Consider the following 126,150-nt stretch of genomic DNA (forward strand, 5'->3'; position numbering starts at 1 on the left):
CTACCCCACAACCACCAGGACACCCCACAGCAAGGGGAGACTCAGGCTGCCCGTTTGTTTTTCCTGTTAATTGTACACCATGGTGCAGAATTTTATTCTCTTTATTCTTCCTCACCATCCATGTGGCAATTAAAAATTGCAGAGGTGAAAGACATTAATTGGACACAAAGAAGATGCTGTCATACTCTGGACCAAGTGCAAAAGACAACCCGTGCTTCCATAAAAACACACTGGTGTAGCTTTAAAAATTGAGAGGAAAACAAACCATTCTTCCCTGCAAGTCATGGCCAAGCAGAGAGAACATGGGTCAAAAAGCAACGCTCTCCCAGCCCTCTGATTACCCAAAGCGTGATCCAAGGACAACCACCCCTAAAATAATAGGAAAGACTCAGTATTTAAGTGAGAAATAAGTCACTTTTGTATGGGTTTTACAATACAGAGGGGCCACCACATTATTACAGACAGGAAGCACTGGCACAGGTCTCAAAGGCAGAGGTAACTACAGTCATTAGGCATCAAAAACTGCAAATTCCCTTAATTTGTCCACTGTAATCTCTGCCAACTAAAATATTACAAAAGGCACAATGTGATTTAATGTGTCCAAAAGGTGCAGCCAGGTCCAAGCCCATGCTCCCTATTTAGGGATGGAGGGAATGTGAGTCTGGAGGGAGGGAAATCCTTAAGAGAAAATGAAATAAGAGCTGACACTTAAAACAATAAAAGGTACACCATCTGTGTGAAAACCCCTCTGTCTCTTCCCTTGTTTATTTCTTTAATTTCATTATTTGACTCCTGTGTTTAAAGATGTTTATTTTAAATAACACATTCCTGTAAAAAAGTCACTGCTTCCATTGCTCTGGGACAACTTGAGAATGCAAAGAACACAGAAGGTAAAGATGCAGCTGATTATCCAGAAAGCTGGGCTGAATCACCTGTGTCTGATGTCACACTGCACTGTGCAATGTGTAAAATTCACCTGTGTTATCTCCTACTAGCACTTTACTTCCCAAAAGGCACATTCCACTGGCAATAGGGCTAGGAGTCAAGTGTTTCCTCCTGCAGAAAATACCTTTCAACACAACATAATTCTATATTGCTTCACAGCACAGTGAAACATTCACTTACTCGATTACCAGGCCTTGAAATCAATAAGTGTTTTCAGAAATACCGTGTACTTACTGGCATAACACAAGTTAGTTTTTATAGTTTTGGGGAGGAGAAAAGAATCAAATGTCTTGTCAACACATAAATTAACAAAAAAAAAAATCCAAATTAACATATTGTGAGCCTGAACTCTCAATAAACTACCATTAATCTCAATATATTTATTTGTGCTAGTATGTCAGGACAAGTCATCTCCACAAGCCGCACCTCAGCAGCACCAGCACACAGGGCCACCGTGTTTGCAGATGCCAACACTGAGTGTTGGACAGAGGGGTGGACTGAGAATTGGCTGGATGGCAGAGTCCAGAGAGTGGTTATAAATGGGGCTGAGTCAGGTTGGAGGCCTGTGGCCAGTGGTGTCCCACAGGGGCCAGTACTGGGCCCGGTGCTCTTCAACTTGTTCATCAATGGACACAGTGCTCCCTCAGCAAGTTTGCAGATGACACCAAACTGGGAGGAGTGGCCAACACTCCCAAGGGCTGCGCTGCCATTCAGAGAGACATGGACAGGATGGAGAGTTGGGCAGAGAAGAACCTCATGAGGTTCAACAAGGACAAGTGCCAAGTCCTGCATCTGGGGAGGAATAACCCCAGGCCCCAGTACAGGTAAAGGGCTGATCAGCTGGAAAGCAGCTCTACAGACAGGGAGTCCTGGTTGACAACAGGTTAAACACGAGTCAGCAATGTGCTCTTGTGGTCAAGAAGGCCAATGAGATCCTGGCCTGCATGAGGAGGAGCATTGCCAGCAGGTGGATGGAGGCAATCCTGCCCCTCTACTCAGCTCTGGTGAGGCCGCACCTGGAGTATTGGGTGCAGTTCCGGGCTCCCCAGTGCAAGAGGGACATGAAGAGGGTCCAACACAGGGCCACAAAGATGATTAAAGGACTGGAGCATCCATCAGATGGGGAGAGACTAAGTGAGCTTGGCCTGTTTAGCTTAGAGAAGATTGAGAAGGGATCTTACCAACATGTACAAATACCTGAGGAGAGAATGTAAAGAGTATGGGGCCAAGCTCTTCTCTGTGGCAGCCAGTGACAGAACAAGGGGTAATGGCTAAAAATTGAAACAAGGAAGTTCCACCTCCATGTGAGGAAGAACTTCTTTACTGTGAGGGTGACAGAGCACTGGACAGGCTGCCCAGAGAGGCTGTAGAGTCTCCTTCTCTGGAGATCTTCCAAACCCACCTGGATGCTGCCCCATGCCATGTGCTCTGGGTATCCCTGCTTGAGCAGGGGGAATGGACTAGATGATCTCTAGAGGTCCTTTCCAACCTCAACCCTTCTGAGATTCTGTGAGTGACAAGAAAAAGCAGTGGTGCTGAGGTTTAGAACAATTGCAAAGAGTACAGAAAAAACTCTTGAATTTACTAGTTCTGTTTCTATTGTTAACTATATTATACTACATATATAGTAAATTACTGTATAGTATCACCCTGAATCACCCAATTACCCTTTCAGTTGGGTAGGAGTAAGTTGTCCATTTTCTCCTTTGCTTTTCATAGGTTCACTTCTGCAATGTAAGGATGCCTACATTTCTCCAGACAAAATTCTGACAAAAGATCACATATGGCTTACCTAGTTACCAGAATTACATGAAATGCAAATGAAAACAGCAATACTGTAATGACATGTAACAAACAGGAGCATGAAAAATGGAATTTTAAAGTACATGGCACAAGAGGTTCTAAATTTGTACTCCAACATGTTGGGAACATACTTAAGGTTACCCTGGCACCCAAGAGGCTGCATATCTTAATGCCTGTAGAAACCTTTCATCAACAGCATTTTCTTGCTGTTGGGAGCTTTCAGAACAGACCTAATACATCTAGTACAAGCCCAGCTGTGCTGGAGTTCTGTTTTGGCTAGACTGCAAAAGGCAGTTACTAGCCTGGAACTTTAGCATCTTTAGTCAGCTTCTTTATAAGAAGTTTTCCTTATGTTCTGGAAGAGCAGAAGTTTAAATAGAACTACAGGCATACTATTTAAACCAAGCCCAACCTTTGAGATTAGTCACCTCATCCACACATTGCTAAGCAAGCCAAACTAACAGCCTCTATTCTTTCCTTCCAACTCTACCACCAAGCCACAAGCTTATACCATAGTAAAAGTTGCTTGAGGTCACAGCTCTATGCTGAAAAATTTCTCAAGTTTTCTAGCAGAATGAATCATTTATTTGTTCCCACAATGGACTTTGGAATCATCTGTTGATGATCTGTAGATTGGATTAATCCTAAGTGCTGGAGAACTGAAATAAACCCATGCTAAGTTCCTGTAGACTGAAAAATTCCAATTGGAATTCAAGCACAAATGCCTGTCAGTCAGTCAAACCACTCTTTGCATAACCAGAAGTGTTCATATATGTAACAGCAATAAAAAAACAATATCCCTTAAATTCATGATACCTAACTGGTAGCCTACCTTTCAGGAGTCCTAAAGTGTGTGGGGTTTTTTTTCTGCTCATATGAAGACATTTGTATACTCAGAACTCTCACAGACTGAACCATGAAAATAAAGGAAGAAAATGCTCTGTTAAAAAAAAGAATATAACAATAGCTATGAAGTTGTTAATCATTTCTCAGTTTTCAGAGCACACTCCTCCATTTACCAGACACTGTCCTGGATCCCCATCTCTTCAAGCTCATCAGAGATACACTGCATACAGTAAATTATTCTAAATAGTAAAGATTATGCTTATGGAATTGAGGAGAAAGAATCAATCTTCCAGTCTGTTCCAGACATCCTAACAGCACCCTGCCCTCACTCTGCTTGCTTTGTGCAAAGTTCTCAAAACCACATAAAGTAATAGGTAATACTAATAATTAGTAATTAGTAATAATTACAGGGACCACCTCTAAGTTGCCAACACTAACTAAAAACTGAACAACACAAGTTACTGGTGTTTGCTGTGAATAAAAAGTGTTACAGGCAACACTATCTAGCTCTATGCTCTGTAAAAAAGGTTAAATAAAGCTTCCTTCCCAAGCATAATCCAAAGTCATAACCTTTTCAATTTGAAATCAGCTCAAAGCTGCAGAGAAATTAATGTAGAACTACTTAACTGGGCATAAAAGTAAATAATACGAAGGACAGAAAAGCAGCAATACTTTTTAATGTTGCTCTGGTGATTGGTATATGACAACGTTGGAAAAGAGAACTACTACTCCTTTCTAGATAGAGGCTGACAATTTTATGAAGACCTACCTTTCTGAAGTAACTTCTGAACATTAAGCATTAGGCAGAAGGACACTCCCAGTGTACTCCAAACCATCTTAGAAAGTGAGACTGCAAAAAGACAGACATGGCACTGGGACAGTTACCTAGTCATACTATTTAGGAACTAGAAGGAAGTATGAATAAGACACTGGATTGTACAAAAAGACTTTCAGACTACAGGATCAAACATCCTCTAAGCACTGTTGAAGACCACTTTTCAAGAGCCAAGTCCATCCACTTGAACTGTTTTGAACAGGACTTGGATGTCTGGTGCAGGAGACAAAAAAAAAATTTGAAATAATTGATGTGACAAACTGCAAGAAGCCAAAACAACAAATACCATCAGATCTTGTATGAGAAGTGATAATTACCATAGCAAAGGTTCAATTCAATTGGAAATGTACACACACTTAGAAAATAAAACAAGATATATGAACAAGAATGACTTTATTTGTACTTTAAATTTTACATTAGAAAAACTTTTATTAGAGCTAGCAGGCCTAAACAGTAAATTTTAAAGCATAGCTAAAAATGCAGAGGGAACCTCTGAAAACAGTCTATACACATTTTATCCTTGCAAAGTATATTGGCAGCCACAGTAAGAAAAAACATACAAAAGATTTAAAAATGCAGTGTTATGAGTTATTATATAACAGGGCCAGATTCTTCAAAAATCTCCACAATATCAATATTTAAGTAATTCTTCCAAAGAATAGTTAGCCATTATAGCTTAAAAACAGAAATAAGTAGTCTCACATCTAGTGTGGAAGGCTCAGTATCAGTAGGTGAAGTATCACAGAAGACTGGAAGTCCTCACGATGGAACCCACATATTTCCATGGGTATCAGGGGCATTGGTGTAAGGAATATTCCAAATCCACGGGCGATCTGCAAAGCAAACCAGAAACATGCTCATGAAAGATTCATTATTAATTATGAAATTTCAATCTTCTTACTTAAAGCTCCCACTGGTTATAGTGCTCTATGTACAATTTCAGCTTACAGAAAATACTTAGTTCTTGTTTTTCTAAATATAAGATTTAATTATAGATTTGCTATAAAAGGCTTTGCTTTTCCCCCAAGGGTTATTTTAAATGTAAATATCACAACATAAACTTCTGCAGCTGGGGCAATGAGGTTATTTCAGACAGAATACAAGAACTGCACTGCAACCAAATTTGCTTTGGCCCAAAGGCACCAAGTTTCATGCTGCATCCCTCAACAGAATAAGAGTTACAGTATTTTTTTTTTTTCCTCTCCACAGGGACAGAAAGAGCTCAGTATATAAAAAAGTCCTTCCACAAACTCAGAAATGTTTGAGTTACTCAATTCTCCCAACATTAACATCTTTAGATGAGCAATGGGTTTGCAGCAGATGGTTCCCTCCCTCCATTTCTACAAGCACAGAAGCTATTCCTACTTTCACACTCTTGGAAAGCAGAAAAGGCAAAGCAGCAGGAGCTTACTGATAGCTTAGCAGCCTACTCTAGGCTCTTCCTCCCACCATATACATGTGGCAGAAAATCAGCTTGTTTAGGAAGCCAAAATATTATTCTACCTCTCAGGCTACTGATAAAAAGAAAAAAAAATATCTTGATTCCTTTCAGAATAATCTGTCTCAAATAAGTTTACATAGATGTAGCCTCTAGCCTGATTCATTTCTCTGTCTACAAAATGTGCCCAGAAGGAAGACAGTAACACTTATCTGCACCAGACATAGGTTCAACTGAAGTTACTGAAGATGCCAGTACTTCATCTATCAAAACAAGGCTCTTCTATACATGATAAACATTTACATCAGTGAAGACTTGGTATAGGCTTATCAACCTAGCTTTTAGGTAATCTATTGATTATGGCTATTACTGCACAAATTACAAGTCTATGAGATCCAATACCAGTTTTCACAAAATATGAAGTGAGAATTGCTGGTAGGGACAATAGGAGTAAACAAGTGACAGGAGCAGTAACAGAGGGACTACCTTCAACACAGAACACACTTGGTGACAAATGCCAAGGCGACTAACCATATGGCTGGGACAGCCTTTGCACAGAGCACTTTTTCACAGGCTGCTGGAGCAAGCTCAATTCTAGCATAGTTCTATATGGTGCAGCAAAACATCCCCCAGCCACAGAAGTCTTTTACAAATATATTCATTTATATATGAAGGTAAGACAGAATAAGAGCTTTTAAATTACAACAATATTCAATCTGCTTGACATGGAGAAAAGCGTCTATGTTTAGATTTCATCAAGACTGATGGGGAAGTTACAAGTCCCAGAGCATAATCACCAGAAAAAGCACAGCCTACACAACAAATGCCATCGTTCACAGTGTTATGAAAGGACACCAAACAATACAAGCATCTCTTCCCCCTGGTTTAAAACTATGATATAGTTTCTGGATGAAATAAATAGTTGTCTGGCTCTTGGTAACCCTAGATAGCTGATTTTCAGGCACAAAAAAATAAGCAGCTTCGGAAAGCTGTTGAAACCTAACATCCAATTGACACTGCACTGCCCCAAACTCTCTGATCAGGTTTCTGAGATATTTACACCAAGTGATCCCTAAAAGAAAGTAGCACCTTTATCTGTTAGCTTCTTTCATCTGCCTCTTGTCCAAAAGCTCTGTGTGCCATTTGTGTTTTATGTGAATACCATCCCATATAGCGTGTATCACCTTTCCATCGAGCCCACTATAGCAAACAAACCCTGAAATTAAGACCAGAAGTCTGGACACAGAATAAACCTAATGGTGGAAGCAGCATTAAGGCCTCCATGTATTCAAATCTGATTATTGAACTCTATGCATGACATCAGAATAAGCCCAGTCCTACTTCAAGCATTGAAACCTGGGATCAGGAATACATTCTGCAGCTCAGGCCTATCCATCTTCACTATAGTTTGCAGTTTTTCTGTTTAATTCAGCAGAAAACAGTCAGAGGGAGACTTTGAGGTACAGAAATAACATAAGCTGTCTTAAAGCACTCCAAGAGGCTTCAGTGTCTAATATTCAATTATTGAGTTCTATTTTATTGTGCCAAGGCTAAAAAATACTTTTTCCTTCAAGATAGCTATCAATGTATTTGGAAGTTAGTTCTATTAATGGGGTGATATTGGCTGTATAAAAACATCTGATGCTACTATAACAACATATGTATAAAATTATGACTGAAACAAATTAAAATTCTGTTTAGAAGACATCAGTTGAGGCTTCCTGGATAAAGTGGTTGCCATATTTGAAAAGCACAGCCTGCCACCTCCACATACACACTTAGAGTTATAAATCATCCTGTTCCCTTTGTGCAGCTCTGGGCTTTGGAAATTCACCAGTTGGTGAAAGAAGTTTTCTGCTGGAATGGAAACTGAACTCCAAGACAGGGATTGAGCTATTGGAGGAACTGGTAGCAGAATGGCTCATATACCTGTATATGTCATCATTACAATTTAAAAGCAGGATTTGCTTTGTGTTTTCAAAGTGTTGATGTGATGACGAAAGCCCTTTGCAGTTCTGTCAGACCTTGCCCAAAATATGCTAAAAACTTAGTGACTATGTATTCAACTTCCTCTTGGTACAGCAGATGAATTCCTTTATCAATAAAGTTAATAGTTAAAAATCACAAATTGTGTGATGCAGTGAGCAGCTTGTTCTTTTGCCAGTACTAAGAACTGCAGCTACATCCATTTTTGTAATGTGAGCCTGTTGAAAGAAACTTCTCCATGGAGTGAAACCAGAATGACATGAGAATTAACTCTCCACAAAACAATGCACTTTTGCAGCATCAGGTCAACCTGTATAGGCAAGATATGTCACCTCTCTATTGCTAGTACACAATGGAGCTACAGGAAGAGAGAACTTCATATGGTAAAAAGTGGTCATCTGAAAAATTATAACGGGAAATAAAAATCTAAGTATTACTAGCAAAACACAAGGTGTTTTAATTACGAATACACAGTTAAGATAGGCTGTCGCCTCCATACTTTCCAAATACTAGGCTGAATCATTATTTGTTTTACTTATAAAAACTCTGGAATTACATACTCGATCCACAGATTTTGAAAGGCTTTCTCATCTTACTACTACCAATATGAACATTCAGATTTTTCTATAGCCTTCTTCACTGTGATATTCTGAAAAAAGTCTAAACTACAGAGGAGTTTGGGAAATTATTGTACCAATACAGCTTATCTGTCAAGATACTAAACGATCTATCATCTACCAGTTAAATTATTTTCCTAAGCTCCACAAGTGCTCTGGATATCTACTGCCCTCAAATAGGTTTCTACTGTTGTACATAGTAGTAATTTGCCAAGAGTTTAACACACACAAGCTGTATAAAACAAATGTTATCTGCTAAAATATTAAAAAGGCTCTTTGTCACTTCAGAGTAGGAATGATCTTCATCTTTGTTTCAAAAGTGCCAAATGTGAAATGTGCATGCTACTCCCTGCAGCAAGACGCAGAATACAGATATCATGCATAATAAAACTAGCTTCTTCCTGCAACTCCATTTCTCTGATTTTGTGCTGGTAATTTAAAACAGTTTGAAAGAAATAGCTTAAAAGACAACATACAGATTTTATGTGCAACCTTAATTTTGATGCCTTAAAATAACACTTATTGTCCCACTTCCTAAGACTTCTGCTGAAGGCAAAGAAACCACATGCAAGATGTGCAAAAAAAAATTGTGCATCTTACACTGTTCTGGAAAAGAATAGGAAAAATAGAGTGCTTTAATACTGCTGAGCTGACTGTTGAAATGAAATATTAAGGGTGAATTTGCCATCTCACAATGCCCCCAGTCTAGTAAGTTAAGTATTTCCTATTAGAAATATTAGTATTCCTAGAAACAGAACAGGTTTTGTCATCTCTCCAGAAGAAAGGATGTTCTCTTAGGGTTTGTACCATATTAAGCAGCCTGAGAGGACTTGAGTTCTCCAGTAATTCAAATATGACACTCAAGTTCTTTCCAACTTTAGAAAGTAGACAAGTTCCATGTAGCTATGTATTATCAAGTAGAGAAAAAAGGGAAGTTACTTAAAAATGACTTGCCCAGTGACATCTTCCAGAATTTTAATTCCTCCACAAGTATTTTAATTACATGGTAGAAGATGTAGAAGATTCTAGTACTTTTACTCTTCTTTCAAAGGAGAAAGAAAGGCAGAGACAAAGGGCAGGCCCATTTCCCCGGGGCTTTTCTGACCTCCCAAAGATATAGCAGGCCCCTGTAGAAGAGTTCATGGTAATAAAAGATTCCTTTAGCTTAGCTGGAACGAACTCTAATCTCTTTTTAGGCACTCTGCACTAGGAAAGATAAAAGTTATCCCAAGTCTTTAAGAATTTTTTTTTCCAGTTATAGACAAAATCAAGTATCTGAGTAGAGCAGAACTGGAGACAAGCTTGCAACAGTTTTTCCTATTTTAGTCAAAAAAATCAAAGTGGTGTTTGGTGTTAAGTTACTAGTTTCCAAAAATCACTACAAATGTCTCCTAAATGTAATTTTACCATATGCCCAATTCCAAGCGATTGAAAAACTGGACAGAATAACAAGCACTAAATATCTGAAATCTGAAAGGAAAAAGTCAATTTGTTCATGGCAGTCTGGAAATGAAATGCTGAACAGTGACCAGGGTTTTTCACAAGGAGAGATCTGTTCACATGAGATGTCACAGATCCTTCTGTACATCCTTGAACTGAAATAGTTCCTGTCACAGACTGCAAACATTAGCTAGCATGTAACTAATAAATTGCTAAGTGAGCTACTCATTTTTTCCAAAATGCTTTAACTTGTATTAAAGCAAATTTCCATCTTATTTGCCTATTGTTCTTCAAGTCTCTCATGGCATGGGATTAGACAGCTTTATCCCACAGTTAAGGGTAAAATTTATTTCCACTGGGAAATAATGAAATGCATTTTAATACATTTTCAGATATTGTTAGAGTGGCTGAGGAAAAGTCCTCTACAAAAGGGAAATAACTGAAGCCTACCATAGTTCATATAATTGTTGTATATATAGTATATGCAGCTCCACTCTAAGTACATCTGAACTGAGCTGGAGCCTTTCTTGACTTCTTTTATGACGATACATTTTCTGTATGCTATTAGTCAGCTAAACAGCCAGTGTAAAGGCATGCACTGTAGAGAAAGCTGAACTGGAAGTAACTGATTAATCAGAAGCTACTTGGCCCCTATGTTGTAGGTGTTCCCCCTCTCCTCCCCACAGGGTTTCAACAGTTCCTGAACATTTCTTAAACTAACAGCTTAGAAAATGCTTATATGAATTCCTAGCTTGTAACCCAGTCACCATTTAAAATACCACTCAAATGTACACTAGTTCATCCCTTTTTCAGTAGCACTGTAAAAGTTATACAAAACACGCACAAGATTAACAAACCTGAAGTCTGGCAGACTTAACGCAGAGAAACTGTTGCAGAAATGTTTTTTCTGCTGGTGTCCTCCTAAAAGAGGAGGGCTACTAAAGCTAAATTCTAATGGCACTTAAGCATATCTATAAAATTAAGGGTAGTTCATCAGGAAAAACAGAACAAGCAGCCCAAAATACTAAAGCTTACTATAACAGAGCATGAAACACAGATTCATTGAGCTAATTAAGTTTATAACCTCAATTTTCTAACATTTTTCAGGTCCAAAAAACAATTTCTCAAGCTTATCTTCTCTTCCCCCAACAAGATGTTATCCTATGTATTTAAAATCAGCCACTGGACTTGATACTAAACATCTGATGTGATTGCTCTGACAGACACCTTAAACTTCTCACCTTGACTTGAGGGGATTATACTACTGCCAACAACTGCTTTTCAGACAGATTTTAATGTTATTGCATCTTCCCTGGAGACTAATTTAAGCACTTCAGTTGGCATGATCAGATGGAACTTACCTGCACACGTATGATAAAACAGCCTTGTAGGACAGTAAATAGGAGACAAAAATTAGAAATACAACTGCAAGATATGTGAAAGCCACAGGAAGATATTAAATATGCTACATGCACAGAGGGGATAAAGTATCATTACCATATCAGAAGCATCTTAAAGGACATCACATATCTTTCAGCAAGTAAAGCAACAGCTTAGCCTACAACTGTATTTCAGTGGAGGATAACCCCTCTTTCTGTGAGGAAAGTAAAACCAAGAAGTTGTCTGTCAACAACATCAATTTGTATTGTTTAAAATTTGGGGAAGGAAAAAAAGGAAGAGGGAACAAAGCCCTAAATTACTCCTCAAGAGATTATATCTTTCTGTTTTGCTTAGATCTAGGATTTAGAATGAAATCCACTAACTCATGAGCCTACAGGCAAAGGTCTCATTTTTTCTCCCTGCTGTATGATGTAAATAAAAAATAGGTCTGGGACCAAATTATTTCACTGTTATTGAACTTAAACTTTAAGAGTTGTTGGATCAAATCCATGAATTATGATCAAAATCAGATAGACTATTTACATTATTTATTAATGAACTTACCACTATCTGCTGAAAAGTTTTTTTTATTGCTTTTCAAGATATAATTATTTCCCTGTACCAGTTTTCACTTTGGAGCCCAGGTCCAATCTGATTAATAGCAGCTAACACAACAGATAAAGGCACTGTCACAGGATAACAAAGAACCTGCTCAAGTAAAAGCATTTCCACAAATTAAGGACCAGCTTTTCTTTCACTTTGTCTTTTACCATTTCACATGCAATCTAGACTGTTACAATGAGTGGGTCTCATCTAAGATTTGAATTTGCACAGGAAAGACGATATATTTTGGTATAGCTACCTTCTACTTAGAACATTACACAGCAAACATACGGTCCTTTTCTGACCATCTGTTCCTCATTCTCTCAATTTCTTTTGCATCCTTGCTGCAGAAAGGGATTTTCTGATTATATGAAAATGATGTGCTGCTTGTTTTCCCATGTTTAAAAAATCTGAGTTCATGGAAAATCTCCTGGAGCATTTTTTCCTTCGATTATAGGGATCAGTCAATATGGTTTCTTTAGGGAAAGGATAATTACTTGTATTTCTGCTTCTCAAGACTTTATTAAAATGAATCTATTTATATCTCTTTCTAGATGCTTAGGGAGTTGATCACCACACTGTTAAGGATAGATTATTTTATGATGACCCCATCCTGTAGCAGAGGCATTCTTTAAACATCTTTTCCACCAGGAGGCTTAGAAACAGAAAGAGAATATTCAGTAAAGATGTGGAAAGGTACAGGTAGCTGGTATCACTTCCATTGAATTCTATTCAATTCTATTCTTTTCAAATGCTGAATTCTGTCGTTTTTATGGGAGAAAGCACAGACAAAAGCTGAGCTACTGACAAACTCTTTCTACAAAGAAGCTTCATACATAAAGGAAAGGGGAAGGGAAAAAAGCATCTTTCATATGTATTTTGACCAAACAATGTCAGTGATGCATTAGGTAAAAGTGTCAGATTTAAAACAGAACCAACATTCATTGTTTAACTAAATCTTAGCAGGAAGACTGCGTGCAGTAGCCTTGAGAATACACACATATGCATTCTTAGTCTCAGTTTTGTGTTTTTGGAAATTTTAAAACACAGTATGACATTTTAGAATAACCTTTCAAAAAGCATTAGGTTGGGCAATAGCTACCAACCAGACATCAGTGCTTACATATCCCGGAATACACAGTCACAAGGACTAACGTATGGCAGTACATGAGGATTCATCCACAAGTGCAGACATTCACAGCACACACTGGAACATTGGTTAGTGTGTGACCATTTACAATATATTCCTAAGAACTGAAAGCCAACTCAATGGTAGTAACACATTCTTCATGTAATTACCAAGTAATCCAAACAGAATAAACCAACCCCTCCCTCCAAACACTAGTTATCTTAATAAAAATATTTCTGTTCACCTCTCAGTATTCTAGAAAATTGACCTATAAAAGTATGTAATTAAAGTATATATTTGGTGCAGAGCAGATTAAGGTGTGAGCTCATATTTCTACAGAATATTTCATGACAGCTGTCATTGCTGAGATACCAAGAACTAAATGATAAATCCCAGCTATTAGGCCTGACTCACTGCAGCCCCAGTTGGTGACCCACAGTTTTCTTGCAGAACCATCAATACTTCTGCCTGTTGATCACACTACAAAGGATGCACAAGTGCTCATCAGCATCCTACCACTTCCATCTGAATCACCTTATACCTAACTGCTACGATCTGTACAACCCCAACAATTTAATAACATGCCCAGGTATTCCTACAGAGGCTATTCAGAAACAGGCAAAAATTTTAAAGGTTGGGCCTTACGCGACTGCAACAAAAGCAAAATGACAAAGGTAAAGCCCATTATCATAGAATCATAGAATGCTTAGGGTTGGAAGGGACCTCTAGAGATCATCTAGTCCAACCCCCCTGCATACGCAGGGACACCTAAAGCACGTGGCACAGGACTGCATCCAAGCGGGTTTTGAAGATCTCCAGAGAAGGAGACTCCACAACCTCTCTGGGCAGCCTGTTCCAGTGCTCTGTCACCCTCACTGTTAAGAAATTTTTCCTTAAGTTCCTATGGAATTTTTGATGTTTCAGTTTCCGGCCATTTCCTCTAGTCCTATCAGTGGCCACCACTGAAAAGAGACCATGACCGTCCTCTGCACTCCCTCCCTTGAGGTATTTATATACACTGATTAGATCCCCTCTCAGCCTTCTCTTCTCCAGGCTGAGAACAGTTGTTTATTTTATCTAGAAAATTCATCAGGAACTTAAAGAAAAAGCAAATCAGGGGACACTGATGTGCTTCTACATACAGACAACAGGTTTCAAGCCATCAAGGGACTCACAGATATAGTAATAATAGCACTTACAATTTTGGTCAGTTAGCAAATAGTTTTCCAGGAGCAGCTTTCTTCTGGTTCAGTAAATCTACAACAGTCTTCATCACCGAATATCATACTTTGCCTTAAACAAGTCCTTGTTACTTATGTACTGGAATTCTGATACATTAAGGTGATGGTTGGTCTATTTTCTTCCTAGCTTTCTAATGTTCTCTCTCCTCATGTAATTTGTTAGCTCAAAAGCTCACAGAAAGACTTACTTTGCCATAAATAGTAATTTTAGCATACTCCTTATTAATCTTTACCATTTCAAGCTCTGCAACAAAAGATACTTTTTAAGCTCGTAACATCGAAAACAAAAGGAAAGAGGCTGCAGAGGCTACTTACTACCCTCTCCCAAATATTAGATACAAAAATATTACTTGCCAAATTTTTCAGATTGAGCATTATTCTCACCCCAAAATGATTTTTGTCTGTAAATTGTCACATTGCAAAAGCACCCACATATCACTTAGTTTTTCTGTTCTTGAGAGAGTCTCAGAAACTTAGAAGATAAAGATGTTGCAAAGTGTTTTGAGTACTAGGCAACAGGTCCTCCCCTCCACCCCCAAGGATTTCAACAGTAAAAGAAACCCTGAAGAATGAAATAGAGAATGGACTAAAAAGCAGCTGATACTCAAAGTCTTTTTCTGTAGAACTAATTTAATTCATTGGTGGGCAGACTTGTGAGTAACCTTAAAGTCTGAGAAGAAACCCCTGGAAATGAAACGTATGACAGAAATATTCAAGGAAAATGTGAAGTTAGGGACACTGCTACAAATCAAAAGAAATCTATTTTCCTAATGTATAACATGATTACAGAGGAGAAGTAAAAAAAAGAGTATTTAGCTTGTTGACCCAAAACCTAAGTTACAATAAAGCAAAATTAGAGTCAAAATACTCTGTAATTGCTTACTTTAAAGCCACCAGCAAAACATGGGAGCAATACCACAAGCACAAAGTCAAACCAAAAATGTTAAAATTAAGTTCTGGAACATAAGTGTTCAAACAGCTTGTAAAGTTACTCAGAATAATTTGCTCTAAAGCAAATAAAAAGTATTATGCTAGAGAGGCTGTGGAGTCTCCTTCTCTGGAGATCTTCAAGGTCCGCCTGGATGCAGCCCTGTGCCACATGCTCTAGGTGACCCTGAGTGTGCAGGGGGTTGAACTAGATGATCCCTAGAGGTTCTGTCCAACCTTAAGGATTCTATGATTCTATGATATTATATACATATAACATGTATATGTTATATACATTATATAATACTATGCAGGCTACTTCTATAAAAGTATGGAATACATATGCATGTTTAACTTTCCCAAGTCACACCTTACCTTTGCTTCCGTACTGTTCTGGGGGCAGGTCATAAGGTACAGGAAAAGATGTCACCGGATCTTTACTCTCCGAATGCAGCTTGCCTTGTACATGGAAATAACCTTTGTCCAAACCCTTTAGGGGAAGGGCAACATAAAGAAGGAAAGAACTTATTAGTTTGTACGGCAAAGGTGGGCTGAAACCTAGTTCACTGTGCATATTTGCTCAACAAGAGCTATTTCCTTACCGAGGTGGCCCTGTACTTCCTAAAGCATCTTTCCATCTTAAGATTTCAGCCTCGCTTATTGCTACTACTTCAGATTTCCACGTTTGCTGGTTTGCCCCATAGGAAGGGCCATACGAAACATGTTCTACCTTCCCAGTCCTGCCTTACACATCTGCCCATCTACTTCCACATTCAGATGGCAGCCTCACTTGCAGCCTGGCCTCCGTGAGCAGCAGACCTGAGCAAAACACCACATGAGCACAGGGCCCAACTGCTCAGAGAAGCCAGAAGAGCATTCCTGAGATCTTCACTGGTACCACACAGGCAGCGTATCCCAGCACAGTGAACCATGGCTTTTTGGCATAAACACTTAGGGACACTGGAATCGAATTTTGACTATTAAACATAAACTGTTTAGCATTTAACTAATAGGAAAAGCTTAAAAAACTCCTCATTGTTCGATTTTATCTTGACTATATTACATGTAAAGTGTGTTTTGTTAACCGAATTAAAACTTCTTGCACAAGCAAATTTTCAAAGCATGCTTTTCAGATAATTTGGGTAAAGCCATGTATACGAAAAGATTCATAAATTCAAGTAGTTTCAAATCATAGTTTGATAGCAAGTTTCAAAAAGTAAAAGTTAAGGACTCCAAAAAATATATGCTACAGTATAATACAGTAAAAGAGCAGATGAAGTTAACAGTTTAAGTAACACATGAAAACCCCATCATTTGTAACTTTTCCTTAAAACATGCTGGAGTAATAAAGTCTAAGTTATGGAATACATTCTTTAACAAGGCTCTCTAAGGAGATCCACATGCTTTTAAAAATAACTTTCACATGTCTATCTTTACACAGAAGATCACACAAATTGAAACTAGTCACACATTTTGTCTGTTTTGAGCATTTCCTGGATGTTGACAGCCCTCAATAACATTCCCCAAAACAAAACAAACCAGCAGGGTCTTGCCTAGAAAAATGCTACCTTATAAATTTTCCTCTGAAACTATATTCTTTCTTCCGGAATTTTTCCTCTGCAGACATTTCCTTTGACATTGCTGTCTACAGCAATGCATTTTTAACTGTTCAAGTGAACAGCACAAGGTTTTTGTGCTTATATTCTTGGAAATTCTTACTTCAGATGCTGCCATTAGCTTTTCTAGTACCCCCACACACTGAAGCAGTAGGCCTGCCTGGAAGGGAAAATGAGGGAAGAGAAAAGGAGAGCTGCTTTTAAAATTCTATTTTAAAATTTCAACTTTCATTGTTTGCCAAATACCAGATACACTGGGGCTTTTTTTTTTTTTTTTTTTTTTTTTAAGGGGAAAGAAGTATCAATCTTTAGCAAAAGCATCTAAAACACCATCAGTCCAAGTAGTTAAAAAAGGTTACCCACACGATTTTCACAATGACCATGCTCCTACAGCCAAGAGAACACACAAGGAAATCCTTCCTCAGCCTTTTGAGGAGGCATTTATTCAAAACACAACTTTACTCAACTACAAGAGTAAGTTTTTTTTTCAAAAAAACAAACAAACAAAAAGCCAAAAAAAAAAAAAAAAAAAAAACCAAAAACCATCCCTTCCCCCCATAACAACAAGCCCACAGTGACAAATTCAGGTACCTACACTCAAGTTTCTGGGCCTGGAAAACAAGCCTCTACATGTCTCTACCCTTTGAATTCTAAAATCTTGTAGCAGATTATAAGCACTAAGTTCTTGTACAAGAATTCTAGTTTATCCACACAGAATTGAGCAGGAAAAGATAAATACAATCTGAAAGCAGATAAAGAAGAAACTGTTCCTACTCCCGTCAAGGATACAACCTACTTTAGATGTGTTAATGCTGGTTACCATCTGACACAGATTCAATTCCTATCCCTGTTTACAGTCAACTAAGGAGCAGTGTTTTACTTCTTAATCAATCATTAAGTATCTACCAAAATGCAGCCTTTCAGAAGCTGCAACACTCATGTCTGTCTAATTTGCTAGATGTAACTGTAGCATCTGATACCACTAGGTAGCAACATCCCATCCAATTAAATTCTACGTTTGGTGGCAACTACAATATCCCTGATTTTGTACTTCCCTGTCTAGTATCACATTCTTTAATAGGCCTTTAGAAGTCAAGCATTTCAAGCATTTTCTCACAATTTTTACAAAACAATCTCAGCTTATCCTACAATGTTATCAGACACAGCAGCTGTGACAAGGTTCTGCTTCAGCTGCTTACAGGAACTATCTATTTCCAAAGTTTTCCATTCAACAGTCCAGGCTCCTTCAAACTTGGAATAACTATTACTTAATGTGATTCCTAGAACATCTCCATACTGTTAAGGCCGCTGCTGTCTCAAAAGGTGCTAAATTTATATCACCTCTGGAAAGGAATCCCCAGCAGCTGAGTGCTGCACATGAGTGAGAGTGAAGACATAGGAGACGAAGTAGAAATGGCGACAGAAAGGGAAATGCAGTTCAAACACAGGACACAAGCATTTTACAAACATTGCTTTTTAATGAAGAGAAGCTTGTGATCTAATGTCAGCATCAGCTGATTTTTCCCTAAGCACTAAAACTGCAAATGATGACAGCTGCTGCTATGTTGAGAACAACCATTCAACATAGTTCTGGGAGTCTGCACTAACGTACCAGGCCAAGACCCAACCTCAAAGCATAAGTTCTGGAAAGCATTTTAAGAAACATAAAAAGCTGGCAAGAGATGGCAAACAAGAAGTGATCCATTTCCAAACTTTTATTCAGCAGAAAGTAGAAAGCAAACAGATGATCATGACTAGCGAAATTAATTCACTATGATATAGTGTGTATTATGCAAGTCTTAATTTTGACTAAAAAAGTGTCTATAACTGATCAAGCCACATGAAACAATCAGAAAAACAGAGAACTAGAGAGAACTGAGTTGGCATTCAAACAGCTGGAGTACACTGGGGCTCTCTCAAGGGGCAGGAATGCTCCAGTTATGTTTTAAAGCATTTCATCTACTTTGTATTCTGTGCATTTCTAATAAATATGCATTAAAAAACAGTTTCCAAAAGTAAGCTGGTCTATTTTTAGCTCTCCACTATCCTTTGCTTAACTAAGCCTATTCTGCAATACATTATTTTAAAATCCTGCTGAAGAAACAAATGGCACATACATAATACAGTCCACATTATAGTAAATTACCTTAAAGCTTATCTAAAAAACCCACTTCCCTGCTTGGTCTTCACACTCCTCACACTAGCACTGATCTCATGCTGAGTAGGTTCATGGAACAAACCCTTAAAAATTGTGAAATCAAATCATTTTGACCTGATTTGAAGCAGACTTGCACATGGGATCACAAGAGTCAGTTCCTCTCACCTGAAGATCTAGTGTAGAGCCTCATTAGACACATTTTCCTTTGAGAAAACTACCTCAAGTTAAGGATGCTAAATTAATTCCCATTTAAACATGCTTAGAATCATCATTTTGAAGTGCTAGCTCCCAGAGCTGCATAAAGAAAAAAATTGCCAGTAGCATTGTTGAGGAGTACAATATTACAAAACCATTTTCTCTATGAAGAGCAGGTCACTGCAGTGACAGTAGCTTTTACAGTTACACCTGAAAAAGCCTTGAACAAGCCAGCATGGACACTGCTAGTGTGGTATTTGTGACATGACACTTATTACAGCTCTTTGCTACCTCCTTTTCTTGGGCAGTTCTTACTGAATTCTCTGCTGCTATAACCACTCAACTTGCAGTTCTCAGGACAGAAACATCTTGGGTGCATTAAGCTATTTTTGGTTTTCAGATAGAAGACTTATGTATACATCATAAGGATAAACCTCACACTGCAATATATAAAACTTGTCAATGTTTCAAACCTTGCTGCCTACAATTAGATGTTTTCATAAGTACTTATTTGCTTGTTGGCAATGATTCATTTCCCTCCCCTGGCCATGTTTCAGCAGACACAGAGTTTCCAAGCACTCCCACCATTGCTTACTTCTGCTTGCATCTCAAACACGGATTTAGAAGTGTAAGTTAAGCTCTGAATATACTGGGCCCCAACTTTTGGGTTTAACACTGACTATATTAAATTTTTTTTTTTTGCGTTTTCTACATGAAGTCACAGCGAATGAACCAAAGCAAAGCACAGAAACTGCATATTTCATGTCAGAATTTGTAGTTAAAAAAAGCTGAAAACCCCAGGAAGATAGCTAGAATTTCATTATTACAAGATTGACATTTCACAGATAGTTGATAAGGCACAGGACAGCACTATTAGTTGCAAGTGCCTGAAATCTGCTTTTTTGAGGTACAACCAAACCCAGTGTGATCCTAGGGAGCAGTGGAGCAGATTCAGAGCACAAATCTCCCTTCTCTAAGCAGTCTGATGTTAGCTTGAATAAGCACAACATGTGATTCTAGCTACTGCCCCCATCAAACAGATCAGTTCTCTGCTACTACCAAAAACAACAAAACACACACAACCACCCACAGAGAATGAACCCACTTTACATCTGCTTGCCAGTACATCCTGAATTTTCAGCAGTGACCCTTCTACACTATGAAGGTTTACACACTGCCTGCTGCTAATGTCCAAATAAGACATTAGAGAAGGCAAATTCCATCTTTTCCCCACACAGAAGGATCAGAACAGGGGAAGCCTTTTCCACACAGCTGATCGGAAGGGAAAACAGGATGCCAGTTTTCTTAAGTGTAGCACACCTACAGATTTAAGTGTATTCTTTGAGATTTGTTTTACGGAATGATAATAGAATTGCAGAATGCAGCAAGAACTGCTGAGAAAGCACCCAGAAAGATTCAAGACAACAAAATCCCCTCTCCAGCTCTAAGCAGAATATCTTGTTCCTAAAGAAGCTTGGGAGAAGGAAGTCAGATTTTTGCTGTGTTTCACAGTGAAATCTTTCCTCTCATGAAAGCAGACCCAACCACTGCCTCTTTTTCCTCTCACGCTGAAGACCGGGGCTTGGGCTCCTGTCAGGAGGTGTTTACACAGGAGCAGTACTAAATTACTTGTAATTTTCTTTACTAGTACAGAATCAGTGGTAATTTAGGAATTGTCTTTCAAGTTCAACTGGTATGTACCATTTTAATATAATATGCACTCATAGCTTATTTTTAAAGTATGAAAGATCTGATGATCTTTGCAAGCCACATTTAATGTATGTTAACACATTAAAATATTGCCTTGTTTCAATATCACTATAAAACATCTTATCAAGACCAAAGCCAAACTTGACGGGTGTGTAAACAGGCTACCTCTACTTGTGTAACTTGTAGAAACACTACTTGCTATAAACTCTAAACATAAAATATAAACTAATAACTGGATTATTCACATTATTTACTAAAATCTGCAGATTCTCTGAGGACCCCAAGATTCATGGATTAGCTATGAACTTACAAACGCTGAAGGCAAGAAAAGGACTCCAAGTTCATAAGAACGGATCATCAGCTGGGTGCCATTTTTTTCCAGAGCTCCCCAAGCTGCTTTAGATAGATTGGCACTGCAAAGAGACAGAAGGCATTTCAGGAAGGCATAAGTTCACAGCAGCAAATATTGACATACTACAGCTGTAACAATACACTTCAGTAGAACTCAACTTCAATCAGAACAATCTTTTCACAAAAAGCATTTTGGCCATTCTTCCTTACTGCTATTTTTACAGCACAGTGGGAGCAGTAGAGGCCCTATGCAGAAGGGCATTCATACAACACATGTGGATAATTATAAAAGTCTGCATGTGTCACAGTTCTACAAGACTAGTTCAACCTTCTGAAACTCATCTGCACAGGAAGATAGAAGGTTATCGGTAAATAGCTTTAAATAGCTTTAAGTTAGGAAGGTGAAAGGCTCAAGCAACACATCTAGTATACAATATTTTTGGAAATAGTAAAGTAAATATCTCTTGCTTCCAAAAATTTGTTCTTTGATGCATTTATAAACATCAAATATTTAAGAAACTTTAAGACAAACTATTCTGCACCATACTGTAGCTAAACCATCTGTTACCTGCTATGAAATAGATCAAACTAGAGTCAAAAAGTGAATGCAACTCTCTGGTCAAAGTCTACAGAAAAAGCTTAATGCAAAAAGCACTAATTTTAACTGACAGACCTTCTGGATATTTTCTTGGTAGCAGCATACAGTAGAAAAGAACACAAGAAAAACACTAGTATTTCAATAGGATCATGTTTTATCATGTTAGCTGGCTTAAAAGAATCCTAATAGGCAAAGTTTCCCTCTTAATTTGCAGATGAACATCAACTTGAAGCATGCCAGGACACAGTAAAGGCAGAAGTTAATGACATAACCACTTTTAAAACAGTCTAGCATGTCTTTTGCCCTAAATATCTATAGTATGTTTTCTAAAAAATATATGGGTTACTCATCTGCATTCACAGTGTTGCAATACTGGCATCTGCTGCTGCTTCTAGAAAGCAGAAGCTCAAAGCTGTACACAGACTGGTAGCAAGGACAGCAAACTCTGAACAAAGCCATTTTGCAGCACTTAATTATGAAGAACGCAGTTGAGTCATACAGCTTCTTTCTTTACATATGCACACTTTGTAAAGCAAAATGAATGTTTCAGTTTGCAACCACCCAAACTTAATTAAAAACAAAATACTTCAGATGTTAAAAATGGAAAGTTTTACCACTGTATCCCACCCTTATCAAGCAGAGATATCCTATACCTACATTTACTAATCTGAGTCACGATTAACTTCAATACCCACACCATAAGTGGTATCAGTCCTAGTTAGCTTCACATGTACTATTGTGTTTTAAAGTGGTTACACATATACATTGGGCAACTTTTAGAAAAAACAGTTCGTCTTTTAGCAACTGGAATAGTAGGGACATGAGAAGGGAGGCACATCTTTCTGGACACTTTCATTTTACTACTACAAAGAGAATTTGGTTCTGGTCTCAAAATATAATCCTACTGAAGTAGTATAACAGAAGTGCAGAGCTATATATAAAGCTGATTTCTAATTTACACATTTATAAGAGATGAATCTGATCTGTGAGTCAAATCAAAGTCCAATACATGAGCATTTTGAGTTCCATTTTCAATTTGAAGTTTCAAAACTTGAATAGGACCTATGGAATTCAGATATATAAAGGCAACTAAAACAAAGGAGCTGTTCCAGCTTCTGAATTCTGAGAGAGATTAAAGCAGCAGAGACTTCACTATAGGGAAAAGGCTAAAGGCAGAGTATAGTCAAGTTTATAAGATGCCATAGTTCACAAAGTTATTTTCTTGCATTTAAGTTCTCACAGTGTACACTGATTGATTCTGTTTGCACTTTAGAGGATCTAGAATATCTTACTGCTTGCAAGTAACTTTCTTATCAAAGGACAATTTATATTCTTAAAGTTTTGTTGTTGTTACCAGCTATTCTTTAGGGCTAATTCAGTTTCCACTAAAAAGAAAAGTTCATATAATCCAGTATAAGGATCAAGCTTTCAAGAAATCAAAGGCCCCCAAAATGCTTTGGGAAAACATCAGATACAGACTAGAATTCATATTACTACTTTTAGTCTTATATGGAGTAGAGAGGTAACTCTCCTGGGCCTACAAGCAATAAGAACTTTACACATGACAGCTTTGAGAAGTATATAATTAGTTGTTTACCTTGTAACTAAAAACCATGCAATCTTCTGGAAGTCAGGGGAGGGTCTCATGTACGTCTTGATGTGAGGCATGGCATGACTTCGACCAGAGACTTCTGCTGACCATTTACTGGAAAGAGAAAAGAAACGCTTCAGATGAGGTTTTGTTATGATGTCTAAAAAACAATGACTACAGTGCTTTTTTTTTTTGGTAACACCACCCTTTTCTATTTGGCACTCTTTAGTACTTGTGTATTCTACAGAAAGGCTGAAAAAAAATATTGTATTAAATGGATTTTTTAAAATCTTGAAATACAATTTTACTGGAAGCCAGAAGGGCAGGAATGTTCTCTTAAAAACAACCAGGCATTCTCCTCAGTTTATCAGGAGGATCCCCAAAAAACAAGTTTTCCATTCCTCTACTCCAGCAAGTGCTTGAGAAACTAATTGGTACTAGCTACAATAACTTTAGTACAGAAAGAGAGAAAAAGTGGTAGCATTTCTGTTGAAATGTGATATTTATTTGTATCCCTCAGCAATAGGAGACAGTAAGGAAGTAGATAGAGACAGTATTTCAAAATTACTACAGCTAAATGTAGAGGAAGGATCTTCTCATCGAAGATAGTAACTTTCTGGAGAACTAGTTTCAATCAAGATGAAAATTCTTTTGATCATATTTTCTTTAACAGGGCAGTATAAATATGTAAGGCCAGAAAGAAGTGATCATGCTCTTCTATCAGAGATTTTTTTCTTTTAAACAACTTTATTACCGCATTCAAAACTAATATGATTTTACAAAAGTATTATAAGAGAGGCATAAGATGATTCTCATTCTGCCTCAAAAATCAAAACATTCCTCTGGACTGCATAACACACTTCTAAACCCAGAAGGGATTTCAGGTGGGTAACAGCATCTAGTTAATTCATTCTTAAATCAGATAAGTCTCAACTTTCCTGGAACTTTCGTGATATATTTTAAGAAAAAAATAACCAAAGTAGATTGTAAAAAGCCTACTGCAAAATACAAGAGCAGTTGCTTTGCACAGGAAGAACGGGAGCATTTGTTATTTTAACACCTTGAAGGTACTTCCAGTCAAACCAATTCAACACATTTCAAACTGTAAGCTTTAATCAGGATGTTAGAGGCAAAGAACATGCTAAGTACTGATCTTCTGCTGCACTAACACTTCAGGCATTTTCAGTGTAAGTGGAGATAAATATAGCAAGTCCAACAAAGTTCACTTTGGGAAGTTACACGGATGTAAATAACAGCTTCAAATAGTTATTTTGTTGGCAGTTAAATATCATGTAACCTGTATCTTCAAGTGTGGGATGAAGTAATGTGAATAGGTATCATCAGAAACAAGACAGAAAAATTAGGCATTTTTATTGTTCCACCCCCTCATTTTTAAATTCCTAGGACTAGCATTCCTTATTAATATTGTTTTACTCTGACAGAACACTATCCCCGGTATTTTCAATGCCACTCCATCCCTCAACAACTTTTGCAGCATCTCCATCAGCACCTTGCCTCCTCATCCCTTTTGTTTTTAAAAAATGATGCAGTCTCTAATGTAATGATAGCCACTTTTAATTCAGTGCATTATAGTGGAGCCACATGTAAACAGCCCATCTGTAATTCTCACCCTGGTAAAACACAATTTTAGCTGCTCCTGCATCTCCAGCTCTACAATAGCTGCTTTAGAGTTTAATTTAACTTGTTGCTCCCTCCACCCCCACCCAAGAGATTATTTACTGCGAATAAGGTATCTTTTGCAGTGTGGAAATACTTCCACACTCACTTGCACTACAAATGAGAATTCTAATGAATTGTTGCTTTTATATCTGCTAAAACTTTGCAAGTGGTTAAAAAGGTTTTTTTAATTGTGTATTTCATAGAATCATAGAATCATAGAATGCTTAGGGTTGGAAGGGACCTCTAGAGATCATCTAGTCCAATCCCCCTGCATACGCAGGGACACCGAGCGCACGTGGCACAGGACTGTGTCCAAGCGGGTTTTGAAGATCTCCAGAGAAGGAGACTCCACAACCTCTCTGGGCAGCCTGTTCCAGTGCTCTGTCACCCTCACTGTTAAGAAATTTTTCCTTAAGTCCCTGTGGAACTTTTGGTGCTTCAGTTTGTGGCCGTTTCCTCTAGTTCTGTCAGTGGCCACCACTGAAAAGAGGCCAGCACCATCCTCTGCACTCCCTCCCTTGAGGTATTTATAGACACTGATCAGGTCCCCTCTCAGCCTTCTCTTCTCCAGGCTGAACAGGCCCAGCTCCCTCAGCCTCTCCTCATAGGGCAGATGTTCCAGGCCCCTGATCATCCTTGTGGCCCTGCGCTGGACTCTCTCCAGAAGCTCCACATCCCTCTTGTACTGTGGAGCCCAGAACTGGACACAATACTCCAGATGTGGCCTCACCAGGGCTGAGTAGAGGGGCAGGATCACCTCCCTCGACCTGCTGGAGACGCTCTTCTTAATGCAGCCCAGGATCCCATTGGCCTTCTTGGCCACAAGAGCACACTGCTGCCTCATGGTCAACTTATCATCCACCAAAGTTCTCCTAAGGTATTATGCTTACAGAAGCTGAATTAAAGCTCTCTACGCAACTCTAATTTTATTCTCTTGAGAATTGATGAGCTTCTGCCTGGAGCTTGCCTCCTTTGCTGAGTGCTCAGAAGGCACAGTAAGAAGGCAGAAGGTGCAAGACCCCTCGCTTGCTGTTCCAGTTCCATCCCTTGATGTTAACCAGCAGAGCTCACAGCAGCCATCACAGGACTGTCCACTCAAGAGCAGAAGATGCTCTCTGCAACTAACAGCTCTGTTCTTGGCCAACTCACTATCTCACACCAGTTCACCAGCTCTGACCATTCTTATAGACAGGCAAAGAGTCAAAGCGCAGAGCAGCTTCCACCTGGAACAGTTAGAAGATGCTGGTGAAAAAATGAGTGGTTGTGGTCTTGAAATATTACCAGATTTTTTTTTTTAATCTGTGCAAAACAACTTTTCCCATTGTTCTCAAAAATGCCTAAATTTTTAAAAAAGATTCAGCCCAAGGGAGACATCTGGCATGGAATGTGTCAGATGGTTAGAATTTGGCAAAATTAGAAGTAAGTGAAAATAGAAGCTCTTAATAAGAAACATCAGGCACCTTTAACAAAAGATGATATTGACAGAGATTTTGCAACAGATTTGCTGCACTACAGAGCAGGAAAAAAAAACACAAACAAAAAACCACCCACAAACCCAGCATCCTAACACCATTTACCAACATTAACACTGCAATGAGAAAGCAATAAGCTTGGCCAATACACTGAAACATGGAACAGAAGTGGGAATGTGTCAAACAACCGTAAAAATAAAAGTGACAAAGGGATAACATAAAGCTATTTCAAAGAATTTTGGAGAGCCCCAAATCTGACGCACTAGTATATTGTGGACATAAGACCAGATTTGGAACTAAAGGCATTTAATTTAAGTTGAAAATTATCATGCTTCCCACCCCTACTTATTCCTAATACACTATTAGCAAAACATTGCAACAATGTAAGTTTGAACAGTCTGAGAAAAAGCGAAGAACTGAGTTTTACTTACTGAAAATAGGAATGCAACCACAATTGTTTCTGTGCTGTTTGTACACTGTATGGAAGCGAGCCACCAGCTTAAAGAAAATACAGAAAATTTACGTTTGCTTTTGAAAGACACTGACAGCAAATATTTACTAAGCCTCTTATTATCTGTATTACTGTTACTTATTTTTGGAAAACAGTCAAATGCTACAGTAGTATAAAGTGGTACACAGCTTTGTTTTTTTTTTTTTTAAACACATGTTCCCAACTAAGTAATAAATTTACAATAGGACAACAAGAATCATTATATAAGCTCTAGAATTATGTCCTCTTAAGGAAAGATCTCTGCAGATACTTTTGATTACAGTATCACTTCATAGATACAGATAACAGTTATTTACACACCAGCAGGAATAAAAGAGCATCCAGCAAAGTAGCCATTTAAAAAAAATGAGAACTTATGATGAAATTGTACATTATTCTCAACTGGTCTTTGGCTAATGTATAGTATGGTTTCTTGAAACAGGTCGTAATGAAGAATCAGTAACAGTATACTGAGTTATATTAGTGCCGTGCATTAAAAGTATGATGCAAAATCTGTTCTAGAAGCAGCCATAAGGGATTGCCATAAAAGCTTCACTGCTCTGAAGGATGAGCTAGCTACAGGAATCCATGGAGCTGTTCACTTATAGTGATAGTTAGGCAATTCATTGAGTTGTTTCACAGAGTTAAATACATCACAGCAACAGACTGCCGCTGCTACATTTTAGAAAACAAGAATTTTGCTATGCAGATGCTGTAGACAACCATGCGTATTTCAACAGAGCCCAATTTACCTTCTGAAATCATAAAGACCTATAAACTCACTGGGTACAGTCTATACGTATGCTCCGACCGCTCAGTTCAGATGAAGGATCAAGATAACTGGTAACAGTCTCTGAACAACCTGTTTTTAGCTACCCTTACAGTAAAGGGTATATTTAAATGGAATTTTCTGTATTTTAATTTATGTCCATTGCCTCTTGCTCTTTCACTAAACACCACCAAGAACCTAACACATTCTCCATTACTTCTGGCACTAGCAAAATGACACTGCAGCAAGGATACAAAGATAATCTGGCATAAGCAAACTCAAATCCAAGTTTTCTGCCAAAACAAGTGTATGACTCAAGTTAGAGCTACAGATTTTTTTCTTCTCCTATACAGTGACAGATGAACATGACTCTGCAGGCTTGTACATCACACACCACTGCCCACAAAGCTCTGCCCATACAGTTGCACAGCAGCAGGGCTAGAGGCAGAGTATCAGTAACAAATAAAAGGACTCTGCTGCCACCTACTCAGAGTTCCCCACAAGGAAACAACTCCTTGTGCTTGCTCTTGCATCAACCTGGTTTCCCCCTGCTCTCATTCCTTTACTTACCAGGATAGCCTTCCAGACTTTGTCGCACATTGTCCACAGTAGGATAAACCTGCAAGCAAAAACACACGCAAATCCATAAAAACATTATTTAAGTAATGCATCGCTAATACACTGCCAACAATTTTCAAACAAAAATCTCCTTAACAGATTCTTACTTGAAGGAAAAAATATTAAAAGCTTCATTTTCCAAATGAACTACACAGCATTTTAAACTAGACATGGCAAATCAGTCCTGTAGCAGTAACACAGAAAGCCTTTAGTGTTTTTAGCCATCTTACACATCTTAATCAGCAGACAAAAGGCAGGGACTCAGGGTCATGGTCAGCTAATTTCATTTTAGTCATAATAAGTTCTTAGTATTTACTTTAGATCACATTTCAAATATGACCATGCATGGCATTAGTTAAGAGTGAGCGTACAGCTTGGCAACATCTTTGATTTAACAAGATCTTCCCACAAACTCATTTCTCCTCATCCCTTAGTTATGCCGATAGGTACAACTAAGTACCAAAGCAAAAAGGTTAAAAATAACAAATACGAATCACGCAGTGGTTCAATTACACTTCAGCATCAGAACAACTGCTTCTACTAATCTCAATGGAAGACAAACTATAGAATGAGGATGAGAATATTGTAATTTTGTCACAAGGAAAAGATATAGTTAATCATACAAATGTACTCCACAGTACATAAAGTTTATATGAATGTTCTGTTCAAATATGAGACTGATGTTACTTTAAGTGTTTTTCATACTACAATAATCTAATCAAAATCTTCAGCATAATACTGGTAACATCTCTCCTCAAGAAGAGATGTTAAACATTTGTGAAAATGTCAGATAAAAGCCATTGTTAGAGCTAAAATCTACTTGCACAGCAAGCATCTGGGTTTCAACATTCAGAAAAGATAGACCAAGGAACTATAGAAACTTAAATCTTCCAAAGTAAGCATCCAGGAAACTTCTAAGATGGAATATGTCTTTCAATCACATATTACACAGAAGGCCATGTCCAATAGCAGTAGGAGCAACAGGTTTTTGCAAATACTAATATTGTTCTGCTCTTTCTTCTCTCTGCTATTAATTCAATGATGTTATTTAAAACCCAGATATGCAGAGGCTCTCTGCTTAAGTGATTTGAAGTTAAGCAGGATGCTAACTTCTTATGTCTGCAAGACAGACATTCACATTGACCCACTGTGAGCAGAAATCCTGATTTCTCATTCTATAACAGGTCAGCTGATTTATTACCTGGAAGAGAAAGTTTCTTCCACTGGTTTCAAGATGGAAAATAGGTTAGTTTCTTCCAAAAGAAGGAAGCAAGCCAATGGCTATGAGATTAAAGAAATGAACAAACAATAAAGAGGCCACCAGCACCAAAAAGCTTACCAAGTGAATTGGAACAGCACATCTGAGGAGAGATGTCCCACTGGTGCCTGCAGCCACCAGGCTGTCCTGGAACTCCGAGCACAGCCACTTGGACTCGTCTGCTCCCATCGAGCCAATGCTTGAGAACTGCCCCACAACAGGCCAGGACTCCCGCGCTGCCACCGACGAGGCTCCCTCCCTCAAAAGCTATTGGAGAGGGATTAAAACATCATTAGACTTCAACAGGAAAACACAGCATTACAGCTTTGGTATAACAGCAAGACATAGAACACGGTATTAAAGACCAAAAGTAGTTAAATAATTCTTAATATATGATAGTTGCTAACTATCTAGTTCCTTTCATATCTCAAAATCCCAGTTATAGTAGATTCTTGCAGTGAAAGGGAAAAATAAACAATGAAAAAAGGCAACTGAAATCTTTTGAAGTTCTTAAGCTGTGAATGGAATTTAAAGTCCCATTAAAAAGAAAACAGAAGAACACCAGCAATCCTTAAGTTATCTGTAGTACCTAGCTCTTCTCCCCTCTTGGGAAGGCACTACTGTCTTCAGTCAGAAGTAGTATTATTGGGTTTATTTGTATTTGCACTAAGAAAAATAACTTAAGCTTTTAAAATACAGAAACAATTGCCAGAAGACAGTCTTTACAGGTTTTTCTATTTTGGTATGTTTTCATTTAATGTCTTAATAGACAAAAACCCTGCACAGCATACATCTATATCAGAGGGGAGACGCTACTTACATGCAATAAGAGATCTAAAAGAACAGCTTAGAATCAAAATAGAACAGGATGAAGAGACATTTTATACATCACTGAAATTTGTAATGCAGAGCATTAGAATTTCGGGATCATATCATACAAAATTCACTGTGGAATTGAGACAATACCACTTCAAAGGATACAGGCCAAAAAACCCCCAATGGTGAAAGGCATTTTTTAAATGACATGAAATAACTTACTCAGAATTAATACTGAAACAGAAGGGACTCTACAGTAAGAGACACTGCATTCTCATACAGACCTTTGCTGGGGCATCTTAATGAAACAAGGGAGAGTAAATAGTACTCCTAATTATTCTGCTAACTAAGGTCACTAAATCTTAGAAACACAGTATAGAACAAAAATATGACTGAATGACATTAACTCTGAGCAAGCTGTTCAATAATTTTTACTGGCTCATTAGGGAAAAGAAACATTAAAAGTCCTTAATAGGTAAGTAAATTTAATAAGCCTATTTCTTATGTGTAAAAAAGCCTATAACAACCTTTTTCCTCAGCAAGTGCCTTTGAAAAAGGCTACATCTGACTCCCAGTCACAGGTTGTGAGCATCAGATTCATGAGAAACATCAACAGAAGACAAAAAGTTCTAGTACCTTTCTGAGCCTAAGATGACCCCATTTTTCTTTATCAATACCTTGATATCGTCCAGGGGTAGAACCAAGCAGATACACCCTACAGAAACAAAAAAAACACAAGGAGATTTGGAGCTCTGTCACCCGAAAGCATACTTGGGTCAGTGGAAGTCACTTTAATCTGAAAAGCTACTTTATGACGACCAAGTGCAAGGCTGTGCACTTTATATCAGCATTCTGAATATCCCATTCAGCAACAGTATCTTGATAAATATTTTTCTGTATCTTGCTAAATAATGAGAAAGAAAAATCTGCAGTGGTTGGCAGCTTAAGTGGGCCAGTTACTGCTTTAAGTTGAATCCAAAACACATGGCAGCTTGAGAACATCAGCTTTGGACTACAGTGAAGTCTTCAGTTTCCCAAGTACCTAGCCCAGAGTTAGCCCCACTGAGAGCAGTCTCAAGTGAGACCCATGTTTGAATACTGTTAAGTATGTAAGTTTAAGAAACAAACTCATGTCTTAATGAATCATTATAAAAAGAGATGTTTAATTTTGGAGAAAAAAAGCATGCAAGTTATAGATGCGTGATAATATATACCTTGTCTCTGATAAATCATGTTCTTGAATATTATCTATCCATTCCTTGAGTGTAGGAGAATTGTAAGCAGCCAAGTAGCTTATTAGGTCAGATTTAAAATTAGTTTCAGATTCACCAGCAGAACCAGTTGCTCCCTGAGGTAGCCTTGGATATAAAGGACTTATCCATATTCTAAAAACAAAGCCACAAAAATAAACAAATAAGCAACACATATCACATTAGCACAATGTTTTATTAAGTGATTAAAGCACATCTGGAGGTCCTAAATAAATACTGGACAGCTACATTTTACTGCGGTGCTACCAACCATGAAGTAATTGACCATCATTTTACAATTACAGAGTCATTACAGTTCTTTTGCTCAAGGTAAGAGCATAAAACTAGTACTCAAAACAAAATGACAACGTACATGCTTACCCATGCATAGGTTTACAGCTCTAAACTGCTTACTGCTAAATAAGCCAGGTGTGGAATTACCAACTAACTGTCTTTTCATTAAGATTCTCAGTAAAAATAGAAAAAAAAGTTGCACTGCAACAAATAGCTGGGAACTGATTGGTCTTTCCTATATTACTCTTTCATCAAGATGGGATAAAGATTGTGTTTGCTAAACTCTTGCTTTGTGCAAGCATTAAGAGAAAGAAAATATACTACATTCTGGCTACCATGTGAGCATTCTATTCTTACATTACAGTTTTGCTCTAGCCCATCATTTCCAAATTTTGATCCTTATAAGCACCACAGGAATAGACCAAACTTCATAAATATTCATTTATTTCAACTGAGCTCAGCCAAAAGAACACTAGCAGCTAAAAGAGGAAATAAATAATTTTAAAAAGCCTTACTGGTTTATTTCAGTTCCATTAAAGCTTACTAAAGGGGAGGAAGATTAAAGCTTTATATTGACATTTACAAACCAGAAGTCCTACATAATTTACATTTTGGAATAAAATGCTCTGCTTCTGTAAAGCTTTTAAAAAATTAGTAAATAAAAAAGAAAGCTTGGACAAAGATCAGCACAGTTTACAGCAAATTCAAACTACTACCAGCACCATTTGTTGACAGAAGACAAGATGAGTGGGATATTATTCTCTTCTCTACTGAAAGCAACCATCCTGGATGTTGATCTGTATTCTCCACAGACAGACCAGATCATTTGCAATCTACCATCTAGCAGTTCTTTCCATTCACACATTACGTAGCTATAGCAACCACAGCATCTGCATTATCATTTTTACACAAGGTTCATACTACCCTTGGCACTTCAGAGGCTCACAGAACATATAGAAGCCTATGAGTCATCACACTGGCAAAACTGCATAATATTACAGCAAAGTTGGAAAAAAAGTATTTTTCATGTTCGACAAGTATGGCAACTTGTCAAGCATCACAATGATTATTTTCACACCCCTCCTTGGTCTTCTAAAAGGTTAAGCACCAAAAGATACTAAAGCCATCTCTAAGTAAAAGATCTCAAAGTAAAAAACAGCAGTTGCATTTCTACCACTCAGCCTCAAGACAGGTTGCTTCAAACAAGTGCAAGGTTCAGAACCATGCCCTGTTTAACAGCAGTAATATGGATCTCCAGAAGGTAGCAACCTCTGAAAAGCCACTTTCAAGTAGTTTGACAAAACTCTAACATCCTAAGCTGCTGTAGACAACTAAAGAACTCACGGGGAAAAATAGTTAAGAAATATATTAAGAAACCATGTTTCTCAAACTGGTTTAAGGCAATCTTAAGTATTATTTCAATTTGCCAGGCAAATACTTTAGTCCTGTCCACAAAATTATGCTCTAGATACAGTTACAGCAGAAATGGAACATCTGCCCAGTCAAATATTCTAATATTAATTTTTAAATGGTTGCTTGAGCTTTTACAAGTACAAGCAGGGTTTAAAAAAAAAGCTGAAGATGGTCAAAACTGGTTTAAGGTAATGCCAGCTCAGAATGAATTTCTATTTAGAGTAGAAAGCAACTAGAGCAGGCCTAGACAGCTATCACCTTTCCAGCCGTAGCTGTTTGCTGCACAGGGCTGTATTACGAACATGAGACTTGCAGCACCAGATAAATGAAATGGCCCATTCTGTGCCCTCTACTACTAGCAGCACCTTGTATCCCATCTCCAGCAGTGATGGGAAGCAGAAATGTGGGTATTAAAGCAAACATACAAAATACCTTCTCCTAGGACTCTCCCAGATCTGAGCTGTTCAGTTGAGCAACTACCCCAGCTCCAGAAGTTTCCACCTATTTTGGATCCTTTTAACATCCAGAATATTCTTTTGCAAGTTTGTGGATGAGCTGCATGCTTCATGAAAAATTCTGCATTTTATGAAACATACTTTCTGGAATTGATATTGGTATTCCCGTTGGTATTGAATATTAGAGCAAATCATCCTCATTCTTCTTCATGCCATTCAGTTCTTTAGACCCTGTAGTCTATTTGTACAGTTCCTAATAAAGAAAAGGGAGTGCTAAGGTTTTAGTTGTTACATGCTACATTCTTATCAGAATGAACTTCAAAACTGACTTTGCTGAATAGCTGTTTCATCAAGCTAAAGAAACAGCTGGTTTTCAAAATCTGTAAGAGAAGCCCCTAACCCTGAGGCTGGGGTACATCTAACACTAGCAATAGATGAGCCCTTTCAAAAAAACAGTGTCTGGCACAGAGCTGAGAAGTTTTGCTACCACTGATAGTATCAAGCAAAGAAATCTAACAACTGTCTGCTGTAGTCATCTCATTTTCCTGACAGATATCTTGGATTCCTCAAAATAGTCCCATTAAATGCACACATATTCTCTTAATCTGCAACAAGCATTACAGCATTTCTGTTACAATCAGGGCCTTCATTTTTACACATGCTCAGAGCTCCCGGGGGAGAAGTCCTTATTTTCTACTTGCATAGATTTGTAACAGGTTTTTGCACAGCTGCAAGCACAAGAAGCATCTCCACACACTTATTATCTCATCATGCCAATTAATGCTGATGCATTCCAAATGCTTATTATTTCCCAGTGAAGACAGCTAGGCCCAAATTATGCTTTTTTAAAATTGTTTTAATGCCTCCAGGATCCCAAAAGACACAGCACAAGGCTTAGAAAACACTATCTGTGTCCAATTTGTTTAATTCCCACCAAACAATGTAAATTAAGCCTCTAACCTGCTTTAATGATTTTTTTTTAAATTCTCCTTAATGCTTATTTAAAGCCTGATTTTGAAACATATTTGAAACGTTTTCAAACATATTAACAACAGGAAGAGTTGCATGCCTAGCACAATTAAAAAGAAAAAAGATTAGAAAGTGTCACTAAGATAAGCCTCAGTATTTAAAAACCCATTTTCAAAGTAGAAGCAGCTTCCCAGGTCTTATTTTTTTCCCCTCACTCATTTCCATATTTAGTTTGTTACACACAGTCATAAAAACCTGCGGTGGGCTAATATTTAACTTGGCTGTATTATAGTTCTATATACAGTTTAGCATCTAGGCATCTAATGTAGGTCAGCAAAATTCTGAAAGTCAAGACAACTACTCCACCAAAAAGGTCCCTTATACATAGCATGAACTATATCTAGAAATGGTTAAGATCAAACCCTGAGACCATTAAAAGAATGGTATTTTTTGCAGCTCAAACCAAGCATGTTCTTATTTCAAGTACTGTTACCATTTATCTGATAAAACATAACTAATGTCCAGGTCTTCATACACAGATAATCCATTCTGCTAAATTCAAAGAAAGGAAATTCAGCTTCTGATTGACTGATAGCACAGTCAATATCATTAGTAAAAACTCTGCATTGTGCACATTTTTATACACTCTTATCAAATCTCTGCTGTTCACCACAAAGCAAATGAAACAGATGCATCACTACTTATACCTCCCTCAGTTCAACTTTAACATATATAACCCAGAACAAAGCATATGGCCTCAATACCTAAACTATTAGTAGGAAAACAAGAGATTAGTACAGATTTTTGCTTACCCCTGGGTTTTCTGGTGCCAGTCTTCAGAAATCAGATTAGATGTATGTATCACAACTCGAAGACCTTCTTCATATAACAACAACATCATTTTCCTTAAAAATAGTGTGATTAATATATACATTACATTTTTTGACTCTTAGGATACTTAAATGTCCCTTAATAGTCCATTACAATTATCAATTATGAGAATTCCAAATCATTTTTTCAGTTCTGCATAAAATAAACAATTCAACTTTCATCTACAGGCGTACTATTCCTATATGCTTGAGACTTGCATGGCAGTCATTAGGAAATCCACATATATTTTTTAGTGGCATTACACAATCTGTTTAAGGTTACCTCTTAGCATCTCACACTACTGACTTGCAAAAGCAACAGTGAATACTTGCAGAACAGTTACTATGTTTCAAATGGACTCATTCTTCTGTTGCTTAAAAAAAAAAAAAACACACACACCAAAAGGTCGTTGCTTATAGCTGAATTTAATAAAGTCTAGTTCTCTCAAACTAACAGCTCTTAGGCAACGACTTGCTAAATGCTAAACATTGGAAGTATACATTTCTGAGCAAACTAGGATTTAAGCAGCTTGCACTCAAAAATTTTATGTTCTTACTGCAAAGTAGCATTCAATGCTCTAACTATAATAAAAATAATCCTGGAAGCTATTTTGATTTGTTCCAAACAGGCTGAATTGTCGAAGCCTGATTTTTATAGCAAAATAATACATTAAGGCAAATAAAATTGATAACACTGACCAAAAGACCATTTCCGCAAAATTGTTGACAAATAATTAAGGTTTACAGCATGCAACAGACTTGAGCTTTATTCACATAGCAAAAATCTGTTAGGTTTCTCATGGAACAAAAGCAGACACTTTCTTTAAATTGCTAAAGGCTTATAAACATCAAATATAAAAGATTTGCAGCATTTAAAGGGGTTGCTTGGGTATTCTGCCTCTGAACACATGCTCCAGTGCATCTGATTTACTGTTCTACCACCCCCACTTGCTCTGTTCCATCTACACTGGAAAATATATTCAGAGGTACAGCACTCAAAACCCCATCACTGTCACTTATTAACCCAAATAATGGGCTGGAGGAAATCTGAAGTGGAGCATACAGAGAATAAGACAACTGTTGCTTACACTGTTTAAAAGAAAGTAAACTTAAGCTTTAAAATGATCAGTTTAACTAGGCAGACTTAACACCCCCATTATCCCTCATTTACAATGAGTATCTGGTAGAAATGCCAGATTCATCAAAAATGTTGAGACCCTCCCCACATTTGCATATATTCATCTCCTAACAGGTAAAGACATCACTGCATTCTATCATAAATAGAAGTGTCTTAAATGAGCATTTCAGGTTTACAATTTAATTTTAACTTTTATAAAGGCTTAGAGAAAAAAGATTGATGAAGGAATTGGAGTGCCTAGAAACCAGACTTCTGCTGTATATAATGCGATTCGTCTTATCTGAAGCTTATGAGTTACAAAAGGCTGTGCAGCACTTCTATGATATCCAACTTAAGCTTTCACTTGAAAATAATTAAAAATGCAGTTATTTTTGAATTTTCCATGTTAACTGCAGAAGCAGAGCAGTTTCTGTTCAGTCTGTCAGTGACTAATCAAGTTACAGCAGTTACTTACGTATGGTGAGTTCCAAAAGCAATATCCAGTTTAGCCTGTAAAATGAAAGAGTTGATCATCAACAGAAATTACTATTGTGCATTTCTATATGCAAGAATGTTAAGGGAATGAAGGTACCTTGCATTCATTTTGTTTCATTTCACTGCTCTCTAGTGGAGAAATGAACCATATGCACTTTTTTACATTAGCTTTAAATGTACTTTCCAATTGCCAAAAGTCCTATTTTAACTTTCAATGACACTTTTTGCTGCTGCAACTGCTACAGGAGACATGCTGGTCTCTTGCCAGCAGTAGTTTCAGAAACAGTCTTCTGAAACCCAAGTCAGCCCTTACAAGGAGCATAACTGCTAACAATGCAAAGAACCAACGGAGGAACAAGAAATAGAATAGCCTTTTTCCATTCAGCGCTTTCCTGTTAGCAAAAAAAATGCTATTTGCAACATGACTTCTAGAAATATTTTCAGACATCTTGAAAGCGATTTTTTAAATAAATGCATAGGGATTTAAACTGTACTGTGGAAACTCATTCCAACAGCACTTTCTTGTAACACACATTCAAGCTACTACAATCTTTGATGAGACTATTAAGATTGATTGCACTAACAGTAATAAATTCTTCTTTGTATATAAATTGGACATTTTTTAACCTTTTCTTCCACAAAAAGAATTTGAGTGTAATAAATCTGTGAAGGCAGGCAGCTGTGTAAACAGCCTACAGTAATAACAGAAGACCAGGAACACAGCTAAACTGTTCCTATAGTCCCAGAAAGCATCCTGCTTAAAGCATAGCTAAGTTTTTTTGACTTCCTATATAACACACATTAAACATTCTTCTTTTTGTCCATAGCAAGGTTTTGAGCACACAGATTGACAAATTTCAACTGAGAGATGATATAAAGAGCTAGTTACCTGACAAAAACTAATGTTCTCATAAGGGCGTGCTTGTGCAATCAGTTCAGCCTTGGATTCTCTCTTTTCACCATGAACTATCAATAATGGCTTCTTCCTTAAATGAAAGGAGATTATTTTTGAAACATCCAGTAAATTAACCATTAGGCCAAACCAGTCTCCCAGACAGGTATGACTTCTAGCTCCTAAATCGAACAGCCCAGCAGAATAATGCACATAATCTATATAGTTTATTAGTTATCTCAAGAAAATCAGCAACCATAATATACATGTCTAAGATGAAGACGGTAGAAAGAGTTGATGGAATAGAAAAACAGGACATGTGGAGAAAAAAGTAGACATCAAAATAAAAGTTAGCAACATAGTGTTGACCTGTAAGTCAAATTAAGGGAGAGGAAAAGGAGATGACAAGGTTTATCCTTGTGATAGCTTAAGCTCATCTCTTAATACTCAGTCTACAGAATTTTTAGTAAAATGGGAAAAAATATCAGTTTCCTTCACATGTGGTAGAGTCACAATTATCAAAAAGGAGCATCAAAGAAATATGAAAACTGCTATCATGACAACCTCCAGCAACAAAGACCATTCCATAACATCCTGATCATTTTGCACTTTTTTTGTGCTCTTCCTATATTTCCCCCTCTTGCATTATTTTGCTCTTAGCTCTGTAACCTATACAGCATAAGAACTTGCTGTTCTGTCTTCCAGTGCATTGTTGTTTTGACAGAGCCTTATAGAAGATAATTAGTAAAATCAGTAACAAAAACTGAATCCTGAGCAGGCCAACACTGTCTCAAAAAGATGCAAGAAATCAGAGAACTAACATTGTAGAAAAAGCATAGAAGGAAAACCTAGAGCCTACACATACATGATCAGTAAAAAATAATTTTCAAATACAAACAAATGTTTATGGCTTAAATACAAAACTTGCATGAAGTATATGATAAAGAAAATGTATCATTTCACCTACATAAACATACCTGAATTCCTGTGGATATTGTCTTACAAGCCATTCCACATCTATACAGTAATTAAACTTGCACATAAGAGAAAACAGACTCATTAAAAAGAAAAAGCCAAGTTTGTCAAAGCAAAGACTGACTACAGCTAAAAACACATCCTGCACAAAGATATTGTCAATACTACTTAACATACAAACAAGTATTACTAACTTATAAATACTTCTGAATTTCACATGCTTTCTTTAATGTTTCTTTTAATAATTAAAGCAGGAATTTAAATGATTCAATACCAAATATTAGCATTCATAGTTTACCATGCAGAAAAGGGAGTCACATATGCATAATGTAAAAGCTTTGGTTTCTGTCCTGTGTTTGAACTGCACAGAGCTAAAGCTGTCCTACAACAACAAAAAAAATCCTAGATTGCACTGTATATTATTCAATTCTACTATCACCTACATGCACAAATATATATTATTTAGTCATCCATTCCCAGAAACAGGCAAGAGAAGGCAGACTAATAAGAACTGTCCTAATTCAAAGCAGGACACATGATAATTTCTTTTTATATTTGTGTAAATTGTTACAGAGTTTGGCTTCCCACTACTCTTAAGTATAATTTAACAGAAGCTACTTATCAGGTACACAACATGGAAGAGCAAGCTTGAGGTCAGAGATACATTAGGAAGTATCCAGTTAAAAAAAAAAAAAAAAACCACAACACTCACCTGCGCAGAAGATAGAAGAGTCCCAAAGAGAGGAGACAGAATATCTATTAAAAATATTAAAGCAAAATAGAGTTATTAAAAAAGTGGATATTTCACATCTTAAACAGTTTAACAACTGCAACACACGTGCCACAATGCTCACAGGCTATGGTTTCAATATTCAAAGTTACTGGTACTGTTGTGAAGGAATTTAGGTCTTATGGTCCTAAAAAGAGCAGCCCCTCTCAAAGCAGAAAAATAAAGTTAAAAAGCTCATTAGGAGAGAGCCCAATAGCACACAGAGAAATGGATAAACTAGTCTTTCTCTTAGAAATCACCTAAGGGAGAGTGGAGGGTTGATGCAATGAGAATATAGTTAATGCTTACCTGTTGGAGGCTGTATAGACAGAAGCCTCCAAGCTCCCTTTCCCCTATGTTTTTACTCTCCTCCATCTCCATTTCGAGGGGGAAAGGTGGATTGCTCAGTTTTGTCCAAGAACTTGCTAGCTAACATAGGCCGAGGACAGATAGTAACTCAGGCAGTAACTAAAACAAGGAGGAACACAGCAGATGGACAAAAGGCAATGCATATCCTTAGTCTGCTTTACTCCTGGGGACACAAAACACTGAACAGCTCAATAGCTTAAAACCTCAGCAACTGAACAGTTTCTTAAATATTCATTTTGCACATATGTTCCAGCATAGACACTGTAGGTTCGCTAGATCTCGGAACCCTCTACTAATGCTTGCTTTTGATTCTGGCTTGTGATGCATTAATTTCTTTTCTGAAAGAGTGGATGTTTATAGGTGTGCAGAATTTTTCCTCTCTTCAGATGAGCTATGACTAACTTCAGTCATAAAGTATTCCCCAAGCATTGCTATTGTACAGTGAAGGCTTCATCCTGTTTCTTTTTGGCTTACTTTCAACTGAACTGGAGAGAGACCATGAATTCCAGCAGCACAATTCCAGAAAGGAAACCTTGTATAACATGAAGTTACTAGATGAAAATCAATCAGCAGCGTAAAGGCAAGTGCAAACCACCAATGTGGGATGGTGGTCAGGCACCTTGGGAAAGCTTCTCTTTAAAATGGCAGAGGAAAGTGCATTTCCCCAAATGAACTCATGTAAAGAGCAGCAATAAGCATCATAAGATCTGCCTTCAGTAAGTGAACAGAAAATGTATGCCACAACTCAGAGGTTATAAGAAAAATCAGTATTAACGGGTTAATGTCATATACTATATTTCTCAAAGAAAACAGTGGAAATAAAAATAATTCTCACAGCTTGCACATTTGGAATTTGAAGCCTCAGTTACACTAAGTAATACATGCATTAAAGGCATTTTTAATGACCTCCCATACCCAAGTTCTGTACAACTCACTTGTTCACCTTTTATGTGCAGGGCTCCAGAATTATAACTCTGTTCAATTCCTCTGACTTTAGTGAGGAAAAATCTGAAAGGGTTCCCTCCATTCAGCAAATCCCAGGTATCTTGTGCTTCACTGGGTGCTCCACACCACTCCTCAGACTTCTGATTCCCTTCTAGCTTGTTATTTTGGTGAAAATCTGGAAGATGCTCTTTGGGTGCATCATTCTTCTCTTCTTTCACTGTCACTTTGTGCAACTGCTTTTCCTGATCTTCAGGCTCTTCCTCACTACTAGAGAGACACCAGCCTGAACCTTCTTGGCCAGGTCTCTGCTTCTCTGGTGGGTGTTTTTCTGTGGGAAAACCTTTATCACTGAACTTCAGCGGAGAGGCCTTCCTCTTGTGAGCAGCTTTCCTGGCCTCAGAGCACGGATACTGCGGCACACTGGTGCTGCCCTGGGCAGCGTGCGACAGCGAGGAGGTAGATGGCTTCTCATCCTCAGAAACTTCTTCAGTACTTTCATCACTGCTAGATACTGTCCACTTTCCATGGGCTCCTTCCTGAAGCATGGTCTTGGTGGTGGTGGGGTGGGAGGGAAGAAACAAATAACACAAAACAAAAGCACAAAACTTAACCACATTTGCTGTGCTTAAGGCTATTTTCCCTCCAAACATCCTTTCACCCATCCCTGTAACTTTTTTGTTGTTGTGATTTTATGGGATCTCCAGACTACCTAGACTAGCCTAGACAGGCTAGGTGCTACCTTACAGCACAGAAAGGTCGTTTGCTTTTGCACTGAGACACGAATAAACTCTTATAACGGTGGTGAGAGCACAGGAAAAGCAGCTAGTGTGTAAACACGCACAGTGAAGGCTAACTGTGAGAAGAGCACGTGCACAAAAGCACTTTAAAAATAAACGGAACAACTTTCACCACGCGAGTACTTGTTATGTGACTCCCACCACACAGGCGCTCGGCACAGCACGGCTGCCGCCGGGCCCGGTGCTCCCGGCTGTGCAGTGGAGGCCGAAGGCGCCACGGGCGGCAGCAAGTGACAAACGCCCCGGCCACAACGAGAGAGACACGTGGGACGAGCACGGGGCCGGCGCAGAGCCGGGAGCCGCCCGCCCTGGAGCCCGGCGGCGCGGGGAGCCCAACGGCCGCTCCCGCGCGCCACTCACCTCAGCGCGCCGCCACCAACGCCCGCCCCTTCCCCTTCCGGCAGAGCCGTGGCGCGCGCGGCCCGCGACTGATAAGAGCCCGCCCCGGCCCCGCCGAGCCAATAGGCGCGCTCGGGTTGCGATGGCTCTTGGCGCCGGGGCCAATAGGCGCCGGCGGCGCGCGGGTTGCTAGGCAGCATGCTGCGCCGCGGGTCGCCAGTATCGTGCGGCGGCGCGAATCCCATCAGAGCGGAGCTGCGCCAGAGCCGGCTGCTGCTAACGGGACCCGGCAGCCTGTGGGGTCCCTTTAGTGTAATTTATTACCAGTTAACAAACCAGCAAGCTGCGCCCAACGAAGCTCGTCCCCGCGGCTTCATTAGCGCTTACCTGCTGGGCTCCCGTGCAGGGTTGTGTGTCGTGCTGTTTCCTGAAGCAGCTCGCCCGTGCGCTCCTCGAGGCCCCAAATATGAGGATGTTTAATGGTTTATCAGGTCTTGCTGAAGCTCTCCTGAGGCTAAAGGTCTCTCATGAAAACTAGATCTTCATGTTATGTGCTTAATTTCCTATATTTCTTATCTAAGTATAGAGGAGGTCCCTTCCAACCTTAACCATTCTGTGATTCTGTAATTGAACTAATGGTAGTAATTTCAGCTGGTATAAAATAAGGTTTCTAACTGAAGCAGGACTGATCTTCTGCAGCTGGTTTTAAATAGCGTAGATCATTCTGTAAGTAGCTGTTTTATTCTTCCCTTAACTGTTATAATAAGTAAAAGCTTTTATTTTAGATCAGAATCATTGCCTTTTTAATGTAAACATTCTTAATAGGTTTTGAAGTGTGTGATGAAGATATCAAAGGCTGTTTAAGCTTATTTAAAGCCACTGTAGTGATGCTGTTTGGTTACAGACCCTCAAAGGTACACGTCTTTATCAGTTATGTGCTGAAGATTCAGCACGTGTGGATGACTCATGGGGAACACTCTACAGGCTGGTCTGTACTGATCAGAGTGGACGAGGCTGGGGTTGTAAAACATGAGTGATTCCAGATTCGTTCATAAAGAGAATGTGTTATCTGGGAGCATTTCTGGGAGAATAATCAAACCACTGTCTTTCTTGCTGAGAGTTTATTTCTCCAGGCTGTGATTAGCAGAAGGATGCACTGTGCAGATACAGAGTAATTGATATACTGAGCTTATTCTAAAGCTGGAGATCAGATCCAAATTACTGTTTTTTACTAGTGATGTACTGTTTACTTTGTGGTACCATTTGACAAGAAAGTATTGCATGTCATAAAAACAAATCCGTATTCTTAAAAGCATAGATATTTGGGGTACTAAGGGAAAGCTTTAGCCATGACAATATAAATCAATAGGTGTATGAAGACATTAAGAAAACAAAGGCTTATTGAAAGAAACCATGTGCTGCATACTCACAGGAACATAAAGGATAAATCACGTGGCTTAATGCAGTTTTGTAAACTATGTTTCCACGATATCAAAAACGATATCAAAAAGAGCATAAAGAACACATCAGTTACATGTTAAAGTGAAAAGGCCACTTTTACTGAAGTGTAGAAATAGTCATCTCTGATGTATTTCAGCTGTGGGTAAGCATTTTCCAAATGACTTAGAGATGTGTGTGTGTGTATGTATATATGTATATTATGATAATAAAAAAGGGGGAGAGAGTGGGAACTTGGGAGCTTAACTGAGTCTTAACTGCGGAATTCTGACCATGAAAATGCTCAGCTTACCCTCACTCTTGTTTGAATTGCAGACTTCGTCTTAAACTGCACCCTAAGCTATAGGCAGGCCTTACTTTTGGTATTGATATGCCAGCTCTGTTCTTGGTCAGGCTCTGAACTGCATTGGTCTATCTGGCTTTCACCTGTGAGTAGTCAGTACCCAAGAACTGCTCTCCTGTTTAAATTCCCTGAATGTTTGTTCCAGCAGGAGCACTCAGTGCATGCTGATAGCATTCAAACCCTGTTCCATGGGGCATCTCCTGTTTGGGAAGAGAATAAAAGTGAGGACTCCCTGGGGCAAAGATCTTCAAGTTTAGATGTTTCTTCCTGGGAAGGTGCCTGCTGTCTCCCAAGGCAGGCTGTGACCTCCTGGCCCTAGGATATTCTCTCTGTGCAGCGGCACAAAAACTAACTAATGATGCTGGTTCCCAGGGCAGTTCTGTGCTCCTCTGGTTTGCCAGCTCCTTAAGTGGTCCCAGCTCCAGGAATATCCAATGCTCCAGGAATCTCTCCAATGACTGGCTGCCTGTTCACATGGCTGTGAAATACAGAGAGCGTGCTGCACTGTCGGGCACTTTGCAGCTTCAAGTAGTGTGCATTAACTGTGGGGTATGGCGTGCACACATCTTTTCTGTGTCATTGCTGGTTAGGCCTTCCATTTTCTTCAGCATTTTGGTGGGTTTAATCTGTTTCTGAGAAACATAACTTTCTGCATGCACCACGAGGAAGCAAATGCAGGAATTACATTTTGATTGATAGTATCTAGCTCTTGAGTATTTTAATGTCCAATCTACTAGCATTTTTTCCAGAAGTAGCTGTAACCAATTCTGACACAGTGCTTAAAGTAGCTTTTCCAAGAAGTAGGAATTAGTGTGTATATGTTATAGTTAAGGCAAGATTGTTTCCTAAACCACAGTACACAGTAACATACATTTGTTACTAGAAATGGCAATTATTTAGCATTACCTGTATTTTTAGTAAATTAGTAAATTGCTGATACATCATTTTTATAGAGGTTTTTCTTTAAACAAAATGTAATACTAATTTTTCCCACAAGATGTCACCAAAAATGTCTTTACTGCAGGAAATGTGAACTAAGGATTTGAATTACATTCTACTCGTTCAAAATCATTTGGTGAAATTTAACAAAATCCTATTCCCATTTTTTAATAAAATACTGGGTTTTTTTTGGGGGGGGGTGTGGTTCAGAACTTGCTACTGTTTAGAGTTGAGCTGCTGAGACAGGTAATTTGGAAGGCATGAAAACGGAATGAGATAAAGCTGTTTTTTTGAACTGATACTGTATGTACATTTATCAGCACATACAAGTCATCATTACTGGAAACTCACAGCTTTGTGGGATTTTGTAACAGGAGATAATATTTTTTTTTCTTCTGAAAGTTTGGTTCAATGGTCCCCTTTGCACCCCAAGTATTTGAATTGGTCTAAAGTGCTCTGGTATCGATAACCACTCAGCTTGACAAGTGCACATTTGGGTCTTAACTGTTTCAAACAAAAAGGGTACTAGAGGAGTAGCAGTTTAAGCAGAACAATCTGTTGGCTGATGTAAACTATATCAAAAATAGCTCAAAAGTCACCTCATTGAGATGTTTCTGTGTCGTTGTCCCGGCCAAAGTTTCGCTCGGAGCTGTGCTTGGAAGGCCCCGCTGCGCCAGGCCCGAAGCGTGTCCAGGTTTCCGTGCCCCAGCTCCGTGTGCTCCTACCGGGACGTGGGAGCTTGGCCCATGCTGCCCGGGGCTGGGCACCTGCGGCCTGGGGAACCCCAGCCGCTCTCCTGCCTGCCTCACTGCAGCCGCCAGGAACGTGTCTGACATTTTACTTGCATAAACATGTTAGCATCGTTCCCGTGTTACTATGAGGAAAAAAATGAGTAAGATCCTCATGAAAGGCAGTAAAGGAGCTACATGCCACATAATATCAAACAATAATAGACTGGCTTCGGGATGGTTGTGGGGGAAATTGGACGATGCAAACATTTTATTGTTTCATTTCCATTTCTTTAATCTCTTACCTCTCTTTTTTTAAAATAAAATGTTTTGCACAATTTTACCATATGAATCTTAAACTACTTTTGAGGAAATGCTTTGTTTCTACTCTGACTACTGAGACAAACCTCTGTTTCAAGGACATCACAAATGTGGATGCTGAAAAACAACCAAAAATGCTTATTACGTAGGGTTTTTTGTGTGATTCAGCTCCTATCTGTGTAAAGTTAAACATACTTGTTTAGTATACTGAGTTTAAAATTGGGCTCATGATTAGGATTTTGTTAGGCTCTCTGATATATCTAATTTACTTGGCAAGGAAGAATTTTTGTAAAATTAAAACAAAATCTTTCTTAAATGCCACAGACAATTTTACAGTAGACATGCAAAGTTATGATATCAAAATTCAGTTAAGTCACAAACTATTAATACAAAATGGAAACTGTGTAGGAGTTCAGACTGATAACGCCGTGGTTTGTTTCATCTCTTCCGGATGGAAGTGGATTCAGCAGTGTCTTGTGTGCACCCTGAACATTTGGGTAATACACAAGGACTGAGCTGTCAATGATTTCTAATTCTTTTCATTCATAATTTTAATAAATCAATAGCTTAGACTCTAAAGAGCCTGAGGAAGAACCTGGTGTAGATTGCCAATAAATGAGCTGCCCAAGATGTTAAACAGGATTGGAGGATTTCATGTAGTTTTGAAATACTTGTGATAGTTTTGTAATTTACTTTTGAACTTATTCTTCTCAAAGTGGACCTTTTAATAGCATTATATATAAATAGTGATGAGGATACAAAGAAGTAATTGGTAATTTGTAGTGTTCAGTTGTCAAGTAACTAAAAAGGATTTATCATTTTTTTTGATACTGTCCCAGTGGGTTCCTAGCGAAGTATTGGCATCTTACACCACAGTTCACTGAATATTTTTTTCTGCAACAGCGTTTCTACTTATACAGCTCTTGTTTATTGCTATCTTTGTGCTGCCCTCTCAGTTGTGTCAATGCATCTGCTTGTGGGGCCATGTGTCAAATCATACTGAAGAACTGATTCATGCAGAAAAAAAACAATGCGGCAAAAAAAAAATGTCATTAACAGTAAGTTTCCTGATCCTTTTTGCCATGTGACTTCACAAATGATTGTATTGATACAGTTTAACAGTGATATGAAGGTTGGATCTGTTTGTTCTAGCATTGACACCAAAAAAAAAAAAGAGTTATTAAACAACATTCTTGCTTTTAAATCTTTTATTTGGGCAAAAATAACGATCAAGCGCTTCAGTTGGATTTTTTTTTCAAGAGAACAACCACATATGAATGAATATCTGATCTTAAAATAGTGAACTAGCACATAAGTCATATTATGAATTTATTACTAACTGGCTTGATTGCTTCTTTTTTTTTTTTCAAGATTATCTTTTTTGTGTGTTTAGATGGTCTTACAGCTTGTATTAGTAGTGCATAAATCACTAGCTCCCAAAGATCAATGAATAGGCGGCACTGTATTACAGGAGTCAGTCTAGAAAAGGAAAATTGTATACTATAATTTTCTGGGCTCATAAGTTACACTGAAAGAGAAAAATGAATGGATGGAAAGCTTGTGTTGCTTTTTGTGGTTTATCTTCCATAGTTATCCAATTGAATGGAAAGCTGTTCATGCAGGCAGGTTCAGTATGTTTAAGCAACTCTGTTATTAAAGAAATTGTGCATGTACAGAGCCTAGCAGTTCAAATCAGCATGTCTTTGTAATCCTGGAAACTGAGAGTGTAATAGTTCTTAATGTTTGATTTTTTTTTTTCAATAAGAAATCCGGAATGAAACACTGGAAATCCATACACTTGCAGTTTAAGATTTGAATTGACAGCAGGTGGAGCTGAAGGAGCTGCGCTTTTGAATCGCTGCAAGAAGAACAGAATATGAATACATCAAAAGAGAGAGAAATGCAGAGCTTTTGCTATATTATTTGATAAATAAAATTGCAATCATACTGTGGTCTGAAGAAAACTGAATTGTTCACAATAAGCATAAAGTACCTATTAAAAAGAAAAAAAGGAAAAATATTAGTCTGTTTAAATTTTGAACAGAAGCTACATTTATTTTTGCCAAAAAGTTCTTTCTTCAGAAATTCTGATTTTAAGATTTTTGCGCATTTCATGGGGAGGCAGGTTTTGGAGGCAGATTTTTCTTTCTTAATTTTTCCTTTTTTTTGAAAAAATAAAGGGATATTTAGCAAAACTTAAAAAATAGGTTTGTATTTCAAGTTCTTTCATTTTCAGTTCATTAAAAAAAAGAAGTAAGTGTACATATGAAGAGTTTCAAACATTACACAAGAGGAATAACTAACCCAGTTTTACCATTCAGTTTTATTAGGAAATTGTATCTGAGTCTATAGGCCATCTTGGAGCCTTCACTCAGTGCTGAGCATGATAGCAAGTACAGTGTTTATGCAGTGTCCTGTATAGCTTTATCAAGGGTTGTTGACTTAGGAAAGTTTATGTTTCTCTTGGGTCTAAACAAAGATGAGATGGCTAGCAAGAAGGAAAAGTAAACAGAAGCACTCCAATTTAAAAGATACTGAAATGTTTGTGTGAGCTAACTTTGAGAACCATTATTTCCATTTTTATTTTTGTGTTTATAAAATTAAAACTATTCATAGTTATTTGCATATTTTTAAGGAGAAAAAAATAAATGAGCTTTTTTTTTGGCAATGAGATTTATTTATATTTTCCTTTTTCCACCATTTTCTAGGTATATTACTGAAAAAGATTTTAGATTTCATGAGCACAGAGAAGGTTGTGCAGCTATTCAGTAATGAAATAAAGCACATAGTCTCAGCTTTCGACATGCAAGGTGACTTTTTTTTCTCCTCTGCTAAATGCTTTGAGTATTGATTTAAATCTAAAACAAATAAGCCAAATAGAATATTTCAAGGGAGTAAAATGAGGGTAAAGAGTGCCCCTAATGCTGCAAAGTGAAGTAACAAAATAAGACAATAAAAAGATCTTGATAATGTTTCTATTAACAAAGCCAGAATCAGCAAGCTGCAGGGTTCTAGGCAGTAGTTATGAGTTGTCTGTTGTGCTATGAGCTTCTCCAGCAATTAAAACAAATTTCTAGGCATTCCCCATACCTTTTGGCTTCTGCTACCTCTCATTATTATTTCTGCCACTCTGATATTCTGCTATCTGCACTCATTAGTTTGGGCCACATACTCTGCAGATTTCTGTGCCTGGTGATGGCTGCAAAGCTCTTTACCCATCATGATAGCCCAAGGAAGGGAAACCAAAGCAACAAGGATTTTCTTCCGTTCTTGGTGAGAAGTAGATGTGGTGGTGCTTTTTAATTCAAAGATGATCTCTTCTTATGATTAAGAAAGGGAGAACATCAGTAGCTTCTGAGCCAACAGATACATAGCATTCAGATTATCCTCTGCATGTTTTTCCCTACCATACAGTAGGTCTGTGGCCCTCAGAAAGTGGAAAGGCAGCGTGTGGCAGATTGGATACTGGGATGTTTGGATAAGCATCCATTGTAGATTTTTGCAACTGAAGTTGCAAGAGACTAAAAGTAACTTTTTAAGTGTTAATACTTAAAGAGAGTTATTTCAAGGAATTTAACCATTTCAAGTGCTCTAAATTCTTTTATTTGTCTTGCTGTTTGTTGCACAAAAAATGAGGTACTTTATTTTTCAGGATCTGGAAATTGACAGACAAGGTGATCATATGATATTATTCTGCTAAAGCATATTTAAGAGGTTAACTTTGCAATAAGATTAATCAGAAGGAAAATTACTTTGTGAAAGAAAGTTTTTTGAAACAGTGCTCCGAAAACTAGCTAACAAAGATCCCAATAAATGGTAGTTTTGGAGTGCAATTTTGATTATTTTAGAGTCTGTATTTTGAAAGTTTCACATGTGAAATTTTGTATTCAAAATCACAATTTCTAAAACTAAAGCTTTTAAATATGAGAGTTTTAGGCGCAGTGCTTTTGAACAGAGTTCACAGCGGCACAAAGGTATTGGTAGTATAAAATCCTTTATAGATCCTTCATCCATTCCCTTTAATGTAGCCATTTCCTTACATGCAAATACAGTAACTTTAAAGAAGATGTAAGCATATTAGAAGTAACAAATAAAATAGATGTATTTATTATTAATTTCTTAAAGAAATAATTTGTATTATTTTTCTTTTCTAATCTGGATTTAAAAGGCAGAAGATTTTTGACTTTAGAAGACTTCAAGAAAGCCTTCCATTCAGTTTCTCCCAAATTATCTGAAAGAATTGTAGTTGAAGCCTTCAGGTAAGATTAACAGAAAGTTCCTTATTCTTAGATCTTTTGTTGCATATATTGTAGTTAATTGAAATCTGTCATGCAGATAGATTCTGTCATGCAGTAAAAGATACAAGCTTCAGCACATTACTGTGTCTGTGTCCTTATATACTTTACAAGAAAAGGAATATGCCCAGCATCTGTAATAAATAGTGCAAAATCCATTAAATATTACCAAATGTGGAAAATGATTGGTAACCTGAGCCTAAAATTATTTACTTTGACATTTTACTCACGTAGTCAGGAAAATCAGCATATAGGACCTGTCTCTTGAAGAATTCAGAGTTGCAACTGTATGCATGTTGTAACAGATACTATTGGTGGAATTTTCTGTAAGTGAAATTTGGCCCATGCAAGAAAGGGTAGAATTTGAAAGAGTAATTTGTAGATTGTAAAAAAAAAAATGATCTCACTCTATGGTTGCAAGTGGACACTTTCAAAAGTGTTTTGGAACACATTGCCTTGAAAGGTGTTAAACTTCCTTTTGGTGGTATGAATGACTTGTCTGGAAGCAGCTCGGTCATTGAAAGGATTCCCCTGCTATTGCATCAGGTAGCTTGTTGAGCACCATCTTTAAAAGATAGTCATTTTAATGCATTTTTCAAGCATACAGTTGTGTGAGGGATGTTAATTCCATACAAACTGATATGAACAATGTACGAGTTCAGCTCCAAGGCTGGAAAATTGTTTGTTTTCTGAGGGCTCAATAATTTTCTAATTTTATAGGCTATTTATTAAGAAGCACCTTCACGTTACTCAGAAATAATGACAAGAGAGTTGTATGGCATCATGTAATATGAAGTTGAGATTACAGGCAGTATCTGGTCTGAACTTTATTGATATACTACAGATTAGGTTAAGATGACCTGTAGTAATGTGATGGTGATTTTGTGGGCTTGGATTTTTGGAGGGTACAGGAAAAGTTTTCTTTCTTGTATGTACACGGTGTATTTAAACATTTTAAGTGACAAGAGTAGGTATGTGCATCTTTAAGTCTGGGAATGTGAGATAACAAAAGTCAAACTTAGGTGTCTTAGATGATCCTCATGCCTCTCTGCTCTAAAGATATAATGCATTTTGAGGAAAGTAATTATTTTAAGAAGGTTGTTTTAGGACATTTTAAACAAGAGAGATTGTTGCAACAAAGTCTGTAAGTAATACTTAAATGTATTATCAGACTGATGTGAGGCATACAGATTTTGTTAAACATAAATACGGTTTACAATGCACTATATTACAAAAATTGCACAACACACATCATTCCAAAAAAAGGAAAGAAATGTTCGTGTTCATGCCCTCCACAGCTTTGAAAAGCTGTGTGATATGTTTTTCTTATGATCTCCAAGTGATTTTACTGTCCTTTTGGGGTCCTCTGTTCAGAAATGGAAATCCAAGCAGAGCACCTTGAGGCACTATCCTTTTACCCATTAATGTGTGTTATTCTAAGAACTGCTATGAAGGGCCTGATGTTCTGTCCTGAGATTAATTAATGCTTTTTAGGTCAAGAAAGCATATGCAATTGCTGCTCATGTTGCTTTATTTTGTGTATTTAATGTATTGTTTTATTATTTTTCTTGTTTTAAGAATTATCAATTATATTTAGCATTAGCTTCATATTGTAAAAGAGTTTCTCAAAACCTATTTTTCTTTAGCAGTTAATGCAACATGTAGCAGTCAAGTCTATAGAGAATTGTCTATATGACAATTTCTTAAATTGTCATATGAATAACAACTTCTGTTTATTTATAGATTTTTCAGTGTAATTGAGATCCTATCTCTAAACCACTTCATGTACTGGTGGGCACCTTTGGTTTTTTATAGCTTTGTATTATACTGTTGGATATATTATTTTATTATACTTTTAGAAAGTAAAATGTTATGGGAGCCTCTAAGCCTTTAGTTAGTGCCACATAGGTTTAAGAAAAAGGAATTTAAAAGGGAGAGTAGAGTATGGAATGCAGAGTAGGGAATTATTTTCTGCTACTGAGCGTAATTCTCAACATACTGTTTGATATAAAAATGAAAACAAAGATATTCGTGCTATGTAAAACTCAAGAAGGGAAAACATCAGTATTTGATGCATTAAGAATGAAGGACACTGCTGAAATCATTTAGCTTTCTGTAGATTCATTCTAAATATTTAAAACTTAAATAATTAGAATTTGAGATACCAACACATGCCAAACGAAAATGCTTTTGAGTGAATCACTTTTCAAAGTCATCTCTTCCATCTGACCATGAGTTAGCTGTTTTCATTTGCTTATAATATGTAGGAAAGTAAGGTCCTACTGTAAATGTAATATTCAGGATAAGATATTCAAATCCACTTTCAATCCTCGAGCTCTGAATATCTCACATAATACATATACAAGCAAAATACAAGAGTCCTACACCAAGGTTACAATACTGCAGGTTTTGGATATGTAATTACTTCATTTGTAGGTGTGCCCTTAATAGGCATCCATAAACTTTGCATCAATTTTCTCAAACTTGGGACTTTAAAATATAATTCCTTCATTTACCGTTCACATATTTTATTAATGCTAAAATAGAGTTAAAATGTTTAATATAGCACAAAGCCAGGTAGAGTAAGGATTATTTTCTAACCTATCTGTACAACAACTGTTACACAAATTATCTTGTTATGGCTACGGCAAAGACTCACTGATATCTAAAGTCAAGAATTTATTGTTAGTATTACTGAAATACCAGTGCTGTAAATGAAGAATTATTATTAGTCCAAATCTAATTATTGCAGAAAAGGAAAGAAAAAAGAAAACAATACAATATTGCAAGAACGGGGTCTCAGTAAGCATGGAGTTAAGTTAGTTGTGCGCACACTCCCGAGCACCCAGCCCTTCCCTGGTGTAATTCTCACTCCTCCTCTGGTCCCGAGGCTGCAGCTTCAGTCCCGCGTGTCCCCTGTCCTCACAAGCAGGTGTGTGATGTTCGTACTGATGATTTCTCACTCTAGGATCCAGGTACATCCAAATTTACTGTATCTGGCACACATACATCTTACAAGATGTATAGATATGTTGCTATTTTTGTTGTTCCTAAACTCAGCGTTGTTCAGTACCAGAGCTGCAACTCTGTAATTTACCCCTGAGTTGTTTACACCTCAGTCTGCCAGAGTCAGCCTGTACCCGGGCCTTACCATCCCATCCGATACTCCTCTACCCTACGTGCCCGCTCGCTCTATTCCGCAGGGCCCCTGCTGTCTTACTAGGCTTGTATTTCTCAGCACTGAGTCATTATCTTAAAGTCATAAATACTTAATTTTGCCGCTGTTTGCATTGTATACAAGTGAGCATTTATGTTCTATGAAAGAAATAAGATTTTGCAGTGGTTCTTAGCATAGTAAGTGGGCAGGGTTTTTTCTTTCTTATGGCATGAAAATAGGGCCAATGCAAATGCATTCTCATCTCATACTGTCGAAATAATATTTGATGTAGGCACTCCTAATGGATTAATTTCTTACATACATCAGTAATAGCCTGCATAGTTAGTTGTTGCTAAAGTTTTCCAAGATGTGTTTTCAATTTGATTTGATTGAACTAACTGACCATAATTTTGGCTGATTTTATTTTTAAGCTATTGTAACTTTTTAGTGTTTCCAAGCTAATATTGTGCTTACATTGAACAGTATGCCCCAAAGCTTATCATGTAGCTGATGTGCATCTGATTAAAATGCCACTGTACCATAAAAACTCGACTGATGACTGACAGAGGAATTGCAGAAGTACTTAGTATGGTAAATGGTTTGATGCTAAGTTCTTTATTGGTGTGTCTTTTCTAAATGGCTAAAATACAAAAGAATTTCTTTATAAAAAGGCTGTTCTGCATTTGGGAACATAGATCTGAAATGTGACATACCTTTTGTAATAATGATTTGTGATTTTTTGTTCTCTGTAAATGAACATGTTTTTAAAGTTAAGATTCAAATTTTTTAAGAAAATAAAAAAACAGTAGTGTTTTCTTCCATTGAGAATAAAAACGTTAGCTAAGGGAATTGCACAATATTATTAATTACTGCTGCTAAGAAAATATTTGTCTTTGCTGTATCATTTCTATAGAAAGATAGGTATCTATATGTTAAATCTTAAACTAGAATAATGGACATGGTAAAATAAATAAGCTGAAAATGAATCACATGTGAATGAACTAACAAATTATGAAAAATGTCTTAAAAAGCAAAAGTGGACAGCTAAGTCTCGTACAGTTTTTAGAGCTAGCAAGCTTAGAGCAGGTCTTAAGAAAGAAAGGCATTCATGATGTGCATTTTATGCTGCTATATCCTTCATTTGATAGGATCACACACTACAGGCATTTTAGTACTTTTGTATATATTAGGTCTTTCCATACTAAAAATGACCTTATTGTCTGGCATTTTTTCATGTAATTTTCTAGTAGGAAGAAAATACCCTGGTCTGGAGAGCCACCCCACAGAAGAAATCTTGTGCTCTTTTATGCAAGTTTGATTTATAGACATGTACTGCAGAGCACAGTGAATATGAAACATTCATCTTCCTATGGCCAGTTGCCATGGGAACGTAGTACACAGTACAATGTCATTCCAGCTCCGGTGATGCCTGCACTAGTTTATTCCTTTGTTGTTCTTGTTTCTTAAGCAACTGTCTTGCAGCCTTTCATATTATCACACTTAATCACCTACACAAGTCTGTTTTCTTATCTCTTGAGAGCCATCGCTAATAGAAAAGATCCATTTTTGTCGGTGCCTGCATATGTGTGTGGGTACGTTTCTTTTTTCTGAGTCGTTGGTTAAAAGCTGGTTCCATGCCCACAGATAATAAATAGTGTTACCCTAAAACTGGTAAAAGAAGATGGAAAAACAGACTGGATATCAGAATTCCCCAGGAATCCTGAGAAAGTCAATGTCATCTAAAAATGTGTAGCACCCTTATTGCTATCTCTTGTCGTGCACTGGACTTAGGCTTTTTTTCCGTAACCAATATCGCACTCCAGGAAGACAGAGAGAAAAACAATTCTCCTACCTGTCCTTAGGTGGCATTCGTGAGGTGACGACTCCAGCAGCTGTCACAGGACCCACTTCATTTCATTTCACCCTTTATGAAATAAATAATGAGAGAAACGGGAAAAGAAAAGAAAGGAAAGGAAAAGAAAAGAAAAGAAAAGAAAAGAAAAGAAAAGAAAAGAAAAGAAAAGAAAAGAAAAGAAAAGAAAAGAAAAGAAAAGAAAAGAAAAAAGAAAAGGAGTTAGGAACAAAATAGTTCCTTCTTAGGTAAAACAGGTTTAGAAATGATATGTTTGTCTGTATGTTTGTCTAGGAAGCCAGTGTTCAGTTTGATACAGACTTTAAAACAGGTCACCGGGCCTGATGTTGTGTCTGTCACTCCTAAGAGTGACAAGGATAAAGGATAAAGGATATTTATACTGCCTGCACAGTAGTAGTCTGTGTTTGTGCATAGCGATGCCACTTCGTAACTAACTAATAACAAAGGAAAAGAGAATGCTCCTTGTGGGAGAATTACTTCCTACGAAGTATTTTGTTTCATTATTTCTGTTAAGAATATTTCCTGGACTTTAATGTCGATCTGTGCAACTCCTCAGTAGAATTCCTCCTAAAAAATGGAATGTGGAAATCTCTCCCAATTTTGTAACTGATTGTATTTCTATACCAGATTAGATCTCTGTGAAATAGTATCTAAAGCTAACTGCAGAGTTAATAAGTTATTTTAATAATTATTTTTATAATGTGTGGTTTTGTAATGAATTAAAGGAATCTGCCTAAGCCTAAACTAGTTAGTTAAAACACTAGGGAATGGACTAGTTAAAATAGTAGAGCATTGAACTGCAATTGCACTGCAAAGAAATTAAATGTTTTTTATACTGAGAAGCTTTCTCCTAACACTAGTTCATTTTTTCAAGGCAGTACCTATTTGATGCTTCATTACACAGGGAACTGATCCACAGTTCACAATTAAGACTGTAAGTGTGTCAAGCTCAGGTAAGTGAGATGATGTTCTGAGAGAAAACATTCAGGGTGGAAAACATGTAGAAAAAAATCCTGAAGTAACACCTAAAAATAGATATATATGATTATTGGCAATGTATTTGGTTTGATTTTCCTTTCTATAAGTCTGTTTCCATATTTGTCAACCAATTACTTAACTATGTATTTTGCTACTATAAATTGAAATAGTTCATTAGTATTAATGCTGGTCTAATAGAAAATTGCCTGATATAAATTTTACCTAGAAAACTAGGTAAATCTACCAGGAATTGGGCATGCAGTTCATTTTGGAGCAATAAATCAATACTCTTTTCACTGCATGGAGTTTTCATTATAAATAAATCTGACCCCAGATTGCCTTAATAAAACTTTGAAACTGCATTTTTAGCAGACATAACCTATATCTATTTTCCAAGTCTTCAAGAAAAGTCACTTCTGTGTGTATCAATTTAACTGAAGGTAAAAGAACTACTAGTACCCTTGGATTAAGCACACACTAGATTTTTTGCAGGTTTGAGACCAGCCATGAGTACATTGTATGAAGTTCCACATGCTTGCACATTCTTTCCTTCTAAATAATTTAACATATTTTTTTCTAATTTGGGAAAATATGACTGCATAAAATGAATTTCAAATATTTTTTAAAGCTAAACCTCTGGCATAAAGATAGTATGTGGGTTTTTTCCTATTTTTTTAGGAACTGGCAAAACAATTCAATCAGCAAATCTTAATAAGTCACTGCTTCATGCCTCTTGCTTGTGATTCCTGCCATTTATACTGGTTTTCTTTCATTGGTCCTTGAAGTGAAAAGTAAATTGTTGTAGCATAAACCATTCTCAGTGGTACTTTATGTGAATCCACTTAATTTTGCATTACCATGGAGCAAGGGTATGGCCAGTTACTGTGTTACAGCTATGATGCTATAACTTAGTAAAGGGTTCTAATGTTGCCGTAAGGGCTTAGCATGTCATGTTCCCAGGGCCAGAGCTCTTTTTAAAGACAATTTCTTTCAGATAGGATAAAGCTGTAAGCTATCATTAAAAGGATGAGAAGGAAGAATTATGAAATAGATCAAATTCACGTCAAAGATTGATTTTCTTTTTCTTATGAATAACATATGGGATAGTAGCAATGTAGGTATTTTTTGTCACATGTGCCAAAATCCCAAAACTAAGAAACGGTTGCGTTTGACAGCTTTTTTTTTTTTTTTTTTTTTCCAGCCTAGAGATCTCTGCTATGGATGCAGATGCTGATTGTTTTGTAACAGTGTTGGATGATAGAAACTGGGAAAAAAACTGACTCTACCAAACTAATTTCAAGTCAACTATTAAACTCGCATTAGAAGAAAACAATTCTTGTTCATTTTCTTTGATAGCTGAACTTCTACCCTACAGCAAAAAATGTTCTGTGCTCTTTTTCAGAGCATGCTTTTTATTAAAACTAGGAATTTCCTCCAGTGTTAAGAAAAAGATGATTTGAAGCAAAATAAATTGTACCATTTATTTGGATTGTAGTCTGTGACGCATGCTGCTAGCCTCAAATGCAGGTGTGTTTGGATTTTTTTTTAGTTTAATCAATAGAGAATAATATCAATAGCAACCATTCTTTACAATAGCAAAAATATGTTTGCAAAGTCCCTTTATGCTGGGTGAAAACTGTGACAAAAATCAAAATGAGACAGTCTCTAACATATTAGAACAGCCTTCTTGACAAATTATTAGCCAGTTGTGTTTTGAGGTATTAGTTATTGTTCCATTTTCTTATAATCTTTGCTGCATTCTGAGGATGCAAATCAGCATCAGAACTGCAGCACAATTGAAAAGAGGATATAGTAATAATGCATGTCAACAAATTAACAGCTAGTTTCAAGAGATAAAGGGTTACAGCACTTGTTTTTAGCACAATAGACCAAATTATTACTTGATTTAGGAAATACTCTCAAGTTAACAGGCAGTATGTTGTTTGTTTATGAGATAGCTTGCACAGCGACCATTTACTTCCTCTTTTTTTCATTTTAATTAAAATATTAATAGCATTTAAATGATACGTGTATGCTCAGCAAGCCTTATAGTCACCAATTTGGCAATGTTTATAGAATTACTCATGTTTCAGTTTTAGTAATATTTCTGTGGCTTTTTTAACTGAGTTCTTACAAAAAGAAGGCATGTAAGGTGATGTGTGTCCTCTCATGGACAGCTTTGAAAAGTACAGACAGATATTAATGAAATACCACAAACTGAGGTCTTATAAATAATTGGATTTCTGCAAAATTCCTAAAAAATGGAGAACCAAACAGAAGAGAGATTCTGTAAGTATCCCGACAGAGGAAAGGGCTGTTATGCGAGGTAGTTAATATTAATGGAAACCAGACAGTCAGTATGGAAGAAAGATCATGTAAATGCCCAACTGCAGAAAAACCCTTGGAATAGGTTATCCAGAGATGTGCTGGAATTTCCCTTGCTGGAAGGATTCAAGGCTCAGTCGGACAGGCTTCTGGGTAGCCTAATTTTGTCCTGCTTTTCATCTGAGGTTGGACGAGATCATCTCCAGAGGTTCCTTTCATCCTAGATTTGTGTTTCTGTCGTTTCTGTTGACAGGACATAGACCTCACAAGTACACACGTGATATTCAGTAGCACTTTAGAGACTTAGTTAAGGAGCAGGGTCATGTAGTACTAGCCAGTGTATCAAATAGTAAGCTTAGCCACAAATTTTGTTCTTCTTTCTATTGGTCTTTATCTGCGAGTTTATTCTGTATACATGTGGCATATGCACTGTAATGCCAAATGCAATATTGATTTCTTACGTAAGTTAGTGAACATAAATACACAGCAGGATTGTCCTCTGCTAATGTCTAAATATATTTAATATGCTGTCACTAGAATTTTGAAGTGTGAGTGTTATTCCAGGATAAGGAGCTAATAAATTGTTCCTTATATGAAATATATATTGAGTAGTAATAATTCTGTAATCTTTTAAACAGTTTAGTGTAATGTAAAGGACCTGGAGGTTTTTTTTGAAAGAATTATTTTAACTACTTACTTATTCTTGGCATATTATGTTGGAAAGTTAGCAAATTCTTGAAGCTAACTTTTTAGCACTAGCAAACAGCCTCATAAACTCTTAAAAGGGACTCTAATATGATGATGATACCTAGTTCATTAGATCTAGTGAAAAAGGTCAGTGAGGAATCACTGACATTCACATAATTCACATAATTAACAAGATTATAATTAAGTAATTTATTCACCTGCTCTCAGTTGTGGTGTTCTTTTTCCTGAGGATTGGTTTTAGAAAATGTGTATTAATTTTATTTTCATGTGTGCATAGCACAGCAATCCAATTGTGCTGACCCACTCCTCTGTTTTTCATTCTTGGAATCCTGTTCAGGAATGGAAGCTTCTCATAGTCAGTTCCATTGAGTAGTGAATTATCTGGGCTTAAGGAACTTCCCTTTCCTTCAGGAAGACCACAGGATTAGAAGCAAGTCTTGACATCATCCCAAGCAAGAGCAAACCTTGTTCAAAATGTCATTACCAAAGGACTCCCCTAAAGCCCAGACACCATAATGGTTTTAGGTTCAGCATCTATGCATGGATAAGGAAAAGCTGTAAAATCCCCTACCTTTGTACTGAATTTGAATAGAAAGTGCATAAGCAAAAGTGAATGAGTTTGCTAAGAATAAAAATAAAGCAGCAGCAAATAAATAATTCTTTGCTAGCAGCACGCAGATTATTTCACAATATAAAACTGGAGTTTTGGAGCAAATGCATACCACTTCTCAAAAAGAAAGAAAACTGACAAGAGAGGATAAGGAAAGCTGTTTAGAAATAAGACATTCTTTAAAAAGTTGGAGCATTGTCCAAATGAAGAAAGTAGGAAAGGTTGTAAATTCTGTTAAATTAGATGTAAAATCATAAGCAGGCAAAAAGGTCTGAGGAACAATTTGAAGAAGACATAAAGACATAATAATCTTTCCCTTGTATATCAGAAGACAGAATCCTGACAGTTTTAGACTATGTGAACACACAGTCAAAGCATATAAAGATTCACATAAAAGTTAAGGCAATATTAGAAGAACTGAATATTTCTTAGTATTGTGTTCTACTTCAGGAACCATGGGGGAAGTTCCCATTCCAGAATCGTTGTCATATCATGTATGTGCTGATGTTTAGAAGAAAGATCTAAGAACAAGATTATCTGAAACAAATTACAAAATGTGCCCTACTGTGGATTAAAGAGGTGACCTTGACTCCTCATTTTATAATCTGACTTTTGGTCAAAACTGCCCCTATTTTTTGTCATCATTTATCATTCTAGTTTTCTAGGAAAATGTCTTATGCAGTAGCATTTTCTGTCTATCCCGTCTTAGTTACTTTTAATGCACTGGCCCATTTCAACTGAACTATATACAAATGTCAAAAATTTAGAACTTATTTTTTGGCAACCTACATTGTTTTCTGGCTGAAGCAGAGAACTTACTACTTATTCCTTCCAAGAAACAGAAGCATTTTCTCTATTAATGATGTTTCCTCATTTCTTGCATGTATGTAGATTTTGAACATATCCATATCTTCAGTCAGTTGTGGCATATACTGCCTCTTGTTCAGCCATAAAACTAGGGAACAGATCTTGCAAATGCAGCTGCTGTGCAAGGAAAAGGAAGAGGCTGAGAAGCATGAAGAGAACTGGAAATACTGTAAAGGCAAAAGTCTTTAGGGAATTGGCTTATTGTGGTAGGGAGATGTAGGAAATCTATAGTAGGCTAGGTTTCATTATTTGTCTACTTATTAAACATCTTGTTTCTGTTCCTCTAAGTAATTTTTTTTATAAAAGAGAAAATTTGATTGATGCTGACAGCATCTGTTATTTGGCAAGGTTAATTCCTTAGTACATTATTAACCCTTCTTACCCTGCTTTAACACTGTCTGGGTTTTTGAAGAGAATGTATTTCTGTATTTATAAAAGAAAGCAAGACAATAAAATTGTACAGAATTATGGGGTGTGGCAGATGGTTGAATTTCTGGCAAACAAACATTTTCAAGTGTTTATATTATTACGAATCCTTTCAAGTAGACACCTGCGATATCTATATGATAAGTCTTAAAAATCTTTCAGAGAATGGCTGTTAGACTTAATCTGTTTGCTTTTCTGTGCAGCTTCTAAGACATGTAGCCAGGACCAAAGCTTTCCACCTCCTAATTGCTTAAGTAATTGTTTTGTCCATGGCGTTCTAATTTTTAAATCCCACGTTAGCTCCTTTCTCTTAACTGCATTAAATTTACCCTTTTCTCTGTCTCCAAAACCATGACACGTTTATGAAGAAATGTGCATCTTAAATGCTAACTCATGTTGTCTTTTGACCTTCTATCAGAAATGTTCTTGGTAGCTTTACTGTCTTTTCCATTCTAGACTTCATAGCTCTGCCTTTTGTTTTACTTTGGGATATTTTTGTATCATTTTTATTATTATTATTATTCTAAATAAACAATGATAAACTGTTTAGAAATTTTATTAAAAATTATGTAGTTATTGGTAGGCAAGATACTCTGGGAAAGGTGTGAAATAATGGAAAAAAAGGGTGAAATTGAATGGCATAAGTATTGGAATGACACAAATAGGAAGTAGAAATTGTTCAAAGATAAATGAATGTATGTCCTAATGTTATGCATGTTGCTTAGCAACAAGCAGTAAAAATGTGGATGAAGAAGTAAGTACAAAAAGTAATTAAAGGAAAGAGACATATGCATGGCATGGTACAGTATAATAATCAGGAATACAAAAAGAAGAAAAAGCAAAGATGGAAAAAATGGATTTAAAGAATGTTAAGATAAATGTTGAAACAGTTTTTATTCTTTGCGGATAGATTTTTTTCCCCCCTGTAATATTAGGCAGCAAAAATAGACAGCAACTTTCTTTGTAATAATGCATTAATACTATGTATTTTCCCTAAGGGAAACATAAATTTCAAAATATGAATCAAATCTAAAGAAAAAATGCAAAAGACTCATAAATAGTAAACTTAAAAAACTGAAAAAAAGTGGCAAAGTTCATTTTCACCCTACAATTAACACAGTTTTTTAATTATCTTAGTTATTTAGAAGACAAGTATCTGAAATAATACCATTCTTTTTCAGCAAGAATCCAGTGTGCCCACAGCTTCTCTCAATGCATCACTTTTAGAAAGAGTATGCTTTTTGTGGTTGATTTAAAGATTAATTTTCTAATGTTTCACATAGATGATGTTCTGTATATCATAGTTTTATACTTGAGTGTTTTCAAGTATGATTTTGGATTTATGGTGAATTTATTATTGAAATACACCCAAACTATTTTTTTTCCCTCAACACCGTTGAAAAAGGAAGTTACGCTGTGGGTATCCAGCATGGACAGATCTATTAATATTTTTAGGATGACTGTGTGAAGGGTGAGAGGATTTGTTTTATTTACTTGCCAAAGGTAACTATGTGCTCCTCAGCAAATTGCTATATTGCTATGTTCTGTCTAAATGCCACTGCCAGAAGATACTGTTGGTGTAACGGGTCTCCTTTTTTACCCCCCAAAGTTGTACGCTGTAGTGCTGTTTCTGATCTTATTGCAGTTTATATCATGCTCTTGTTTAGCATTAATTGTTGTTCTTCTCACAAGAGCACTTTTCTCATGAGCCTCTAGTTATTCTTCTACCTTGAGATAGAAAGAATTCTGCAAAGAAATAAAAGACTTTTGTTCCTTTTTAATAATAAGTTGAGTTGTTCCTTAGCTTACTATTTTTTATCAGTCAGTTTCTTATTTTGTATTTGTGTTGTTTGGAAGTTTAAGACTGGCAGTTGGAAATGTACAATAGAAGTGGTAAAATATCTTTATAAACACAGTAGTACTCCATAAATATAATGCAAAAAATGTTCTGTAATTCCCATTTCTGATACAAGTAACTAAAATAAATTTTAAATGATATAAGGTCCCACATAATTACTAGATCTCCTTAATTATTTTTTGAAGATATTATTATATTGAAATGCATAATGTCATATTGGAATCTACTGTTTGTTAAAATTTAATATCAGACACTTCCAACGTCTCTGAGAAAGAATGCTTTTAATGATAAGCTGAATGTGGCTGCCGGTGTAAAGGACGTGCAGATCACCATGCACGCTCAAGAACTGCTGTCAGGAGCAACCTGCTAAACCATGTGCGTTCCCTGTGCTTTGTAGGGTCCTACCTGGTGGTATAAATGAGTGGATGTGACGTAAATTCTGCTGCTTTTCACTTAGTGCAAAGCAGATCTTGGACAATACCTAGTTCAGTTTTTGTGAGATTTAAGGTTTGTTGATAAAGATGATTGTATAAACATAATGTATTTGGGATACAGAACAGCACGTAATTTATGCAACATTCTGATATGAAACAGTATTATAAAAGTGTTATGGATGGAGAACTGACTGAAGAGATTTCAGAAAGTCATTGGAAATTATCATTGAGTGGTGGTGTTTTCACATGAGTTTTGCAGCTATGAATAGCAGGCTGGGTTTTATTGAATGTTTTTGTGAGTGATTTGCCAGTACTAGTGAAATACATGGATAACACTAAGATGAGCAAAATAGCAAAGAGGGACTGTGACAAGGTAGTTACGCAGAGTGGCTTAGATAGTTTGGTAGTCACTCAAGGGCATATGTTTTAATGAAATGAAATGGAATCAAGTATCTAGAAGGAGGGATTCCAGGCTGTGTCTGAATAACAAGGGCTATATCCTCAAAGCTCCTACTTAAAAAAAGTGGTTAGGGTCACAGTGGGCAAGCAATCAAACATGAGATTCCAGTGAAGCAACGTGACAAAGAATGCAAATGCAGTCCTTGGATAAAATAATTGAAGTAGGTAATGAGGGTCTATGGGAAGGTTATTTTCTCATTCTCCTTGCATGGCATTGATGAGACTAATATTGAATTGTGGTGTGGAATATTGATGTCTAAATTCTTCCAAATTTGAAAAGGGTGTAAAAAACACCACCAAAGCTGGGATGAGATCTAGAATTATTCCTTATGTTAAGAGACTTTGAGCTCACCAAGTTCAGCCTATTATAAAGTTTAAGCTCCACCTTGTTACAGTGTGTTAATGCCTCCACTGGGAGAAAATACTAGGCAGTATATATATTCTAATCAAGGAGAAAAGCATTACACTACATTATCTGGAAAAGGAAGCCAGGGAAGTGAAAATTATAAATGCAGTATTGATACTCAACAGTGATGGTGATTAACCATTGGAACAAATTATTAAGAGAAATAGTGGACTGTCTTGTGTTATTTTTAATAAATATTGGATGCTTAAATACACAGAAGTTACTTGATTCAATTAAAAAAAATGTAAGAGTCATGTAAGTTTTGCTAATGTTCCCTTTTAACTTTAAAATTCATGAAAAATTCATAAAATTCATTTCAATCTGTTCCAGCAGCAGAAGATGGCTAATTCTGTTTGTATTGCTTTTAAGAACAGTTGTAAATGTGGTGTGATCAATCTGATAAGCGTGTTAATCTCTATGATAGGCTGTAGACAGCCTATATGAGTAAGCATGTTTAATGGTGAATGAGATGCAGATTTCGTTGTTTCCACGTATGGTTCAAAAATATGCTTTTTTTTTTTTCTCGCTTTTTCTTTTTAGTTATATCAATTGTCTGGACTGTGCATGTACTTCATCTGGATTGCTTCTGTTCAGAAAGCAAGTTAAAAGTTGAAAACGACAGTAGCATTTTTGCTAGTATTAGGCAAGGATTGTAGTATTTTCATTGGAGGTCCAGTATTAACCTGCAGTTAGTCTTCCTACCCTATTGCATTTAGGTGACCGCTGAACAAACATAGGAGCAAATACCAAGGACCAACATAAAAAGAACTAATTACCTGCTTGTTATGCAACCATTGAAGTAGAAATAGAGCTCACACTGGCTCCCTCTCATTCCATCTTTTCTCATCCCCAGTTGATAAGAGAATACAGTTTTCTCCAGAGAGCCCTGAGTCTTGAAACCTGCTTTAGCAGGGGTATAGGTCATATGGTAATTATTTAAAGATTAATCAATTATGGACACAGGGGCTGTAGGCAACACGTTACTTTGACTCATACTTCAGTATTTGGCCAGTTTTGATTAAAACAATTGCTCACATAATGCCCACAATATGAATAGATTCCATATAGTTTTAACAAGAAATAAGACTGTGATATCTTGATCCTTGAGCTCCAGAGGTCAAAGATGTAACCTGTATCTTGAGCTCATTAAAACGAACATGATAGATATGTGCAACTGCATAAGAACTTGGGAAGATTCCCTTGGCAAAGAGACTTTTTTTAAACAGAAGTGTATATGTGTATTTATTTTGTAATTACTGGCCAGTAGTAATTAGCTTATCTGGTGTTTCTCATTAAAAAAAATTATCTTCTTCATATAAAATAAATACTGTGAATGTTAAGGCTTCCCAGAACCACTGCCTTTAGAATATTTGGAGATGGTTAAAACCGAAGTGCTCATATGGAATCTACGGACCTCAGTGATGATATAAAAATTCCTGCTCCAGTTTTGAAAACAAGTGCTTCAACAGTATACACATAGTATATTTTTCTTTAGACTGATAATATATTTTTTTTTTGTAATCAAAGATAATATTTATTCCAAATAATAGCTTATGGGCCAAATATACCAAAATAATATATGAAAATAATCTCAAATTATCCAGGCCAGAATATCTCCTCATCCTAAATGTTTAGGATTTTTGCATGAATATGCAGAGCAAGTGTATTTAAACTAAAAGAAATCATATTCTAAAGTTTTATAACTGAATGATATGAAACACGTACAGTTCCATAGTGCGCTTTTCTGTGCTGCCTATTTTTTGTGCTTCAAGCCTAAGATGGAGGAAACCACTCTAACAGGAAGAAAATCATTCCTTTTCATGACCATTATACTGATCAGTTCCTGTATTTAAGTAGTAGCTTTCAAGTCCTGGTCTCTTCGATAGCACTTCCAGTTGATGCAACTGTAGGTGGTAGATGTTTGTGGCATAGACACTAATATATAGGGAACTAGACTAACACAATCACCAAATAATTGTTGGTTTAACAGCTTCCATTTAGAAATGATTTGGATTAGATGTGATCTAGCAAATTAAAGGTAGAGAAATCTCTTCTAAAGCCATCCAAAATAAAGCATTATTCATAGCTTTTGCTAGTATGTGCCAGTAGTGGGAAAAGGCAAATTGCATAGCTGGTTATATTTTTTAACATTTTATGTTTTGTTTCATTTTATTTTTAGCAGAGTGGCATTTTTATAGAGAGTAAGGAATTTGGGATGTATTCGTGGAATAGGTTCTGTTTGAATATGATCACCTAACGGTTGTTATGTGTGAAGAAAGGCAAAGAATTACACGTGCATGTTCTCTTTCAGTTTTGTATTGAATTTTATGAAGTGATTGTACTGAATGTTTTGTGTTGTTTCACTTTAATACAAAGAAGTATGAAATTAAAACTGTGAAGAAAATGACTAAAATTGTGGAATGTTTACATTTACATTTAATCATTTATATACTTCAGTAGATTTTAAATATCCTTTATAACCCCCCCCAAACAAAACCTGCATCTACCGATATCAACATAGTAGGTGGATTATTCTATAAGTCATCAGTTCAGAATAGTTTGAAACTTGAATAGTTTTCAGCTTTGATAAAATTTATTTTTTTTAATTCAACATCTTAAATTTTGAGTTAATAGCAACATGTTGTAACTGGCTAAAGTCAGTTGCTGTCTGAAGCTTCCTTGCTTTTATTTAAAATACCAACTTTCTTAATGTGTTTGTCAGGAACTCTATTTCTGACTAAATATTTCTGACTTTAGAAATACAAGATGTTTGCTATTACTTTGCTGGTTTCACCAAGAATGTGTCAGCTCCAAGCATTAATTTATTAGAGAGACCTGCTCTGAAACATCCCTAGCCAGCAGACTGAGTCACCACCATCTACATATATCCTTGGTCAGACCATAATTCTATCACAATAATGAATTGCTATTGGCTTCATGGGACAGGAATCATATGAAGAGGTTAAATGGAGTTTTATTCTGGTCACTTGTGTTTTCAGTAACATTCCTTTAAATTGACTTGAAGAAATTCCTACGATTTAGTTTTGTTTCCATCTCAGTGACAGATTCTTGTGACTGGGAGGTCAGCTGACAGGAGTTTCTTTCATGAAAAAAAAAAGAAAACTTATTAAATCCATGTTATTAAATTTAATCAGTTATTAGATCTGTCAAAGAGAGGTCAAAGAATAATGTGTTCTAAATTGTTTTGTGATTTTTCCATTTGCCAAAAATGAAAATGTTTCCTCAGATACTTCCTTTTGGTCCATGTTCCTATTAGAGTTTTCCTTATGTAAGCCTAGATTAATAAAATAATTCTGTATATTTTACTATGCAGTTCCAAACAGTTCATCTAGTTTCCTCCACCTTTCACTTTCTTCCGTTCTATTGTTTATGTTTTCCCATAGATTGATTGAGGTTTGACAAGTCTCTTCCTTGAAAATTAGTCTTAACTGTGCTGTTATTGACTGGTCTCTGTCAATGTAGCTAGCTCTGAAGAGCTAAGGATACATGCCTACACAGATAGATTTGTCTACCCTCCTCTTCAAAGGCTTATACTCCCAAGCTTGCTTGCTATAGATAAAAATATGTTCACCAAGCAGGTCCAGGAGCAAGAAGACAGAGATTCTGTTTCCTCCTCACTTTGGCATTTCTCTTTGTCCATAGATTCATAAAAAGCTTTTATGTTTATATAGCATTGGTTTATTATATACCATACCAGCAAGGATAGTCTACTTAAAAATTCTTCTTAAAAAAAGCTGCCTAAACAATATATGAGAAACCTGATCCTTGCTTAACTGTTAAAACCTCTCAATACATGTGCAGCTCCACAGAATTCTTAAAGTCTTTTTCAAATGAGGATACTTTGCAAGAATTACTGTTTGGCATGAAAACAGTGAAAATTTAGTTTTGGTAATGCAGAGTTATCTAAACAGTACAACAATAACCTGCTATGTAGTATATGCAGATATGCTACAACTTGATTCTTTTCCTAAGGAAGTTGGTAGCAGCTTTGCTAGGGACTACAGGAAGGAAATATTTCTAAAGATGGCCCACTTTCTCCTGGACTGATCAAAGAATGTTTTGTTTTTATGCCAAAATTAACAATGCCCAGATTTACGTATATGAATACAGGTATTCTACATCTATTCACTGTATAATTTGCATGATCTTTTCTGTTATTTCAAATACATATAAGAGAAAAATATTGAAGGGTTAATTTTTATTTGTACTTGTTCAAAACTTAATGTTGAAAGCTAAGCTGGAATGTGTTAGTTATTTTAAATTATTTATGTGTGATTTACCTATAATTCACTGCCAGTAGCCCACTGCTTCTCTGAACTGTTTTGTTACCTATTCTGTTACACACTTAAAGTATGTTTTTCAGGTGTACGATTACTGAAGGATGCTGTCTTCCATGGCTTGCTAATGTTTACACTAAAAGTTGCCCCTCACTTGAGTGTATCAACCATTTTTTTTTCTTTTTATTTAGTTGAATCCACAAGCAACATGTTTCTCCTAGAAAGCATATTCAGTGAAATTACAGGCTTGTTTGCCATATGGTGCTTCATGCAGATGGATGATTATTATGCAAATCTTTTGATTAGTGAGTTTCTGCTATTCTAGGAATCATTTCCTTTATATATGTTGCCTCTGTACATATTTCATTCCAATTGTAGTATGACCTATGCCAAATCTTCGATAATTTGAGATATACATTTTTACAACTTTTCCCTTATATTTCTGCTTTATTTTATTGTTCTGTTAATTAAATTTCAATTCAATGTGACCTGAGAAAAAATAATGTAAGAAGCTTCATTCTCTATCTAAAGAAATCAATTAAAAAGTGATTTTTTTCATCATAGCCCTTGCATCGTACTTCTAGACATGTGAGCCTGGTACATTGGTGAGGGATTCTGTCAAATACAGTATTTCATATGGAATCAGAATGTAATCCAATGTTTCCTAACAAATTTTCTCCAATTAGCAACTTTTGCTATTGAGTACCGGACAGATTGATGTAATGCTACTATTTTTTATTTTAACTAGGTTCATGAAGATTTTTTTTAATAGGAATTATATCTTTAGCTCTTTCACAATGAGCATGGAATTTGAAAATTGCATATGAAAAGAAAGCGTTATTTTTATAACTAGCCCTTCTGTTAACTTTACGTTCCTTAGATACAAGGGAGCAAGGTCTGTGACTGACGGAAAGCATTGCATCTGAAGGCTCTTATTGACTCTTTATTACAATTTATTTGGACTCACATTAAAATCAAACCTCTTTCCATTACCTCTACCAGATCTGTTGGTCAGGCCTAACGTTCATAAAATTGAAGCACTCCTAAATGATGTCGTTGGAGTAGGTGGACAGGAGTGCCAGACTTTTTCTTCAGAGAGAGAAAAATTAGACCTTAATCCTGCTGAGATCCAGGGAGATATGAGAGATGTCATTTAGGCTCTCCCACAGAATGGTAATGCTGCCTATCAGATTAAGTGTTCCAAGAGTGGATTTTTGTAACGTACACTAATCTTTTATCTTTGTCACAAAGCATTCCAATGATTGAGCCTCCTAAGTCATAATTTTGTTTTTTAAATGTTTTATTTCACACAGTGTTTTGCTATTGTGCAAATTCAGAAATAAATAGTTGAAAATTATACTGTAATTTTCCTTAACTATGTTTAACTCAGGGGTATAGCAAAGGAGATGATTAAAAAAAGGAAAAGATCAAAGCTATAAAGCTATTGCCTTTTATCCATTTATCTAAATCAGCTCATTAGAATTTTTAATGCAAGTATAGATACCTATTCCATAGAATGCAGTTGTTATTTCTTCAAAGATTGCTGAAAATAGAGCATTGTATTTATATCAAAGTTAAATAAATAGATTGACTATCAATAAAGCAGAACTGAATAATTTACTGAGGAATTATTGGATATTTTTGGCTTCTTATGCAGAAAGACAGACTAGATGATTACGACAAGTTTAGTTCTAATCCTTTTTATTAATAATTTGTCTGCAATCAATTGAATTTCATATTTTTAATCCACAGAAAGCTAAAGTAGCAATTCACTGTTGTCAGATGGAGAATAATTTGAAACAGTGCATGTTTCCTTATCTTGAAAAATGCTTGTTTTGCTTCTTACTAGTTAAGACATTAATGTAGCAAGATATTTTTTTTCTGCCATCTGTAAACCTTTGTACCTATATGAAATACTTTTAATTCATTTTTGAAAGTGCTTTTAAATACATGATGATCTGAATAGTAGAGATATTTCAGAAATGACTCCTGCTTTGAGAGAAACCATCTTCAGACTCGTTTTTCAGTATTTTTTCATATTAAAATTTTTATTATTTAATTTTAAATATTTAACACTTTGTCCTCTCTTTTTCTGGACTGTATCAAAATGTAATATTCCCTTTAGTATGAACCTTCTAATAGCCTGTGTACAAAGGTAAGCAGAAAGGGCAACATCTGAAAAATAAAGAAACCGTTTGGCTTGCTGAAAGGTGCAGAAAAGTTCTATATCAAAGCAGATTTAGAATTCAGAGTATAGTTTCCTTCAGGAGTGGGGTGAAGTGCAAAAGCTGGATGACTAAGTTCCTCAGTTACCCCTTTGAGCCTTTTACAGAGAGGATCCCTTATCTCTCTTGATTACAAGTCTCAGGTCTGCCATCAGTTCATGTGCTTGCCAGTTCTGCATGGAAGTGTTATGACCCTCATTTCTAGCAGAGTGTGTCCTAGGCTGAAGTACTATAGCACTGTTCTTTAGTTCTTGCTAAGACTTACATATAATACTGGGGCCGAGGGTTTAGTCTGTATTGTTAGGAATTGCATTAGTAAATTATACTTTTCCCAATGTTTAAGTCCTTAAAATAATTCTTCCTCAAAATCTTCTGATATGGAAATAGTTAGTTTGCATTGCTTCTATAACAGTTTACTTCAGATAGTATTAATGTCAATCCACATAAGCTCCTTTGGCAATTTCTCACTTGCTCTGAAGATGCAAATTGTAGCTCTGTGGTCAAAATGCCATCATTTGACTCCATAACTAAATATGCTATTTAGTTATAATCGCTTTCCTACCAGTACAGTATTAATTTAATATCATCATTTTGTTAATATGATTTCAACTGTAATGGTGAAGGAAAATGTATCTAAGTGCTGCCACTTGTTTATATCTTACAGGATATTTTTTAGGAATTTAGGAAAGAGCTGACAAACAAGAGAGAACGATAAAAAGGGGTATATTTTCCTTATTAGCATTGAAGCTCTGAGCGCTAGGGGGAATGGTAGGGTAGTCTGGGAAGATGATTATGAACTTTCGAGTTTTTGTTGAAAGGAAACCAAGAATGGTAAGAGGGTAATGAGGTTGCAAACTGGGGAGAAGTAGGTAGCATGTACATTCAGACTATGTTGGGGTCTGGTCAACCTGTTGATCAGACTGATCATTTCTTTCTTCCTAATTTGCAAATCTGCTTTGTCACCCACTCCTACATGTGAAACATGTTTTATTTTCCTTAGTTTATACAAAAAAGACAAATACAAAAGTTGTTATTAAAACAGAATATTACTGGTATGGAAGTATTTAATACCTAGGTAAGCTACTTTAAAGTATGCTTTATGACCTGTGAACTTTCTACTAATGAGAATCAGAAAAGGCACATTCAGGATTAGTAATATTTTGTATCTATCAGAATTGTATTTTCTTTACAGATGTTAACTTGTATATGAATTTGGTTTTCCTGTTGTCTTCCACACTTATCAGGTTAAATCTGCCTTGTGATGGCACTATCATTAAAATATCAATAGGCAGAAATTGTCCTTCATTACAAACAAATTTATTGCTTCATTGGTTTGCAGAATAAAAATATGAGGAAATACAGATTAGAAGCATGACTTTGTAACAGAAAAATGGTCAGATGCAAGGAAGGTAAATATCACTTACTACAAATGTATAATGTTTCCCTTGCATAATTACATATCAGAATTCACATTTATATTTTATTTTCAGCACTTTAATTTTGTTTTATCAGACTGGTGATGATTGAAAGTGTAATTTCTAAAACACTAAATATGCCATGTTATGCACCAAAGGATAAAGCTGATCAGATGCAATGAAGAAGATTATTTTTGGAGAATGATTGTCAGCAAAGATTTTTCTTTGCAAGATACCATCACTGTGGGAAGATATCAACAAAATAAGAATTAAAATAAAATTTATTCATAGAAATTGTGAATTAACATCTTTACTAGCTCTAGTAAGACTTGAATAAATCAAGTATGCATTATTTCTCACGGTTTTGCATTGTAAGTAAGAGCTTTATGTACCATAGCTGTTTTCATGTTATATGGAAAAGAACTTTCAATGGTGACGTCCAAATGTGGTAAAGTATTAGCATATGGTATCTTACTTTTTTTTTAAAAAAAATATTTTTATTGTAATGTTTTTATCTTTATTCTATTCAATAGCTGAAAATACCATTAGTGTACTGTTTCCGCCAAAAAATTGTTAGTCGGAAGATACGAGAACTAAAGAACTTGTATGCTCAAAATCTTGCCTTCTCCGTCTGTCTCAGGTAATCGAAGGACAGATACTACATCATCTCACAAATTTTTGGACTGATTACTCTGATTTTACCATAACTGATACTCTGAGGCTAAAAAGTACTTAGGCCTGCAGAAGCTGGATGTTGGAACTTGAAATTAAAGAAAATCTAATTTGGAAGTTCATGTGTAACTATTCTTATCTCCATATAAAGAGCTGTAAAGTTCCTGTCATAGCATGTCTTGTACTGCTTTAAAGTAGTAGCATTTTTTTATCTTTTTAGCAACTGATAAGCATTGAAGAGAAAGGTTAGGGTAAACAGAAGCTGCATTAATTGCTTTCCTGAACCTGCAGTCATTGAAATTAATCATGAGCAGCTTCTTTTATGATTCCAGACAGCGTGTCCATGGAATTCATAAGGTTAGTCTTTCTGTCATTTTTAATGCTAGAATGAGGCTGATAAGAGATATAGAGACGCAGTGGTCCAAAATTCCAGCTTCACACACTCCTCATCTGGCTCTCCTTCTCCTTTGCGCTAGTACTACTGTCTTCCAATTCTGTATCTCTCTGAAAGAAAAAGACCAGGTGAGACTCACATAGTGTTATTAGAAAGAAGCACTTTAATTCAGTATTATTTGTTTAATTTCAAATGAAGATTAGAGGGACCTTTTCTTCAAATTGTCCTTTCAGATTGCTGTTCAGATCCTTTTAGAATTACTGGGTGAGCCAGAAACAGGCAAAAACAACTGTGTTTTTTTTTGTGCATATACAAAAAGAAGGCTGCAGTCTGTCGTACAACATATGGACTGTGTTACAGCTTGCCTTTGTGAACTAATGAAGACATTTGCTACAATTCCAATCTGTTAGTCCTTGCCGTAGCAATCTGTATGCTCAGATAATCTTCTTGAGGCCATCAGTCTGATGTTTCTTACCCTACAGTGACTTTTATTTTATGCTTATTAATTCAGTCTTAGTGTTCATCTTAAAGGCCTTTTACAGTATGGATACAACATGCTGGAGTACTTTTCAAATTCCAGTAATGGCTTTTCAGTACTTCAGTCTGCAGTCTTACGCATTCGACCGTCATATAGTTTCTTTCCAACTGCATATGATTTCTTTGAGAAAATGAAAGGTAACTTATTCACAGAGCAGCTACAGGCCTTCATGGGAAAGAATATAGTATTTATGTCTAAATAGTCCAATAGACATTACTTATTATTCTACTTTCATTTATATCTCTGTTTTGCTTGTATAACTGTTCAAATCATAGAGATTTGCTGTCATTGTGTAACAGAATTCTAAGGTAAAAGATAATTTTAAGCAAATTTACCTATAAAGTAATAATATCATTTGGTAAAAACACTTAACATTGCAGGTTGATTATGTCTTTTTTATTACATAATCTTATCACGTTATCTGCATTGCTAAATAATGGGATCTCATTATTTACCTTGGGATTTGTGGGTAAAAGGAATCCTGTCTACTACCTGTCTACTACCTCTCCAAATGCATTTCTCTCCAAATAAGTATGGATCCTCTGTGGAGACTTTACTTCTGTTTCCATATGAACTTTTGTACCAACACAATATTTGGCAGCCTCAAGATTAGGTCTGGAAAAAAAATAAGCATTTATATCAAGACTAAAATATACACAATGTTATATTAAATAGATTTTTAAGAACAGAAAATACGTAAAGCAGTAAGGCAGAGTGTAAGGCAACCATTTATCAATAACCATTGTGAAGCACCTTTGTCTGTGAAAATATTTCAGTACTTAGGATCATGGTCAAATACTAGTAGTGTAGTAGTGTACTACTAGTGTAGTAGTAAATGCTGAAGTAGCTGCTATTGATAGCTGTCAAAGTGTGGTACAAGATAAAAGCCATGGTTTGATCCAAAATGGCTTTTCTTGTGCTTATAAGGGAGGATGATTATTTCTAATTTATGGGGGTGATGTTGAAGGGAAGGCTAGATCATTTCAGATGTTATGCAATTGGATTACGCCCTGCATTAAATGCTTTTATGCTGTTAGAGAGTGCAGTTGTAACAGAATTTGTTTTTCCATAAAATGTGTAGTGGCATTTTATAGATTGCCATAGGAATGTATAAATTCTGAAAAAATATGAAGTGTCAGTGAAAAAATATGCTCCCTAAGTCTAATCAGATTCTTGTTTTGGGAATCCAATCTTACTGCTTTTACTGTTTCCCAGTACCTTTCTTATCTATTATAGTTATATCTGGATAGCAAAGAGTAAGCTATAGGACTGATTCATGGGGTGAAAAAAAAACGCCAGTGAGTGAAAGAATTTCATTTTTTGTTTTCTTGAAGTTTTTTTTTTTTTTTTAATTAATCCATCAATGGAGGTCCCCCTAAGGCAGCAAGGTGCATAACTTTTAATGAAACGCTGTATGGAATTTTGAATTCATGCTGGAGCATATGCCTTGCTCACTGAGCCTTGGTTTCCAAAGTGAAAGCAGGAGCTACCTAATAGTCGAGATTTGCAGGAACAGAATGCTCAAGCTCTATATATTGGCAATTAGCCTTTATTTCCTTTAAGAATTTTGAATATAAATGTCTGGCCTTTATCTCTGAAGCATAACATGCCGATATTGTACATCTTGAAGAATTTTAGTTTTATTTTAGTAAAACAAAATGATTATGCTTCAGTACTTTTAGAAAAAAAAAGCCTTTTTAACATAAGTAAAAAGTTTAATAAAAATATAAAGTCACCAGTGTAGGGTGTTATATAAAACATATTTATTTAGCAAGTTTATTAGACAACTAGCATTTCTTTTAAAACTATGATTTCTATAAATCTGAAGAGAAATGTTTTTACCTTTACAGATTTCTTTATGATCCTGCCTGAAACATGTATTTGTATTTTATGCTTTGATGTGTATCTTCACTTTTTACTGAATACAATGCTGCTATACAGGAACACTAACTAATGATGCATGCAGGTTTAATAATAGTTTAGCTGATTGTTTAAAGTATACAACTAAATACCTTTTTATCAAATAGTCTATCTAGCTGTCATAATTTTCTTCAAATAAATACTAAGTGTTCCATTTTTTAAAGAAGTCCAGGTTCAGTAATTGCACATTTAAAGATAATGTTTGTATGATTCTGTTTCTTTTTATCAAGGCAGCTTTTCAGGCAGTCTATATTATCTAGCTCTATGCTACCCCTATATGTTGTTCCATACTGAAGCAGATGCTAAATCCAGTTGCTAAACAGGGAGAAAAATTAGAAGAATTCATTCAAAAACCTAAATATCTCTCAAAGTGAAAAATTTACACACTTACTGTTATTTTAGCCTCTTGTACAATCATTTTTTAAATCATGTATAGTAAATAGAAGAAAAAGGAATCACAAAAATAATTTCAGCTTCATTGTAACTAGCATTACTTTTTTTTTCAGGTTCATTTCTTTTTAAAAACAATTTCCTAAATAAAACTTCCAAAGGCTCCCCTCTTTCTATCTATAAAATTTAATTTACCATGATCCCAAAATGAGAATAAGATACATAAAATTAATTTGAATATCAACTTTTTTTTTCTTAAATTGCTAGCTGGTTTATACATTTCTGTTGTAGACAGCTGAAGTGCTTGGAAGCACTCCCTTAGAGGTTCACAGGAATATACAAATGTGACTGACAGAAAATAGAACACTAATAGCAAATCCTTGAAAAAACAGTATTTATTTTAAGATGTTTTTCATGTGAAGTGCTCTTATTAGGATGCAAATAGCATTTTTGAAAAGCATAAATTTCTGATACCATTTTCAGAATTTTGTGTAGATTGAAAGATGTTCTTTGAGATTTCTGTTTCAAAACAAAGAACATAATCTGGCCAAGTAGTAGAGGAAAAATATCATATACTGAGTAGAATACAGATAGTCTTAGAAACTTGTTTTTTTTATATCGCTTTACATGTTTTACAATCATATATGCAAATTAATGCACCCATTACTGGAAGAAAGCCACCTCTGAAGAAAAATGTGACAGAAATGTATAGTAATTCAAGAAATAAGTGCGAATCAAGAAGTAAAGCCTACAATATGCAGTCAGAAAGAGTTGTTAGATAGGCAGATGAGATAATCAGCGGTGTAAAGTTGACTGCATTCTTCAGTAATTCTCGTTTATCTGACGAAGGATTTATGTAATGCTGGTCACAGAAACCATAGTGTTTGTATTTTGAAAGTACACAAAGGGATAAGTTAACCAGTATTCTGGTTAATTAATAATATCAATAGGTGGTCACAGGAGAACTCTTCATGAAAACGAAATGAATTGAGAGATGCCCATTTTTCACTGAAGTGTATTTTAGAAAACAGTCTCATTGAAAGCCAAATACATACAAGGTACAGAATGTTGTTTGGATGCCCATGTTTTAAAGAGGCTTTTTAAACATTTTTTTCCCAATCATTTCCAATCATTCTTCCTTTTTTGCTATAAAATATTATGGAAAATTTGTATATCTTAAGTTTACATCAAAAATTTAATGTTTAAAATAATATTACAGTTCATGCTACTGATGGCAGTGGGGGACAGAGATGAATTAAATAAGTCTACAAGTAGAAGATTCAGTGTGATAGCTCTACCTGTGAAGTACTAATCTAAATCTATTATAACTGTATCTCTCTGCTTCAGTAAGTGAAGCGATATGTTCCAATTCCAGATGCTATTAACATATGGCAATTTTAAGAATCGGAGCTCTGTCATGTATACTAATATGCAGAAACTTTTTTTGTGCCTTTTGCATGCTGCATATGTTATCAGTTGTATCTGACCCATTAAGTTCACTTATCAACATATTTGCTTTACTGCAATCTCTTCAGTGAATAATGCTAATTCTTTCACAAAAAATGAGGTCTTTTATAAAAGATTGTTTTACTGAAAGTACAAGTGTCTCATTTTCTTATGCTGCATATTAATTATGCAGAAATATCTTCTACTTTTGTAGTAGGAGGCATATGTGTCCATTTAACAGTTTGCTGAACTCTTCTAGTTTTTTGGATTTGCACGAGTTTTGTTTACAAATAAATTATATATAGAGACATATGAAGAGATAGGGTTGTTTTTACTGAAATTTTAATGAAATAGAATCAACCATATATTATCACTAAGAAAACTCAGCATTCATTTTATTAAGAAAATATATTATGTTTTATGAGTGAGACTTTCCATAGGATAAAATTTTAATTTTACTTAAGGTTACTGTGCAAACATTTAGTATATACATTTTTCAAGGAACATATGTTGACATATATGTACTGAAACACCCACCCTTTATCAGGGAAAGTACCTTGAAAACTGAAGAACCTTCAATTTTATTTTTAATGGCTAAAGATTTGTTTTCAAATCTTATAGTACTGGATTGATTGGCTACCTCAGTGCATGGTAGTGTCATAGTTATTACAGTTACAACTGCAAGGTTTTGTTTCATATATTGATAGATCAAAGGAATCCTCTCCCTGTTTATTGAATCTCTGAAAATATTAGAAATGGGCAGTCTGTAGACAATTTTTTTATCCAGCATAATAATTGTTATTAGTTCTTACTTTTCCTTGTTTTTCTTTTTTTTTTAAATGGAACTCATATAAAAATCTACTAGACCACATATGATAATATAAAAAGTGATTGTATTAGTCATAAATATTGGCTAACCTCTATGCAAAACAGGGCTTAGAGATCAACTTTAGTGAAATATTACTGTGTGGGATGCTTTTGTGGTATTTTACTGGTTTCTTTCCTCAAGCAGTTTTTTTAGACTGCATACATGTTTGATTTACATCACAATGTTAATTTTTTTCCAGCACAATGTTAATTTTGTCTTTTCTCAGCCACCAAGGAAAATCTGGTTATATCAGACTGATAGCCCATTTAAAAAGTTTTCATAATAATAAGCAAGCTTCTCCATAGTATTTCAAATATTAGGGTAATTGTAAAGGAGTGGTCTCAGCAACTGTAACTGTAAAGTGGTCTCAGCAAAAATTAGCTGTTAAAAAGGTTATACAACTGTTCTCATGTTATTTTAAATGTATCATGGAAAGGGGACTCTCGTAGTGAGCTATTTTTGAGGTGGCTTTTTTCAGCCTACCCTGGAGGAAGATGGTGTTAATGTTCCATGAGAATAACACAAACAGTTCCTGCCAACCTCAGGCCATCCACTTCAAACGTGCCTGTTCTTTCTCTTATCTTAGTACTCCAGTGCTGCCTGTTTGCAGCAAAGAACTCAAACAAGTTAAATAGATTGTACTTGGTCAAACATGTCCTTAAGGGGTCCTTGAAACAGCCCTTTGAGCAATCAGGCTTCCTTTTCCCACAGTGCATGTAGGAGCTGTTTGGGTATTTGCCTGTCAGCCATGTGAACCCTCTGTTTTCCAGCTATGCCTAAGACTGCACTTTAAATATCTAGCAAACATACACTCAGAACCACGCAGGCTCTTCCAGTCCTGTGTGAATATCTGCTTGGCATCCAGAACTGGCAAATGTGTGAAATCTCTTCTACAGTGGTTCTGAAATGAAAAATCCTTAGCTAATCTTATGGCATGAACTAGTCACCTTCAAGATGTCATCTGTGTACTCATCTATGATGCCATCTGTTAACGTGATCGGATTTCCTTTATTGATTCTTCTGTAGAAGTTCCTTTTAGAAATGTCTGTGTTACTAGAAACATAATTTTCCTCCTTTTTTATGCTTCTTCTCTAGCTGGATCATAACATACTAGGAGACTGTTGAGCACAAAGTGAAAAGCTCTTAAGAATATCTGTTCTTAAGGGATTAAATGATTACATCTCCGTCCCATTTTTTTCATCTCATAATCAAGTTCAAGATGGTACTAGATAGCTCAGTTGAAGTGATTATATATTTGAAATCAAAATCGTTTTGTCTCCTTTTTCACACCATATTATTTAAGTAAGTCAGACATGTCTTTCCATTCATGTTAGCGTATTTGTGGTTCCTTGCAGCTGTCCCTTTACTTGGAAGACTTGAGTGGCATTTAGAAAACAAATCTTTTTCACAGAAATTGCTATGATAGAGGTAAGATCTCAAACTCTTTTATTTACACTGATACTAATAAATACCATTAAAAAGGAATACGTAGTATTTAATGTGTTTCTGTACCTAAATTAGGTGAAGAGAATGGGAAGTTGATGCATCACTGAAGGTGTAATGGGAGACAGGAACTTTCATTTGAATGGCCATCGGTTCTTTAGTATTTTAGTGTCTGATGATTACATAACTGTTAATAATCGTAACTTCAGATTGGTTTCTTTTGATAAAAGCAGTATTTTAGTATTTTATGGCATCTTTTTTGGTAATTTTGATAGAAACACTAAGGTCAGTTTTTCCATGAAGCAATATTTGTTTATGTTCATTCTTTGCTAAATAGAGTTTCAGTTTCTGGATTTTCTGAATTTGTTGTTGTTGTTTAATATTTGCTGGTGAGAAAAAGTTTAAATGAAGTGGGTAAAAGTGCCGAAGTTCTACTTTCAGCGTGTGTTAGGCACTTAGAATTCTGTTTCACTGAAAATAAATTACACTCTAGTCCTCAAACTTTTAAGTGCTTCAAAAAACTTATATCTTAGTATCATGCTTTTTTTCCCCTAAAGGTTGCTCGAGCATGTTGCTTAAACACAAGTAATTCTTTTAACAATTGGTTTATTCATCATTGACACAAAATATCCTGGCTCATATAAAACATGTAGGGCCGCTGCATTTGGAACATGCAGTGAATGTTCCTCTACTCAGATATTTTATACTTTCCTCAATATCATGATAACTAGGTCACTTCCAAAACAAATGTAGGTAATACTTAAGTTTGATTGATTCTCTTATCATTCATCATTTTCTCCTTTACAGCAAACAAAAATTTTTAGATTTTTTTATAAATTTTTTCAAAACTGCTGTGTTGTCATTACAAGAGCTTGTTATTAAGATCCAGAAAGTATGTCTTGTAATTTCAATAGCATGTGATGATACTCTAAATGCTATGACAGTGTGTTCAACAGCTCTAAAGTGAAAGCTTTACCTATAACACAAAATTTATAACACATTTGCCTTTAAGGGGACAGAGCTGCAAGTTCTCAGTATTAGGTATGCTGGGCCTAAATTACTGCACACCTTAAAGACAATGATAAAGATGTAGAACCTAGCTCAATATTTTGTAGGAGCTAGTGTAAAAATGGAAGCAGATTTGGTGTGCTTGCAGGACCCCGTGTTGCAGAGGAAATGTGCTGCTGTGTTCTGTACTATTTTGAGTTTCCTAAGGGCTAATGGCTTCATGCCCAGGATATTGCATTACTGTAGTCCAGCTGAGAGGTGACGAAGACATGTATTACGGAGGCCAAATCATCAGCAGCAAAGATGAGATGAATTCTCATAGCTCTTTTAGAGATATTGTCAAAAAGAAGTCCACTTCTTTAGAAAAGAAGTTCTAAAATGTAGACTGACTTGTCTAAATGAGGCTGTGTAATGTCTGCCAAAAGATACTTTGCTGTACCACAAGTCTCTTTAAGTGCTTCTTCCTGCCACCAGGTGTAACCTCTCTTTTTCTGTTTCTGCTTCTACCTTCTGTTTTTAATCTATGAGTTCAAGTACTGAGGCAGTTTGGTGACAGTGTGTTGCTGTATGCAATACAATATGATAAAAGGGTAGGATTTTGTGATATCTACGTGGTGTTCTCACTGGAGTCCGTGACCCCTTACCAGTTCTTTCTGTGTCTGCATGTACACTTTAAAATTGGTTTGAGGGAAAGGGAAGTATGTGTTATATTTTTCTATTGAGCCTCTCTGGATATGTATTTATGCTGCAGAGATGCTAAAAGAAAGAAGTCTGCGCTGTTCACAGTGTGGATTATGTGACACAGACCACAATGCTCTTTCTATCTAATGCTCCCTAATAAATTTGATATATGACAGGTCTAGGTGATTAGTAATATCCAGTTTAAAATGTAGATGACAAGGATATATAGTAATCAAAATATAGCAAGAGTATGTTTTGAATAAAGAGGGTTCAGATGTGTTCAGACCGTGCTAACACCTCAAGTTGTTGCCTTAAGTCGTGAAGCTCAAACCATGAGGTTGGAGCAAACTGTTCTATGGCAGCTGCACACAAATATGCAGATGTACATTTGAAAGGCTGAGAAACAAGACGGCTGTTCAAGAAAGGTAAATGTTTAATCGTGTGAGAAAACTGCACAGTTCATGGAGAGTGTTTGCCACTACTTTCAGAGTTTGCATTATGAATTGGCAACTTCGGACAACCGCAGGACCTTAACTTGCCGCTGTTAGCCCATTCATGTTTCCATGACCTGCAATGCTCAACTTTTAATCTGCTTAAAAGGATAACATCTCATTTCAATGTATCTTCTTCATCCTTTCTTCTTGTTTCAATGATTACTTAGAAGAACGGATATCTGAGCACAAGTAGAATTCTGCTCTTCCAACCTTACATTTTATATGAAACTTTTCAGATCTGATTCTGCCTGTCTCGCAAGATGTGAGATTGCAGCTTTAAACTCTAAGAAAAAATATAAAATATGTATGTGTGTGTTTTGAAAGAACAATGCTAATTTTAAGAAATGGAGGTGGTTAGCTGGGGAGATGGACATAATATAAATAGGAAATCTAAGCGCATGATCATATATTTAAAAAAATGCATCTGTTTACAAATCGGACATTGCCTCACTTACAAAAATGCTACAATCTACTAAAGAAAATCATTTGAATCTGGGGAAAAGGCACAGAAGGCCATGTACACTACTAGAGGGCACTAAATCTACTGAAGATGATGATGCTTCTCTGCCTTTCCCATGGCAGTCCATGGCAGTCTAAGTACAGGGAACTTAGTGTCTCCTGAAAATAACTCATTACATTCCAGTCTGATGTTTATTTCTTCCCTTTGGTTTCTTATATTCTCAATGGTACAGACGAATATGAAGAAACAAACAGGATGTTAAGCATTTGCATCCACTCAGTTCCGATCCTCCTAGAGCTCTGCTGAGTGGAAATTCAGCTGGAGAGGGGAGAGCTGATCCCTGTTTTTGGTTATAGTGCCTGTCACGTGAGGCAAACCCATTTCAGGCAGCAGGATCTGGAGTCAGTTTGGTTCTTTAACAATAGCGCCCTTTATTTAGGAAGAATTAGACTCCTTCCTGCCTGTTTTCTAATTGTTTTGATGACTCTTACATTGTGATCGTCACTGGCACCAGGCTTAGAAAGACAGGATAAGTTCTGCCTCAGGATAATCCAAAGCCTAGCAATGTATGAACCCAGTCATCTGCAGGGCCCCTCACACGCTGAATGATGCTTGAAGCAATAAAATACAGGCAAAAATTGGACACCGTCTTGTTCCTTTGAATTCAGTTGCTTGCTGACATTTATTTATGCTTCTCTAGGGAAGATGGGGAGAGTGCAGGTGACCATCTGCTTGAGCAGGAATTTTGTGTAGGTACAAGCTCTCTTCTGCTTCTATTGCACAAGAAGCTGCAAAACGTGAAACTTCAACTGGGGGTCATTTTTTCCTTGGCAGAACTGCTTGCACGAGATGTAATTTTTACTCTTATTGGTGAATCAGTATGACAGCTTTGGTTCTAACACAGTGAAAGTCTTCACACTGGTTTAAATTATTCCCTGATGGTCTCTTTAAAAATAACACAGTAACAATAAAATCTGAATATAAAATATATAATTAACTTAAGTCTCTGTTAGGCTGTGAAAACTTTATTTATTAAACCCAATATTTACAGTTACTCAGAAACAAACAAACTGACAAAAACTGCCAGGAACTGCAGAAGCTGACCACACACAATATAGCCTCAATCATCCTAAGAAGTACAGTTTGGATGGTGTTTTTTATTTCTGAATAACTGTAAAGAAATGAATTGCTTATTCAGAGCAATTCAAACTATGAAGTTTGAATTTCAGCTACTGTCTGCATGGCCATTGTGCAGTTTAATGTACATTCAAGTGACGTTTCTGTTTTCTTTCTGAAGTTGTATTGTAATCACATAGAATATTTTTGTGAAACTGTTTGTTCCACAGGTTGGTATTTTGAGCCATCTAAGAAAATATTCTGTTCTTTTCACAGTTGTTTCCATAAACAGTGTGCATTGGAGGAATTAAAAAAGGCTTTTTTTAGTAAGTATAATAAACATATTATCTAGTTTATAATATACAGCTATTGGAGCCAATATTAATTTGTAAAACCTGTAACTAGGTAGCAGGAAAACAATTTTTAAATTATTTTTAGAGTTTTTTTTTTTAAATGTGTCATAATTCTGGATTCTGAGTCTAAATTTCTTAAAATTTGTTTTGAGGCAAAAGGCATTAAATCAATTATCTACAACTAGCGGTAGGCAGGCAGAATGTTACCCGATAGTTCTTTTAACATTTTCAGGTCATAAGAAGCAAGTCAAAACAGGGGCCAACAGGAGGAGCACAGCATCATTTGCTCCTCTTTTGCATTAGAAGTTAAGTGTTATTGCTTGCAGTTCAAGACAGGTTGGGTAAATAATAAGTAGCTGTACAGAGCAAAGGAAAGTGGAAGAAGAAGGTGTAATATGTTTAAATATAATTTGAGTACTGTAGGCAAACATAATTTGGAAATTTTTGTCCTTGGGGTACATGCAATAGATGATTAAGTTTTAATGGGAAAGCTCATTCCCCAGGAAACTGAATCCAGATTTTCTGATTGAGGCAGAGGAAGGATAGTGTCAGAAACAGAGCAGCTGTAAAGGAAAATTCTTGGACTGCATTTTAAGTTTTCACATTTTAACAGAAGAATGGGCTTTCCACTGTCGCAGACAGGTCAGAAGAGCGAAGATAAAAGCAGACATGGTTTGATCTGAATGATGACAAGAACTTAAGCATAAAAGAACTATGTCCAGAAATACTTGCAAAAATAAAGGACTCCAGGCCTAAAGGTTTTATAGCAAGCAATCTTGCTGGCCTCTGTTGTTTAAGTACGATACAGCATTTAAAATTTAGAACATAATTAGTTGCAAGGCTACTTGCAACTTATGGGCTATGAGTAGCCCATAAGTGCTTGGTTGCAGTTTAGGTACAATTTAGGTTGGTAGTCCAGGAGAATGAACTCTTTATGACAGCTATGAACTAAAATTTGAAGAGAAAGCAAACGTTATCCTTACTCACAGTGCACACCTAAATAATGAGCTATCAGGGAACTTGGTATAGGAAGATTTTGGAAGCTGGTGCTAGATATGTATATGAACATTTAATCTCATTTGAACTACAGCAAATTGGGAAAAAAACACCGGTATTCTTAGTATGTCCTAAACTAGTGAAATGTAAATTGTAAATAAATCTTTATCTGAAGGATACACAGTTCTCTGTTCTTAATATGCTTCTGCTTCTAATTCAAGAAGAGTAATATATAATATTGGTAAGTCTTTCAGTGTGGAAGAAGAAAAATATGGGCAAAGGAAAAATCACAGTAGTTCATGGACTATTACAGAAATAAATTGTCTCTGTACATGGTATATCTTATTACATCTTAATCTGGTCTGAGAAATTTTTCCGGGTCAGATTTTGATAGTTTTAATACCAGCAGTTGGTACTGCAGGCAGTGTACTACCCACTATGCACATGGTAGTTGTATAGCAATGTATAAAAGGCCATGGATTATTAAGCCTACGTATGTAGGGATTTGATTAATGACAACAGTGCATGGTAAGTAGGTGCCTCTGTAACCTGTTGTTTCTCATAATATTTCAGTTAACTATTAAGTGCCTGATAAACTGATGAAACTAAAAATGTATGGGAACAAGTGTTTAAGATTCCTATTCATGTAGAATGCTATAAAAAGGAACCTGGGAGGTTTCCTTTTCACTGGTATGTCCTATATGTTATATTTCTCATCCTAAACTTGATTTCCATGCTATGTCTTCTGTTATCTTCTCACTGATCTCTGTCTGTGAAAACTTTCGCCTCCATAAAATAGATGAAATGAAAACTTTCTCCTCACAGGATAAATTCAGTGCTTTCAAAGTTAAAGCAATAACCATGCATCTTTCATAGTATAATTAATGTTCTTTAAGTATGTTTACATAGCAGAGGAATCTAAGCTGGTTTTAAACCACCTGCTTCCCAGGCCGCTTGGTGTTTGGCCATGGTATGAGAGATCTGAGCAGAGTTTAATTATCCTGTCTGACTTTTGGGGCTCGTCCTACTGAGCTAAGCAGTTGAAGGCCAACTAAAATGCAGTCTCTGCTGGCACTGCACTGAATGCACTACTCAGTTTTAAACAACAGAAAAGATTGCTCGGGTTTCTGATTTATCACTCAGATTAGATACTGAATTACCAAGAAACAAAGGGACAAGATTAAAATCTTTGACCTGTATTTTTACACTTTTTGGATAGATATGTTGAATTATTGAGAAATGGTGTATAAATCACAGCATATTTTGAATTTAGTTCCTACTTTAAAATTAAGGCTTACATAAGAGGCTACCCATACAAAAAGAATAAATATTGTGGCCAAATTCAGTATTTGCTACTTTGGGGAGTGTTATACCCCAAAATTAAGCTATTTTAAGGGTAGTGAAAAAATGTTGAAGTGTCTGATTAATATACAGTTATTTATAAAATAAAAAGACAGTCTATCTTTACATCTAGATGCATTTTTGATAAGCACTCATCTCAGTGAATTAATAAACATGAAATTTCAAGAGAGAGATGAAATATTAGTCTTCTAGACTATTCATTTACTGTACTCATTGAGATTTACAGTTAAAATATTCCTGTCAAAAGAGAAGAACCATTTATCTAATCCAGTTTCTTATGAAAATACACTTAGGTGATCTGGGGAGTCTTCAGTTACCTAATTGAATAAGAGCAAATTTATATCTCTCAGTAACTTGTGATGATCATTTTTGCTCAATTTCCAGTAAAAGAGCATGCAATCTACTCTAGCTACTGCATACCATGAAATATCTATATACTTACTAAAGAATGTTAAGTGCAAAGTGGCCTCTAAAATAAAGATTAATATGCTGTGACATATAATTTTCATAATCAAAAAGGTGACTGTAGCATTTGCTTCAGCTATATGAAAATGAAAATTGAACTCCAAGACCATTCTTGCTTTCAGGCTATTTTTGGCAAGGTTTCAAAAATCTGTAACATTTAAATCTAGTATTTCTTAAAATTACTGCTGCTAGCTGCTTTCCAGTTTTTTCCACATTTATTTATCAGTCAACATATGTTGCTAATCTCTGCTGAAAGGCTGTTCAGAAAGTGATTCTTAATTTGAAGAGGCGTTTGGAGGCTTTCATGATGTTGAACAAACATCTCATAAAGTTGAAGGCCAGTCTTTCAAGACCAGTCTCCAAATGGGCACACATCATGAATATAAACATTATATATGTGACTTATGCCCCTAACTCACATATTTTGGATAAAATCTGTACCTCTTGAAAGTTAATGGCAAAACGTATATGAACTTCAGTGTAGTCAGATTGTCAACACTGACTAATGAATTGATCTTCTGGGGTTATATTCTCAGAATACCTCATAATAACATCAACAAAAAAAAAAAGATTTTGTCATTCCATTTTAGACATTCATAGAATCATAGAATCATAGAATGCTTAAGGTTGGAAGGGACCTCTAGAGGTCATCTAGTCCAATCCCCCCTGCACACGCAGGGTCACCTAGAGCACGTGGCACAGGACTGTGTCCAAGCGGGTTTTGAAGATCTCCAGAGAAGGAGACTCCACAACCTCTCTGGGCAGCCTGTTCCAGTGCTCTGTCACCCTCACTGGTAAGAAATTTTTCCTTAAGTTCCTGTGGAACTTTTGATGCTTCAGTTTCCGGCCATTTCCTCTAGTTCTGTCAGCGGCCACCACTGAAAAGAGACCAGCACCATCCTCCTCACTCCCTCCCTTGAGGTATTTATATACACTGATTAGATCCCCTCTCAGCCTTCTCTTCTCCAGGCTGAACAGGCCCAGCTCCCTCAGCCTCTCCTCGTAGGGCAGATGTTCCAGGCCCCTGATCATCCTTGTGGCCCTGCGCTGGACTCTCTCCAGCAGCTCCACATCCCTCTGGTACTGTGAAGCCCAGAACTGGACACAATACTCCAGATGTGGCCTCACATTCTTTAAGGAATTTCAACCTGTACATTGTCTTTGCCTTCGAATGAATTAATTTTCTTGCAAATAGCTAGTGCAGGTTACAGTAATAATTGCTATCATTAGGCTTTTTGTTTAAAAATGTCTCTATGATTGATCTTTAAAAAGAACATGCACCTTGTTATACACATAGGCACTGATAAGACTGATTGGGTTATAAGGGTTATAAGGAATATCAAATGACTTGCAGGTTCAAAACAAGTAAGAGGAGATGTTTATTCACAGAGTGAGGGTTCAAGGCAGGAGTCTTATATTTGTTCAAAAAGCTTAGACAAATTCATGCAATAAATACAAGCATACATCTGAGGATACTCTGCAATATAAAGCAAATAAACCGCAGGAGGATAAACCAAGTGTACCACTTGGTATAGTGCATCCACATACACGCATCCATTTCTTTTGTACACGTCCATTGTTGACTTCTATCAGAGACAAAGTGTTCAGGTAAATGAAGCAATCATCTGGCTTGGTAAATCTTTTCTTTTTCTTATGAGTTCCTGTTTATCTGAAAAATGTCACTGTACAAATAGGGATGTTTAAGTAAAAATAAGAAGATGCAAGTATTGACCAGCAATCATCATCTACAGTTTCTTTTTTATTAGGTCATATCAGTGGATAAAGGCGATGGTATCGATCAATCTAGAACTCATCAGATTCTTAAACTTTCCTAAAATCCCAGGCTGGGATTCATCTCGCTTTATCTATATCCATTATTCTCTAGATATGCTTTTTTCTTCTCTATTTTCAGTGGAAGAAATTAAATAATATAGTATATTAGATCCTTAATATATTTTAGAGACATTGCATTTCAGTGGATAAGTTTCCCACCACAGTACAGTTCAATAACAAGACCTAGCATTCCACTTTTGGACTAGAACATGTGATGTAGAAAGTTATTGATGGTCAAAAGTCTTGATGGCCAAACAATACAAAATCTCCCTTATCTCTGAGTAAGTTACCACAGTACCTAATCAGCCTCATTAAAAACAAACAAAAGTTAAATATTATAGTTAATTTTTTCTAGCTTTGGCTCCAACTTGTGCCTACCATTATGTATTTTTATGTTACCTTGAAAAAGTACTTACTATCCAAAATATTTACCTTATGCTCTTGATTTGATTGAATCAATTCTCTAATCTTTTTTTGAATTGAGTATTTTAATATCTTCTTACAGGGCATATTTTCCAGAACTCATGTAATTATTGCAGATACTCTCTCAATTCTTTCCTCTTCTTTACTGTCCAGCTGGAATTGTGGGTACCAGAAATTAGATACGGTATTTCCTTCGTAATTTTGCTAATGCTTTCTTCTGAGATAATATTTGGCTTGTATTTGTTTTAAATATTATCCTGCTTCAAGGATCATATTCACCCTCTTATGTAGAGCTTCACAGTAGGAGACAGTCTTTAGCTGCTTACTTTCTATGACTCCCCAGTCCTTTTTAGTCACTGCTTTCCAGGACAGCAGCTCCATTTTGTAATTGTGACCTACATTCTTCCCTCACTGATGCATAAGTTTACATGTGTTTATATAATAACATATTGTGTTTGAAAGGAGCCCTCTTTCCAAATGATTTATCAATTTGAGTAAATGGTCCATCTCCAGCAATCATGCTGTCCTTAGAGACTTGACTAAGGCTAATCATCATCCCAAACTTGTTACTAGCTGAAAAGCAATAGAATATCATCATGTGCTAGGAATTAATTCTATTTAAATATTTCTAGAAGGATTTCTTGCCATTTCGTCTGATGGTGGGCATATAAGATTCGTTATTGCATCAAGTGGTTTCACCTTTAGCTGACCAGATTAGGAAAGTGTTTTACTTTATAATAAGTTAATAGTTCTGCCTTATACTTATTTTGCTTTCTATATTCCTTATATATGTATATATTCTGCTTTATAGGTTTCTAGTCTGCTTAAGCACTAGGACAGATTCTGTTCGCTGCCAAGAGAAGAGAGCAATCTTGTCAATGATATTAGCAGTCAGTAGTTTGGAGGGTTTTTGAATAAGATGAAGATTAACATTTCTTATTGAAAGGAAGAATGATAAAATGTTTATGTAAATAGTACTTCTTCAGAGAGATGGGAATAAGAGGTGGCACATATTCCAAACCAAGTCCCTTTTCTATGAAGACAAACTTTAAGAGGTAGTGTTTTCATCTAAAAAAAAAAAAAACCCTTACTGTGATTTGATAGTTATTGATGTCTTGAAAGGGGGATAATATAGAAAAGTTTCTTGCAACTGCAGGAAGGGCCGATCACAGAATGGCTGAGGTTGGCAGGGATCTCTAGAGATGTGTACAATTTCTGTTTATCAGCCTTCATAACCTTTGTAACTGTGTTTCTGTATTTGAAGATGTTGTAATTAAATTATTTTCTTTTACCATAGTCTGCATTTTTAGAATAAGGTTAAACATCACATTGCATCCCTATGTGTAAGGCTTTCTTTAAAACTACGCCATTGTACTATTTTCTCAGATTCTAGAATCTTTATGCAATTTCCAGAGCATTGAAAGGATAATAAGGTAAAACTCTGCTACACAGAATGGTTTTATCTGGAATTTGCAATTTTATTTGTATAGAAGACACATCCCATTGGTTTGCTGCAGAATAGTAGGGAACACTACAATTTAGCTGCAGAATGGGAACACTACAATTGAGCACTACTGGTCGCGGCAGTTTGCAACACTATAATGCCACCAATTTTTCTGTCATTTACAAATTTTATCAGTAAAAATTTTGGATTTGATTCCAAGTTATTACTGAAGTGAGAGACTAAAGTGTGAGAGAGTGATTGACTTATACTGGTACAAGTCAATCTATATAGTTCAGTGCAATCATTTTCCTAGATTATAAGGAAATTTTGAGATCCAACAGTTAACTTTTTTTAATAATTTAATATTGATGTTAGTATAATTCTCATATTTCTAGGAGGTAAGCTAAGCAGAACTAAGACAAATATTTTACAGGAGCCTACTTTGTCTGCCAAATTTGTAATTGCATCAAATAATTTTATGAAGCGTATTTGACAAAACCTCATATGTTAATGGCAGTACTTGAATTGACATCTCCTATCAGCTTGGGTCATAAATATTAACAGTTTTTACTTTTCAAAGATATTTCTTCGATTATTGTATTATCTACTAGAGAGCATACTAGTCTAAATTAACATTTTTCTCCTACAACAGCAAGGAGTAGGTGTTTTGCTGACATAATCTGCATTCAGAATAAACTTTTTGCAACATGCGAAGGTCATGGGACAATTTGGGATAATTTAAATGCAAATTTACAATATCCTAAGATTTAGACGTCTTGGTTTGCTTATTGTTTTATGGAACCTCTTTACAAGCAGGTTGGATTTTGATTTAGGAAGGGAATGGAAGAGCTAAATTTGTATTAAAATTACTACATTTGACAAAGTCATATTACCTCTTTTTGTTACCTATTGAATAGAGATGATACTCCTTTTGAAAAGCTTCGAGATCTTTCTGCAAAATGTATTACATAAAAAGCATTTTTAGCTAATTATCTCTTTGCATAGAATTCCAATGGGTAGGATTCATGAGGTCTTTAAGAACAGTGTTGGCGCTGGGTATCTTCACTAAGTGTCATTTCTGTTTTACATAATGTCTTTGGGGCTTTAAATACCAATCTCTTTTCTCTTATAGAGAAGTTGATCAGGATTCTGATGGTCATGTCAGCTTCAAAGAGTTTGAATCTGCAATGAAGTACGGACAAGATGAAGTATCAACACTGTACTTTGCCTAAAGTATATTCTCTAGTGAAAGACAAAGTGAAAACTCTAGATCTCAAGATATTTAAAAATCAATGAAACTTCATTTGTTTCAGTTAGCGTTTTAAGAACTTTGACTATAAATGTAGCTCAGAAGAACAGCCTTTGAAGCTTTACTGTTGACAAGTAGGGTTTATTAATGTACGTGTGTATGCGTGTGTGGAATACTTAAGATGTTTGAAATCTCTACTGATTTCCAATCATGCTTGTGAGGAACTGCAACTGTATACTTTTTCATTTTGACTTAACAGATAAAAAAGGAGTGACTCTGATTTCAACTTACTATGAAATTTATTTGTACATTTTTTAAGTGCTTTGTTGACAGAACAAAATATCTCACCCATGTACAAACAAATACATGACTGATAATGCCTTCTCTTTTAGAATCAGTAGTGCACTTGTCTTTTTATTATTTCACTTTCACATCTTCTTCACCACACATTATTTTTAATTTTACATTTATTGGTGGTTGCCTACATGATGTAATTCTGAACAACAACAAAATCAACTCAAGATTTGCATATACACCATAAAAATAAGGAAGGTCAGCATAAATACTTAGCTTCTCCCTACTGATACATTTTTATTAAAGTGGAGATGAAAAATAAGTCTTTAAAGTGTACGTAATGTTCCTTTGTCCGTCAGGCTGAAAATATAGTAGATACAAATCTTCAGCTGAGTTTGAATGAAGAATCTGGATGTATGCACTTCAGCAAGATCAGAGAATTTTCCAAGAGCTGTGAGGAAGTATAAGAATCTGTTGCTGTCTGCACTCCTATCTTCCCTCTCTCTCCCCCTTTTCCCTCCTTCCCTCCCTCATCTAGTAACTGATTATGGAGATATTCTTGCCTACTTTAACTTTTATACACCCATCCAAGCTGTGCTATGATGAGATAAATCCTTCTTATTCAATTCATTTTATCTGTGATCAGGTACTTCCTACTGCCTTTACTGTTCATATTAATAATAATAGATAATAGAGATTTCATTATGGTCACTGTATCTGATCATATGGTCCACTTTCTTGCTCTGTTTCTATCTTCCTGACAGTTGTTGAATTACTTGGATTATAGATTTGTTCTGAAATTGTCCAGAGGCAAACCCCTCTGCAGGTGGGCTTGCAGGCTACAGGACATAATTACTACCGCTGTAGATAAATAGCAAAAAATAATGATAGTAAGAGGAAGAGAATAGCTTTCAATCCTATTCTAAAGCAAGAGGGAAGTCTCAATTTTTTTCTTTCAAAATTGAAGTAAGACATGTCAAAGTTGTAATATGCAGTTGAAGTATATATAAGACGATGTCTGCATTTTCTGTTCTTGTATGGTTTACACGTATGTGTATCCTTTTCGATGCATAAAGCGAAATCTTTCTATTCTTTAAGGCAGATAGGGAATAAATGATAGTAGGAAATTGGAGATTCTGAGTATATCAGTAGATATATCTGATTCTATATATAAGAGCCATTAGGTGAAATGAGCTGTAACTCAAATAGCCTGCTTTATGTGCTAATCAGTGAGAGAGAACTGGTGTTTCCCTTGAAAGGTGATAGCAAGACATGTTAATAGATTGGGGGTTTTGTCTTAGAAATGACATTTCCCAATAGATGAATGTTTTCATAAGAGAATCATCACCATGGATGTTAATTAGCAATATCATCACAGCTTCTGCAGAGACACAGAAAATTGAATTATTATCCCACAGGGATAGCTTCTGCAGGTCTAGACGCATTCACAAGGAAATGTAAGATGGTGGCTGTGCCATTACTTACGCGGTATTTTTTTGGTCAATAGATTTCTGTTTCCATGGTGCTCAATCCTTGTACATTTCCTGAACACTAAATCCATGCAGTAGTATTTTATTTTTCCTGTGTTATTTTTGTAATATTTATTTTAAAAATAATTGTCTAGTTCATAAGGGCAGCCAATCTGTCAGTTTTCCAAGTTCTGGAAATCTAATGTCTGGTAATAACTTTTATTCAGCCATTAAAAAGTATATGGCCTCTTTTGTTTAACTTTCTGGCCTGACTGTGTTTTGTTATTTAAATAATCTGACAGTATTTGCAGTTCAAAGACATTATGCTATAGAGCATAATATTCTGTTAAAGATTATAACCGACAAAATGTCTTTGTATGCTTTCCTCTTTAAGAAAAAAAAATGGAAAGATGCTTTAGAGAGGAAAGAGCTCTCTGTTTCCTTTAGTTTCATGTACTCTCAGTCCTCATTTTCCCGGGTACTTGAAAAACTGCTATAAACTTGAATTACTGAGAATGGAAACTCCAGGAGAGGCCAGTGAAATCATTTTACTATGTTCCAGAAGTTTTTTAGGAAAAAAAAAAAAAACAGAACTTTAATAAAGGATCATAAGTGTTCTTGTTTCTCCTCACATGAGGACTTACTGAAATTAACTGTGCAGATGACCACAACTGAGTGGAACTGAGCAAGTTCTGGTGATACTCTCCCTACTGAATACTTGAAATAACTACTCATTTGTGTTTACCAGGGTTTTGGCTATCAGAGTGCAGAAGCGCTGAAGTTATCGCTACAGATCAATAAATTGACATTTAGTAGATGGCTGAAGTGGTGGGCTAGTCTCTGTGATGGTTTGGTGATGGTTTGGCAAACAATAAGAGCAGTAGCTACCCAGTTATTGGAAGAAGGAGGTCATATACTCACTTGTTTTTGTATGTTTTCTATTGCTGAGGTAATGGCTCTCCTTTTGGTCATCAGGAAGGGATCTGCAGAGCCAAGAGCTATGAGCGGATGCAGCATTAGCTTGCAAGTTATGATTCTGATGATGCATATTCCTGTATATTGTTATAAAATGGGACTGTATGCTCATTAATAAGTCACATTCTTATGAGGTTCAAAACAAACTCATCCCAAGCATGCAAGGCCGTCAATGGTTTGTGCCCAGAAAAAAAGTTGGATGGCTACCATCTCTGCCACATCCTTTGGAAATGAATCATGGCTCAACCTCCAGCAGAGAAATGTTGAGCTGTGGTAAATACAAAGAAAGAGCCATGCCTTTGTCAGGAACAAATAATTATTTGTATATCCTGTGGCTCAACACAGAGGTGTATCTTTGGGATTTACTTATCAGGATGTTGTACTGTGTTTTCCAAGTTTATGAGCACATCTGCTTTCTTACTATGCAGACTTTCTTGTTTTCTCAGTGAATTTGCAAGCAGGATTTACTTGTAAGAATACCTGTGAAAAATATATTTACTTTTCTCAAGTTTTCAGATGAGGGATCAATTTATTTAAATTATTGCAAATAGATCCTTATGTACTGAGCTTGTTGCTACCATTTTCTGTAGATAGATGACATAACCATAAATACTATCAAAATATATTTGTTTTGTTCTCCTGGGCTTCTGTGATTCACTGTAGCTGTTGAAATCTAGTAATTTTCTTTTTAAAGGATTTGGATGATTGCATAGATGGAACGAGTGGTTGTTAAATTATGGTATTTGGGCAAGCAAATATTCCTGGTAGCTTGCAGAGCGTAATATACTGGAATCAGAGAGTGCTTTGATTGAAGTAAAATTCAGAGGATTGAGTCTGTACCAAGATTTCAGTCACTGAAATAGTTTTTCTTTTTTCCCTGCTCTATCAGGCAATCATTATTTTATCTGCATATTCAGTAATCAGAAGGATACAGAAGTAAATTTGTGCAGTACGTCATAGAATATGTAATGTTTCCCTCTAAGGTCTCCCAACAAAACTTTATGTAAAGATAGTACATTAGGGTTGCAGGAGTGTTACTGTGTCTTCTATATTTAATCAATTAGGTGGGTGGTGACTGACAAGTCAAAAACAGTAACTAGTTGGCACAAGAAATATGACAGTTCAAGGAAAAGCTGTGGCATGATTCTCATTTACTACAACATACTGGCTTTACACTTCTCTGGCAATGAAATGTGGTCATAAAATTGGTATGAATTACAGCTGCATTCCTTTGATTCATTAACACTGTTCTTTTAGTGGAAAGGTACTTGAATGTAGAAAAGAGTCAGGAACTCTGTGTACGGGCTGCCAATAACAAAATATATTACAATATGTAATTATTTGAAAAATATATTACATCACTTTTTCCATATGAAAACAAAGAGGAGGGCTTTTAAATGGCAGTTCTTTAAGAATCCATTTCTGACTCTAATTTACAAGAAATAGGATATTAGGAATGAATTTTGAAAGAGCCTATAGGCTGCATATGAACTTTGGCTCAAAGTATAATGTGATCTGAAGCGAATCCCCTAATCTTCCCCATGTTTCCCCACTGGTTCAGTAGGGCATACAAATTAAATTCACTTTCAAGGAAAGTAAATAAGAAGTCTGCTTGAGGTGCCCACAAAGTATATTTCAGTGCCTAACGGAGATAAGTGGATCTCAGTAAGTGACTGTCCTGCACCACCATAAAGTCCTCCAGACCGCATCAGGCAGTCAGGCATTAGGAGACTCTAGAAAGGTCTAGGGTTTCCTAGAAAGAAGATTTTCAACCATGACTTGAAGTGATTCTCATGCTGCAGGAATGATGAAATTGTCTGTGCACCTTCGAATTTGCAGTTGACTATTAACTAGTATTAGAAGGTCAGTGTTAGAGCCCTTCATTGCCACTTGGCCAATAGAGGAGTTGCCTACTCCAAACTTGAGCCACTAATCACTAGGAGAGAAGGATTAGAAGTCAAGGATCATGAGGCTCCACAAAGGTGATAGTCTCTTTTGAGCACAGGAATGGGGTGCTAAGTCATCGTGTAATTATGATGGAGTAACGGACTGGTTGAAGGGCTTCCACTGTTCCCCTCCACATTTGATTTACAGCAACCACCATATTCAGAAAATTTTGAACAACATAGGTGGTGAGAACATTTCATCTAGTGGATCAGATTGAGTCTAGTCTATAGCAAATTTCCCAAATTCCACATGGTGACAGCCTCAGCACCAATTGCAACAATATACTAATCTGCTGCTTTTTCACTAAATTGCTAATTATTCAGATTGAGGTAGCCAGAGAAAGCCTGGTGCCTGTGGTAGTTTTCATATCTGTGCTTCAGTGAAAATCTCAGCCACAGTCAGATGAAGTCTCTCACTAACACCAAGGAGGAATTGTGTGTGCAGTGCAAAATGTCTAGTCAAGTTTCCATTTAGATACATTTAGCTTTGGTATGTAAATTGAGAATTTTCTTTGTGTGACCATTTACCTTTCTGAAAACAAGAAAACACTGTAGAATGTAGATACAGATGGCTTACAAACTGTTTGTGAAAAATAGGATGCCCACCACAGTGACTCTTAGGCTGAGTTGCTGCATTAAATGACCTGAGTTAGTCCTACTGCAAAAACCTAGTAACTGCAGAGCAGTTATGCTAGAAGGAAAGATCTTTGAAATACTTAATCCTTCTTGGAGAAAAAAGCTGTGATAGATGTTAAATAATTATAAAATATTCAGTGACATATTGAGATATAACAGATGCTATGGAATCATGTCATATTCAAACATTGTACTAATTTTATAAGTGTCATATATTTGTTAGCATTTCTATTTCAGGCAAAGGACAATCCTGAGAGTTAGTAATGTGTAATTCAACTGATAAAAAAGTACAAATAACAAGTCATTGAAATTCTACTTTCCTGCTCTGTTGGGAAAGCAGAAAACACATATTTACCTGGCTCAAAAGGCCTTAGAAGATAAAGAGCTTGAAATTCTGGTTTTTGACAGCTCGTTTTGAAAGAGAAAAGCAGTATTCCAAAACTGAAAGGCTCTCCCTAAAGAGAGCATCCCTGAAGAAGGACAGAAGTATCTTAGATTTTCCAGATCTTTATTTGGAAGATAGGTCACTGCCTGATGAGCTAGGACGTGTAAGAGCATCTCACTTTTAAGCTTTCTTTTTTCTGAGAGGCTCTTGATCTGAATTAATAACTGCAATTAAATACGATTTTTTTCACAGTTAGCTTTGTGAAAATGAGCAGATTTTATTGTTCTACTGATTTTACAACTTTTAACACTGACCTGAAGTCGCCAACTGAACAGGAACAGGAACACCAACAGGAACAATTGTAAAGTCAGGCAGATTTTGGAGCCTAAAAGTCTCATCAGGATAGGGACTCATATGCTTCTAACCAAAAAAGGAATGAAAACTGAAGACCAAAGTAATCTGAGTGCCACAAATTGTAAGAAAGAACTGTTGCACAGGACAGATCCTCCTAGTCTAATTGTGTAAGCTGTGAGACATGTGATGCTTTTCTACCTAGCACGCTGTGTGTGTTCAGCAATCAGAGGTTTAAAATTCTTTTCTATTAAGTTCCATATTTCAGAAGTAATTCCATCTTGAGTCCCACATTTATTTCTCTGCATTACATAGCAGTGTAAAGTTGTTTCTCATGTTATGTTCTGTAGCTTTCATAATAATTACCTGAGAATTCGATAGTAAGATGGAAGTACAGTTGATTCAGAAACAATGTTAGAAACTAGTTAGATTTTTCTCTATTTTTAACATAATTTTTATTCATGCATTATAAAACTTTACTGTCAGAAATATAAAATAAATATTATATATCATAGCTATATATCATAAAACTTTCAGAAATCATATTTCTGCAGTATTTAAGCACCTATATAAATGTGAAGATTCTTCCTGCAGTTTGCACAGCCTTTTAGGCACTCTGGCACTTTGCACTGGAAAGTAACTTCCTTAAGCTAACTACTTATGTACCTTTGAAAATCCTATAGGAATCAACCTGCCTTTTTAGATTTTTAAGTTTGGGCACATAATTTGCATAAACACACACACAAAAAGGAGAATTTTATAAATCAGAAACATTTCAAAGACATCCTCACTCCTGCAGTTCACTGTAGCATGAAGGGCAGTAAAGGATCCTCAAACTGTGACTTGACTACTGCGTATTTATACACTGCAGGGCAATATCATGGAAAATATTGCCTATTGCCTAAGGTTTGGGTGGTTAAGCTCTACTTACTTTGCTCTGGCAAAGCTGTGGTGCTCCAAATTTTGGAGCTGCTACTTCATAGAGATATTTTCTGTATTTGCAGAAATCCGGGAGAACAGCTGCAGCTTTCTAAACGTAGCAAATCACCTAAATTTTCTGGAGACAAATGCAGCTTAAGAAAAGTGAGTCATCTGGCTTATTAAAATAAAATCATTTAATACTGAAACTTATAAGGTGCTTTTAACACTGACTAGTCATAAACTATGCTTACATTGTTGCCACTATTATATTATTTTGTTCATAATGATGAAAAATGGCAAAAGCTACAAGTTAGTACAATGCATTAAAACTCAGATCAGCAAAGACTAATTCTCAGATCTCTAGTACTGAGGACTCTAAGTCCAGCATAAGAAAACTTGCTAGATCATAGAATCATAGAATCATTAAGGTTGGAAGGGACCTCTAGAGATCATCTAGTCCAACCCCCCTGCATACGCAGTGTCACCTAGAGCACGTGGCACAGGACTGCGTCCAAGCGGGTTTTGAAGATCTCCAGAGAAGGAGACTCCACAACCTCTCTGGGCAGCCTGTTCCAGTGCTCTCTCACCCTCACTGTTAAGAAATTTTTCATTAGGTTCCTGTGGAACTTTTGGTGCTTCAGTTTGTGGCCGTTTCCTCTAGTTCTGTCAGCGGCCACCACTGAAAAGAGACCAGCACCATACTCCTCACTGCCTCCCTTGAGGTGCTTATAGACACTGATCAGATCCCCTCTCAGCCTTCTCTTCTCCAGGCTGAACAGGCCCAGCTCCCTCAGCCTCTCCTCATAGGGCAGATGTTCCAGGCCCCTGATCATCCTTGTGGCCCTGCGCTGGACTCTCTCTAGCAGCTCCACATCCCTCTTGTACTGTGGAGCCCAGAACTGGACACAATACTCCAGATGTGGCCTCACCAGGGCTGAGTAGAGGGGCAGGATCACCTCCCTTGACCTGCTGGAGACGCTCTTCTTAATGCACCCCAGGATCCCATTGGCCTTCTTGGCCACGAGGGCACATTGCTGCCTCATGGTCAACTTGTCGTCCACCATGACACCCAGGTCCCTCTCTGCAGAGCTGCTCTCCAGAAGGTCAGTCCCCAGCCTGTACTGGTGTCTGGGATTACTCCTCCCCAGGTGCAGGACCTTGCACTTGGCCTTGTTGAATTGCATGAGGTTTTTCACCACCCAGTTGTCCGGTCTGTCCAGGTCCCTCAGGATGGCAGTGCAGCCCTCTGGGGTATCGGCTACTCCTCCCAGTTTTGTGTCATCAGCAAACTTGCTGAGGGAGCACTCTGTGCCTTCATCCAGGTCATTGATGAATAAATTGAACAGGACTGTACAGAGGACTGACCCTTGTGGGGCACCGCTAGCTACAGGCCTCCAACTAGACTCTGCACCACTGATCACCACCCTCTGAGCTCTGCCGTCCAGCCAGTTCCTAATCCACCTCAGTGTCCACTCATCTAACCCACACTGCCGGAGCTTGCCCAAGAGGATGCTGTGAGGGACCGTGTCAAAAGCCTTGCTGAAATCCAGATATATGACATCTACTGCTCTCCCCTCATCTACCCAACCAGTTATTCCATCATAGAAGGCTATCAGGTTAGTCAAGCATGATTTCCCCTTGGTGAATCCATACTGACCAGTCCTGAGCACCTTCTTGTCCTCCACATGTTTGAGAACAACAGCCAGTATGAGCCGCTCCATCACTTTTCTGGGGATGGAGGTGAGGCTGACTGGCCTGTAGTTGCCTGGGTCTTCCTTCTTGCCATTTTCGAAGACCGTGACTGTGACATTGGCTTTCTTCCAGTCTGCAGGCACCTCCCCCATTCTTCAGGACCTTTCGAAGATGATGGAGAGTGGCTTAGCAATAACATCTGCCAGCTCCCGTGGCACTCTCAGATGCATCCCATCAGGGCCCATGAATGTGTGAATGTCAAGTTTCCCTAAGAGCTCTCTGACCCAAGCTTCCTCTACTCAGGGCAAGTCTTCCTCTCTCCAGGTACCTTCTCTGGTTTCTAGGGTCTGGGATTCCAGAGGGCTGCCCTTGGTAAACACTGAAGCAAAGGTGGCATTCAGTAGCTCTGCTTTCTCAGTGTCTTTCATAACCAGGGCACCCATGCTGTTGACCAGCGGACCCATGTTTTGCCTGATCTTCCTTTTACCATTGATATATTTGAAAAAGCTCCTATTATTTTTAACATCTCTTGCCAGATTTAATTCCAATTGTGCCTTGGCTTTCCTCGTTACATCCCTGCATTCCCTGACAACATTCCTATATTCCTCCCAAGGAGCCTGTCATTTTTTCCACTTCCCGTATAGTGCCTTTTTCTGTTTGAGTTTTGCCAGCAGCTCCTTGCTCATCCACTCAGGCCTCCTGCCCCCTAAAAAATTTGGAGACAGCATAGGCCTAGGGACACAAACGTAGGAACCTTAGTCTTGCTGAAGTCCTGAGAACTTAAATGCCTTATAGGGTAAGGTCACTGGTCCTTCTAGCTGCATAACCTGTGGACAGGGCCAGCTCTGTCCCTGGGAAAGAAGAGTGCACAATCCTGGACACTACCTGCGGTTCATTCGCTTCATCCTGCCCCAGCATCCATAGTCATTGGATTAAGAAAGTTGGAGAGCACAGCTTTGCCTGTGGCTTTATTTCCTATTTTGGACCATACCCATGAAATTGTCTAATCCCCTTTTCAACCTGCTGATACTGTCCGCCTTTAAGAACCTCTTGTGGCCACAAATTTCAGAAAGTTATTCACCATAGTAATTAAAAAAAAAATCCATAGTTCAGTCTCTTACTAGTTTCAATGAGTGTTCCTGACATTGGAAGAAATTTGAATAACGGTCTCCATTTGCCTTAATCACTTCTTTTATGATGCTGCAAAGCTTGAACATATCTTCCCCCAGACATCTCCTCCGCAGCCTGAAGAGTCAGGATCTCTGCATTTCTTCGCCCATGGCTCCGTGGCACAACATTTCAGCAGAAGTACCAGCCATCCACCCTCCCTCAGTGCGGCCTGTTGAGTAATGCCAGATAAACCACTTGGGTCAAAGCCTCCCAGCCTTGAAGACATCTACGCAGGTTAGTGACATGCCTCACTGAAGTTAGATACCACACGTTACCCAGTGCCTTAGGGCTTGCGTTGGCTCAAAAAGCTTGTGTGATGCTGCTGGGAGGGTCTCTGCATTGTGCTCCACAGCAGAGAAGTCCTCATGGACATTTTTAATACATCCCACTCGTAATCAGCGGAACCGCAGCGATGGCGTTGAGGGTTTTATTTCGTGGATTCTGATAACGGTGCATGAAAACAGTAATCTAATTGCATGTCAGCTCTGCTGGAAGTTTTGACAGGAGATTCTCAACTACACAAAGCATCTTTTTACTTTAGAAATCAGATATTTAGATAATTATTTCAAAGGTCTTTGGTTTCCAATAAACAAGAAACACTACAATATCATTTTATTGTCACTTTTCAGAGCATAACAGTTAATTTAACTATATGGTTACACCATTACTATATATAATAAAATGTGATGTTCATGTATGTGCAGTATAGAGTTAGGGTTATCTGAAACTTCGTATTGTTATGACTTTTAAAGCCTTTGTGTTCTGATGGACCTTGTGGTTCATCATTGCCTATGTTTATTTGTACAGCTCCCAGGTGATTCCGTGCTGGAAACTGTATCTAATCCAGTATAAAATCTTTTCCTTCCTTTAAATACTCATGATCACAATTTCAGGTATATTTACTGAAGGAGCATCTATCCCCGTACAAGATCACATTAGGCTAAGCACTCCACAAGCATGGCTAGAAATGAGTCTCTGCCTCTAAGACCTAGAAATATTCAATTGCTCTTTATTCCTGCTGAGGTAACCTCTTACTCCTCGATTCTATGAGCCATTTACTTATCTCCAGCTTCACAAATAAAGCATTTTTTTGCATGTTTTACAGAACCCATCAGTGCCCCTTCCTGCATCAATCAGCAGAAAACCTAAATATTTAACCTCTGTGAAATAGTCTCTGATATTATCATAAAAACTACATGGGCAACAGTATGTTGGTAAGCTATATTTGATGTTTCTCCTTCCTGTGCCAGATAATATATGTGCATAATTGCTCAAGTGTCGTCTGGTTGAAACTTCAGATGTGTTGCTCTGATAACGAAAGCGCTGATTTGATCCCACACATGAAATAGAAGTGTGATTAATGTGAGTCTGCTTGATTTTGTAGATCCCTCATATAAGAAAAGAGCAATGTGTTGTCAAAATCTTTCTAGAAATATGCATTTACTAATGATTTTTCCAAATGGAATGAAAATACGGCTGGAAGATATTTGACAGTTTTGGACTTGAAAAAAGTTAATCTTACCCATGAACATAGAGTATTAGTAGGAAGCCTCTACCCTGCTTGGCACGTATTGCTAGGGCTTCGTGACGTGGGGAGGAAACGTCAGCGATGAGTGGGATGCAGAGGCAGCAGCAAAACAGTGGGGCTCAGCCCAGCCTCTGCTGCAGTAGATGGCACAGCTCCCTCTGAGGCAGCCCAGGCGTGTGTGGCATCAGCCTCGTCCCACAAAACAGAGAGGTGCTGTCAGGCAATTGGAAAGAGCCCCCAGAACTCGCTGGTCCCAGTAACAAGCATCAGTGGAATGGGGTTTTCGACCACCACCGTCTTTTAGGTTTATGTTATTTTCTGTCTCCTTTCCCCAAAATATGCGAATAATATGAATATGTGCCACGTAGAGCTGCAAATGGACATTTGTGAAGACGTATCAGGTCAGCACCCGCATGGCGATGGAGACCCTTGAGCGAGAGCCCCAGGGATGGTGAGGACTGAGGAGTCCTTGATCCTTGAGGAAGGGCTGAGTGAACTGGGGCTGTTCACTCCAAGGATGTGAAAACTGAGCAAGGGGATGGCAGTGTTATTGGAATGCACAAAAGAGTGTTTTGATTAAATGATTAAATGCATCAAGTGAGATTTACTTTAAAGTAAGGAAAGCTCTAATGGTCAAGGAGTGACTGGCCCCTACATGCCCACTGCTGGGGCTTAAAAGCACAGGCTTGACATGCACCCACCAAGGAAAGTTTAGGTGTCCTTCATCCTACCACGGGGCGCCGGGATGAGGTGACACCCTCTGTTGGCCTCCCAGCCCCTTTTCTGTGGGCTGGGGTGTTCCTCCTGCACACCTTTCCACCTGCCCTCGCACCTAATCCCACGCTCAGCTTGCTCTGCCCCTAGCACTTGCTCACTCTGAGCTGTATTTGAGACAAGGAAACTGTGAAGTGCCTCTAGAAAAGTATGTTTGATTTTTTCAAATCTTTTTTAAAGTTTGTTTGTCTACCTGATCATGTCCTTTTTTTAAATACAGATTATTGTCATTTCAAATGTGCACAAAGTGATAAGGGAGGTGACTCGAAGCTTATTATTAATTTGCTGGTTTTATCTTAGGGAAATTAACATTCTGGTGAGGAATTTAATTGGGCTTTTCTGTTAATTCTCATAGTGACGCTTTGGTTTTTCCTTTAGGGATTGCAGAGAGAAACCAGCATCTGGTATTTGAAGATGCTGGGGATTTACACCATATTATGTGTAATATCAGTACTGTAAATAAACAAAATGAATAATTAAGTGAATAATGAGGTGATTGAAGACTTTTCTGACTATATCTGTGGAAAATCAAAAGCGAATTTTGCAGTCCTGTACTCTGTTCCTTGTTGGCATGTTCAGTATGCCATTGCCCATATGGATCCTACCAATATATATATATTTTCAAACAGAAAGCAGAAATACTATTAATCAAGGCTATCAGATACAAAGGATACACTTGCTTTTTGGTATATTCTCTGTTCATGTTAAAAAGAGTAAAGCATAAGAATATTAGAGGTTTTCTTGTGTCAGTCACTGTCCCTTACTGTCAGTTCGTGATCTGGAGCTATTTAAAGTCTAGAGGAGCCCTGGCCAAGCTACACTACTGGAAGCTCTGCATGGTCTGTCCTGCCCCAAAGCAGCATTCTTCAGTTCCTGGAGCATTTTCACTTTCTGGCCATGGAGAAAGCACTGAAGGTTTGTTTCTATTGTTGCTGGAGAGGGTTTCCTTTCCCTGGTTACTGTGTGAAATGCTGCACATTAACACAGCGCCTCTGCCTCACCTGGAACAATGCCGTTTTTCCTTTGGGAAGAAAAATGCAAGTTCCTATTTTCACATTTTTAGAACTCTTCAGGTAAAGCTTGCAAAATACCAAGACTTTGACCACATCTACTCGCAATATGCTGCCTCCCCAGGGAAGATATGGCAAATGGATAGATTTTGCAACAGGTGATAGTAGGAAGTGTTGAGATCGGTGGATCGGTAGCATGAGATACCTGGTGGATCGGTGACTCCCCCTTCCAATCCATGTGGCAGCGTAAGGATGAGGACACGATGCTGGGTTCAGTCCCAGGGCTGCCACGGGCTAAGCGCGCTCAGAGAAATGGCTTAATTCCCTTGTTCCTTGCATTTTAAATCAAAAGCAAGCAGATTTACTGATTTCACTCACCTTAAAAAGGAAAGTGACAAGGGACAGCAAGACTTCTCTCTGAACATGTGGTATTAGACAAAGTGAGCACATTTTTTTTTTTCTTTCAACATGCTATTAGTGTGCTCATGATCAGAGCTGTGCCAGCCAAGTTAGCTCAGACCTCAGTTTCTCTGGCTGCAGTGAGATGACAAGAATCATGTCCCTCAATAGGGTTTTGAGTGAACTTGCTTAAAGCTGAATAAAGCAGAGCAAGATTCCCTAGGAATCCACAGAGGAATGTGCCCATTGCCTTGATGCCCTTCACTCTGTTGGGAAACCTGATATGGAGACAGCTTGAAACTGTGGCTGGAGTTAACACTGCCCCAGTTTCAGCTTTCCGCCTTGAAAGTAGCTGCATATAAGAAGAATACAAAGTGTTTTGGTGTATGTTTGATACAATAATTATACTAAGCACCTCCTCAGCTACTCAAAAATAAGGGACACTGAGTGGCCAAGGAGATGTAGTAAAAACTTGTGGTGGAGTAGGTCTGACATCTGATGCCGAGTGCTCTGCAGAATATTAGGTCATTGCTTGAAATCTGTTATTGCCACCATAGATGAGTGTCCTCAGCTTTTTTGGACAAGTTCCCTGCAGATGGGCTCTACCGTGGTGCCGTTATTTCCATCCCAGAGGCGGGCACGCTCCTGCTCACCTCTGATGGAAAACCTCCGTCATCTCCTGAAGCACAGCAGTACAGGAACGAGTCAAAAAGCACCAGAACTCTGCAACATCAGCGCTCTGGTCTGCTGAAGTGACAGGCCTTTAAAAAAGCTGTACATTAAAACACAGCCTTATCTCAGAAGTCCCATTCCTGGTAACGTGACGTGAAACCTTCACACATCGCAACTGCAGAAAGTATGGTTGGTCCAGTGTTAAATCCCCAGCAAGGACAAACTATTTTTAGAGCTGTCATATATTGTTGCACCTGAGCTTTATTTGTCTTCTGATTAAGAGAGGGTTTTCTTCAGATAAATTCTCTTGAATTTCATGCTCATTTACAAAGTCTTATGTTCCAGTTCAATTTATTTTAAAGCAGATTCTTTGGGGAAAATTATAAAGCTAATTTGAATTGATTCTTTGGAGATTCAGGCTTAAATTAAGTGCCATAAAATTGGCAGTCAAAGTGAAAAAATAGAATTGAATTTTATACTTGTTTTACTCAATGGACATGGGCATCTTGCTCTTTGCTGCTACTGAGGGTTTTGATCTAGTGTATTTCAGACAATTTAAACATACTTAAGAATTAAACTTCACTGAAGTTTTGCTTGCTAAGGAATCTGCACCATTTTCTTTCTACAAATGTATTCTATGAAATTACAAATTTATGGCTGACACGATCACAAAGTTTCTCATTCTCTCCATCCAGTTTTTCAACACTAATTCTATAAACCCTTAGTAGCATTAATCCTATTTTTTCATAAATAGAATCAAGTCCTATATTTATAACACATCAGAAAGATGGTACATTAGCGTTTAATGTGTTCGGCTTCAAGTAATGACCTTCACCTCCATCCTCCTTTTTTACCATTTCCACAGGCTAATGGTTTGGCAAAAATCGTCATCTGTCTTAGGCATCCATCAGCTGGGAATCCCAATTTAAACCACTTTTTTAAAGCCTGAGCTTGGAGTGGCGATTGTGCTGCTTTTTCTGCAACTGGTGTCCTTTTTAGATTTCAGGATCCCGAATTATAGGGCATCTAAAATCACTATCACTTTCAGAAAAGTTAGGGCATTGTGATGAGTAATTATTGAAAGAGTCAAAATTTGGTCTTATAGGATTCCTGTCAACAGGTCAATTTTGAGAGCATTTTTTTTTCCATAGAGTTTGTAGACAGATGTATTAAAAATAAGACCTTTTGCTTAACAGAATTTATGCATTTCTGTTACTGTTTGATGCATTTACAGCCTGGGAAATTCACGGGAATAATGTCAGAGGAGCTGGTGGTTCAATTTCCTGTCTCATAAATTACCGGCTCGATGTTCATTATTCCTGCCCAGCACCTGCCTTCCAGCCTAATCAGAAGCAGAAGTGAGGATATGAAAAGATGTGCTAGAGAAAACTCCATCCAGCTCCATTATTTGTTCTGCACCCCCAGCCCTATATTAGAAACAATTGTTATTCTGTATGAGTAAATGCATTAAAAATACTTTCAAGAAATTGCTTCAGTCCAGATTTCTTGTTGTGGGAATGATTTTATTGAAAAGTGAAAACTGAAGCTAGACACCGGAGTCGGTATTTAAATGTGCAAATGAAAATCCCCCAATTGTCCCCACGTGCGAAGCTGCTGCTGCTCTGGGTGGTCTCGGGGCAGCGGTGCCTGTGCAGCGTTGGAAATCCCGCTGCTCCGTGGAGGGGCTCCGTGCGGGAGGCAGGTGTTGGGGTCTGCGCACCCTCAGCCCGGGATGGCACAGGCAAAGTTCGAGCTGCAGGAGCTCTCTTCTCCCCATGTCCTCCTAAGACACAGAGCAAGGGAAGGCGTCTGGTGAGCAGAGCCAATGGCTGGATCTCTGGAAAATCAGTTATCGTGACTACAAAAAGCACGGTGCTGCCTGCACACCCGTCCATCAAAGAGGGAGACCTGGGTCATCAGCCGCGGAGATTCTGAGCTTTCTCTCCGTGAAAACTGGCATTTCCAGAAGCTGCAGGCAGGAAGAACATAATGACGCAGGCTAAAGCCCAGAGCTGACTTCAAAGGAGGAAATGTCATCCCGTTGTCTGTGCCCTACACCGCTGCTCCCCTCAGCAGAGGCCCCAACCTCCACAGCAAACCTCAGGATCGGGCCTCCCTCCAGGCCCCCCATCCCCGCAGGTCCAGGGCCTTCCCTGCAGCCTGCCTGGATGCTCCATGGTCTCTGCCGCTCCCCACGTACCCGTTCCAGCATCCTCTTTTTGCCCGTTGATCTCACGGAGGGGGTTTGCTTTCCTCCAAAAAATAAAGGTACCTTCTGGCAGTGTCGGGGGAAGATAGGCACGTTCACCTGGTACTTATTTGTCCCTGGCAGCTGAATAAGGAGCCGTAAGAACCCCAGCAGGGTTTGGGGAATTATTGTCATGCAGTAACAGATCAATACTTGATTCTAAGGGACAAATTTGTTACAGTTATGGACTATAATAAAGTATACAAATAGAAGGTAAGACACTTTATGCTTTTTGGAAATAAGCTGCATGACAAGAACTCATTACAAAAAAATAATTCAAATCAACTACAAGATTTCAGCTTTTTAAAGGCCTCCTCTTTGAAGCTCTAGCAATGTGGACCTGTCATTTCACTGTGCCCAAGTTTCCTTTCTGAACTGAGTGCTCTCCTGCAAAAAGGGAGAGTCTCATGTCTTACTGCTCTCAGGATGAAACCTCACAGTTTTCCCAGTCCTAGGTTAGCGTTTAGGCATAACGGTCTCTGTATTCTAATCTATTATAATTTTCATTTATTAATAAAGAGACTCAACTGTATTTGGGTATTTATTTGATCTTGTCACCAAGCAATAGTAACGTAGTAAACAAAATACTGTTTATTAGCTGGTGGAATCAAGCGTGAGAGCACAGAGCCCCAATCGCAAAACAGCCGCGTGTCTGTCTGCTCTGCCCCACTCCTACGCTTTGCTACGAGTGACTGTTGTTAAATGCCTACAGATAACCATCTATCCCAGCACTTATAAAACAAAGACTTAAAAGCAAGGATATTAATACTTAAAGACTGTGTGCATCTCCCAGAAATCGTATAGGTCAATATACATAATAAACGTGAAAGCACTGCCTTATCAAGTTATAAATCACTTTTTCCTCACCATGTATAGCCATAACTGTTAAATCCTGCACATCTCCCTCCATCACACACTGCTTTGACTTTTAGAATTAAATAGTTTGGCATTTTATTATTATAGGGATAGGAAGTAAAAAATATTATCAACAGCCTTTAAACTAATAGAGCATATCTCCTACTTAACAATAAAGATGTGCAGTTTTAAATAGCCAGGGTTAAATGCATTCAAAGTTTCAGACTTTTTTAGCTGCAGAAGTACGTTCCCTTTCTTAAGGTGAGTACAAGTAGCTGAACAAGCTGATCTCCAAAGAAGCTAGAGTCACACTGGTGGTTTTGCAGTGAAGGGAAGTTCCTCTCACTTTCTTCCAATATGACATTCCTTGAAAGGCTGAGGAGATGAAAGGCATGATTGGTGCATCACCAGACTAAGGTAAGTGCTCTAAGGAACATGAAACTCCAAAAAAAAGAATGCTTCTGTGAAAAAAAAAGATGCTAAGTGCTTTGCATTTGCTCAATTAGTAAATAAAGCACTCAGTGTTTTTTATTAGATATAATTATTGCATATAAAAATAGAAGAATGAGGAAAAATGAACGTGTTTGACACGCTGGATTCACGGAATTGGGAGGAAGCTGTGCTTTTGTGCCTTTGAAAACTTTCCCTGCCTCCTGCAATTAGAGCACACGGAGGAGCCAGGCTATCATCACTAACCGAGGTGCCGTTCCCCCTAAATTGCCTGATCACTGCACCATGTAATTGAGGGCAAAAGTGGACAGAGATCTCTGTCTAGTCATATATGTCGGTGAGGAATTATCTAAAAAAACTCTTTGCTCATTTATCATTTGAGAGATTTTGCCTTGCTTTCATCACTTCCAAGCCTGCCCACTCCACTGTCGTGTTTGCAAAGTGTCTTATTGGCACATGCTGAAAACAGGCATTAACTCGCACTGAAGAGTATCAGACGGGATGCTTGCAGCTGTCATTTAGCAGGATTATCTTTTGCTCTTCCCTCCCATTTGGGCTAATTATTTCTGTTGCCACTGTGCAGCTGCAGGACCATGTACCCAGGCCAAATGGAAGAATCCCCTCATCACACTGCACTACGAGCTTGGAAACCCAAGAGGGATTAACGGAGAGGACATGAAAGAACAAGTAACTATGGGGAGGAAGAAGAGAGCTTTGTTCCTAGGCGAGTGTCATTGGATAACTTAGGGAGCAGATAGCTTTTTGATGAAGACAGGGTTTCAGTCAGCACAATTCCTTTGAAAAATAATCTAACAATCCAAAATGATCTTGTGACTACATCCTCTGGGCCAATGCCAACGTGGTAAGCGCTGCTATCAGCACGTGCGCGTGGCCGTGCGCTGGTGCGGCCGCCTGTGGTGTTTCCTCGCACTCCCGACACTCCTGTGGTCCATGAGAGATTTTCCTCATGGAGGACGACTGACCTGCTGCGTTCAAGCTGAGATAAGGGTGGAAAAAAATAATGGCGCACAGCTTGGACCACATATACAGCATTACCTGCAAGGAGCAAAAATGCTCTTAAGAGGGTGGATGCCTTGCTGCATTGAAAATGATCGCATGGTCTCTGGCACCAGGTGGGACAAGTTTCCTGGTGGGCTGCTTCCCCCTCCTGATCCCTTGGGAAAGCTTGTCCAGCTGCACACCTATTCCCCACAGACAGAGTCTGCACACAGATGCTCCTCTAAAAGTCATGGCATAGCTGTGTATTTCTTTATTTCTTTACAGTTTTTCCCTGCTTTGTTTGGTACTTATCTTCTCACCATATCTAGCCCTGGAATGTTCCTGCCCCTGTCAGGAAAGCAGGATCCACAGCTCAGCATCTGACCCTTATTTTCAAAGCACTGCTTCTTCCCTGGCTTGCAGGTGATGGTCAAAAGCAATTCCTGGCTGCTGCTTCTTCCTGTCAGAGTGCTTCACATCTCTGCACTTACAGCAATCTTGTTGGGAACAATGCATGAGTTTTGTATGAATAATCCTCTTGTCTATGATGCTAGATGGATCTCATTTTCAGACTCAGTTTCAAAGTTTGCCAAGCTCTGTGGTTTGTAGATCAACACTTAGGCCACTCGCCGCAGCTCCGTGGCACAGCCTGGGCCTCCCCTGAGTGTGAGTGTGAGCATTTGTCCTCTGCATGCAGTGTCAAGTTGTCCATTACCAGGTCTTGGCCAAAGCACCATGTATGATATTTCTGTGGATAAGATGAATATGGGCAACAAATTCACCCAAGTCAGGCTAATGGAAGTGCATACGCCACCACGTCGTGATTGCTCACACAAGTACGTGTCCTTCAGGTAGGTTTTGCATGGCAAAATAAACATTTTGACTTAAAAAAAAAAGAGCAATTCCTTAAAGTTTATGCAATGAATATAAAAATGTGGTACTGAAACACAAAGAGATGTATGCATTAAAAACGCAAAAAATGAGTTGCTGCTGTGCATCAGAGTCCTGGAGCACTGAACTGCAGCCTCATGAATTCTAGAATAGAGACACTTCTCTGTATTTCTATGCTATGAGAAATAATCACATTGAATAATACATTTTCAAGGGTTTCTATCCTATGTTTTTTGTCATACTGAAAACTGAGACCGTATCTTAACTCAGTTTGTTTCCTTTTTACAGTTTGGCATTTGGGAACGTTGCACTCTTGTTTGTATCTGTTTCCTGTCAATGTTGCTTTTAGGCTTTGAAGTTTCAATACAATATCCCAGTGTTTAATTTGCAAACACTGTCAGGACATATTTATTTGTGTTTCAACACATTTCAGTGGGAATAATAATTATAAAAAAAAGCCTTAAAAAGATGCCTGTTGATCTCTGATTATGTAAAATGTCTTTTACCTCAATTATGTGCCAGCTTTGTCCCTTCACCATTGCTTTTGGAAGAATGGGAAAGTAAGCTATTCAAAACGCATTAAAGAACAGGGAGGCGGCTGATATATTCTCTTATTATTCAAATGACGTCTCAAGCATAAAACAAAAGGTGCGGAGTTTGAGAACAGCTTATGAAGTACAGCAATACAGAAGCTCTCTTTTTATTTAATATGACCCGCTCCCCAGTGCACTGAGTGCAATGGCAGTCCCAGGTATTTCCCTGAGGAAAATCAGCCTGGGGAGGTTTAGCTCAGACCCCTGAGCTGGGCAGAGGAGGCCCGGGAGCGATGTCCCCGTACCAGGGAGCAAGCAGCACCCGGCCGGCTGGAGCCCATGATCCACAGCCCCACAGACGCGTCTTGAGAGGCAGCTGCAGCGCCTGCCCTGTTTACAAGGTGTGAAATATGTCATGCAGGGAGGATGAGAGGCCGCTCTAATGGGCCATGGCAGCCTGAGGCCGGGAGGCCAGGGCGGCGCTGGGCGCCCGTGTCGCGGGGCTGCGGGTGGCCTGTCCCTCCCGGGGCTGCGCAGCGCTGACTGCGGCACGAAGGGCCGCCCGAGCCTCTGCTCTGCTCAGGCCAGGTGGGAAGGAGCCCAGCTGCTTCCGCGGAGTCGTAAAACACATTGCAGGTGCTGGTGGAATATGTAATGTTGGGCCTCCAGGAGGAGTTAACCACTCGGCTGAGTGCTCTGGGGCTGTCTTGCAGGCCTGGGAGCAGGGCAGGCTAGTGCTCCCCTCCTCTTCCTGGCCCCAATTGCTGGTCCTGACAAAGAGGCCTGAAGGTCCTGGCACTGGCATGGTGAGTCCAGGCTTTTGAAGGCATCTCTTACCATAATGATGGGCTTCCTTGCTCCATGCTGGGGTCTGGCAAGCAGCAGAGCTGAGGACAGGGACAGTGTCCAGGGCAAGTGCAGGAGTTTGGTGCTGGGGGTGATTCCCTCCCCTGTCCCATTGAGATCTGCTCTGGGCTGGTCTCCTGGCTGGGCTCCTTGGGTGTCCCTGCTGTGCAGGCTGTGCCCGAGCTGGAGGGGCTGCCTGGTTCTGTGAGGCTGCAGCAGATGAGATGCTGTCAAAGGGGGCCTTGTCCTGAAACAGGAATTATAGGAGAAAGAGAGGGGTCAGCCTGGATTCACTTCTGCCAAAATGCTGCGTGCACCAGTGCCAGGCACAAGGGTTGTGGCTGGGCCTGCATTGAGCCACTTGGTCCCACAGATTTGAGTCTGAGCATGGATAACTTCTGTGATGAGGAGAGATAAAACCCATGGTGTTTCTGGGCAGAGCTGTTCTGAGATTAACTCAGGTAATCTTGGATTCTAATAATGCACTGAAAATTTAGAGCTAATGCAGCAAATGTAAGCAGTGAAGATGTTTAAGGTGACGCATAATTTCATATTAAAAATAAAATATGGCTTAGAGAGAACATATTAATTCAAACATTTTGTAGCTATTTGGGACTTGACATTATAATTCTCCTGAATTAACTTGGGCTGCCTGTAATACTCTGGGAAACCTGCCTTTGCCTGTTCCCTATTTCTCAGCTCTGTTGTACCTTGTCATGTTTTTAGTCTATGCTAAGAGGCTAATCAAAAGCCAAGTGAAGTAGATTGAAAGATCTTCCCTGATTTCAGAGGCCTCTGCTGCAGACTTGTGTAAATCTCTCAGAATAGGGAACCAATCCAGAAGACACCTAAACTGATGGAATAACTGCTTGCTTGAGGAAGTTGCTTTGCATTTCCATCATTTAAACTCTTCCTTTTCTATTTGCCAGTGTATCTGTGGGCAGACTTACTGTGCTTTATATATCAGAGCAAGTAACAGAAAGTGATTTCATGTTGATGCCCTCCCACAAGGACTTTGCTTATTTTCCATTAAGCTCTAAGTAGTTCTGGATAGGTAAAGGTTTTATGCTTGCAGATATACCTTTTTCTTTATTCCACTTAAATTTTCAGTCTGTATGAACTCCGTGTCTCTCCTGTAGTCTTTCACAGTCAACTCTGCTTCTCCTCAGCATTTTAGCCAAAGCGAGCTGCTCTGGTATAAGCACTTTGGGAGTTAGCCTGAGAGCAAGTGTGCTGTGAGAAAGGAAATAATAGATGTTTTTATTGTCTCTGTCTTCTATCAGAAGACAGAGCAGGGGGAAGGAACCAAATATGTTGAGCAAAACAAGGACAATAGGCTAACGCAGGAGCAGGGAGGGAAAATCTGTTAAATGCACATTCAATTTGGTGGAAAGAGAATCAGGCTGAGGCATGTAGTGTGTCTGCAATTAGCATACAGTGCTTTGGGACAGTGGCTGCCAGTCTGCTATTTCCCATTTTGTTTAATTTTTAATTCAAATTATGTACTAAAAATAGGGAACATTTTGGAGCTGAAGAGATGTGAGCGGCATAGGGGAAGAAAAACACCAACTGCATGAGAAATGCCACTAGCTGAAACAGCTCTGCTGGGATTTCTAGTTTTGTATCTATAGTGAGTTGTGTCTGCAAGATGCAGATTTGCCTCATTTGGCCCACTTTGGCTGAGGGGGCAGCTGGGTGCCCCTTCCTGGGTACGTGACATGCCATGACAAGTGGTCACCCTGTTGGTTCCTCTGACTCGCACTTCTCCCTAAGCAGCAGGAGCCTGCTGCAATTGCAGCTTTGGGTTCCCATGCGCTTGCAGATGCAGGTAGACCACCACGTGGGCATGTTTGTTTAGTGCCAGAATGCGTGTGTGTGTCTATAAATTGCTTTAAGTGGAGTCTGTTAACATTGATTTTCATGGCAACATTTCTTGTAACTGTGGGCTGTGTGAAAGCTCATTTTTGTAACCTAGATTCTGGGCCAAATCAAACTTGACAGGGCTGCATTAAAAATAAAACATTGACTTAAAATTAATGGTATAAAAATACTGATGTTGTAAATTAAAAATAATGGGAGTTGTGTGATTGCTCTAGAGTAACAGAATCACTTCACCCTCACGGGGCTGTGCACAGCGGTGGCTGCGCTGATCGGGGTCCTACCCCGCTGCAGGGCTGGGCTCAGGGCTGTGTCTGTAACAAGAAAGTCCAGAGACTTTCACCTGCAGGCACAAAAGTAGGAAACCTTATGTTGACACAGTTGCCTCCTGTCCAAAGAAGTTTGGAGATTTTTTATTTTTTATTTTATTTTATTTTTTTTTGCCTAAAGCTGTAATTCAGTGTCACCTCTGAAGAGATCCCTTAAACTGGAGAGATCCCCCTAGTCCAAGCAAGAAAATAATCTGAAAAATCAGTAAATTGTCTCTTATCTTCAAAAAGATGTGCTTAGTAAGCCTTAGAAGTCCTCCAGGATTAATGTGTGCATGCAGTGGAGAAAACACTATTTCCAGTAGCCAACTGAGGCAATCTGTAACCTCTGCTTTCAACACTCGGCATGTTCAGACCAGCTCCTCTGGCTTTCTGTGAGACAGCAGGTTTTGGGTGACAAAGATGAGAAGCAGGAGACTTCCAGAACTTCAGGCTTTATTTAAAGTCTAAGTTACAAAGCATCTTGTAAATATAGTGTTTCCATGAAACATCATCCCTTATCTTCACCTAAGTGTTTCTGGACTCCCATTTGAAGGATGGGACACCCTTGTCTATATAACCTATTAAATCTCACACCCAAGGAGGCAGAGAGAGACTTAATTCTCTAAAACTTTGCAGAGCCTCCTCTCTTTTGAGAGGATGAGAATGATAGTACTCTTATAAGGTTCTCCAGCTATGTACACTCGGAAATATGAAAATATTGGAAATTTGAAAATATAGGCTTTTTTTATTTTTCTTTTTTTGGTGTCATCTCTAGGTCTCATAATCAATTTGCTTCAGAGTTAGCAGGGAAAAAACAAATAAATTTAAGTGTTTGTCAGGATGAGACCCTTTTGATATATAATGACTTTAGAAGCTCCTTAGTGCCCAGGTTCTATTAAAAATCCCACAAGGTACCTGCTTTCAGATTCTGCTTAGATTTGAAAATGTGGCCCCCTAAATGCTAAGCCCGAATGAAGCCCTGCATTGCACACTCAGGAGAGGAAAAGATGATGATTCCTTCAGACCTTAGGGAAGAGAAAGACTTAGGGAAAGATTTTTGGGTTTTTGTTTGTTTGTTTGTTTGTTTTGCTTTCATTAAATGTTGTTTTCAGTTCCTAAAGTGCTCAAGAGCTGCTAGTTGCTCTGGAGTTGCAACCAATATCCCAGTAAACACTGAAGGCAGACTGAGGATTAATTCTCTTTTTAAGAGAATGGGTTTGGGCTTTGAGAGAGGAGCCAGGTGAGACTCCAGCAGGTGGTTAATCATGTTCCGTCCTGGCATGACAGACGGCTGGCACTTGTGCTGCAGCTTATGTGGAAAACACTTTGATTGTGCAGACCTCGAAAGAAGTACTACAGATAGGGACCCCTATCCTTCAAAATTTGCAAGTGTCTTTGTAGGTCAGCTGATTCCCAGACCTGTTGGGCTCTTATTTTCGGTCTCTGCTGGAGAACAGATACCAGAGACAACGGAAAGCCGCTTGCGGGTGTACCGCATGTGGCAGGAGCTGAGCAGTCAGCGACAAAGCGAGTGTCAAAGCTGCTCCAATCGCAACGCGGCTCCGCGGGTGCCCGCTCCGCGTAGGTGTGTTTGGACCAACGTGTCCTGTGGCGGCCGCGGAAGAGGATGGCGGAGCTGGGCAGGCTGCACCTGTTCCTCTGGCAAAGGGCTTCTCCTGCAGGAACGGGCGTTGGAAAATGTGAATTAACCTCTTGGCAGTATGGCTCAGGACAGTGCACGCAGAACCAAGGGGAGTTGGTGATGGAAAGCTAGCGTGAAGAACGTTCTTGCTGCTTCCCAGAAACAATTTCACAATCAAATTTTAAGTATAATGAGTTTACAAATGGCTGGCTATGTAGAACTACCTGAAGAAACTGCTCTTTGTAACTCCTTAGTGCTTACAGAATGATTTTTTTATTGTCCAAGTTTCCCAGACACTAGTTCATTGATCCTGGAATGCAGTGCGAGTTACGTGTGTATTGTTGTATGCTGTGGGCCACCAAAGCTGCCCAGCTGCTGCTGAGCCTTGTGCGGGGGCTGCCGCTGGCCTCAGCTAGGGCAGAAGCTGCAATCTAACTCAAGGGCTGCTGAGGGAACCACAACCTTGCGCTGCTGCTCCTGGCGCTCCTTCCAGAGCTGTCCTGCCTGTGATTAGAGCAGGAGCTCCTCCTTGGCAGAGATTAGTACCATGGGTGCATGGCTGAACTGAGTGTCTGGGAACTTCCCTAGCTGCTGGAGGCTGCCCTTCCTTTGGCATGGGGCACTCCTGAGCTCACGTGAGCCTCCCTTCGAGCTCTCTGTGGTTAGCAGTTCACCTCACGTGGGCGAAATGAAGCAGGATGCAAAGGTTCATATAAATAATACAGCTGGGGGAAGCCACATGTAGGCAGCACACAATAATCCAGGCTGACGTGAGCCCCTTGACTCCTGTGTGTTATGGATGTTAGCACAGTGCACCAGTTGTCTGAAGCAGGTACATCCTACACTCAATAAAACTCATAATTCACCCTGTAAAGGTGGGTGTCAGGTAGGGAGAGCTGTTCCTGCTTTGGGGGATGAATCAAATTGGTGCAGGGGCACTTCATGGATGTGCTGCCAGAATTAAGGGCATTGGGAAAACAGGTCTGGGCGGAAATGGCCGAGCTCTGCAATTCGTGTAATTTGTGATACAAGTGGTTTATGAAACAGCTAGATGTGGTTCTGGTGAGTCACCTCCACTGAAAGCCAGACTATGCATTAAGGATGTTCTTAAAGTCCTCCTTTAAACTTGCTGGAGGATAGAGGAACCACTGTGACTGTGCTACAGTCACCTCTATCCTGATTGTGGTCTCCCTAAGATCTAGTGCAAATGCAGCAGTGGCAGTGAGAATTAGCCTCATCCGTTACTTCTCTGCAATTCCTTCGTGTCCAATCCATCACGGATCTGGGGCTTAGTTTGTTTCAACTCTCCGCAGCAGCCTGGTTGTCCTCTGGGGATGCTGCACCCCTGGCTCGGTCTCTCCTTTGCTTTGGGCACGGCTTCGTTCAGCCCGTCTCGTAGCTTGTGATCTGTAGGGCACTGACCTCTCCCGTTCCTCCCACCCAGCATCTGTGTCCCCCAGTACATGCTGCAGATGTGCCCTCCCCAGTGCTGAGGCAACAGGCTGCAGTAGGTCGTGGGCTTTTAAGGCTGCCCAGGGAGACATTCGGCACTTTGGGACTGTCAGCACCAGCAGAGGCTGAGATGGGCACGGACCATGTGCTGAGGACTGCACATGTTCTACAGAGTGACCAGAACATGTTTCTAGGGAGTGTTTGCCCTCGTGCTTTCAGCGCTCCCCTCTGGCTTTATGACAAGTGTAGTAAACCAAAGGAGACTTTCCTCTGCTAAGAAATCTCTTCTCCTGTGTCTTCCTAATTTAGCAAAGATAAAATGCAGCAACACTAGTGATGATATCACAGCTGTGCTAGAAAATTCATTGCAAAATTAATATACTCAAGGGTCCACCAAGTGCAGCATGCTTATTTAAATGGATGAATCATGATAAACTGTAGAAAAAAGTTCAGGATATTTAGCAAAAGGACCAGAGGTATGTATACAAGTCATTATGGGGTAGAATTATGTTACAACATTTTAAATTTTGCTCCTTTCAAGAAGTAATTTGGGTAATTCTAACTGGAAGTGCAATGCAAGTAAGTATTCATATGCAGAAAGACAAAACAAACCAAAGAATGAGACACAAGTATGTAGAAGTACGTCATTTATTACCAATACCCTGAATCTAGCCAAGCTGTGTTACACTGCTGAATAGCTGCAAATTTGATCAAACAATTTTAACTTCTAAGTGAAAGCAAAGGCATTTTGACAAGAGAAGTCTGAAAAGGGGAAAATAAGCGTCACTGAAAGAGACAAGGCATGCTGTTTAATCAGAAGTAAAATGTTGGCTAGTGACCAGAAGTCTCTGAGAATCAAAGTTGTGGACAAATTGAAACAAAGACATAAAGAGGAGAAAGTAAAGGAGATCCAGACAAGAGGGTAGTGACCTCCAAGTTTTGGGTACTTCTCCTCCTTCCTTCGGGTGTGCTGATGAGACTCTGACAAGCACTTTTTTCCCTGAGTTTGTTGCTATGTGTTGTAGGAAACAAATGCCACAATCCAGCGTGAGACTTTATGGAAGGGAAAGGTGACTTTAAACAGAAGCCATTGCAGTCCCCCATGCTCTGGTTTGTCACCCTGTGCCCATGTGTGTTATCATGTACGTTCACAACACCATGCCTCTGCTTGGGAGCACGGGCACCAGGGTGCTGGCTGCTGAGGCCTTGCTACATCTCTGCTAGTGGCAAATGGCTTTTCAGAGGTGTTACTACAGTGTGCACGGTCTAACTTCTTCACATCCTCTGGTCTCAGGTCTTGCTCACTCCATTCTCTGAGGAGGTGAAGCAAGGCTGCTCTCCTATGGCTTGTTTTCCCACTCGGCTCCCTCTGTTTGGGACCAGAGGAGGACAAACAGCATGAGTGCTGTGAGGCAGCCTGGTTCCTGCCTGCCCATTACCCAAGTAAAGGACCCGCTGGTGAACCGCTGGTGACTGGGGCCAGTGAATCATGGATACTGCTGTTGCACAGCAATGTCTTTGCCCCTGGCCTTTGCTTGTATAGATGATCCACACAGATTGGAGAGTAGACAGGCAGGTCTTCATGTGGGCATGCTTCTCGGTGTCCGCAGCTTGACGGCTGTCCTTCACAGCCTGGGTTATTGTTATCAATACAGGGTGTTTCAATCCTTGCTCCACTATTGCTTGTGGTGCTTTGACACACGTCCCAGCATGGAGGTGCTTGGAGGTGGCCTGTTGTAACCAGATACTAGCAGAAAAGAAAGGTGTATGCTTATTTTATACAAGTAAGAGGTACCTGTGTGCTACTCTGTGCATTTCTTCCACAGTGCCTTGCTTATGTGAAAGATACAATTTAGGAAGTTTTGTTTACCACAGTAAACAAAAAAAAGAGAAAATCCTTGGAGAAAAAAGAAGACATTTTACTGTCCCGTATTAGGGCCAGACTGGCCATCCTAGGTTAAACTCTTCTCAAAGATCAGAAATAATGGACCTGTTAGATCAAGATCCCTTCCCTTATATATTCACAGAGTTAATTTTGAGATGACATCCTTAGCCAGGTCCTATTAGAGAGAGAAGCATAATTAACTTAGTTCAGTTACAGTATTAGGTCCAAAATCTAAATCCATATACCAGCTGTTATAACCCAGGGAAAGAAAGGGTAGGAGCCTGGCAAATTATTTTTGTAGGCTTCCATATAGCTACTCATCACTGTGAAATTAAGTGAATGCGTGTGTACGTGTGTACAGCCCGGTTTGGAGACTCCCTGGACTGCGGGTCCTGCAGAGCCAGGACTGTTTCTCCTGCGGATGCAGCAGCTGTCCCGAGAGCCCCAGCGAGGGGAGGTCGCCCTGTGAGGAGCCCAGGCCCGGCTGCAGGGACAGACACCGCTACCGCACAGCAGCCGTCTTGCCCCGGCCCTTGCGGCTCCAGATAACTACGAGGAATGAAAAACACACTGAGCTTGTCTCCATCTGTGTGATATTCCCATCCTCTGCTGCGCCGGCAATGCCTGCTGAACCCATGACGCCAAGCGCCTGCCATGAGCACGCGCCGGGGCCTGTGCGGCGCTCGGAGGCGCTGGCTGGGGGAGCAGCCGCGGCGCGGGCCCTTCCACGCAGGACGCGCGACCCCGCGCTCCCTGCATGTTGCTCGTGTTTGTGTCGGAAATGCACGCGCTCTTTTAAATGCTCTTCTCCTGTGTGATGCTGCTGCAAGCGCTTTGCAAAGCCCTGTTATAATTTTGTTTCTTCTTCCTCTAGAAATATGTTGTCATCTCTTAGACAAACATGAGATTAGGCTACTGCTAAAGTACAGGTTAAGCTCAAGATTCATTTTTTTCACCTCTGTTTACTTTGCTGTCTTAAACTTATTTCATTCAAAATTATATTATTCATCTGTTCGGATGAATTACACAGAATTGAGTCCAGGGAAAAGGATGTATCATGCCCAAATCACTTACCCCTTTCTTCATGTAGGTGCCAGCATTTTGGATAGATTTATTGGTTTTCCTGTTTTTTTCCAATATAAGAGATGGCAACTGTTCTCTTGTTCCCTCCATCCCAGTCTGATGCACCAAATTCCCCTGCCACTTTCTTACCTCTATTCCTGTTATCCATCTTGTCCTCCCCTACTGAATTCAATATCACAGTCATTAGAGAAAACCAAAGTAAAGTGCTCATTTAGAATTGGGACCATACTTGAATTATCTTTGATCTTTACATCATCCCCACTTCAGAGCAGGCTTTTCCCCACTTGTTCTCCTTTTGTTTATATAGCTGGAGAGTTATAAAAATATTATTTCCTTTATATTTATTATTTTAAATTCCTCTGCAGTGCTTCCCTTTGCACAGCTCTTGCTGTATTTCCACGCTCCCTCAGCTCCCAGTCAGTTCTCATGGCTGATCCGCCTCTCTTTCCATGTGTTGCAAGCACCTGATTACTTGGCTTTGGAAGGGTCATGGGGTCCAGCAGCACAAAGTCCTTCAAGGAAGGAGGGAATGGAGATGCTCAGTGGCATCTTGGAGACTTTTGCCAGGAGGTATAAATATATATAGGACAATCTCAGTATTTTGGGACTGCTCTGGCAACCTGGAACATCTGATCTCCTGTATGAGTAATAGCCATTTTGAAGCGATTATTCGTCTGCTTAGATCTGCAGCATTTCTCTATGAGTTGTCGTCTCTTCCCCTCAACTCGCTGGAAGGTTTCTTTGATCTAAATGTCAAGCCATTTCTAAATGGATGTCCTTGAGTTATCTGGTCAAGCTTTCTTCACTGGTTGTTTCCCCACAGTTAGTTCAATATATAGCAGCACATCTGTTATGGTTTATTCTTAGGTTCGACTCCAACGGAGCAAGCCCTGGTGCGCTTGCTGCAAGTTCGTGCCTGCAAGGAGCTCCTGTGCGCCGTGGTCCCGCTCACCAGAGCCAGGCCGGAGCTGCGGCTCGGTGTCGCGGAGGAGATCCGGCTCTCCCGGGCCCTGCGCCGCAAGGTTTCCTGCTGCCAGCGCCGCTGGCTCAGCGGCAAGCCCGGGAAGGGGCATTAGAGATACAGCGGAGCCAATTCTTACTGTTTTTCCTCAGAACTATGTTAGCTTGAGCAGGTTGTCATCTCTTTATGCTATCTTTCCTTTATAAACTACTAACTATAAAATACTACTTTATGCTCTTTCCTTTATAAACTACCATGACATTGCACTGCAACGTTCATCTGCCACGATGATCTTTATTTGCTTCCTTCCTGAACCAGCTCTCAAGGATCTGCAAAGTGCAAGGGAATCAAGTGCTCTTTAGGCCAGTGTTTTCCTTATGCCTATCAAGACCTTTATTCAGTGTAGTAAACATTAAGTGACCCTATCTCTCTAGTTTTTATTAACCTTATTTTCTGCTTTAAACTGACAGTGAACTGGTGCAGAGTTTGTCACATCCCGTCTCCTTCTTACACTGAACTCTTCTGCAAGACCCAACAACGCTAATCATTTTTGCCCTCCCTCCCTCTTGCTTTTCTTTTTATTCATTTTTTTAATGAAGGCTTGGCTTGCAAAAGCAGAAGAAATGCAGTAAAATCTTCCCTAGGAAACCTGCTTGCCTTGTATGAAGAACAGGTATTTCAGGGCCTTTTCTGGGAGCTGTGCAAAGCGTGCGCTGCCGCTTCCCGCCCCTGCTGAGGGGCACGGCGCTCCCGGCACGTTCACCGCGCAGCTGCCCGAGGCATCGGCCTCCTCGCTTTTCCCGTCTCCGTCTCCTGTGAAATCAGCCTCATCGTGACGGATACGCAAAGAACTAATTTGCAGTTCATAAGCTGGAGTGAGTTGAATGAGGTAGGCATTGGTGCCACTAACTCAGTTTGATATGTATATGTTTAGACACACTTTCAGACGATAATTCAGTGAGACAACTTACTGAGCTCAAATGTTCTCCTGGTTATTATCTTCCCTATTCAAATGATCAAACACATTTGCAAGTAACCACAAGCAACTCAAAAACAAAGACCTTTTTCCCATTAGCACTTGAAATGGTTGTCTGGCTTCCCTTGGATGCCTGATGCCAGGTAGACCCTCCGCAGGGTTTTTCTTATCTTCAGATCTCCCTATTTACACAATCTTTATGACTTGCCATGTCACAGTGAAGATACTGCTGCAGCTGCCACAGGTGGCTGGGATGCTACATTAGGTAACCAAGTCTCCTAGTGCTATTAGCCATGTGTAGCCCAGATAAATTGTTTTCCTCATGTTCTGAAGTCAAAATAAACTTCTAAAACAGCAATACAAATATCAGTATCTTAAATCTCCTGTTACATTCCATTTTTCTGCAGCTCCTCGGATGGAGGACGAAGGCCAAATGGCTGAAGGAAGCAACATTTCTAACATCCTAATGCAAAAAGTGCAGGACCCTTTTGTGGAAACAAAGCTTATGCATCACGAAGAGGGGATATTTTATTGAATCAGGAAGTTGATGCCAATGATGTGCTTTTCAGTTGGGAGAAAAAAAGAAGAGTTGTTGTTTATAGCATGAGCACATTTTACACAAGTTCCTTCCTGATTTACTGTGATTCCCACCACTAGCTTTCTAGTCCGTGAAGCCGCTATCACAAACAATTTACAGCGGCTTCAGCTCTGCTCTTTTAGTGCTGGTTTTCAAGGACTGAAGCCAAGACCTATTCACCAGAAGTAAATCTGGGAGGAAGTTCACTTACCATGTATATTAATTAATGATTATATACTATGTTATTTTGTTAAGCTGTGATTTAATTCAGACCATTGAAAAGGATGCTCTGTGGGGGAAAAGAAGCAGTAGCCATGTGCTCAATTCACTTCAGAGATAAAACCTGGTTCCATTCATTTTCTTTTACGGTGCAACCTGAAAACAAGCTCTGGCAAATGCAGCAGAAAGAAGAGTTCATAAGCCAGTGACAAGTGGTGCTTCGCTGTTCTCTGTAATTATGCAATAAAGAGAAGATGTTCAGCGTCACCTCCAGGTCCTCCACTTGCGTTGCTCTTTGTAGGCGGCAGCGTTAACCTCTCCACTTGGCTGCTTTCTTTCTGTTCAGACGGATCACTTCCCTGGGAAGGTACTCGTGGGAGCGACTGAAGCGAAGGGGCACAGCAGCGTCTCGACGCTGACGAGTGTTCCTAGGAGCTGAGCATGTGACACCCCACCAGAATGGGATAAAAAATGCACAGAACATTTCTCTTGGTCTATAAGAAATACAGGAGTAGCCTTCCATGCATGTATTTTTCATGCTATAGTGTGTATTGGGTTGCTCTCAGCTCTGTTCCTTTCAGTATAACCCTCAAGGCCCCAGGGAGGTGGGCTGAGCGTGGGGGCTGCTGCTTCTGGGTCTGTGCCCTTTGCCACTGGGTTTTCTTGGACTAGATGATCTCTAGAAGTCCCTTCCAACTCCAACCATTCTGTGATTCTCTGTTTTCCTTGTGCTCTTTAAGGAATGGTGTGGAAAGGTGGCTGCATAGCTGCAGCTTCTGATCTTTACAGCACTAGCCTTCAAATGTGTCTCGGTCTCTCCGTCTTCCCCAACTGCTCCACAAAGCAGCGTCTTTGCTACATCAGTGCAGGGGCTTTTGCATTTGCACACTGCAAACAAGCTCTCGGGCTGCCTATTGCCCTGCTCCGCTCAAGCCTAGCCGTCTGCCCTGTGCCAGGCAGAGGTTCCTTCCCAAGGCACCACAGATGGTGTCTTGGGACGGAGGTCAAGGCTGTTGCATTTTGGATATGCGCGTGTAAAGCTGCAGAGGCACCTGCTTCCTTAAGCAGACTCAAAGTATAGCATACACATATGCACAGTAGTGTAGAAACCCCCTTATTTAATTGTTAGATGTTGACTGTAATCTAATAGTATAAGTTGCAGTCCTCCTTCACCTGTGCTCAGATTTCACCCCTGAAGTCAGCAGGAGCTGGACTTTTACAATTAAGAGAATAATTTGACCCATTTAGGTGTGACAGAGCAGACCTTGGTGCATTGTACAGGTTACGGAGGGAGCAGAACGGTGTCCATGGTATTTACTATGATGTTTGTTTTGTTATTATTCCTACTAATTCTGCTAGTGGTGTAATACACTGTCTCAGTAATGGAAAGCATATGAAAGCAAGCAGATGGTGAAAGCAGGAAAAAAAGCAAGCATGTCCTGATAATGTAGTAAGCAAGTTCATTTTTTTGGCACTAGGCTTTCATAACCAAGGCATGGTGATAACAAGCACAGGCACATTTTTAGAGAGCAGTTCATCAAAAAATATAGCCAGTCTCACTGCAAGGCAATGGAAGATTACTTTCTGAGACTTCCGTATAGATAAAAGCTAGATGTGAATGTTGTCGAATTAGACCCATCATTTATTATTGCCAGCAGATGAGTGACAGAACAGATACTGGTCCAAGCGATTCCATCAGCACTGCTGTGAGCCCTCATATCGTTATGAACGTAGAGTCCCTCACCCGTTGATTTGCAAATAAGCAGCCACCCTGCATTCCAGGAGTAACTCAGGGGCTGCAACAGTGGGCATGAGTGGAAGCCCACAATATTTTATTCTGTTTTTTAAGGATTCAGTTTCTGCTTTGCAGTTTTGGAGTCCGAGGCTGTGGCTTCCCGGGTGCTCACGTGCCAATCTGCAGCGCGGGAAGGTCCCCGCGAGACGCCGCGGCTCCGGCCTCCTCACACCCACAGCCAGGAGTGCA

The 126,150-nt window shown here is 38.1% G+C and overlaps 2 protein-coding genes across 2 annotated transcripts; one reads left to right on the forward strand and one right to left on the reverse strand.

Moving 5' to 3' along the window:
* Positions 1 to 5,041: 5,041 nt before the first annotated feature.
* Positions 5,042 to 42,500, reverse strand: TDP1 (tyrosyl-DNA phosphodiesterase 1). The gene is made up of 16 exons (XM_088539722.1): positions 42,482 to 42,500; positions 41,323 to 41,872; positions 39,954 to 39,997; positions 39,244 to 39,299; positions 38,264 to 38,360; positions 37,355 to 37,389; positions 35,706 to 35,798; positions 31,727 to 31,897; positions 31,149 to 31,227; positions 29,778 to 29,963; positions 28,391 to 28,439; positions 26,993 to 27,059; positions 23,416 to 23,523; positions 21,180 to 21,282; positions 15,566 to 15,680; positions 5,042 to 5,262 (listed from the first exon to the last, which is right to left on the reverse strand). The coding sequence occupies exons 2-16, from the start codon at positions 41,867 to 41,869 to the stop codon at positions 5,189 to 5,191; spliced, it is 1,824 nt and encodes a 607-aa protein (XP_088395848.1). The 5' UTR covers positions 41,870 to 41,872; positions 42,482 to 42,500; the 3' UTR covers positions 5,042 to 5,188.
* A 158-nt stretch (positions 42,501 to 42,658) lies between these two features.
* EFCAB11 (EF-hand calcium binding domain 11) lies at positions 42,659 to 92,294 on the forward strand. The gene is made up of 5 exons (XM_088539753.1): positions 42,659 to 42,860; positions 43,286 to 43,444; positions 48,958 to 49,059; positions 50,418 to 50,508; positions 92,022 to 92,294. The coding sequence occupies exons 1-5, from the start codon at positions 42,659 to 42,661 to the stop codon at positions 92,119 to 92,121; spliced, it is 654 nt and encodes a 217-aa protein (XP_088395879.1). The 3' UTR covers positions 92,122 to 92,294.
* The last annotated feature ends 33,856 nt before the right edge of the window (positions 92,295 to 126,150 follow it).

This window comes from Tinamus guttatus, unplaced genomic scaffold, assembly GCF_059628265.1.
Source record: "Tinamus guttatus ecotype Peru unplaced genomic scaffold, ASM5962826v1 Tinamus_guttatus_pri_ptg000048l, whole genome shotgun sequence".
In the NCBI taxonomy this organism is placed as follows: domain Eukaryota; kingdom Metazoa; phylum Chordata; class Aves; order Tinamiformes; family Tinamidae; genus Tinamus; species Tinamus guttatus.

Coding starts and splice junctions, on each gene's coding strand:
- TDP1 (XM_088539722.1), bottom strand. CDS start 41,869: ATGCTTCAGGAAGGAGCCCATGGAAAGTGGACAGTATCTAGCAGTGAT. Junction 29,964..31,148: donor GTCATCTTAGGCTCAGAAAG/GTACTAGAACTT, acceptor CCTCTCCAATAG/CTTTTGAGGGAGGGAGCCTC. Junction 27,060..28,390: donor AAGTCTGGAAGGCTATCCTG/GTAAGTAAAGGA, acceptor ATTTTCTTTAAG/CTGGTGGCTCGCTTCCATAC.
- EFCAB11 (XM_088539753.1), top strand. CDS start 42,659: ATGCTGCGCCGCGGGTCGCCAGTATCGTGCGGCGGCGCGAATCCCATC. Junction 42,861..43,285: donor CGCTTACCTGCTGGGCTCCC/GTGCAGGGTTGT, acceptor CATTCTTAATAG/GTTTTGAAGTGTGTGATGAA. Junction 49,060..50,417: donor CTCAGCTTTCGACATGCAAG/GTGACTTTTTTT, acceptor TGGATTTAAAAG/GCAGAAGATTTTTGACTTTA.